The sequence below is a fragment of the Erinaceus europaeus genome, unplaced genomic scaffold (assembly GCF_950295315.1).
Source record: "Erinaceus europaeus unplaced genomic scaffold, mEriEur2.1 scaffold_342, whole genome shotgun sequence".
In the NCBI taxonomy this organism is placed as follows: domain Eukaryota; kingdom Metazoa; phylum Chordata; class Mammalia; order Eulipotyphla; family Erinaceidae; genus Erinaceus; species Erinaceus europaeus.
The window spans coordinates 1-129000 of record NW_026647937.1 but is presented as its reverse complement, the minus strand read 5'-3'; the positions used below and the strand labels follow the sequence as shown (position 1 = coordinate 129000).

Genomic DNA, 129000 nt, shown 5'->3' with positions numbered 1-129000 from the left:
CCCAGGCAAACTGAATCAGTGCCATGAGTTTTCTTTACTTTTAATAGTTTTCCCTTAATAGGGAAGAGGTAGACCCATAAGAGTTTGACATGTCATAAATGTCATCGCTACATCTAGTGTTTCGACATCAAATTATTATTAAATTATTATTATACATTTCATATAAAAGCTAAATTTAAAGTTTTCCAACACTACATATGCAAAATTTGTTCATATTTCAATTTTTCATTTTTCTCTTGACAGAATGAATAAATTGTTCTCTAATGGGAAGCTCATTTAGAATGTCGCTAAACTTCCTTTTGTCTTCAATGAAATGTTCCAGTAAAATATCAGTACCCTTTAACATGTGTTCTCATGTATCAAAAAAATATGGGTAAATCTTGCAGATACTAAACAGGTGAAGATAAGCAAATGTAAGCATCTGCTAAGGTGTTCAATTTCACTAGTCATTAGAGAAATCAATACTAAATGCCTCAGAGAGATCCTATTTCACAGGTATTATGGTTAAAATTAAAATCTCCAAGGCCAAGGATATGGGGTAATTGGAACATACATACATCACACTGTTTCTAATAAAGTTAAAATGTATCTTTCTAACCTGTCAATTTTAGCTACAAGTATTTGCCTAAAATAAAGGAAGGCTATGCCAGCAAACATGACTTGGGTAACAACAGTCATTATAACCAAAGTTTGTGGCAACCTGAATGTTTATCAACAGAAGAATGAAAAAGCAGATTAATAATATTTAGTAGTAGGTGGGAATTAATTAATAATCCATGCAATAACATAAATGAATCTCAAAAACATTACATAGAATGAAAGAACTCAGAAACCAAAACCATGCTTTCTACCTTATTCTGTTTACATGATACTCAAAAATACTCAAAATTAATATCTTTAAAATGAAAGCCAGGAGGTAGCACACCTAGTTGAATGCACATGTTATAATGTGCAAGGACATTGGTTCAGGCCACCAGTCCCCACTACTAGGTGGAAAGCTTCATAAGTGATGACGCAGATTTATTTTTTTTTTTTTAAAGAAAGGATTAATTAACAAAACCATAGGGTAGGAGGGGTACAACTCCACACAATTCCAACCACCCAATGAAGAGTTTCCACTTTAATGTCATTCAGTTATGGCTACTTTTACCAATATAGTCTGTGGTCCTTATTCCACTGTCCCTTTCCCCCATCATCATTACTCTCCAGGAATGTACCTCCTCCCAGATATTTCTTGTCTAGGCAAGTGGCCATCATTCACTCATTTGTCCAAGTCAACAAACAGAGAACCTTGAGAACGATTAGCTTTTTCATTGGCTTCTTTGACTCCTAGATGTAATCACTCTGCAAATATATCCTCAAAACTTTCTAAATCTCTTAGTACTTTTTCTCTACCCTTCATTGATACCTTAATTTTAGATTCCTCTTATTTCTTGCTAACAGCAATAACCTCCTACATATTTCATAATGCTACCAAGATTACCTGTCAAAATTAAACTCTTAGCAACCCACAGTTCTCAGACAGTGCTTGAATTTTCTTTTTCCTAAAATATCTTATTTGCTTAATTTTAATAAGAGAGAGAAGTACAGTGAGAAACATAACAGAAGAGTGAAATTTCTTTGCATGTCATTCAAGATGTCTTATGAAAAGAAATCCAGCCTTACCTTCTTCAGGTTCACATACACATGGTATTTGAAGTTTTCTAAGCAAGCCATATTTTCTTAGTCTGTCTTTTGAAAAATAAATAAATACCCCCCTTTTATTAAACAGTTACTTCTGCTCCACCTGGTTACAATTATCTTTTAGAAAACATAGCCCAGGAACCAGGTGATGGTTTACTTGGTTGAGTGGACACATTAGAGTGTGCAAATACCTGAGTTAAAGTCTCCAGACTCCACCTGCAGGGAGTAAACTTCAAATCAGTGAAACAGTGCTGCAGCTCAAGCTCAACCTCTCTATCTATCTATCTATCTATCTATCTATCTCTCTATCTCCCCTTTCCTCTCAATCTCTCTCAGTCTATCCAAAATAAATAAGTAAATAAAAAACTATTTTATAATAAGTATGTACAGTTTTAAAAAGACAATTTTTTGAAGCCCCAGTGATGTACCAAAAAACAGGGAAAAAAAGGCATAGTTCAAATTCATCTCTCTTTTCTTTTTTTAATTGGGGGATTAATGTTTTATAGTCACCAGTAAATATAATAGTTTGTACCTGCATAACTGTTTTCCACATAAAAATACAACCCCCACTAGGTCCACTGTCATCCTTTTCCAGGACCCCCTCCCCTTCCCCCACCCACCCCAGAGTCTTTTACTTTGGTCTCTCTCTCTCTCTTTTTTTAAAATTGTTTTATTATCTTTATTTATTGGACAGTAACAACCAGAAACTGAGAGGGAATGGGGTGATAGAGAGGGAAAGAGATAGAGACTTGCAACACTGCTTCACCATTCCAAAACTTTCTCCCATTCCGAAACTTTCTTTGTACGTGGGGACCAGGGGCTTGAACCCATGTCCTTGTGCCTTGTAACATGTGCACTTAACCAGGTGCACCACCGCCCAGCCCCTCAAATTTATCTCTCCAGAAAGTCATTCCTTACTATCTCACTACTACCACCAACACTCACTCCACCTAAATTGACTGCCTCCAAATTTCCAAAACCTCATGAACACAGCATTTGTCACATGGTATTGCAATTTCTGGTTTGCTTCTCTGTCCCCTCCACTCCATGAGCAAAATGGAAGCTGGACATGGAGCTATGTCTGTTATCAGGCCAATACCAGTACCTGCACCTCTAGCTTTACAACATTTAAGAAATGTGAATTGCGGAAGTCGGGCGATAGCGCAGCAAGATAAGAGTACATGGCGCAAAGCACAAGGAAGGGCTTAAGGATCCCGGTTCGAGCCCCTGGCTCCACACCTGCAGGGGAGTCGCTTCACAGGCGGTAAGGCAGGTCTGAAGATGTCTTATCTTTCTCTCCCCTCTCTGTCTTCCCCTACTCTCTTCATTTCTCTCTGTCCTATCCAACAACAATGACATCAGTAATAACTACAACAATAAAACAAAAGGGGGTAAATAAATAAATAAATATTTTAAAAATGTGAATTCCGTGCTCTTCCATTAAGACCCAAATTACAAGGCATCATTAAAAAATCATTCTGGAGCCAGGTGGTGGCGCACTTGGTTAAGTGCGCACAATGTGCGCAAGGATCCAGGTTCAAGCTCCTGGTCCCCAAGTACATGGGGAAAGCTTCAGGAGTGGTGAAGTAGGGCTAAAGGTGTCTCTCTGTCTCTCTCCTTCTCTGTCTTCTTCTGTCAGTTTCTCTCTGTCTTTATACAATAATAAATAAACATTAAAAATTTAAAAAAAATTTAAATCATTCCCAGGAAGTCCGGCATTAGTGCAGCGGGTTAAGGGCACATGGCGCAAAGCACAAGGGCTGGCATAAGGATCCCGGTTTGAGCCCTTGGCTCCCCACCTACAGGGGAGTTGCTTCACAAGCGGTGAAGCAGGTCTACAGGTGTCTTTCTCTCCTCCTCTCTGTCTTCCCCTCCTCTCTCTATTTCTCTTTGTCCTATCCAACAATGACGACATCAATAACAACAACAACAATAACTACAATAACAATGAAAAACAACAAGAGCAACAAAAGGGAAAATAAATAAATATTTAAAAAATTTTTTAAAGATTAATATCCCAGAACCAGGCAGTTACACACCCAGCAGAGTGGTCCACGAGTGGTGGAGCAATGTTGTAGGTGTCTTTGTATACCTCCATCTTTCCTTCTCTATCAGAAAAGGAAGAAAAAGGGTAAAAATACTAAGCCCCAGCAAAGTAGTATTATGTATAGACTGAGAAAGGAAGTGAAGGGAGGGCCATTAAAAAAAAAGAGCTAGGGAAATAAATATTTAGATACAGATAGCAATATATAGTCAACCCATATCTGTGACTTTAGGAGAATTATTGCAGTTTCCATTGGAGAGGGATGGGGACATAGAACCCTGGTGCTGGAAATGGTATGGAAGTATGCTCCTATTATCTTATGATTCTGTAAGTCACTAATAAAAAAAAGAATTAAAAAGATAAAAACAAAACAATAAAAATTCTGTTGTTGGACACGCGTTAGAATTTTCCCTTTAGTTCACCTTCTCTTCAGCTACTTTGTTTCAGCCTGTGTGTCCTCATATTGGACACGTGTTAGAATTTTCCCTTTAGTTCACCTTCTCTTCAGCTACTTTGTTTCAGCCTGTGTGTCCTCATACTGGACACCTGTTAGAATTTTCCCTTTAGTTCACCTTCTCTTCAGCTACTTTGTTTCAGCCTGTGTGTCCTCATATTCAATTTTCTCTGTTGCATTCCTTACCTTCAACACCTAGTACACTCTGCTCTTACCTTAGGCATCAAATAATTCTAGTCCTAAGAAAAAAAAAAACACAACTGCCTGCACTTGGTCTTGTGTATGTGAGTGTCTGGCTGGCCTCTGAGGAGCTGTTCCTTGCTACTCCCTCTACATCCTTTCCCCCAGCTCTCACAACTGAATGACCATCTGACATGGAATCTTACAACAGTGGTTCCAACATGCAAACAATTTAAATACATCCCTCTAAAATGCACCATATTGTTGTTAAAATTTTCAGACGGCTCTTGCCGGCCGAGTTAGTTTCACAGTGGTGAACAGAGACGCGGAGACAATGGCTGGGCAGGGCAGCTGTATTTCTTTATTCAGGAACAACGATTCTCTTACTCTGTAACCCTGAAACTCTCGAACTCAGGAACTCAGGAACTCTCGGACTCTGGCACTCTGGAACTCTCGTGCTTGAGAGCCCTTTGAAACTCTGGCACACTGGAACTCTCTCTTACTCTGTAACCCTGAAACTCTCGAACTCAGGAACTCAGGAACTCTGGCACTCTCGAACTCAGGAACCCTCTCCCTTACTCTCAAGTATGAGAGTTCCAGAGTTCCAGAGTTGGTGAGTTCCTGAGTTCGAGAGGAAGAGAGAGAGGGCCAGAGGGTTCCAGAGTTGGAGAGTTCCCGAGTTACAGAGTAAGAGGGAGTGCTTGTGCCGCCGCAAAGATACAGCAGAGTTCTGTTTGGTGATTAGTTTGTCTTAGTTTGTGAATCTTTGTTCCTGAATAAAGAAATACAGCTGCCCTGCCCAGCCGTTGTCTCCGCGTCTCTGTTACCCGCCGTGAAGCTAGACCCGCCCGGCAAGAGCCTCCGAAATTTTAACAACACCATATATTTTAAGCCCTTCCATGAGGTTTCCTAAAGATGAATATTTGAAATTTGGTTTTCCGTGATGCTGTCAGGGAAGCAGTAGGTACCACAGTCTGAATGCTAGAGGACTGAGAAACACTCACAGCAGGTAAATACATTTGTGAATGTATCTATGAAAAGTATGAATAATGGGGGCCAGGTGGTGGCATACCTGGTTGGGTGCACACGTTATAATGCACAGGAACTGGAGTTCAAGTCCTCGGCCCCCACCTGTAGGGGAAAGCTTTGTGAGTGATGAAGCTGGTATGCAGGTGTCTCTCTGTCTCTCTCCCTCTTTATCTCCCCTTCCTCTCAATTTTTGGCTGTTTCTATCCAATAAACAAAGATAATATTTTTTATTTTAAATAAAAAATAATTAATAATGAACATGCTGACCTGATATTGGTCAGTATTGCTCAAAATTGGAAATATTGCCCTTAAATACAAGGATCTTGTATGTATTCATGCTCTGGAATGAATGCGCAAATTTGTAGTCCAATACTATGTATCTGTTTAGAAGCTGACATGTCTCTGGACAGAAGATGGTGCTATTGTCAACGCAGTGATTTTATTATCCTTTCAACTTTACATTCATAGTCATAGGGTGGAAGACACTTACAGAAAGATAGAAAGTAGCAATTACATTGCAAGATTTCAACTGGAATCTTTAGCTGTTTTGCCTCTAAGGGTCTGAAAGTGTGAGGGAGCCACTTGATAGGCTCCCTCTAGGATTTTTGCCTTGTGATGTCTTCCATGAAAGCCCTCAGAGAATATCCAGGGAGAAAATTGCTATAGCAGTCTCAGTAATAGGTTTGTGTTAAGGGCACCATCTAGAAAACTCAAATTCCCTGCAGGGATTTGTGGCAGACACCATTAGTTATTAACCCAATCTTTAGCCTCTCTTTCTCCCTTGCTCACAAAGCCCTGATTTTGTTCAGGATGGTAAGATGTTAACCCCTGGGATGATAGCTCATGCTTAGGCAGCCAGTGAGACAATCCTATTCCCTACTCTCCTAACCTTTCTTACAGTTATACGGTGGGGCAGTGTGGCCTGGTGTACTGGTTCTACACAATGAGACAGGCAGAAGTCAGGGAGGTGTCTATTTTTTCTCTCAGTTGAGAGTAGAAAGTGTATTGTTGCTATAGTACTCTTGTATAATTCTGCCTGGATACATATAGTGTGCTTTCTGAACCTGCCATGGTTATCTTGACCCCATGACAGAGAAGAAAGCTGACAAACTCTACTATAAATGTAGCAGGTAATAAAATGTAAAAGATATTGAGCTGCTTAAAGTTATTCAACCAACAATAGCAAGTACTTATTTCAGGATTTACTACTAAATGAGAAAAAATAAGCCCCGACTGGCATATGCCTTTCTTAATGGATTTTCTGTGTTTGCAGTTTCCTACCTGATATAGAATTCTTGCCAAGCTGCATGTAACATAGCGTTATTAGCTCAGTTAGTATTGAACACCTCTGTCCAGCTTTAAAAATCCCTTCCTGACCAATCGTCACTATTGTTTCTATTCTAAATACATTTACCACTGTTAAGCCCTATGACTGGGATGCATTGGATCGACCTTCTCGTGGTGCATCCCATGAGTACCCACTCATTGGGGAAACTGACGATCCTTCCTAGCCGACTGAATCCACATGGATCCCAGTCACTTTCAAAGCCAGCAACAGGGGGCTTGGTGCCTGCACTATGAACCCACTACTCCTGAAAGACATTTTCCCCATTTTTTGTTGTCCTTGTTGTTGTTGTTATTGCTGTTGTTGTTGTTGGATAAAACAGAGAGAAATCAAGAGAGGAGGGGAAGTCAGAAAAGGGGAGAGAATGATAGACACCTGCAGACCTGCTTCACCATTTGTGTGAAACAAACACCCTACAGATAGGGAGCCAGGGACTCAAACCAGGATCCTTGTGCCGGTCCATGCACTTTATGCCATGTGCGCTTAACCCACTGCGCTACCACCCAGCCCCCTCATCATGCAGATTTCTTTTGTACTTTTTTTTTCATGTAGTTGAATTCGTCGTTGCCTTTATGGCTCCTGGATTTTGAGTCACAGAAACCTCCTGCCAAAAAAAAAAAAAAAAGAAACATCCTGCCTTACTCCAGGATTATAAAGCAAGTTGACCATATTTTCATTTCTGTATTATTAATTCTAAATTAAGGTCTCTCCTAAGTACCCAGAGGGCCAAATGCAACTTTTCTATAACATAGTAAAATTTCAAGGTTTGTAAGTGTTTCCGTTAAGTTTAGGTGAATTAGATTTTCACACCCACATCAGGGTTTATTGATGGGAGCCAGGGCACAAGCACATGCGCAGATGTCACTGCAGAATATTAGAATTTGTGGCAGTGACTTTCAGGTGATTCTTGCCCTTTGCCTTGTCCTTACAAAGATAAACCTCTCCAGATGATTCCTTTAAGCATATGCCTCTCTCTCTCTCATCACTACTAAGAGGCACTCATATGAAGCCCCGGGAGTTTGGCGTGGACCCATCACTTCCTGGGTGCCTCACCTCTAAGTACTGCCCTGCCAGGTCCATCATCAGTTGGCTACTGTGAGGTCACCTTGGCCCTTCCCCTCGCACAGCCCGCTGGATGCCCAATCAGCCAGATAGCGATGTGCAAAAATGTACAGACCCTCCTTAATTATGAAAGTAAAGCAGTGTACGTAGTAAAAGCTTTCATCCGGGGCAGGGGCATGACTCAGTGGTATAATGCCTCACTTTCAAAGAAGAAGAAGAAGAAAAAGAAGAAGAAGAAGAAGAGACCCTATGACTTGTGAAAGAACCAACACAGAAGGAGGGTGCAACATGTTTGATCCTTGGCATTCATTCCTCCTTCTTCTTTTCCTCCATTCATACTCAAGTGACCAACCAATGTGATATTTATTAGGAATTACAGATATTTCTGCCCTTCTTGGGAAAATAAAAACAAAACCTTTACTTGTATCAGTCTAACCCCATGGTTCTCAACTTGCAAATCTTTTGTCTCCTGGAACAACATATTCATACAGATTGTGTAGGCTTCACTTAACCCAGTTAAATCAAGAACTTTGAATACAGGACACTGCAAAATAAATAAATAAATAAATGTAAAACAGATGGATGGGTTGGGGAAGGTGGACAGAAAGAGAATCACAGAGGATGGACAGATTCACTAGTCTAACGGAGAGGAAGAGGAAAACCATGCACTTGGCTGTCCCTCTGAGGGACATACCATTTAGAACCTATGCACACAGTGCACCATTTATGGGCCTTGCCTAGTAGCTACCAAGTTTTCTTCAGTTTATTTATTTTAATTAGTTTATTTTTTTTTCTACCAGGCTTATCACTAGGGCTTGGTGCCTGCACAATGAATTTATCACTCCTAGTGACCATTTTTCTTTTCTTTTCTTTTTATTTGATATGATTGATAGGAATTGAGGAGGGTGTAGATAGAATGGAAGACAGACAGAGAGAGAGAGAGAGGACTATTTCATAGTTCATGAAGTTCCACCTGGCGGGGACCTGGGGCTTTGAACCCAGGCCCTGGTATGTGTAATATGTGCAACCTGTATGCCACTGACTGGGCCCCAGTTTATCTTTTTAAACACATGCAAGAATTGTTTGTTTTGTCATCACTGGGGCTTCACTGCTCTAGGCTGAATTTTTCAGATAGAAAGACAGAGATGGAGAGAAAGATGCCACTGCATTGAAAATTCCCTTAGTGTTGTGGGGGCCAGACTCAAACCTGGGTTGTGTGCTTGACAAAACAAATGTACTGTCCAAATAAGCTCTCCTCCCTGGCTTGACTTGTTTTATTTTGCTTTGTTTTTTTAACTTGAAAAAAAAATGTGACAGAGAATGCAGAGAGATGCCGTACTAGCATGGGGGTTCCTCTTCCCAGGTACGTACTCTCTGGGTTGGAGAGAACTCAACCAGAGCCAGCCTGGGCCGCTACTCACTCAGTGATGTGAGAGAGATGACTCAGGAACCAAGCTCGTGGCACAAGACAATACAATTCTTTATTGATCAGAGAGCCAAGGCTTTTAAAGGGCAGACCCAGTAGTGGCAAGAAGGAAACGGAAATGGCTAGGAAAGGGGCGGAGAAAGGCAAAAGGGGCTGGAAAGGTAGGAACTTCCTTAGCAACTGTTGCGAGGGTTTTAACTGGTAGGATCGATAATCCCCTGCAGGCAGGGAGGGTCTTGAGGGTAGAAAGAATATAGATCAAAGGAATGGAATGGGTGGGGATCTTTCAGGCAAAACAATGATTATGTAGATAGGCCATAGTATCAAAGCAGAAGTATAGAAGCAAAAGTATACTATCCAAGTAAACTGTTTTGCCAGACCTTGTTTTGTTCTGTTAAGACAAAAATCACCCTTACTCCTACCGATAACATCTTTCCTTTCCTTGTTCAATCTGCAAAGAAAGAGAGTCCTGGGTAATACATGCCAGTGTCCCAGTGAGCACAAAAGAACCTGCTGAGGTAGATTCCATCCCTGGATTAGAGTTTTGGCAGGCAGAGAGCACCAAATTCAGCCTGCTCCTTCAGGCTGCTTCTCATACAAATTAGAATTATCAGGCTATCTGCCACTGTCAGAATCTCTCACTCTTCTGCTTCTAACCCAGGGAGGAGACAGCAATGTATTCAGTCACACAAAGAGTCCAGTTAAATGATGACTTGTGATTTCACAGCAGGCAGCAAATCCCTGCAGGAGGAGCCCAGAAAGCCTAGAAAGATCTTGCCAGTATCAGAGACAGGAAAAGCCTTTAATGTTGCATGTGCAATAAAAAAGGAGTTGAAATCTGTTATTGGCTGTCCTTATTTTTCTAACCCACTAATAAGCAAATGAATACTATAGAAAATTCTTCCAATCATGTTTTACCTGCTTTGTTCATCCAGACTTGGCTAAATCAGCCCCATCAAATTCTTAACCAAGAATAGCAGCTACCCAAGGAGTTTTTCCTGGAATGCTGGGAATTGCCATTCCCTGCTGGGTAAGTAGGTGTGACACCATAAAGAGGTTCAGATTAGGGGTTTTAATTCTGTATCTGGGCTCAGAGTCCAAAGGCATTAAGCACACATTATTGATTCCTCACTGGGGGTGTCACAAGATTTTTAAGGCAAACTAAACAGTTTTCAAGGTGGTCATGCAAAGATATTGTGCAATTCATTCATTTTTTAATTTTTTCTCTCTCTCTGTACTGAAGAAATGGTTTATACTACACAAAGCAGATATCACTGACAGCCCTCACCTCTGCAAAGCTTTCAAATTTGATCCTTGTCCATGTGCAGTGTAGCTCCTCCTTTTCTCTCTGTCTCTCTTGCTCTCACTTAAATGTGTTATATATTGGGTCTCTGTTTCTTCGTAAAAAATGTATGTGCAAGACAGGATTGTCAATAAGACATGATGACAACTTGATTGATGTTTTGGTTGAGAATATATTTTATGGTTGAACTTCATCTCCTCCTCCTCCTTCCTCTTCTCCATCTTTTTAAATAAAGACAAAGAGGGACAGAGGTAGAGGGTGAGAAAGAGAAAGGGACAACAGCACTGTAGCTTCCTTCAATGCAATGAGGGCTGGGCTTGAACCTGGGTTATACACATTGCAAAGCACTATTTTGCTTGATATGGTTTGGTTGGATTTTGAATAAAGCAGATGATCATTCATTGTATGGGTGGGCCTCACTAAGTAGGCTGTGGTTTGTTGCTATTTCCAGTTTGGACCTTTTACATTATAGAATGATGATTGCAAGAGCAAGAGCATGAAGATGCATGAAAGACAAAGTGGGAGAGACAGAGAAAAAAGAAAACAAAAACAAAGACAAAAACAAACACAGAGATATAGCAGGCAGGGTAGACCAATCAGCTACATTAAGAATTTTAGGTTTGGTCTGGAGAAATAGCTCACCAGGGCATCTACCTTGCAATGCAAGGCCCAGGTTCAAGTCCTGGTACCATCTGAGGAGTGCTACAATACACTGAGGGAAGCTTCGGTGCCGTGCTTTCTCTTCTACTTTGCCTGACTTTCTCTCTCTGCCTCTCTGAATGAAAAAGTCAGCCTAGAGCAGTGAAATCACAGTGTACAGAGCCTCAGTGGCAGACAGACACACAGAATTTCAGAATTGATTCTAAGTAGGAAACCACTATAGGATTGTATTTTGGGGGTGGGGTGGGATGGGAAAGGAAGAGGCTCTGGCTTACGGTGGTATAGGGGATTGAACCTAGGCTTTGGAGCCTCAGGTATGACAGACTCTTTGCATAACCATTATGCTATCTAACTCCTTAATTTTCGTATTTTATGCTGTAAATTAAGGGCCATAAAAGTGCAGAATCCATCCAGACTTCTTGATTCAACTTACTTAACTTTCAAAGCTTTTTCTTTTTAAAATTGTGGTAAAATACACATGGCATAAAGACCTAGAATTAAAAAGTATTGATTTGTTTTATTTATTGAAGATAGAGACAGAGATATATCCTGACTCCATTGAATCCCCCTTTTCAACAATGACAAGACACTCAGGGTGGAGGAGAGAGAAAATGAATAAGAGTGGTCTGGGAGGGGGCACAGTGAACAAGTTTTGGACTGTCAAGCATGAGGTTCTGAGTTTGATCCCCAGCAACACATGTGCCAGAGTGATGCCTGGTTCTTTCTCTCTTCTCCTATCTTTCTCATAAATAAATTAAAAAATTTTAAAAAGAAGAAGAGAAAATGAGTAAGACACTGTCTTTGTTGTGCAAATATAGGCAGGAAAATGGCTCCTCTCTGCAGCTTTTGGTGGGAGTAGGTGAGTTAGAGGTGACTAAGATGAAGACTAAGATGAGAAAGACAGGAACGGGTAAGGTAGGCTTAGGTTAAGTTCAATAAAAGGAGTGTGTGTGTGTGTGTGTGTGTGTGTGTGTGTGTGTTTGTGTGTGTGTGTATGTATGTTTGTGTGTGTTATTTTTGCTTTGCTTGTTAGCTGATTGCTTGATTTGTTAAAATTAAAATTAAATTGAAAATAGAACACCCTGGGAGTCAGGTGGTAGCACAGCGGGCTAAGAGCACATGGCGCAAAGCGCAAGGACCAGCATGAGGATCCTGGTTCGAGCCGTTGGCTCCCCACCTGCAGAGGAGTCATTTCACAAGCAGTAAAGCAGGTTTGCAGGTGTCTACCTTTCTCTCCCCCTCTCGGTCTTCCCCTCCTTTCTCCATTTCTCTCTGTCCTATCCAACAACAATGGTATCAATAACAACAACAATATAAATAAATAAATAAATATATTAAAAAATAAAACACCCTGAAATGAATTGAGCTACAGAAAAATGGCTTTCAAGTCCATAAGTGGGATGAATTGGAATGAACAAAAAGGGAGACAAAGGTCCAGAGCAGAGGCTATGGCAGTAGTCAAGGGGGAAAAATTAAGTCAGGATCTTAAATAACAGGTTAGCAGCAGTGATGGAAAAGAGAAGCATTTTTCTTTTGAACTAATGTAATCAGGGTCAGAGCTCAACTTACTGTTAGCTGATTTCAGGATGACCTGGTCTCTGGGCCTACAAGTCTCTCCCTTTGGAATCATCAGCCTCTGTCAGAGGTAGTAAGCACCTTCTCCTAAGACCTCCTTCAATGAGCAAGCATCACCATCCACTCCAGTGCCTGCTTCTTTGCATCCAGGACAGCCACGTGCAGACTCAGTCTCAGGGCTGTTCAGAATCTCAGCTGAAGCTGAGTTGAAGGATGGGTTCTCTGAACAGGAACTCCCACTGGGCAACTCAAGAAGCCTCTGGGCAGCTTGATCCCTTTAGTTATTTTTAGCATGCCTTTTAGATTTAGAAACAGCAACACTCTGTAGAAACTCATTTTTTTTCCCCTGCTTCCCTCAGGCAGGAAATTTCAATCCCAAACCTTCACAATAAGTGACACAGTGTTTGGGAATTTAGCTTACTTTCCCTTCATTGTCATTTTGCCTCAATGGATGGGGAAAAAAAAAAATTTAATCTTACAGTGTCAACCTAAACAGCAGACAAATTGCAAATAATGGGATCCCTAATTGTAATAAGACCATGACAGTGGGTGGGGGCTGGGGTAGAAAGGGTATATGATAACTATACAGATATTTTGAGATAGAAAACTTAATGTCTTCCCCAAAATTTAGGATCCTAAACTGACATCCAGTCAGTCCCTCAAGATTTAACCTACCTGGTCTTTATACCTGGCTCATCTTAAAAGATAAATTTATTTCATAAACACTATTTGTATGTGAGAAATCTAGTGTTTTTTTTTTTTTAACATTTTGCCTTCTTTGTTATTAAGAACTCAAGAAATCAAGTTGCATGGCAATAGAAACAGTAACACCAGTAAAAAAATCATTTAGAGCCTGGCACACCCAGTAAAGCATACACATTATAGTGTGCAAGAATATGGAGTCAAGTTCCCAACTGTAAGGGGAAGCGTCATGCTTCATGAGGCAGTGCTGCAGGTGTCTCCCTTTCTCTTTTCCTCTCTATATCCTCCTTCCCCCTTAATTTCTCTGTTTCTACCTACATAAAAAAAAAAAAAAAAACTTCCCAGGAGTGGTGGATTTGTCCTGGAGGCACCTAGCCCCAGCAATAACTACAGTAGCAATTAATAATAATAATAAATTTAAAAGAAAAGATGCATAGTTTAGAGTCAAATGTCTGCAATTATGTCTGCTCTCTGGAGTACTGGAGAAACATTAAAAAGTAGGACTTGAGGCTGACCACATGCTTATGAATAGGACATAATATAACCCTCCAACATTTTGTTTTGAAAATGGTCAAACCTATAGAAAAGCTAAATGAGTACATTCAAGAACAACATATGGTTTTCACTTTGATTCACTTGTTGCTAATACTTTATTATATCTTTTTAGCTTTTTTATTTCTAAAAATATTAGTACATATGATTCCATGTGTATTAGTATGTTTGCACATGCATACCTTTATGTGTACATATAAACCAAACTATTTGAAATTAACTCTGTCATGACTGCTTGATGACTGATTCAATATGTATCATTTAATTACACAAATACTGTCTCATAATTTCAATGTTGAAATACCTAAGGATAATTGCATTTATATGTTAGATGAAGTTTTTCAAAGAGATACAATTATGACTCTCATCCAGGTGTAAAATGAACATGTGTTAAAAATATTATTTAATTCATGATTAATGAGGACACTGCTGAATGTCAGAGCCAGTTCAGAAGAGAATCCTAAGAGCAGACATGTATAGATAAGGAACAATGAAAGGAATGAACAAATGGAGGGAGAATTGACTTTAATTTTATACTGTTATTGCCTAGGTTTGTGATCCCTTGCTAGGACAGGAGGAACAGTGGGGAACCAAAATACTTTGAGCTGAGCTCGCATGGTGCTGTGTTGGCTGAAGGCAAAGCCTAAAGGAACATTTTCTCTGTTTCTTTTTAAAAATTATTATTATTGGTTTAATAATGATCAACAAGATTGTAGGATAAGAGGGGTACAATTCCACATAATTCTCACCACCAGAGTTCCTCATCCCATCCCCTCCATTTGAAGGTTCCCTATTCTTTTTTTTTAAGTATTTTTTAAATATTTATTTATTCCCTTTTGTTGCCCTTGTTTTTTTATTGTCATAGTTATTATTGTTGTTGTTATTGATGTCCTTGTTGTTGGATAGGACAGACAGAAATGGAGAGAGGAGGGGAAGACAGAGAGGAGTAGAGAAAGATAGACACCTTCAGACCTGCTTTACCGCCTGTGAAGTGATTCCCCTGAAGGTGGGGAGACAGGGGCTCGAACCAGAATCCTCATGCTGGTCCTTGCGCTTTGTGCCACGTGTGCTTAACCCAGGTTCCCTATTCTTTATCCCTCTGAGAGTAAGGACCAAAATTCTTTATGGGTTGCAGAAGGTAGAAGATCTGCCTTCTGTAATTGCATCTCTGCTGTGCATGTATGTTGGCAAGTTTATTTTAGGTATATTCCAAGGGGCCCAGACTTTAGTAATTTTTGCTTGAGCCCTATGCTAATGTGCAGGTGGGCTGAAAGTATGGTCTGTGAAGATGGTTTCAGAGTTGAGAATAGGACTAGAAAGTTAGATCACGGCAGTGAGTAGCTCCCAAACATGATGAAAATACATAAATACCATTTACTGTAAACCCCACTGATCTGACCTAGGGTCCATGTCTATTCATATTTAGGACAGGAGTCTGTGTAATCTTTATATCCCTATCAGTCTGAGCTCACAGTCCATGGTCACTGTTAGGAACATTCTAGGCTGCACTCATTTCAAGACTGGTCTTCCTTGAGTGGCAGAGTAGGTTGACCCAGCCTCCTTTTGGAGAGTGGGGCACTCCCTACCATTGCTATTCTACACTGAGGGCAGGGTCCTGTAGAGGCCCACAAAAAGGCTTACCATGATGTTCCTGATGGGAGTGACCAATGATGGTGGAGAGAGGGATCTATTAGAGGTCCAGGCCCATCATATCTATGCAAGAATCCAAGAATTCCTTGACTAGAGCCCCAGATGATGGGGGTGGCCTGATAGTGACCAAAAGGGCCAACAATAGAGTGCTGATCTCTAGCCTTTATCCAGCTTTTGTAGTCCTTACTTTATCTGACAAGATTAACCTTAGAGTGATTGAGGAAAGTGAAGTAGGAGGTAGCAGAGGCTTTTCTTCATGCTTCTCTTGATCCCTACCATTTGATACTGCATCTGCTGACCTCAACCAAATCATTGCAACCACCGCCACCTTACCATGTTTCACTTCACACTGTGTCCAGGGACACCAGACCTGAGATGTCAACCCTCCAGCTCCAATACTCCAGTGAGACCTTTCCCAGCTCATAGAGCTCCGTATAGTTCCATTTTGGGTGACTCACTTCCTAAAAAAGTTACAGAATCTAGATATAAACCAAGGCACAACGGATAGGGTACATGTCTATATGTATCTTTAAGTTAGGGAAAAATACATACCTCAAAGTAAAGGTGCACAATAGTCTGCAGTGAGTAGACTTAGACTCAATAAGGGCAGCAAGCAAGTGGAAAGACCTGAAAAAGAAAAGAAAAGGGACACCATAAAGTACTTAATCATCATCTCTTTTTTTAATTTATTTTTTATTTATTTTATTTTTTGTATTTAAGAAAGGATAAATTAACAAAACCATAGGGTAGGAAGGGTACAATTCCACACAATTCCCACCATCCAATCTCCATATCCCATCCCCTCCCCTGATAGCTTTCCCATTCTCTATCCCTCTGGGAGCATGGACCCAGGGTCATTGTGGGTTGCAGAAGGTGGGAGGTCTGGCTTCTGTAATTGCTTCCCCGCTGTACATGGGCGTTGACTGGTTGGTCCATACTCCCAGTCTGCCTCTCTCTATCCCTAGTAGGGTGAGTCTCTGAGGAAGCTGAGCTCCAGGACACATTGGTGGGGTCTTCAGTCCAGGGAAGCCTGGCCGGCATCCTGATGACATCTGGAACCTGGTGACTGAAAAGAGAGTTAACATACAAAGCCAAACAAATTGTTGAGCAATCATGGACCCAAAGCTTGGAATAGTGGAGAGGAAGTATTAGGGGGGTACTCACTGCAAACTCTAGTGTACTTCTGCTTTCAGGTATATATTTTGCAGTAGTTTATGGATATGTGTGAACATATGCTCTCTCTCATAGAAACTGGTGTATATCTAGGTTTTGGGACTTTGTTAGAAAGTGAACCAAATGGGATGGAATTAGAGTATACTATGAAAGGAAAGGTCTCACCCAGAGTAATGAAGCTGAAGGGTTGTCATTCCACACGTGAAGTCTCTGGACACAGTCTGAGGTGAAGCATGTTGAGGTGGCAATCGTTGCGTTGATTAGGTTGCCATCAGCAGATGCAACATTATTTGATATGGATTGGGAGAGGCATACAGGAAAGTGGGCCCTATCCAAGGGTTCCAGGACTGGGGGAAGTAGAGGCTCTATAGTGGAGATGTGAGGTTCCTGCTGTCTTAGGGTTCCAAAAGGCAATCGATAGTTAATGTTATCATCACATTATTTGGTAATTGGGTTAACTTTGAAAAGTCCTTTTGTTAGGGTTTGCTGTACAGTATCCAGTATCTTGTATATAGCTGTGCTATCATCATCTCTTTTTCAAGGAGAGCCTCAAACTTCTAATCTTCACTTGTAGAATAAAAAATGATATTCAGGACACTTAGACTTCAGTGTCTTCCTTTGGAGCCTTGGTGACTGCCTCCCAACAGAACCGACCAGCCTAGCACTTTGACCTCCAATGAATTAATCAATGTTGGGAGGAAGAAGACCGACTAGTGCTAGCAATGCCAACACATAGCCACCAGATGGCGCGCGGAATCCACGGTGCACTTGTATTTGGCCTTTGGCTTGTCCCAGCTCTGGCTGAAGGCCCGCAGGAAATGTGTTACTGTGTCTCTTATTCTGAGTGCCCTGCAACGTTTTTTTTGTTTTGTTTTGTTTTGTTTTTTTTACACTTTAGAACGCTCATACACAGCTAAACCTGTGAAACACCATATCGCCCAACAGCTGTGCTCTTCCTGTGCTGTACCTCCTAGGGACACGTCAGCAGCATTTCCCTTTGTCTGAACAGTTTCAAAGTCCGGTCTTTTCTGACATATTCATTCTTCTTGGAACTGGGTATAGGGAGCACTTAGCTTCCATTTTGAAACCCACAAACCTGATGAAATATAATCGTTGGGGGGGGAGAGCGGGGGGAACTCAAGGACTGTTTATTAGGGCAACCACATTTCTGGCATGAAATCATACTGCAAACACTTTGTTACACTGGTATTCTGACAGCTAACACAGTGGGGTGTAAGATTTTTACGTAATCCCAAACCTCAGAGTTAATGGTGTTACTCATGCCACTGGGGCATGAAAGAAAGACTTGCTTGGGGGGGTGGGGGTGGAGGGGTGTTGGTTATTGCTTGCCCAGAGCAGAGGAATGAACCATGAGGCTGAAGGCCAAGCGACCCAGGCCACCCATGCCGTGAAATAATCCTCCCGAAATGCACCGCCTGGAGTGGAAATGAAAGTAAAGTCACCGGTCATTCCAGGGCATTCGCTAAAGCTGAAGTTTGCTTGCCTCCCAACACTGCAAATCTCAGATTGGGAAGATGTAACATAGATGCCAGGAAATGATCAAAATCAGACTACTGGAACTGTATTCTTACTAAACTCTGGGCTTGTAGGCAGTGGGATCTGTTCCTATTTTCAGTTCCAGGAGCAGTGCAGACTAACAGCCTGATTTTTGAATGGGAAGTAGATTTCGGTGGACGAGTGATACTTTCAGAAAGGGCCTCCTTGAGGCACTATTTAATCTCTTCTTTCTTTTGCTTTCTCAAGTAGGACTCGAAGAGAAGACAGTAGCAATACTCAATATATTGTCACCTAGATTTTTTTGCCCATCAGACATAGTGTGATTTTTTTTTAAAGCAGAATATAATATTTATCTTGGCCACCTACCAGACTTTCCACATTTTATAAGCACTTCCTTATTTATTCTTCAGAGCAATGATTTGGTAGTCTATACGGGCCCGGGTTTGTTTGTTTCTTTGATTGTTTGTTTATTGCCACCAGAGTTATCAAGAATCAGTGATTGCACAGTAATTCCATCATTCCTAGCAGTCACTTTTCTTTTTCTTTTGATAGTGGATGAGAGCTAGAAATGGAGAAAGAAAGGAAGAGAGACAAAGAGAGGAGAGATAACTGCAGCAGTGCTCCACCAGTCCTGAAATGTTCCTCCTGCTGGTGGGGGGTGAGGAGTTTGAACCTGGCTCCTTGCATAAAGTCACACGTGCACTCCACCGGGTGTATCACCACCTGACCCCAGCTCCCAGTTCCCAGCCTAGGTTTTTAGATAAAGGACTTAGGCTCAGATATATTAAGTAGCTTGTCCAACGTCACACAGTAGTGAGGCTAAGAGTTGGGCCCAGGTGTATCTCCTTCAAAGCCTGGTTTCATTCTGCTTCACCACGGCATTTCATCGGTTCACAGATCCTCCAAATTGGTAGGGATTTGGGAAATCATAGAGATAAACCTTCTAAATAATGTAGGAATCCTTTCTCAAACATTTTCCATAAGCTGAGCATCAAACAAATGTAAATGTGCTTAAACTCAAAAGCTGAAGCATAAAAAGAAATAAGGACAACACTTCATAATGCAGATAGGAGGCCTAAAATAATAACTGTGACAGATTTTGTTCCAATTTTCTTTTGAAGCAGAGTATACACACATGCATGGGCATGTATGTATATCAGACACACATATGTGGTGGCTATGATATTCTGAAGTTTTGTCTGATATAGTTAAAAAAAATTCAGATAGGGAGTCGGGCTGTAGCGTAGCGGGTTAAGCGCAGGTGGCGCAAAGCACAAGGACGGGCATAAGGATCCCGGTTCGAACCTCGGCTCCCCACCTGCAGGGGAGTCGCTTCACAGGCGGTGAAGCAGGTCTGCAGGTGTCTATCTTTCTCTCCTCCTCTCTGTCTTCCCCTCCTCTCTCCATTTCTCTCTGTCCTATCCAACAGCAACAACAATAATAACTACAACAATAAAACAACAAGGGCAACAAAAGGGAATAAATAAAAAAATTTTTTAAAAATTCAGATAAGGGGGCCAGGCGGTAGGTAGCGCAGTGGGTTAAGCACACATGGCACAGAGTAAGGATCCTGGTTTGAACCCCCAGCTCCCCACCTTCAGGGGGGTTGCTTCACAAGTGATGAAACAGGTCTACAGGTGTCTGTCTTTCTCTTCCCATTTCTGTCTTCCCCTCCTCTCTCCATTTCTCTCTGTCCTATCCAACAACAACAATGACAGCAATAACAACAACAATAATAACAACAACAATAAACAACAAGGACAACAAAAAAGTAAAAAATGGCCTCTAGGAGCAGTGGATTCCTAGTGCAGGCACCAAACCCCAGCAATAACCCTGGAGACAGAAAAAAAATTCAAATGAATGCTGCTATCTCATAATATATTCTCACACCCCCTGTCATTCTCAGAAAGTTATAGCAGAGTGAAAAGTATCCTCTTGAGACTAAAGAAAGTTAACCAAGTAGAGGGAAAGGTAGGTGACAGGCCTCAGGCCATACAAGTTAATAGAAGATCTAGAAATAGAACTTAAAGCCACATGTGTCTTCGTTGTACCTTCACACTGCCTGTCCTCACAATTCTCTTGTCACAACTAGTTCTGTATGACTTTGGTGAGGAAACCCAAAACGAGGTTTCAGTTTTTTATTACATACCAGAAACTTGGCCTGAGATCACTAACCAGTTCACTGTGGTTTGTGAACCTTTCATGCCAGGGAGCCAGCTTTCTGCCATGAGTCTCCCCTCACCAATGCCAGGAGGGATTTATGGTTCTGAGTGGGAACCAGGTACAACTCCACAGTCCTGGGCTTGTCAGGGCCCAGGTGGACTCTGGCCTGGCAGATCACTGGGAAGCCTGGAGCCTCTGCAAAGCTTAGCTGCTGTGGAGTCCCTTTCAGCTCCAGTCAGGGACTAACTTGGAGGAGAGAAAGAGAGAGAGAGAGAGAGAGAGAGGAAATGATTTAGGAGGTGTGCATATTCATTTGCAAATGAAGTTATGAAGGTGCTAGTGAGATTTATATTGGTAATTAAGTGATAATGGCTCTGTAAAGCTGCTTGAGCTGGAATTCCTGTAAACTACTGAGTGACTGAGGTCCTTTGGAGAAAATCCTTTTTATTTAGCATTTTCAGAAACATTTTTATTCCTGCTTTCTCTAATTCTTTCTTTCCTCTAATTACTAATTCCTCAAATTGTTTCTGTAAAGCAAGCCACCAGGCTAGCACATGCATACACACCTCAGAGTATTCATCACTAAGCATTTGTTGTATCAACCCACTCTTGTCCTTGGAGAGCAGAGAAAATGTCCTTCAGAGGGCATGACCCAGTAGAGGATGTTCTGTTTTGCTTTGTTTAAAGCCATGAAGATCCTCTGTGCAACTAGCTTGAAAGTATCCAGTTCAGTAAAGGGAACTGGGAGACTTATGAGGAAACTAGGTAAAAGACTATCCAAAAATCTTGCAAGAATTCAAGTTCCAACAACAATGTAGGGAAAATAATAATGGCTCTTATCCCTTGCTGGCTGACAATGCTGACCTGAGGCCAGGGAAAAGAAGTAAAGGGGGAAGCTAACACTTGGGTAGAGTTCAGACTGAATAATCAGTCCTTATTCAGTTGCCTCCTCTCTAAATGCATTATTCTTCACTTACCGAGAGAGACTCACTTATCTACATTATGTGCACTATAATGAGTTGCATTTGGAAAGTAATGCACTGTGGTTTTCTTATTTTCTCCTTTCCATTAATGGCACTAGTCTAAATAAATATTCATTTTTTGGGATTAAGAATGGAAGAAATGCATCTCCTGTACTAATTTACTATATTTTAAGCATTCAAGGTGCAGTTTGCTTATGGAAGGATTGCAAAGTGTGGCTTCTTTTCATGTCTGCTTCCCTCTTCAGGGTTTTGAAATGCTCTTTCAGTTCTGCTGGCATTGTGAAAGAGGGATTGAAAGTGTGTGTGTGTGTGTGTGTGTGTGTGTGTGTGTGTGTGTAACCTGAGAGGCACAGACCTTAAAAGACTGGTTTTTTAAAAATTCCAATGCAGCATGTTCCAGTGAAGGAGGGTAAATAGGACTTTTCCTTTTGTACCATTGGGACTGGTTTCTCCAGCCAACATCTACAAATGTACAGAGTGGTGCAGGGGATTGAAAGAGCCACAAAAGCACAGAGGTGATTCACACCCTCTGTTCCACACCTACCTAGCTGAGAGAGGAAAGAAAGTGCCAAAGAAGAGGCACCAACCTACAAGATCTCAGAAAGGGCCTCCTGTGGCTGCTGTGGAAGGTTCAAAGAGAAGATGAGCTGCTCTTGCTGGGTCCTGAAGTGTTCCTCTGATGAAGTTCACAGGAGAGAAAAGAAAAGGACCCAAGCCTCATAGTTCAGATGGGCATGGCACCCTGTCACTGCTAAGAGGTCTGAGACCAGGAGAGGTGAGCCAGAGGGATGGATACCAACCAAGGAACTCCAGATGTGTTCACTTGCCCAGAAGATGTTTTATTTTTTGAAAGCACAAAAGAAAGTAATCTAAGCTATATTTAGTCAGATGTCTAAAAATGTAACCAGTATGACTGAATTTAGCTCTTAGATCTGGTATATATCTTGTATCTGGTAATGTGGGAAGTGAGAGCATCTGGACATACTAGTTATAGCAGGAGAGGATGTACTTCCAAAAGTAAGTGTCTGAGGATCCTGGAAGGGCATCATGTAGCCCTGAGTTATGAGGGTGAACAACCCAGAAAATAAAGGTATCAGTGTCAAATGTAAAGGGGGGGAAAAACAGGGTCGATGGGTAGATAACATAATGGTTATGCAAAGAGACTCTCACTTCTGAGTCTCCAAAGTCCCAGGTTCAATCCCTTGTACCACCATCAACCAGAGCTGAGCAGTGCTCTGGTAAAAAAAAAAAAAAAAAGAAAAGAAAAGAAAAAAGAAAAAAGAAAAAGAAAAAGAAAAAATTCGGGAGTAGATAAGACATTTTACTTTATGTGTCTAATTGCTGAAAAAATGTGTTTAATTTACAATGTTACAACATATAACTTTTCTTTCTGGGGCTCCCTAGATTATGTCCCCTACAAATACCACGGGTCTGGGAGTTGGGCGGTAGCGCAGTGGGTTAAGCGCATGTGGCTCGAAGCACAAGGACCAGCATAAGGACCCCAATTCGAGTCCCCAGCTCCCCACCTGTAGAAAAGTCACTTCACAGGCGGTGAAGCAGGTGTGCAGGTGTCTATCTTTCTCTCTGTCTTCCCCACCTCTCTCCATTTCTCTCTGTCCTATCCAACAACAAGGACATCAATAACAACAATAATAACTACAACAATAAAACAAGGGCAACAAAAGGTAATAAATAAATAAATAATTTTTTTAAAAAATTCTAAAAAAAAACCACACAGGTTTGCTAACTCCAAATGATTAATAGTCCACATTCTCATGGATTTACCTCTGTTCTTTTCCAAACTTTTCTTGTCAAACTATTTTCTTGGAACTAAAGTGGCACTGAAGAACTTGATGATATTTAAAGCAAGGTTTGTCAACTGGAATATTAAGTATATTTTAGATGACTATTTACATTTACTAGGAACTTTCAGAGGTGAACTGAATTGTCACATGGTTAGTATAAGTAGCTGCATTTTCCCTAAATATTTTTCTTCCCAAAGGAAATTTTTAAAGTTTGCTATTAATCTTCAGAATTAATGAGCAGATCCAAATCTTGGTTCTTGAAATGCCGTAAAGCAAGGTTATCATCAAGAATTATTCAAATGCATACAATAGAAGTCAGGAGGGAAAAATGTGAACAAAGTTTTTAAGTACATGTACATAATACATATATATACTTCAACTTGTACATCACACACACGCAAGAACTGAGAGAGAGAAAGAGAGATAGAGAGAAAGAAAGAGAGGGAGGGGGAGAGAGAAAAAGAAAGAGAGAGAAGGCTTGGAGACCAGCTCCCCACTGGCTAGCTCAGTGGTCTGGGAAGTTGACAAAATTTCTCTTTGTTAACGAGATGGATAGGAGGAGAGAGAGAAAGAACCAGACATCACTCTGGTAAATGTGCTGCCGGGGATTGAACTCAGGACCTCATGCTCGAGAATCCAACACTTTAACCACTGCACCACCTCCCAGACGAAGACAAAATTTCTTTTTTCAGTTTCCTCATCAATTACATTTCATTCTCTGGAGAAGTATTATCAATTGAATTGTTTCCCAAGGAGCTATAATGAAGCCTCACAATGCCTATGAATGTGACCTTATTTGGAAATAGGGTCTTTGCAGATATAATCAAGTTAAAATGAGATGAGTAGTAAGGTGTGTCCTTAATCCAGTGTCACTTGTGTTCTTATAAGGGGAGAAGAAATAGCCATTAAGAAACAGAGGACCAAAGTAAATACATACCTTCGGTAGGACTGCTGGATTTTTTTTTTATGGAACCCAAAGGTGGGAATAGAACTTAGTCTCAGATCTGAATAGTAATTAGTTTCTTTTCACCTCTTGCCCCTAGTCCCCCTGAATCTCCACACAAATACAAGGTATATTCCCTATTTTTTTTTCTTTATTTTATAGAACAGAGAGAAATTGAGAAGGGAGAGGGAATGAGACAGAGAGACACATGCAATACTTGCTTCATTGATTGTGACACTTCCCTTCTGCAGATGGAGAGGAGGGGCTCAAACCCAGATTTTTGCACATGGTAACATGCTCACCTAACCAGGTGTGCCACCAACTGGCTGGCCCCATTATCCCCTATTTTAAAAATATTTACTAATTTTTATAAACAATGTGTGTGTGTGTGTGTGTGTGTGTGTGTGTGTGTGTGAAAGAGAGAGAGAGGAGAGAGAGAAAGAGAGAGAGAGAGAGAGAAAGAGAGGGAGAGACAGAGAGAGCAATGTTAAGAACACTGCTCAGATCCAGTATACAGTGGTGCTGAGGATTGAACCTGTGACATTGGGAGTCTCAGTCACATAAATTCTGTGCTCTAACACTGAGTGGTCTCCCCAGCTCACTTTCTATTTTAATTCATCATGTCCCAGTGCAAGCCTTCCATCTTTGTGCCTCTTTCACTCCCTCAGCTCTCCCTAATTACTCCCAATATCCTTCATTCCATCTTCCTAGTCCACCCAAGTCTACCCCAGGTTTCAAATCCTTAATCAAAATTTTCCTCCTGTCTGTCAGACACTTCTTCCAACTAACCTCATCCATGCAAGTTCCTACCTTTTCTTTCTTCCTTCCTTCCTCCCTTCCTTCCTTCCTTCCTTCCTTCCTTCCTCCCTCCCTCCCTCCCTCCCTTTCTTTTCTTTCTTTCTTTCATTCTTTCTTTCTTTCTTTCTTTTTTAACTTCTAATACTCTGATGGTGTTTTCTTGTCCTTTAACCCTTAGTTGTCTTCTAAGTAGCCTTAGGCCTAGGTTCTGAGGAACTGGAGGACAGGAGGGTGTGGCATTACGCTCCCAGATTCTCAGTGCTGCTTGGTGTGGCAGCAGGAGGCTGGGTAACAGCCTTGTCACCTCCTTGGAAATCAGTGAGCTCCCTGCAGGCTGGCTGCCTGGACTCTCACCTACAGCAGCAGAGGACAAAAGCTCAAGGTTTCAACAGGGCTAAATGCTCTTCAGGACCTGAATGCCATCTCTCTCCCAACACCTTATGAAATAACCAATACATGATTTGTGCCCCATTTTAGTTCCAGTTCTATTAGAAGTTCCATCCCTCCAGGTATCAGGTCTGGAAAAGCTGCCTCCCTTATTTAAGCTTGGTATGGGAGTGGTAGTGGGATGGTGGGGAAGAGTCTGTGCCTGTTTTCTATCTTCTTCCTTGTTTAGTCAAACCAAGGAACCCTGGGCAGGCCAGAGGGGTACTCCTCTGGGCTGCTGCTAACAGTGGGTCAAGCTGGGGCATGAGATAGAAGAGCTTCATTATTAGAACAGAAAATGAGGACCTTTATAAAGAGGAGATGAAATCTTACCCAGGAAGGAAAGAATACATTTCAGAAGGGAGAAGTAGGCCCCAGAGACCCCAGTCTTCAGGGACTTTTGATCCAGAGAAGACAATCAGACCCCTCTGCACATATAACTCAACAGAGGAACAGGACTAAATATAAAACACAAAACGCTCAGGTGTGTGGAAATCAAAATAGTTTCTTTCTACATCTTTATGCTGATGAATTTTTAAATAGTCCACTAAAGCTGGATTTTTTTATTTTCCCCTCTCTTTCCTTTTATTTCTTCCTCTTTCTCTACCTTTGTCTTTCTTTGTGTCCTTATTTGCTGTTTCCATAAACAACTTATCTAGGATTTCAGTTTATGGAGAATACTGGGAAAACATCCCTGCATTATTTAGAGAGTTAATTGCAGACTCTTCCCAATTCAGAGGTTCTGTAAGTCTATGGAATATCTTGTTGCTATTGTATTTGTTGATACCTTAAATCCAAGGTCTGATGTCAGCTATGTCTGGTTCTAACTTCTAGCTGCCACTTTTACTAGCTATGTGTACTTTGGGTAGGCTATTTAACCCCTCTTAGTTCTGTACCTGAAAACCTGGTCCAGTTTCAGTCCTGATCACCAAATCCCTAACATGAGGATCAAATGAAACATTTATGTAAAAACATAAATTTCTAGGGTGGAAATGAAAGAATAGAACAGAAAATCTGCTTGTGAAAGGGAGGCATTTGAGGAAGCTGGACTACAGGACCCAAAACATTCAAGTCCCTTTGGCTGGTGCCCAGAGGTTTCAGCAGTATTAGAGTTCCTTGGGTCAGCTGGTTTCCCTGGGCTTGTGCATGCCTCTGCTCTCCCTGTTCTTTTGTGTCCTTAGATTCTTGTGAGAAACCTTTGTCTGCATCTGAGCCTTGTGCCAACATTGTGTGTTCTAAGTGAGGTCACAAAGTGACTTCTTGTGACCTATGCTACTTCTTTTTTTTTTTTTTAATATTTATTTCCTTTTGTTGCCCTTGTTGTTGTATTGTTGTTGTTATTGATGTCATTGTTGTTGGATAGGACAGAGAGAAATGGAGAGAGGAGGGGAAGATAGAGAGGGGGAGAGAAAGATAGACACCTGCAGACCTGCTTCACCACCTATGAAGGGACTCCCCTGCAGGTGGGGAGCCAGGGGCTTGAAGCTGGATCCTTACTCCAGTCCTAGTGCTTCGCACCACATGCGCTTAACCCGCTGAGCTACCGCAGGACTTCCGACCTGTGCTACTTCTAACTTGACTGCCTTTATTCCATTCTTAGTGGGACTGTTGTTTCCTTCCTTCCTTCCTTCCTTCCTTCCTTCCTTCCTTCCTTCCTTCCTTCCTTCTTCCTTCTTTTCTTTCTTTGCCTCTTCTCTCTTCCTATCTTCCTCTCCTCTCTTAGCTAAGGCCTCAAACATTCCAGGCTGCTAGTTCTCTGGGGGGGGGGGGGGGGTTGGAGAGAAAAAGAGAGAGAGAGAGAGAACATCAGAGCCATAGTATCTGCTGGGGCTAGAACCTGGGCAATGCAGACACCTATGGGTAAACCAGCTCTCAATCACTTATTTGGTCATTGTATAAACATTTCTGAGGATCCGTAGGATGCTAGGCCCAGTGCTGGGCCTCTGTGAATTTCCAGCACCTGTGTCCATCTGCTCTGCCTCCCCATGATGCTTCTTGTCAAACTAGCAAACATCTCACCCTCAGCTCAACTCCTTCCTCCCAAGCCAGGTTGCTCTGCAGGAAACTTAACCCCCTGCTGGGAGCAAATCCTGACACTCAGTCGATATTTGTTGATTAAATGAAACACATAGAAAAGGCTTTTTTTTTTTTTTTAATTACTACCCCTCCACATTTCCAGCCCCCTTTCAGACTGATGTAATTCAAATTACTCTGCACAGTGATGAGTTAAATGCTGGCAGCTTTGTGATTGTGCATAAGCAAGTTTCCTAGCTCTCGGGCCTCCATTACCAGCACCTCTGTGAGTTTCTGATTTTCAAGTATCCCTAGGGCTTAAAAATGCTAATGGCAGCTCTCTTCCTATTACTGTAATAATACTTAGCACTTGTGTCCTGCCATATAAAATCAGTTCAAGTGGGCACACACCTCCTGATAAGCTAGGTCCCTTATTAGCACCCTAATGTAAATGAGCAGCTAAAGGGTGATGGGGCTTGTTGGCTAAGGCACACTTGGCTTTGATCCGAAATAGTCATCTGGACTCCTGCCCTAGAGGAATCCACTCCCTTCTGAGTGCAAACACTGAAGCACCTCCCCAGACCCCTAGGCCAAGAGAGGCCAGGCAGGAGGGTGGCTGCTCACCCACCCCACCCCCCTTCCTCCCCTGAAGCAAAACCAAACAAAACCCTGTCAGAGGTGTGACAGAGCAGTCATATGGACATGGAATTAGCTGCGTCAATTGTGAAACATTAAGTTACAGTTCTGTCAAAATAGCACTTTTTTCCAATTGAGTAGACAAAGTGGATGAGCACTGTGAGAGGAGGACAACAGCAGTCTGTTGTCCCAGGCTGGGAAGAACAACTGACCATGAGAAGATCTGGGCCCATGTTCAACTGTGGAGCCAACAGGTCAGTGTGTTGACAAAGCCTCTCATCTGCATGGCTTGGGTGAAAATGAGAAGCTCCACCTGCCCTGTGCTATTTCCTTCCCTGCTGCCTGGGTTGGGCTAGAAGAAATAATAATGATAATAATAATTATTTGTATTTAATGCACACAAAGTTCACATCTGTAAGAAAGCAAATGACCCTTTCAACTGTATAAATGGGCCATTGAAGTTGTTCTAACATTCTCGGGAATGTCCCCTTACTTGTAGGTTAATATTCTGGTGTTCTTTAAAATGGAGTGTTTGCAGTTGGGGAGGTGGCTCAGTAGCAGAACATAAGACTTGCATGTGTGAGGTCCTGGGTTCCAGCCTGTGAACCTCAATCATATGTCAGAATCAGGCTCGGGTTCTTTTTTCATCCTCTCTCTCTCTCTCTCATAAAAAACCAATCAGTCTTTTAAAATAAAACTTCATCCATGAAATAGATCAATCTGTTATGAAAAGCAATGTGACATTTCCACAAACTCTTGAAATAAAGCAAAAGTTATTCAGAGAAACTATGCATTTCCAGCCGAAAAGCTACAGCTCATCCTCTAGTCTCAGGGCATTTTAGGTGGCCATGCTTGAAGAACACTGGATGATTGTCTTCTTGGTAGGCAAGAGAATTACATCTTGCTGGAATGAGTCTCCATATTGGGGATGGAAAGTATAGTGGAGAGATCAGTGCTAGATCTCCACTCATGGCAGTGTCAAACTCCCCACCAGAAAGGTGGGCTAGCTGCCATGCTGCCTCCTCCAAGGGGCCTTCAGGTCTGGGCACTTAACCTGGACTAGCAGAACCAAGAAAATGTGGGCTGTGTGTGCTCTTAGAAATAGTTAAAAAAAAGAGATGGGGTGGGGCAGAAGGATGGAAAAACAAAAGGAATGGGTGAATGGGAAAGAAAAGGTCTCTAGAGAGAAGTACTACTGAGGAAGTCCTCTGCCTCAAGCCAAACCCAGGCACACAAAAAATCACGGAGTGTTGACTCTGAAACCACCTAGAAACAACCTGGTCCTGATATTTTATTTTTATTTATTTATTTATTTATTTATTTATTTATTTATTTATTTTTACCAGAGCACTGCTCAGCTCTGGCTTATGGTGGTATGGGAGACTGAACCTGGGACCTTGTAGCCTCAGGCATGAGAGTCTGTTTTCATTACCATTATGCTATCTACCCCCACCCCTGATACTTTCATTTTACATTTGGGGAACTGAAATTCAAAGTACTTAGATGGCCTGCAGGCAGTCACATACCTAATTGTGTTGGAGTTTTACTTTTTTAAAAAAGAATTTCTTTATAAAATGAAAATATTGAAAGACTACAGAATAACAGTAGTACAGTTACACACAATTCCCACCACCAAAGCTCCATATCCAATCCCCTCCCTTGATAGCTTCCCTATTTGTTATCTCTTTGGGAGCATGGACCCAGGGTCTTTATGGGGTACAAAGGTGGAAGGTCTGGCTTCTGTAATTGCTTCCCCTCTGAACATGGGCATTAGCAGGTCAATCCATACTCCCAGCCTGTCTCTCTCTTTCTCTAGTGGGGCCGGGATCTGGGAAGGCAGGGCTCCAGGACACATGATGAGGTCATCTGCCCAGGGAAGTCTGTTTGACATCATGGTAGCATCTGGAACCTGGTGGCTGCAAAGAGTTCAGATATAAAGCAGAACAAATTGTTGACTAATCATGAACCTAAAGACAAGAATATTGCAGATGAAGATTTGGGGTCTCCATTTTGGAAAAAGCTAGTAGGTCTATTTTAGGTATATTTCAAGGGGCCCATGACTTTACTAGTTTTTGCCTGAGCCTGACATCTAGTATGCAGGTAGACCCAGGTTATTGTCTAGGGAGATGGTGTCATAGTTGGGAAAAGGACTAGAAAGCTAGATCAGGGAAAAGAGTAGCTCCCAAATATGGGAAAAATATATAAATATTGTTAACTATAAACCTTATCGATTTCATCTGGGGCCCATATTTAGCACAGGAGCCTATGTAACCTCTGCATCCCTGTAGGTCTGAGATCACATTCTGTGGTCACAGCTAGGAACATTCCAAGCTACACTAATTTCAGGACCCATCTTCCTCACCTCCCTTTGGAGAATGGAACATTTTCTACCATTGTTGATCCATATCTTAATCCATATCTTAATAGGGCAAGGTCCTATAGGGACCCACAAAGGGGTCCATTATGTTGTTCCTGATGGAGATGACCAGTGACAGTGGTGAGAGGGATCTGTTATAGGTCTAGGCCCATCATGTCTATGTGGGGACCCCAGGACCCCCGGACTAGGGTTCCAGGTGATGGGGTGGCCTGGTAGTGACTAAGAGTCATCATTAAAGTATGCCAGTCTCTTGCCCTTATTCAACTTTTGTGGTCCTTACTTTGTCTGACAAGATTAGCTTTGGAGTGACTGAGGGACATGTAATGGGAGGTGGGTGGGGAGGGTATCTAGGTCTAAGTAGAAACTGTTTCATTAGGTACTTTAAGGTATCTTTGTACATAGTTATACTTTTAATATGAATGTTAGCAAGATTATTGATATAGTTGCAATGCACATCAACATGGCAGTTGAATTAAAAAACCTTATTTAGAAAATCATACCACTAGAGAGAATAAAGACAAAAGAGAACAAAAATAAGTTTAAAGGCAAACAAAATAAGAGACTCTGAAGTCCCAGGTTCAATCCCCTCTACCACCATAAGCCAGAGCTGAGTATTGCTCTGTTAGTAAAATAAATAAAATAACAATTAAACAAAGCAAACAAAAGAAGACCACAATAAGAAAGAGGGGGCTATAGTTGTTAACACTTTTTAAACAAATATTTATTTATTTTCCCTTTTGTTATCCTTGTTTTTTTATTGTTGTTGTAGTTATTATTGTTGTTGTTATTGATGTCATCGTTGTTAGATAGGACAGAGAGAATGGAGAGAGGAAGGGAAGACAGAGAAGGCGAGAGAAAGATAGACACCTGCAGACCTGCTTCACTGCTTGTGAAGCGACTCCCTTGCAGGTGGAAAGCAGGGGGTTGGAACCAGGATCCTTACTACAGTCCTTGTGCTTTGTGCTGCTGTGCTACTGCCCGACTCCCAGTTATTAACATTTTGACTCAAAGACTAAACTCATTTACTGTCTCTCCATTCATTTGCAGGATTGGAGGCAATTAGATGTAAGGTGAGGTTTAAGTGTCTTTTGATTGAAAAGGACTTATGATTCTTGGCATAACCCCTGAAAACATTTTTTGCACCATCTTATGCAAAAACAGAAAATACTTTATGCCACTTGAATTTGTCTGCCTGATTTACTGCCTACAAACTGGAAACTTCATCTAATTATAAAGATGCCAGCTAGCAGCTACAAAATGCCAAGACCAGTGTGTGGAACAAGTGATTCTAGAGAGGTGACCTTCTGCAGGTTGGGCAAGTGCTAGTCTCTGAGGACATCACAGATTTCCTTGAGGCCTTTCTGGAAAGGAGGACACCAGGCTGCTCCTCCCAGAATCCACATACTGAAGTGAGACCGACTCTGCTATCATTCTAGACTGCCTCCATCTCTGTCAATAATTCCCAGGCGGCAGAAACTAGGTGCTCAGTTTGAACAATAAGAAAAATAAAAGTTCCAGTTCTAAAACAGTCTGGTAACTATTTCAGGACATTCTTCCTGTCAATCTTTTTTTAATTATCCAGGGGAAGTGATTCTGTAAAGCAACACAGAGTAAAATGATTCATCTGACATAACATCCTTCACTTTCCATCCAACTGAAATAATTCCAAAAGCCTCAGCTAGCTATAAAGTCAGGAAAAAACTAAACTGAATGTCCTTTAAACACATAGTAATGCCCTGAGTTTAATACCCCTGACAAATGTTTTTTACCAAAATGTTCTTTTCAGCTTTCTTGAGGTATAACTGACAACAATTGTCATCATTTTAAAGTCATCACATGATGGTATGCCCTATGAAAGGATTCCCATAGCTGAGTTAACAAATCACATATTTACTTTCTCGTTGCAGATACAAATTATACCCTCAATAACACAAACAATGCTACCAGTTATAGTCAAAATGTTATACATTAGATCTTAGCTCTTGTTCATCTTATAACTAAAATATACCTTTTTAGCAACCTCTCCCACTTCCTCTGCTATCCATTCCCTGAGAATCATTTACTTCTAAGAATATTTCTCTATTGCTGTACAATGGGCTTTTTTTTCTTTTTAAGAAAAAAAGATCCTACATATAAGTAATTCCACATATAATACTTTTCTGGATTCACCTACATTGACTTAAATGGAATTTATTTATTTATCCTGTATAATATTTAATTACATGTATTTTCCCATTCATCTGTCAAAGACACTTAGGCTCTTTCCAGTCTTGGCTACTTAATGCTGTAATTACCATGGATGTACAGATATCCTTTTAAGATAATGATTTAGTGTCCTCTGGATATACTGGTTGTCAGGAACAATATGATGTATTTTTTTTTATGTTTTTCTATGCAAAAATGTGTCATGACTTTTCCAACAACTGAGTAAACACATAGGTGGGATTACTGGATTGTATTGCAGTTGGACTTTTAATTTCTTGACAGTCATGCAATTGTCCATAATGCCTATACCAATTGCATTGCTACCAACAGTGGATGAGGGTCCCTTTTCTCAACATCCTCAACCGAATTTGTTTTCTGATGTGATTTTTTTTTTTTATAATAGGCATCCTCATCATGGCATTCTGAGATATTGCATTATATGTTTGTTTTATATTTCACTAACAATTGGTATATTGAACTCTTTTGTCAATATTTCTTTTGGGTTCTATGCCCATATTTTATTTATTTTTTTCCATTTTTTATTTGTATAAGCACTGTGCCTTAACCCATTATGCCACTAGAACATGCTATTTTTTTTATTTGTGATTAACAGTGAATTATAAGATTGTAAGGTGGCAAGGTATAGTTACATATAACACCCACCACCAAAGTTCTGTGGTTCTGTGTCCCTACCCTCCACCTCCCCGAGATAACCACCATAGTTCCCACAGGTCTTATAATTTTCTTGCTTCTCCTCTTTCTCCTTCTCCTCCTCCTTCTTCTTTTTTGTAAATTCATGTATATCAGTACTCTAGATTCCACAATATGATTTCGCTAAGCATAGTCACCTCCAGTTTTGTCCCTTTTGTCCCAAAGGATATTAATCTTGTAGAATTCATTAGGAAAGCTGTCTGGGCCTGAGGTCTTATTATTGGAAAGATTTTGTATTATTGACTCAATTTCTATACTGGTGTTTGACCTATTTAAGCTATCTACTTTCTCTTTGGCCTGGCAGATGATATGATTCTAGGAATGCATTCATGTCATCTAGGCTGTCTAATTTATTTGCGTGGAGATGCTCATGATATTCATGTACAATTGTTCCTATCTTCCCATCTCTAGTTGTAATTTCATCTCTCTCCTTCCTATTTGTTTGCTTGTTTTAATCATAGCTTACTCTCCTTTTCTTTTTTCATGAGTCTAGCCAGTGTTTTAACTATTTTAAATTTATCCTTTTGAAGAAATAGCTCTTGGTTTCATTAATATTTTGGATCATTTTCTAGTTTCTATTTCATTAATGTACTCTGATGTTGACTATTACCTCCCTTCTCCTGAATTTTGGGTCTCTTTGTTGCTCCTTTTCTAGTTGATTCAGTTGTAATGTTAGATAGCTTACTTGAGATCTTCACTATTTGTTGAGGTAGGTCTGTATTGCTGTAAGTTTCCCTCTTAGGACAGCTTTTCCTGCATCTCACTGGGTCTGGTAGTTGGTATCTTCATTTTTGTTGTTCAGGTGTTTGTTCAGCTTCCCACATTTCTGTTTTATGAACATTGCCTCAGTGTGAAAATTTTCCTGCTATGATTTCCTTGTCTTCCTCTCTTCCTCCTTGGAAATCCTAAGGACTCTTACATTCATCTTTCTGATGTTGTCTACTATTTCACAGAGAAGTGCTTAATTTTTTCTAGACCTTTTCTCTCCAACAACTTTAAACTCACAGAGTGTGGTGTTTGTGTCTTCTGGCACAGATATTCTCTCCTCAACCTGATTTATTCTACTTCCTACACCTGTTGCTTGAGCCTCAACTGTATTCAAAGTGTCTCTCATACCCTACAGCTTTGTTTGGAGTTTGATTATTTGTTTGTTTTCCTGTGTTTTATAATTCTCTGGTAAAACGATCTTAGAGTTCATCTCTGACATCTTAAATTTGTGTCTGTATGTTAAGTTTAGTTTCTTGAACTAATTTCATAATGAGTTTTCTGAGTTCTATCTCTGCCCTTTCCCCCCCCCCCAAACCTATGTTTATCTGGTACTTGTATTTTCTGTCATCTTTTTGTGTCTCTAGTGTTGGATTTGCATGTTTATATATCATGGTGAGGGAGGGTAGATTCTATCATGTGTTCCTGGATGTGTTTAGAGTTTATGATGCCACTATAGGGTCTTCTTGTTGCACTTCAAGCCCCTGGGACACAACAACATTGGAGAATGGCTTTCTCCTGAGTGTGCAAAAAACAAGCAGGATTTATTTCCCTAGCCAGATGCCAGGACCTGAGTAGCCCAGACAGGTTCATTTCTCAGGTTTTTGCCTTAAATCCTGGTGGTCCTTGTGGGAATTTCAATATCTTGATGTCCCAGAGTTCACAGGTTAAGGCCCTAGAAATTCTCCCACCTACTTTCCTCTGACCATGTGCTTGCTGTATAACTACCACAATGGCACCAGCTGCCACTAAACATGACTTCTTAAGTCCTGAGAATCTCCCCTTACTCTTTTTTTTTTTCTTTAAGTGAGTTACTTAAAAAAATCACAGTTTTTTATAAATTGTCAAGTTTTTGTAAACTGTCAAGTTTTCAGGTGAATTTTTTGTTGCTGATTTAACCAGTGGATCTGAGGAGCAAAATTCTACAACTGCTAATCCTTTGCCATGCCTCTCATCACTGGCTGGAATTTATTTTTCTACCCAGCTGTGGAAACCTGAGCCAACCATGAATTTTAGTTCTTGGCCAAATTTTCTCTTAAACAATGGTGAATCCTTGTAGGCAGTTCAATATCTTATTGCCCCCAAGTTCACAGGTTATGCACCCAGACCCACTTTCCTGTCACTGGCAATGTGCTCTGCTGTGTAACTCCCCAAAATGGTGCTAGCTGTCACAAAGCAATGCTTCTTAAGTCCTAAGAATCTCTCCCTTATCCTTTTTCTATCTACTGGCCAGGGAAACTGCACCCAACTATGGCTTAGTAAGTTTCTCAAGAAATCCCAGTTGTATTTTGTTGAGTTTTCAGAGGATTTTCTGTTATTTTAACTAGTTGATGAGGAGAGTGGTATGTGGTATCTGTTTTGCCATGCCACACCTCTGAAAGTTCCCTGTGCTCATGTTTTAAACTGAGTTGTTTTTCCCCTCTACTGAGTTGAATGAATTTGTTACATATTTTATTTTATTGTTATGTATTTAAAATATTAATCCCTCACTATGTATGTGGTTTGCAGATTTCCTCTCATTCCATAGATAACTTTTCATTTTATTGATAGCAGGAATTTTTTTAAGCCTGATATAGTTACAGTTGTTTGTGCTTTTGTTGTAAATCCAGCAAAATCATTGTTAGAGTTTTTAGTTTTCTTATAGTAGCTTATAGTTTGGTAGTCTTTCAATTCATTAAGAATTGATGCTTTTCTGAGTTATGTAAGATTATAGCCTAATTTCACCTTTTTTGCTTGAGAGATCTGATTTTTCCACCACCTTTTATGGGAAAGATTATCCTTCACTCATTGTATATTTCTCTTCTTTTTTTTTTTTGAAAATTATTTGCTTTATTGGTTTATTTCTGGGCTTTTGATTTTGTGCCTTTTTGCATATTAATACTTATGTTATTTAATTACTATAATTTTGTAATATACTTTGAAATCAGGATGTACAATATCTTCAGTTTTATTCTTTCTCAAGATCACTTTGATCATTGGCAGTCTTTTAAAATGGCACAAGAATTTTAGGGTTGTTATTCTGTGAAACATGCCTTTGGGATTTTGATAGTGATTACATTGTGTAGAATGGCCATTTAAAAACATTACTTTTTCAATCAGTGAATAGGACATCTTCCCATTTATTTGTGCCTTCTGCAGTTTCTTTCACTAATGTTTAGTGTAGAGATCTTTCACTTGGTTGGTTAAATTTATTGCTCAATATTTTAGCCTTTTTAATGCTCTTGTAAATAGATTTTTTACATTTTCTTTCTGACATATTACTCTTAGTATAGAAATTTAACTAATTTGTTGTATGTTGATTTAGAACCCTGAAACTAGAGAGTTGGGCGGTAGCGCAGTGGTTTAAGCTCACGTGGCTCAAAGCTCACGTGGCTCAAAGCGCAAGGACCGGCTTAAGGATCCCGGTTCCAGCCCTCCCGGCTCCCCACCTGCAAGGGAGTCGCTTCACAGTCAGTGAAGCAGGTCTGCAAGTGTCTATATTTCTCTCCCCCTCTCTGTCTTTCCCTCCTCTCTCCATTTCTCTCTGTCCTATCTAACAACGACAACATCAATAACTACAACAATAACTACATCAACAATAAAAAAGGGCAACAAAAGGGAAAATAAATTAAAAAACTTAAAAAAGAACCCTGAAACTTTACAGAATTCACTTATAATTTCATATATATATGTATATGTGTATATATATATATATATATATATATATATATATATTGGTGGGTGAGGGTGTGGTCTTTAAGGTTTTTTGTATATGATGTGTCATCTATAAACAGAAACAATTTTAATTCTTTCCTCCTGATGAAATAATTCATTTAAATACACAGGCTAAATTCACAGAAAGGATGAGTGAAAGAACATGAATCTGTGCCCATATTGTAAGACTAAAAATATACTGCCCCTTAGCCACAGTCTGTTTGTTGCTGAATGCATTGAGTTTTGGAAGCATTAAAAATGTAATCAGTCATTCATAGACATGGATTTTAAATACAATTACTGTATATAATTAGCTGGTTCATCTTCAGTGCCAGTGAATTTGGAATTTAAACTGATTGCACAAAATAGGATAAATACTAAGCAGTTTGCTTGATAGAAGGTTTGGTGTGGTTGTTTCTTGGTAATCTCAGTGACTGGATAATGTGGCCAAATTCTTTATAATCACCACAGATAAATGTTAGAGAAAAAAAAGAGTGATGACAAGGCACCAGCTCTTATTAGATATGAAGATATTTTTAACCTCATATTGAAGATGTAATTCAAGTTCTTCTCTCTATAAGACCTCCCCATTTCCTTGACAATACCAAGTGGAGCTCATCACCCCTACTTCAAGTATAGTACCTCTCAGTTTTCTGTTTGTTTCTACTTCTATTTTTCTTATAGAATGATCAGCTACTTTAGGGCAGGTGCCATGTCACTAAACCTTCTGTTTCTGTCACAGCATTCAATAGATGTATGAATGCATGTATGAGACAACAGTTTAAATCAACAAGGATCTGGTTAAAAAAAATAAGCAATTTAGGGAGTCGGGCGATAGCGCAGCGGGTTAAGCGTACATGGTGCAAAGCACAAGGACCGGCAAGGATCCCGGTTCAAGCCCTCGGCTCCCCACCTGCAGGGGGGTTGCTTCATAGGCAGTGAAGCAGGTCTGCAGATATCTATCTTTCTCTCCCCCTCCCCGTCTTCCCCTCCTCTCTCCATTTCTCTCTGTTGTATCCAACAACAACAACATCAATAACAATAATAACTACAACAACAATGAAAAACAAGGACAAAAAAAGAAAATAAATAAATAAATAAAATATAAAAAATAAGCAATTTAGTTAAGTGGCTGTTTTCTATATCCCTAAAATAATAATAATATAACATTTTAATTACTTATAGGTTCTTTCCCAAGATAAAGCTTGGGCAAAGTCCATTGTCATAGGCTATAAGATTGCCTTATAGCCAACCCTCTGAAACCACTATGAAAGAATTCAGAGTCTTTGATTATCTGTGACACAGAAAGTACATAGACAGGACACCTCCTTGGCATCTGTATATAGTCAAAGCCAATGAAGTCAGGAGATGAACTTGGGGTTCCTGAAAAAACACAGCCCAATACTCAAATCAGATCACCAGTAAGTGACTTAACAATACTATTTCACAATATACAAATAAATATATAGGTTAACAAGTTCAAGTAGAATCTATGACTTGACCTTAATTCTAGCATTGGCTACATCTATGAAACTTTAAGAAGTCATTACAAGAAGAAAGCTTCCCAGAGGACACCCCACCAACTAAAAAAAAAAGTGACTACAGACTTTACTGCTTTGTCCTCAGCTTCCTGACCAGCGTCCGGACAGAGAAGATGCACAAAAGATACCTCCCAAGTGACTGGATTTATATGTGTGGCAGGTGCCAGGACTGCCAGCATAGAAACTTGCTATCCAAAAATTGTGATATGGTCAAAGTGGTAACTCAGTAATAGAATGAGGCTCTGGGTTTGATCTCCGGCAGCCTATAAAAATAAAAAAGACAATAAGCACAGAGAACATCATAAATGATGGAGCTGAGCTTTGATTTTATTCATTTAAACAAAAAAAGTGGAAAAATTTGTGAGCTATTTTCTTTCAAGGAGATATCTTTAATAAATCAACCATGGAAAGAACACAAATATAAGTATGAAAAGATTCATAGTTTTACGTAACAATGGTTGTTGTCCTTGAATGAGCAAAAATAAAAAAAACCCTCTTTTAAATGTGGAGATTACAATATAAGGAAATCCCTACTACCACCAAAATATGTTTCAAGTGTTCCTAGATAAAGTCTTAGACACTGTGGCACCCTACCTCACTCTGGAAGTAGCTGGCCAAATCTGTGTTGATGATGAAGAGGCATGAGAGGCAGTATTGCAGCTGACAGTAGGAATGTTGAGATAGAAAATAGGAAAATTAATTCCCAGTCCCTCCAAGCTGAAGCAAGTGTATTAATCCATGTGTAGAATGAATATGTGTAGCATATGTGTGGTATGTGATCTCATACCCACTCCTCCAGGAGAAGAGAAAAGGGGAAAAGAATTCTCATACAAACTCCCGCTCTGTCATGTCTAACGAATGATGAGGGTTTTCACAAGCAAACTGAAATATTTGTACTATGCATACAGAGTTATTTGCCAAATGACTCATTCCAAAGCTTCAGAAAGACTGATTGCCAAGTCAGCCCACTCTCAGTTGTGATAGCCAAAGAGACATTGAGAAGTAAAAAGTGGCATTCCAGTTTTCTCTGTACCCAGCATCTTAGTCCCAGTCCCTTTGTAGGGAAACAGAAGCTCTGGTTACTGGTCTGGTTTATTTGATTCTTAGTGCAGTGAGCTCAGACCTCCATCTTTTCTTTCTTTCTTTCTTTCTTTTTTTGTAGTTTTTCTGATTTATTTGAAAATACAGACTTGGACAAAATAAATACTCTGTTATCAATCATTTGCAGCTTTAATTTTAAATGCAACGGCAGGGAATAAACCTAGAGCTTTGTACATACACAATACTGCTGAGCTGTATCCCAACACAATTTTTTTAAATTTCTTTATTGGGGAATTAATGTTTTACATTCAACAGTAAATACAATAGTATTTACATGCATAACATTCCCCAGTTTCCCATTTAACAATACAACCCCCACTATGTCATTTATCATCCTTCATGGATCTGTATTCTCCCCACCCACCCACTCCAGAGTCTTTTACTTTGTTGCAATACGCTAATTCCAGTTCAGGTTCTACTTGTGTTTTCTTTTCTGATCTTGTTTTTCAACTTCTGCCTGAGAGTGAGATTATCCCATATTCATCCTTCTTTTTCTGACTTATTTCACTTAACATGAATTTTTTCAAGGTCCATCCAAGATAGGCTGAAAACGGTGAAGTCACCATTTTTTATAGCTGAGTAGTATTCCATTGTATATATATACCAGAACTTTCTCAAGCTACTCATCTGTTGTTGGACACCTGGGTTGCTTCCAGGTTTTGGCTATTACAAATTGTGCTGCCAAGAACATATGTGTACACAGATCTTTTTGGATGTGTGTGTTGGGTTCCTTAGGATATATCCCCAGGAGAGGAATTGCAGGATCATAGGGTAGGTCCATTTCTAGCCTTCCGAGAGCTCGCCACACTGTTCCCCACAGAGGTTGGGCCAATTTACATTCCCACCAGCAGTGCAGGAGGGTTCCTTTGACCCCACAACCTCTCCAGCATTTGCTGCTGTTACCTTTTCTGATGTATGACATTCTCACAGGAATGAAGTGGTATCTCATTGTTGTCTTTTTTTGCATTTCTCTGACAGAGACTTCTAGCATTTTTTTCATGTATTTCTCTCCCTTTTGGATCTCTTCTGTGGTGAATATTCTGTCCATGTCCTCCCCCCATTTTTGGATAGGGTTGTTTTCTTGTGGTTGAGATTTGCAAGTTCTTTATATATTCTGGTTATTAGCCTCTTGTCTGGTATATGGCATGTAAAGATCTTCTCCCATTCTGTGAGGGGTTTCTTTGTTTAGATAGTGATTTCTTTTGCTGTGCAGAAGCTTTCTAGTTTGATATAGTCCCATAGGTTTATACTTGCCTTAGTCTTCTTTGTAATTGGATTTGTTTCACTGAAGAAGACCTCCGTCTTTTCATTCACCTCTCCAATTCCAAAGACTCGAGAACTGGAGAAAGTAGAGCATGCAATTGGTACTTGTCTGTGTAAATGCTGTCCGTCTTTCTGGCATACTTCATAAGCCTATACCAATTCCCTGTTTCATTTATGGGTGCACATCTACGTTTGGATACATATATATGTGTGTATGTGTGTGTGTGTGTGTGTGTGTATGTGTGTGTGTGTGTGTGTGTGTGTGACAGATGTTTTGAGGGAGAGACGTTTTGAGGAAGAGAAGTTGAGGCCTAACTCTCAACAATCAACTAGTACAACTCTTTTTGCCTAAGAACTTGTTTTTTCTTCTATAAAAAGATGATAGGACAAAACAGTATAAATTCCATATTGGTGCTCTGACTCTTCTCTCTCTCTCTCTCTCTCTCCTTCTCTCTCTCTCTCTCCTTCTCTCTCTCTCTCATGTGACACTCTCTCTGTCTCATATAAAATAAAATAAATCTAAAAGAAAAAAAGAACAACACCTACTATAAGGAGATCAGTGCCATATATGTTGGGGTAATGCATTCCATTGACTGCAAACTGCCAAGACTATGCAGCTATGAAAACTTTTGTGCTTGTTTTGCTCTTTTCCCTGCAGACAAGTTTAGTAGTAAGACTGTATTATAATAATAGACCTAGATGCCCAAAGCTAGGAGTCTAGACAGTTGGAAATAAAATCTTGGACTCCTTGCAAGGACAGTTGGCTTTAACATTTTCTACAGGGTTTCTGTTGATGTTCAACTCAGCTAAGGCTTAAGTCTTTTACATATATATATATATATATATATATATATATGTATGTATATGTATATATATATATATATATACATAGATATAATTTAAAGTGAGAGAGAGAGGAAGAAAGATCAGAACACAGCTCAGTTCTTTTATTCTTTATTATTTTATTTTATTTTTTTACCAGAGCACTGCTCAGCTTTGGCTTACAGTGGTGTGGGGGATTGAACCTGGGACTTGAGAGCATCATGCATGAAAGTCTCTTTGCATAACCATTATGCTATACCCCCACCCAGCTCAGTTCTTTTGTATAGTGGCACCAAGTATTGACATTGAACCTGGGACTTTTGAGCCTCAGGCATAAAAGTCTTTTACATAACCTTATACTGTCTCCTTGGCCCAATGTCTAAGTAATTTGCATTGTTTCCAAAACCCAGTCTCCTCTTTATTTGCCCTTCTTGTTCACTGAACTGATGCATGGATTAGCAATATGTTTCGTTTATTATTTTTATTATTATTTATTATTTATTATTATTATTATTTATTTATTTATTCCTTTTTCGGTGCCCTTATTCCTTTTATTGTTGTAGTTATTACTGTTGTTGTTATTGATGTCATCGCTGTTGGATAGGACAGAGAGAAATGGAGAAAGGAGGGGAAGACAGAGAGAAGGAGAGAAAGATAGACACCTGCAGACCTGCTTCACTGCTTGTGAAGCGACTCTCCTGCAGGTGGGAAGGTGGGGAGCCAGGGACTCCGACCTGGATCCTTAAGCCGGTCCTTGTGCTTTGCACCACGTGCGCTTAACCCACTGCTCTAATGCCCGAATCCCAGCAATACATATCTACCTGACAACTGAAAAGATTTAAGTTTCTGAATTTCCTTGAGATTCTCTCCAAAGTTTCTATAAGTGATAATAAAAGCAGTGACTGAGATGAACTGATTATTTTTGTGCCAGGCACATGACTGTCTTTGTCTTATTTAATAGAATTAGTTCTATGAACTAATTAATATTATCTTCATTTTCCAGATAGAGAAACTGAGTCTCAGAGAAGCTAACATCCTTTTTTTTTCCTCCAGGATTATTGCTGAGGCTCAGTGCCTGCACCATGAATCCACTGCTCCTGGAGGCCATTTTTCCCCCTTTTTGTTGCCCTTGTTGTTGTAGCCTTGTTGTGGTTATTGTTATTGTTGCTGTTGTTTGTTATTGGATAGGACAGAGAAAAATGGGTAGAGGAGGGGAAGACAGAGAGGTGGAGAGAAAGACAGACACCTGCAGACCTGTTTCACCACCTGTGAAGTGACTTCCCTGCAGGTGGGGAGCTAGGGCTCAAACCAGGATCCTTAACGCCAGTCCTTGCGCTTTGTGCAATGTGCGCTTAATCCACTGCACTACTGCCCGACCCCCAGAAGCAAACATCTTATCCAGGATTATACAGCTATGGAGTAGCAGAGCCTAAACTGACACCAGGAGGTTTGCTGTATGTCCTGGCTCTGAGTCATAGTCACTAAGCTCAGTCAACTGGTTACGTGTCATCCCAGCCTGCAAAGACACCTGTATTTTGGGGGAAAGGAAGAAATGAATGATGAGGAATACATGTTCAGGATATGCAAGTCTGGTATGAGGATCACAAGGACTTTTTGCACTGCCTTATATTTTATCCTTCCCATCTGCCTCCTTCAGGCCTCTAAAGGACAGGGAAGAAGAGTTTAGTTAAGTGCTATTTCTAATATAATCCAGGTTCTCTGTTTCTGACCCAACAGTAACTGCTGGGCTTCCCCTGACTACCTTTCCAGTCCTGCCAAGAGATGAGAGCAGTCTGTGAAGAGTATGCCCCAGACAATTCAAGTGGAAAGCAGATAGAAAGCTCTCTTGTAGGGGGTGGGTGGCAGTGCAGCGGGTTAAGCGCACATGGTTCAAAGTGTAAGGACCAGGGCAAGGATCCCAGTTTGATACCCCTGCCTGGCCCCGATCTAGGACCAACAGACACTCCGTAAGCCTGGCTCGAGTTTCACTAACTTCCTCAGAGTGACACAGCATCTCCTGTAGGCCATGCCTGAATTCACCTCTGCCCTCCAGCTGATGATGCGTAAAGAGCATAGGCCCCACCGAAGGTGATGCCACCTCACACCACCTCAAACGTCATCTCACCCTACCTTTCCATCCCCGCCTCTACCCCCTGCCTCTAAAAAATGGCTTTTCCCTCAATAAAGAGAGTTACTGCCTTGACAGAACTCCCAACTTGGTGTAGTGTCTTTTCTCAAGTCGTCAACACTCTCCCTCCCGCTCAGCCCCAGAAGGGGGGTCCAGCTGGTCCAGATCTCCCTCCTCGAGACTACCTGTCAGGGAGAACCCCGACACTGCAGGGGGGTTGCTTTGCAAGCAGTACTGCAGGTGTCTATCTTTCTCAACCCCTCTCTGTCTTCCCCTCCTCAATTTCTCTCTGCCCTATCCAACAATAGTTATAATAACAATAACAACTACAATAAGGGCAACAAAATGGGGAAAACAACCTCCAGAAGCAGTGGATTCATAGTGCAGGCACTGAGCTCCAGCAATAACCCTGAAGGCAAAAAGAAAGAAAGAGAGAGAGATTAAGAATGGATGGATGGAAGGAAGGAAGGAAGGAAGGGAGGGAGGGAGGAAGGAAGAAAGAAAGGTCTCCTGTGGGCATCCAGGTGATATGCTCCCTGGAGCTGAATCCCATACTGGATACTCACTTCTAGGACACCCAAGGCCATAATGGCCCTTGAGTCTCTCACTCCATTAGACAGGGCACTGATCTGCAACAAAGAGGAACATGGTCTGCCTCCTTGCATTCCAACCTCTGGACAAGCACAGTTTGTTCTGCTAAGAAGGACAAATGCCAGTGCAGAGATATGGGTTCTTGCCCTAGGTTTGATATCAACTTGGTCATAAGAGCAAGGTCATCTCATTTCTCTGGATTTGGGATTTATCATTCTTAAAACACACAAGATACACATGAGTTGTCCTAACCAAAAAAAAAAAAAAAAAATCTTTTCAAATTTAGAATGCAGAGATCCTAAACTTCTACCTTTACTTTCCCTTTACTTCTATTTTTCCATGGTGACCCAGAGAGACCTTCTTTGATGGAGATCAGCACGGAGCTCCAGGGAGGCCTAGCACTAGAGGCATAAGAATCACTGTTGCAGATTAAGCGCAGGTGGCACAAAGTTCAAGGACTGGCTCAAGGATCCTGGTTTAAGTCCCCATCTCCCCACATGCAGGGGAGTCACTTCACTAGCGGTAAAGCAGGTCTGCAGGTGTTTATCTTTCTCTCCTCCTCTCTGTCTTCACCTCCTCTCTCCATTTTTCTCTGTCCTATCCAACAACGACATCCAACAGTAATAACTACAACAATAAAACAAGGGCACCAAAAGGGAATAAGTAAATGAATATTTAAAAAAAGAAAAAGCATTAAAAAAAAATCATTGTTGCATCAGCTAGCAGAATGAGAAGGTAGTACTCTCAGAAGCCCTAGCCCAGGGAAAGATTCCATGGTCACAAAACTCTTCTGGGCTCTTAGCATGTTTCCAAAGGACCCTCCAACAGCTGGTGGTGAAATGTATACCTCTGATGGCATGATGGCAGGCACTGATGCTCACATGGGGAGGGGCGGCTCCCTCCCCTTCCCCAGTTATACCACCATGATCACTCATGATTAAATGAATCTAATAATATCCTCCATATCACATACACAATTTAAGCACCCCATCAGCTCCCCTCCCCCAACCCAAGTGATTTCTCTCCAAATTCAAGCTGCTCAAACTCTTGACTGTGATTAACTGCTATAGCAACTGCATAACAACTGAAGGGTTACTGTGCAGGGGGAATAAGGGAACTTCAGTGAGCTATGTTTACTTGCTCCAAGAAAAGGAAGAGGTGTTAGCTTGAGACTCCCTCTGCCTACTTGAATATGATACTTTTCAAGGTAACATATTTTAAGATGAAAATGGATATCAAATTACCAGCACAGTAAATAAAGACTTTGGGAAAAAGGAGGAAATAGATTTCATGTGGGCAATGGTTTCACAAATCTTTCCTGTTAGTGATTCTCAGAACCAGGGGACACTCAAGGTCATAGCTCATATGTTCTTCTGTCTCCTGATGTTCTTAGATCAAGGTCAGAGAGCAAATCATCAATGGGGGCAAATTCCAGCCAGGTCTTTTCAACTGGCTGTTTTGTTCTATGAAATATCACACTGTAACAGGATAATTGGAGGGTTTGGGTAAGCTGGTGAGGGAATTAGGGTTTTTCCTAAAGAAGATAAAAGCAGAGGAACAGCTCTAGGCACTAAACTGGCTGCCCTGTTTCTTCAAAAATAAGTCCCCTAACATGGAGGAGCAGAAACCTAAACCTTCTTAAATCCCCTTGAATGTTCTGAATAGAACAAACACCTATTTCATGAAAGAGATACATTTTAAAAGATCAGAGCAACAGGATGCACCAGCTGCTTGGTCACCTAAGTGTTTTTGGAAAAGGAAAAGAGCTATTCAGCATTAAAGATTCAGGAATGTCTGTTGACATATTAAGGAAACAACCTCAGGGGACAGCTGACAAGGCTCCAAGAAGCATTACCAAGGGAACAGTGACGCAAATGCCTTCCGTTTTTTACAGGCTGGCTTGCTGCCAGTCTCCCTCGCCTGACAGCTGATGTAATGCTAATCCCTATCTGGGTTAGCTTTGCTTAGATATTAACTCAAGCGGCACAGTCAGCTGCAATCAATAGCAGACTCCATTTATAAAAGACAGTAAATGGGTAAAAATATATTTATATATAGAGAACTTCAGAGTCTAGTGTGCTGAAAACCATTGTGCCAAAATTGGGGAAAGAAAATAATGATTGTCTAATAAAAACCCGACAAGCACCATAACATGTTCAGATACCCTCTTGTGGATATATTCTCCTGTCCAGTTGCCTACAAAAGATACTACTAATTCATCATAGAAACTATTTTTTAATGCAAATAAGGAATATGTCTAATTTGTGGTTGAGCTAAACAATGATGGGAGAAGACATTAGGTGGGAATGTGAAAATAATAGCCTTTTTCATTATTGAATAAATGGACTGATTCCTTTTAAACTTATGTGTAGAATATTGTTTTCTGAAAAAAGTCTTTCTTCAAGACCATTGCTTTTCAATTATTTTAGAATAAATAATAATAAGAAGAATTATACACATTTTAATCAGTCTTGGATTGAATACTTTTATATTATTATTATTATTTTGCCTCCAGGGTTATTGCTGGGGCTCTGTGCCTGCACTATGAATCCATTGCTCCTGGAGGCCATTTTTTCCCCATGTTGTTGCCCTTGTTATCTTTCATGCTAATGTTGCCACTGATGTTGTTGTTGTTGGATAAGACAGAGAGAAATCCAGAGGGGAGGGTAGACAGAGAGAGGGTGAGAAAGATAGACACCTGCAGATGGGCTTCATCTCTTGTGAAGCGACCCCCCTGCAGGCAGATAAGGGGGAGGGATTCTTGAGCCGGTCCTTGTGCTTTACACTTAATCCACTACACTACTGCCCAACCATCCGGATTGACGTCAAGTATCCTCTATAACGTATTGAGAGGCCGTGTTTCATTCTCTCCCAGTCATAGCAATTTTAACTGTCCGAGAGTGAGAAAGACCCCATATTATAATTTCACTTCAATTATGCATATTCTCACTTATTTACTAAATTATACCTAGATGAAATGATTCTATGTTGTCTTACACAGAAGACCAAAAGCAAAAGTATGCTTTGTATCAAAGATTCAGAGTGTAAATAATCAAATACCCACCCCCAAGAGAAGAGGGTGTGTGTGTGAGAATGAATACCAATAGAAATATTATTTTTAGGGAGTTGGGTGGTAGCGCAGCAGGTTAAGTGCACGTGGCGCAAAGCACAAGGACAGGGCATAACGATCCCAATTCGAGCCTCAGGCTCCCCACCTGCAGGGGAGTCGCTTCACAGGCTGTGAAGTAGGTCTATTTGGTGACTTTCTCTCCCCTTTCTCTCTTCCCCCCTCTCCATTTCTCTTTGCCCTATCCAACAACGATGACAACAATAATAACTACAATAATCAAACAACAAGGGCAACAAAAGGGAATAAATAAATAACTATATATTGTAAAAGAAATATTATTTTTAATATTATTTTTAGCAGTAATGATATGAGAATAGTGATAATGATTTAGCACATTAGACACACAAATAAAGTCCACAAGAGTGGCAGTGGCAGAAAAATGGCACATTGTTAATCTTCTACATGTGTATTTTTCCAACATGATTTTTTCCAACCTATGGAAGCCTAAAACTTCAGAGAATCTATAATCCATGTAAGCTTATATAAAAAGCTCATGGACATGAATTTTTTTTTCTAGAAGAGGGATCCAGCCTTTTAGTAGGTCCTCAGAGGGGCCCAACTCCTCCCACTTCCAAAGGTTAAAACTTGTGGATTCTATAGGGTTAAGAATTCTTCAGAAATGTGATCTCAGTCATCCACTACCTCCTTGTGAGATAATTTATTTACAGGTAGAGAAAAATGGGAAACTGAGAGGCTAAGCTGCTTGCCCAAGGTCAGTGAAGCAGCCTGGTCTATTATTATCTATGATGCTAGATCAGACAACCTCCTTGTCTGAGTTCCTGAGGCAAGTCCATTAGTCAGGAAGGTCCCATTAGATCAATGCTCACAAGGGTAGGGCCAGAGGAAGCTTGGGATACCTGCTGTTAAGTTCAGTTTCAACTTCACAAATGCACCACATTCTTCATCATCTCATATGTCCACCCACCACCCCTCTCCCCACACCCCTGCTGTCCAAGCCTCCCCTCAATCAGGCCAAGGCTAAGCAGAAATCTCAAGTGCAGTATTTCAACATTTTAACAGACTCTCATAAGAATGTAGTTCTCATATCAACTTTCTTAGATAAGGCAACTTTTGTTTCAGAATCTCGAAACACTTCATATCTCTAGAAAGGATACAGAACAGGGAACTAGGTTGCATTGATAGGAGGGATCTTTCCAGCATTGTAGAAAATAGGGCACAAATGCGGTTCTCCAAACTCACAGCTTGGTCTTTTTTATACTGACTTGTGCATTCTCTAGACCCAATTTCTTATGTCTGGGGACAGAGTGCATGGCACAGGGATGTCCATTTGAGTTTCAAGCAGGTAGCTGAAAAAAAGTGTGGCCCAGAAGGCTTTAGTAGGAATTTAGTCCTCCTTTCTTTGAAATAGTAACATATAATGTCATTTTTATAGTTATAAAATTTTGTTTGTGCACTGGAAAAAAAAACAATTAAAAAGAGGAAGAGAAAAATCTGCAGCACCATCTCTTCTAAAGAATAAAAAACAACCCACAAAAAACAAAAACAAATGTCCTAGCTATTAGTATTGACCCTTCCTCTTTCTGTGACCCTGGGGTCATACACTCTTAGTTTCTTTGCAAGAAAAATGTGACTGATAAAACCTTTCTTGCCCACGTCGTCACTGCTTTGTTACAAAACTCAAATGGATTATGCATTTGAAAATGAAAACATTCATTTGCAAGTCACAAACATTTATACTAAAAATACAGGGGATTCGTACCATTTTCCTTAGAGGTTGTTTTGCTATATTATCACTCTCACAGTTTCTAAAAAACTATCTTCTTAGAAATACTGCTTTTGATACCAGTTTCCCACTTTAGAACTTACTATTTATCCCTGTGGTCTATAACTCAAATTCAAGTGTCCCCTATCAGATTTTTCTCAATTCAGAACCCAATCTTGCCTTTGATGTCACAAACTATGGTCTTTGTCACCAGTTCTACTCCATTCTAATAAATCGTAATGTCATTGGCACACATATTGCCCTTTTTGTTTGTTTGCTTGCATTCTAAAACTATGTGCTTTCCATAATATATGGCAACTAAGCCTACCGTAAAATATAGCTGACGGGGAGTAGGGCGGTAGTGCAGCGGGTTAAGTGCACGGGGCACAAAGCACAAGGACCAGCGTGAGGATCCTGGTTCGAGCCCCCGGCTCCCCACCTGCAGGGGAGTCGCTTCACAGGCGGTGAAGCAGGTCTGCAGGTGTCTATCTTTCTCTCTCCCTCTCTGTCTTCCATTCCTCTCTCCATTTCTCTCTGTCCAACAATGATGACATCAATAACAACAACAATGATGACATCAATAACAACAACAATGATAACTACAACAATAAAACAACAAGGGCAACAAAAGGGAAAATAAATAAGTAAATATTAAAATATATATACAGATATTCTAATGCTTCATTAAATATTTCCATGAAATAGCAGCATTACTGGGGAGGGGAGGTTGGGGTAAGCTAGTTCTATATGTTATAATTATGTGACATGCCACTTACATTTACATTGATTATGTGATTTTTCTTCAGCAAACTTTTGTTTTCATGTTCTACATCCCTTCTTTCTAAAATGCTAAAAAAAAATTTTTTTTGTAAAACATGGAACATGAATGTCATTTGTTGTGTATGGATTTGTTAAGGAATTGGGTGTACCACAGCTGTTATTTTTTTCCACATAGCCTACTCAATCTGTCATGCATTTACTGTGTTTTATAAATATGTGACATATTTGGAAATATATTGTTCACATATCTTGTATGTTTCCTATTCAAAGCATGCTAAAAATGTAATATCCGTTTGTCAACGTGGCTTTCAAAAACAAGAAGATTGCTTCATTTGCAAATTACAATAAGGTTGTAGTCCAGACCAGGCAGATATTATAACATATTTTACTTCCCATTTCTAACTGTGTCATATTTGTATGTGTCACCAGATCATTATCAGTTGTTCTTGAAAAATCTCAAGTACAGAAATATCTTAGAGGTGTAACTCAAAATCAAGGTTGTTTTCTCATATTGTTTTATGTCTTATAATACATCTTTAACTGGAAACAGGAATACAAGAGATATAACAACCCAGGTTCCCTTTCCAAGGGATTTTTTTTTTGACCTGCCAGGAATAACAACAGATTGATGTAGTGCTGTTGAGATAGTTCCACTCTCTGAAAGCTCTGAGGTGTGCAAATTATAAATTGAGCTAGTTCCCATAACACTAAAAATGTTTGTTGGAGTGGGGTGGGGTTGGACAGAGGGGAATGCCCAGTAAGAGTATATAGAATTTATATGTAAGCTATCCCAGGTTTGGTCTCCACCCCACCAATAGCCAGAGCTGAGAGATACTCTGGTAAAAGAAGGAAAAGGAGAGAGAGAGAGAGAGAGATTCCTCCCCATGAAATTACCTCAACCTTGGAATGAGGTTTAAGTCACATAGATTCCTGGAGAATTTAGATCTAGACATAACCTTATGCCTAGAGTAGGAGGCGGAATCTGAAAGAATAGGAACAGTCAAAGGACAAATTTAAATATCAGTTCTTAAAAACAGAAAGAACCTAACAAACAAAAAACTGACTTGTCTTTTCCCCACTGAACAAAGAAAGCAATGGTTAAATGAGGAAAATGAACTGGTCCTTTTCAGTTCTTTCACAGTGAAATTATCTCCAGTTTTTATAAAATACATCTGCCAGTTTCTTTTAAACAAGGGTAAAATTGGCCTAAGAAATCCATTGCCAAGAGCTCCTGTTTTCAACAGATACAGCAATTATAATGACAATGACTATTATCATTCCACTACTATTGTTTACTACAGGTTTGTTTCCTGCATTAAACTGATATTTTCTTTCTTTCTTTTCTTTTTTTTTTTTTGACTCTGATTTTTTTTTAATTGGGGAATTAATGTTTTACATTCAACAGTAAGTACAATAGTTTGTACATGCATAACATTCCCCAGTTTCCCATATAACAATACAACCCCCACTTTTCTTTTGTAATCAGAGCACTGCTCAACCCTGGTTTATGGTGGTGTGGGGAATTGAACCTGAGACTTTGGAGCCTCAGGCATGAGAGTTTCTTTGCACAACCATTATGCTATCTACCCTTACCCTAATTTGATTTTAACACACTCCCAGCTAACGAATTCTTTCCTCACAGAAGTCCACTCAGTGAGCCTGGACTCTGCAAAGCTGTCTGCCCGTGCTGGACCAGAGCTGTCATCCTAGCAGCTGCATCACTGGCTAGCTGAGAGGGAAATCTCATGTGATAGCCATTAGTTTTTGAAGATGTTATTATGAACTCAATATCTAGTATTACCATTCAATATCACCACTAGTTAGTGAACACAATACTACAGATTTAAAAACATGTGTCTGTCACTATAGCTGGCATGAAATAGTATTTATCTTGTACTTGGCTAATTTCTTTAGTGTCAGTCTTCTAGCATTTCTATTTTATTTTTAATGTAAGTCTCTTCTGACTGACCCCTTAGTACTAATAAATGATGTTTCTTTACTGGTTTTAGGTGTTTTAAAGAAATACAGAAACTTGATTATGCTCAATCTTTTTCTCCATTGTTTCATTTTAATCCTATTAACTATTTATAGTTTTTCCCATTCTTTTTAATTTTTTAAACCTATTTTTAATTAGCTTTGTTTATACATTGGATAGAGACAGCCAGAATAGAGAGGGAAGGGGGAGATAGAGAAAAACAGAGACAGAAACACCCACAGCACTACTTCAGCACTCATAAAGCTTTCCCTCTGCAGGGAAGGACTGGAGGCTTGAACCTGGGTCCTTGCACACACTGTAGCATGTGTGCTCAACTACATGCATCACCACCCAGCCCCCCCCACTCATTCTTTTTTTCTGATTGTTTGCATATAAATGACTCCAGAGTCTCCAATTCTCCCTTCTTTTTCCTCATGATCATCCTCCTCTTCTTTTTTTTCTTTTTATTTATAAAAGGGAAACATTGACAAAACCATAGGATAAAAGGGGTATAACTCCACACAATTCCCACCACCAGATCTCTGTATCCCATCCCCTCCCCTGATGGCTTTCCTATTCTTTAATCCTCTGGGAGCATGGACCCAAGGTCATTGTGGGATGCAGAAGGTGGAAGGTCTGGCTTCTGTAATTGCTTCCCTGCTGAACATGGGCGTTGACAGGTCGATCCATACTCCCAGCCTGTCTCTCTCTTTCCCTAGTGGGATGGGGTTCTGGGAAATAGGAGCTCCAGGACACATTGGTGGGGTTGTCTGTCCAGTGAAGTCTGGTCAGCATCCTGCTAGCATCTGGAACCTGGTGGCTGAAAAGAGAGTTAACATACAAAGCCAAACAAATTGCTGATCGAGGTACCTCCTCTTCTATTCATCATCCTCTTCCTCCTTTTATTTTTTTATTTATTTTTACTTTTTTTTACCAACCAAACTACCACTGGGACTTGATGCTTGCACACAACTCCACTACTCATGGTATCCATATTTTCGAACAGAGGGTAGAAGATAGATGGGGGGTGAGGTGGGAGAGGGTGGAGCGACACCTGCAGCACTGCTCCACTGCTTGTGAAGCTTCTTTATCTCCTGGTTCCATAGGTGAGGACCAGGGACTTGAATACAGGTCCTCACAAATGATGTAATTTAGTGGATAAGGCACTACCTCCTCTGCTTTTTGTAGAGGCACACAGAGGACTATGTATGACAGCTGTGGAAAATTTTGACCCTACAACTCAATTTCGGGCTAAAACTTTGAAGGAAGTTTATAAGAGACTCTTTCTTCTTAAGGAGTACATGGAAAATACATTTTCTAGTTTATGAAAGAGGATTGGGCTCTCTCAAGAATGTCTTACTGGTGGGTCTGGGCAGTGACACACCCAGTTGAGTGCATTATTGCAATGTACAAGGATCCAGGTTCAAGCCCCCAGTCCCCACTTGCGGGGGGAAAGCTTAGAGAGCTGTGAAGTAGTGCTGAAGGTCTCTCTCTCTCTCTCTCTCCATATATATATATATATATATATATATATATATATATATATATATATATATATATCCTTTCTCAATTTCTGTCTTTGTCCTATAAATAAATAAATATTTTTAAAATGAATGTTTTGCTAGTTGTATGAAAAACAAACAACCCCCCCCCAACAACTCTTGGTTATATGATCACAGATCTGTTTTTTGAGATAACAGTGTATCAATTTGTGTCAGAACAAAAAGACCTTTGTACCCATTGTTTGTGCTGTCAGAGTCCTCTCCTCTCATTTTGCCTGTTCAGCAGCCCTACAAAGGAAGGCAGGCACTACACCCTCTACTTTCCTAGACATAGGATACTCACAGCTTCTAGGGGCAAAATTGAAATTTGAATCTTGATTTCTAAATTCTTTTCCTTTCTTTCAGTTCATATGTTTTTTTTTTTTTTTTAGTTGCTAACTGTTCATATTTACCTCTACCCCAATCCACTAGAACCAACTGGAAGAAAACTGACTTTTTTTTTGTCAGTGTGCTTTAGCAGAACAAAAACACCCCTAAAACTGTCTTGAAGATACTATTTTTAGTCAACACATTATCAGTGCTTGTCAATTATTTTTTCACTATCTGCCAATCATACTACTAAGATAAATTAGAAAAATTATATATATATAATTTTCTTATCCACTAGTAGCTTTCTATGGTAGGCAGAGTCTAGAGTCTAGATGACCACCCTCCTGCCCTCATCCCACATATACTTTGGTCCTTTTCCTTATATAACTTCCTTCCCTTGAATGTGAGCTGGACCTTAATTTGTTTCGAGCCAATAGGATAAAGCAAAGGTGATAGGATATCCTGTAATTTCATTATGGTATATGGCAAAGGTGAAGGGATTTTGCAGAGGTAATTAAGATCTCTAATCAGTTGCCTTTAAGTTAATCAAAAGAGAGATTATCCTGGGTAGGTCTGACATAATCAGATGAGCCTTTTAAAAAAGTTCTAGAGGTCAAAGACTCAAAGCAGCAGATTCTCCATCTCTCTCTCTCTCTCTCTCTCTCTCTCTCTCTCTCTCTCTCTGTGTGTGTGTGTGTGTGTGTGTGTGTGTCCCTCCCTTCCCCTCTCCCTCAATGACCTTGGAAAAAGAAACTGAAAGATTCTACAACTTCTAGGAAACCCCTGTGCCTAGAGAAGACCTCAGATTTAGCAAATGTATTGATTATGGTCGTGTGAGAGTTTTTCCAGAGAAAAAAATCTACTCACTTGTGAGATAAGAGATGGAAATTGTTTCAAACTGCTAAGTTTGTGGCCATTTGTTACAAGAAGTGAACATACCTATGACCCAGAATAAAGCTAATCAACTTGATTTAACACGTAAGACAACTCTAGGATCTATAAATGTTTATTCTGGCTTCTTGAAATGTCACCTAAATAAAATATAAAGGCAATTTGTAGCACCAATAATTAGTGCCGTGAAAATAAAACCAATCTTGTCATTTAGAACCAATGATGACAGCAATATTTTCTCCCTCTTTCTATCCTTTTCTCATATACACAGTTGCTTAATCAACTAGCTGATAGGAAGGTTCTATTAACATTAGCAATCACATCTTTTAAAAAATATTTGTTCTATTTTTAAATAAAAATTATATAAAGACAAAGGGGTGGGGAGAGGTCAAAGCACTGAGATTCCTTCACCTTCGTTAGGACTGGGCTCAAATCTGGGTTGTGCATATGGCAAAGCAGTTCACTGTCCAAGTGAATTATTTGACTTCTCTTTTGATGGGCATGGGGAGGTGCCACCAGAGCATTGCCTGATGCCATATATGAGATTCAGTACCTCATGCCTATAAGTCATACATTCTACCACTGAGCCACCTCCTTGACCTCAGAAATCACATTGAGAAACATCAGATAACTAATGAATCCAAGGAGGCATTTAAAATTTCTCTCACATTTAGAGCACGCTTTGAAAGGGGCAGGGATTCTGTGCAAAACCAGAGTAAACACTTTCTGTGCAAAATTATACGCAGAGTGACCTCCTTCGCATTAGGATGTCAAGAAGTACCCATCCCCATTCTAAGCATGCAGATTCTTCAAAGTAGTGCCTGTACTTACTAGGAGCATAGTGAGGGCATAGAAAATGCTCAGCAAATAGCAAAAGCAGCATCAGCTCTGGGAATGACTCTTCACTTTATATGTCAGTTAAAATGGTTAGTTTATAAAGCACTTTTTCATGTATCTGATCACTTAAAGTTTATATCTTAGTAATCCTTTCTCCTCCTTCTCCTATTCTTCCTTTTTTTTTCTTTTTAAATATCTTATTTATTAGATAGAGACAGAAACTGAGAGGGAGGGGAAGCTGAAAGGATGAGAGACAGAGAAATATGTACATCCCTGCTCCACTGCTCATGAAGCTTTCCCCCTTCAGGTGAGGACTAGGGGCTTGAACCCTGATCCTTATGCATGGTAGCAGGTACACCAACCAGGTATATCTCCACCTACTTCTTTCTTTCTTTCTTTCTTTCTTTCTTTCTTTCTTTCTTTCTTTCTTTCTAGTGTTGCTCAGCTCTGGCTTATAGTCCCTGGTCTTTCTCTCTGTATCATTTATTAATATAAATAATATATATTTATATTTTATTTATTTATTTATTTCCTTTTGTTACCTTTGTTGTTTTTTATTGTTATTATTGCTGTCATCGTGGTTGGATAGGACAGAGAGAAATGAAGAAAGGAGGGGAAGACAGAGGGGGAGAGAAGGATAGACACCTGCAGACCTGCTTCATGCCTGTGAAGCAACTCCACTATAGGTGGGGAGCCGGGGACTTGAACCGGGATCCTTACGCCAGTCCATGCACTTTGTGCTTAACCTGCTGCGCTACTGATCGACTCCCAATAAGATATATTTTAATAAAGAAAATACGTACCTTTGGGGGGAAGAGAGGGTCCATTTTAACATGGATGCACAAATAGCTACTTAAACAGGAGGAAGGTGAAATGTCAGCAGTCCAAAGTCCACACAGTGTCCATATGCTAATTTTATAGGCTATGTAAAATGTATATATTGAAAAAAAAAAAAAAGTCCTGCCCTTTCCTGCTGACTGTGTGAATTGATCAGAAAAAGTTGGATAATGAGAGAAACTATCTCACAGGGAAACAGTTATTGAACTTCTATACTCTCCTATGAGATGAGTTAATTCCCACTAATATGACTAGATATGAAAGGCACTTAAGAAATATTATGTTTGTTATTTGTGGAGGTAAAGTTAAAGGGCCAAGGAGAGGGATGTCTGGCTCAATGTTTCAAAGTCTAAAAAAATGCTTCACAGTCTGACTCTTATACTCTAGAAAGTTCTTCCATTCTATTTTGTTTGTTTTTCTTCTGAGTCTCACACATGTATGACTTCACAGCTCTGGGACACTTTTTCATTTAGCCCGAGAAACAGGGAGAGAGAGGAAGCAGAAGAAACACCTTAGCTCCAGTGCCACATGCCCTACCTAGGAAGCTATTTATCTACCCTTCTAGAAACATTCATGCAGGGGGCCAGGCAGTGGCACACCTGGTTAAGTGCCCACATTCTGTGCAAGGACACAGATTCAAGCCCCTGGACCTGCAGGGGGGAAGCTTCACAAGTGGTGAAGCAGGGCTGCAGGTGTCTTTCTGTCTCGCTCCTTCTCTATCCCCCCTCCCCTCAATTTCTCTCCTTCTCTATCCAATAACAACTAAATAAATATTTTTTTTATAAAGAAACATTTATGCTCATCTTTATGACCCCACTAACATTCAGTGCACAGTGATTTTTAGAAGTGGAGCACACAGACAGGTGTACTTGGCAGATAAAATTGCCCTGTACAAGCTGTCTGTCCACTGTCACTGTCCTTGCGTAAAATGGCGTCGGGGTAGCCAGGACTTCCTTCCCATAAACCACTTCTTTCCTGATGAGACAAGAATGTAGTCTCCCAACAGGGGCTTTCTGTGTTTCTTTTTGTTCTCACTTTCACTGTGGCTCAGATCTGTTCTCACAGAAGTCAAAGCAAGTGAAGCTGGTTTACTATTAGACCCCTGTGCTAACTGGGGAATCGAGAGGATGGCTGCCTTCTAACTAAGAAAGAAGTCCCTTGAGATAATATGAATGTAAAACTCCCAAACTGTAGCCACTGTAAAGAAAATAACAGTAATAAGGAGAGAGGATGCTGAACACCATGGGAATGTTGGAGGCTGAGCACACATGATGTCTGAGACAGGACCTGAGACCTTCCGGGGAAGGGGAGAAATCCTTTTTGGCTGACTCCCCCTGACTCTGTTTCCTACAATTCTACAACAAAGGTCCAGGAACATGAGAAAAGGAAACTGAGAAAATGTGAACTGTGATCCAAATTTAAGCCAAGAACAGGACAGACAATGTGAGCCAAATAGAAATGAGGTCAAGAGTGCTTTCTTGGGGCCCTAGCTTTTTTTTTTTTTTCCTCCAAATGCCCAAACCTGTTTAACTGCTTAGTGTGAGCTAGAGTTCTGGGATACAGTTCACTACGGAAAAGGAAATGTAATGAGTACCAACGACCTCACCTTCAGTCTTAGGCCAACATATTCAAAGGACAAATTAATGGGGGTTGCTACCAATTGATTGCTGAAAGAAGAGGGGGAGAAAGAGAGAGGGAGAGGGAGAGAGAGAGAAAGAAAGCACACACAGGTGACACACTTTAATTAGAATTACATTGAGAGAGGCCATTTTATCAATTGTTGAAAGTAACAACCACTTCTCAATGTCAGCCCCAATAAATCCCAGATCACATGCTAACATATGCATGGCCTTCTTCTACCCACACTGTCTATATCACATTCACAGTAATTGAAGTGTTCACATTTTCACAATTAGAATTTGAAAGGTAATAATAACAACCACCCACAGTTTGTAAAGCAGTTGCAGAATAGTGATTGTTATATTTGGTTGTTCATGACCTTGCTCTGAAGAAGATGCCACTGTCTCCATTTTTCAAGTGAGGCCTCAGCTGAGACAAGATTATAAGCCTGACGGTGATCACAAGGTTGAAATGGGCGAACCAGACTCTAACCACAATACCATGACCTTTCCCAAACCTTGGGAGAATGGGAACTAGCGTGCAGGGAAGCAAGTTAAGACTAAGATAGTGATTTGACAGAATGCTACCGTTGAGAGCAGAGCCTCTCAAAACAACTCAGAGTCTTTTTTTTTTTTTTTTTTTTTTTTGCTTTCTAAAATTGACTTGCTTATCTAAGACAAAACAGATCTCTAGGAAATAAGGGACAAGATGTGGAGTTCTCATGAGAAAAGCTGTGTATCAAGAAAGCATTTCACCTAGTGGGAATTGAATGAATTTAGCTGTGCTTTCTGTCTCCTAATGTGCTAATATGATAATTCGCTAATATATGTGTCCTGTGAGCAATGTCACTCCAGCATTTCTAGAGAATAAAAGTAGAACTCGAAACACTTGAAAACAATTCTGGGTAGAGCCTGACTGATCTAGTCCATGTGAATCACCACAAAGAGACAAGTCTCAATTTGGAGTCAGAAAATAAATGATGCAAATACTTCTAAAGCAGGGAAGGGAGAGAAACCTGGGCAGAACCCAGAGCTGACTGGAAGGGTTGGCAGCTTCTCTCCTGCCCATTTTCCCTTTGACCAGCTATGGCGTGCCCTCCTGGGCCCACCCTCCATTTCACAAATTGCATGTTGGTTGACAGGGCTGTAGGCCTGCAAGCTGAAACCTGAGGCTTTGATGAGAGCTCACCTCTGAACAGGGATGCAAGCCCAGGGGCAGGAGAAACTGACAGGTCTGCTTTTTAGTCCAATTCAAATCCACCAGGAAGGCTAAAATCCCAGTTATTGGATATGCTGAGTGTAGGGGGTACATATTTTCCCTTCCAAGTTCTTGTGTTGCATGTTCTTTTCCTTTTTCTACCTAGATATTAAACTGCCTTCCTTAATATGAGGCATCCTTCCTTTTCTCCAAGTTTCAGAATGCATGACTGCCTCCCATGTGCTGAATCAAACATAATTAAAACCAAAGTTGAAGGCTACTTCTCCTAATTCAGGAAAAGTTGTGAGTTTGGCAACCTAAATGGAAAGAAAAAATGGTAGTGAAAATTGGGGGTGTTTTTCTCATTTTGGTTGAGTATGTATGTTTCATAAAGTTCATAGAAGAATTAAGCTTGAGAAAAAAAGAAGGCAACTGCTTAGAGAGATAGAAAGTCTTGTAATTCATGTTGTGCATAATGGATTTGGCAGGCCCAAGCACAGAAATTTCCAGAAGTGTTTGCGTGGCAGCAGTTCTTAGCCAATTCACATTTTTTAGCTGTCCTGGCCAACTGCCCAGCCTACAGAAAAAGTCTTGTATCTCCACAAGTTTGGCTGGCCTCTCTGATGAGTTTCCAAACTGCATGGCAACATTGGATGAACTTATTTTCAAGTGCCAAAAAAACTCCTGCTACTTATATTGTTACTAAATACCAGATGTGCTTAATAAAGAACAAGCAGAGCCAAACCTAGAGTAATCAAATAACCTATCATTAACATTTTCTAAAAACAAAAAATGCAATTGGAACACCAGATTACTGTTTTTCTTTGTTTGCTTTACGCCCTATTACTGGAACCCCTAGGGTGATGGGAATAGGACTCAGGCAGAAAGGCCGGCTGGCTCTGGCAGGAATGAAGATGCTGTTTACAATCACAGCCCTGCACATCTGAAACATGTGTGAGAAAGTCAAAGACCAGGCAGAATTCCTCTGGCTCCATGGCTCACAAGGACCCTACACACACACTCGCGCGCGCACACACACACACACACACACACACACACACACACACACACACACACGGGGGGGGGGGGGGGGAGGGGCGGGCGCGAGAGACTCTCCAGCTCTCCAGGCTCAGAAGGCTCAGATTCTCACCACAGTGGAAAATACTGAGCAGTTGAGGTGCCCTGGGATTTGACCTTGGAGAGAGAGAAGTGTAGAGGGAGCTGGGAGGGGAGAGCTGGGGCTTGGCACATTGGAGGATACGCAGGAGTTGGAGGCCATTGCTATTGCTGCTGGGAAAACACTATTATTCTGAAAGATCTGAAAAGATGAGAGGATATTGTGTGGTTTTGTCAGAGGCTTTGGCTGGACTTCAGTTGGCAGATCTGCATTAAGAGTTGTCAAGTTCATTTTCTCCTTTTGTTACTATGTATTTTTCTCTCGCTCCCCCTTTCCTCCCCCCTTCTTTCCTTCCTTCTTTCCTCACTCCCTTTCTTCCTTACTTCTTTTCTGGGAATGTAGTGGTACTCTCTTCTCTTACTCCATTCAAGGTCATTCCTACCCAGCTCTCTCCTCCCTGCCCCCATACCCTAAGGACTTGATCTGCTAAACCTCTGTGTCTTCCACCTGCCTACTCCTGTCTCTTCAAACTCACAACTTTGATGAAAATATTCTTCTCAGGAGTTGGGCAGTAGCGCAGCAGGTTAAGCCCAGGTGGCACAAAGCACAAGGACTGGCTTAAGGATCCCGGTTCGATCCCTGGCTCCCCACCTGCAGGGGAGTCACCTCACAAGAGGTGAAGCAAGTCTGCAGGTGTCTATCTTTCTCTCCCTCTGTCTGTCTTCCCCTCCTCTCTCATTTCTCTCTGTCCTATCCAACAACAACAATAATAAGCACAATAATAAAACAATAAGGGCAATAAAAGGGAATATATAAATAAATATTTTTTTAAAATTAAAAAAAGGAAATATTCTTCTCACCCCAGGCAGATGGCAAGTGTGAGTGTTAGGTATGGGAAGAGAGAAAAAGACCTAATATTGGAATGAGAATTTGTAGAAATGAAATGTGCCAATTTTGGGCAGTGGCACAATGGGTTAAGCTCACATGGCACAAAGTGCATGGACCGGTGTAAAGATCACAGTTCCAGCCCCTGGCTCCCCATCTGCAGGGGGCTCTCTTCACAGTCAGTGAAGCAGGTCTGCAGGTGTCTATCTTTCCTCCCCCTCTCTGGCTTCCCCTCCTCTCTCAATTTCTCTCTGTCTTATCCAGCAACAATAACAACAACAATGGTAAACAACAAGGGCAACAAATATGAGAAAAATGGCCTCCAGGAGCTGTGGATTCATAGTGCAGGCACCGAGCCCCAGCGATAACCCTAAAGGCAGAAGAAAAAAAAAAAAGAAATTTGAGTTTATAGCTTTTCAAAGATAATTATTATCTGCACTAAGACAATTATATAAATAAAGAAATAACTCACTTGCCCCTTGAGAAATCTTTTAAGAAATCTGTTACTGGGGGCAGGTGGTGGTATACCCATTAGAACATCCATGCTACTATATGCAAGGACCTAGGTTCAAGTCTCTAGTTCCCATGTACAGGAAGGAAGCTTCACTAGAGGTGCAACAGTGCTGCAGGTCTCTCTCCCTCTCCCTCCTCCTCTATTTCTCCTTCCCTCTCTGTTTCTCTGTCTCTCACCCTCTATCAAAGAAAAAAAAAACCAAAAAACATGGCCACCAGGAGCTACGGCTCCAAGCCCCAGCAATAATCCCAATAATCCTGGTAGAGGAGAAAAAAAAAAAAAGAAAAAGAAAAAGGAAGAGAGCTGGGGAGACAGAATACTGGAAAAGACTTTCATGCCTGAGATTCCAAAGTCCCAGGTACAATCTCCACACCATCATAAGCCAGATCTCATCAGTGTACTAGTCTCTTCCTTACACAATTTGTCTGTATCTTTCTTTACATATCTCTCTCCCTTATAAAAAAATTAAGTATTTTTTAAAAAAATTTTATTTATAAAAAGAAAACATTAACTAAATCATAGGATAAGAGGGATACAACACCACACAATTCCCATCACCAGAGCTCTGTATCCCATCGTCTCCCCTGATAGCTTTCCTATTCCTTAACCCTCTGGGAGTATGGACCCAAGGTCATTGTGGGATACAGAATGTGGAAGGTCTGGCTTCTGTAATTGCTTCCCTGCTGAACATGGGCGTTGACTGGCTGATCCATATTCCCAGCCTGTCTCTCTCTTTCCCTAGTAGGGTGGGGTTCTGGGAAATCGGAGCTCCAGGACATATTGGTGGGGTTGTCTGTCCAGGAAAGTCTGGTTGCCATCCTGCTAACATCTGGAACCTGGTGGTGAAAAAAGAGTTAACATACAAAGCCAAACAAATTGTTGACCAATCATGGACCTAGAGGCTGGAATAGTGCAGATGAAGAGTTGAGGGGGTACTCTACTTTGTAGATAGCTAGTAAGCATATTTTAGTTATATTCCAAAGGGCCTGTGGCTATACTAGTTTTTTTTTTTTCTGTCTTTTTTTTTTTTCCATGAGCTTGAAATCTGGTGGATCCAATTTATTGTCTGGGGAGATGATGTCATGGCTGGAAAAAGGACCAGAAAGCTGGATCAGGGAAGAGAGTATCTCCCTAATATGGGAAAGGGGTATAAATATTGTTGACTGTAAACCCCATCAATTTGATGTGATCACAAAGTATTTTTTTATATTTATTTTATTTATTTATTCCCTTTTGTTGCCCTTTTTGTTTTATTGTTGTAGTTATTATTATTGTTGTTGTTGTTGTTGTTGGATAGGACAGAGAGAAATGGAGAGAGGGAGGGGAAGACAGAGAGGAGGAGAAAAAGATAGACACCTGCAGACCTGCTTCACTGCCTGTGAAGTGACTCCCCTGCAGGTGGGGAGCCGGGGTTCGAACCAGGATCCTTATGCCAGTCCTTGTGCTTTGCGCCACCTGCGCTTAGCCCGCTGCACTACAGCCCGACTCCCACAAAGTATTTTTTAAAAGGAAGAAAGAAGAATATACTAACATATATTACAATTTGATTGTATCTTGACCTCCAATGTTTCTCTGTCGTATGGAATTCATCATGAAGATAAACCAAGAGTCTGGCCTAATTAGAAGTGAATTTGATTTCAATGGATGTGAATGGCAGAATAATGTGCAACTGATGTCCACAATAACTTTTTCACTTTTCTCCTAACTACAGTCACCTCATATGTGGTCCTGAAACACTGGTATAAATTCATATGCTAGGATTCGACTTCCGGAGGCGGAGCTACGAGCAGCAGATCGCTTTCTCTCCTCTCCTCTCCTCTCCCAGATCAACTAGGAATACCAAAGGAGACCACCCGGACCGAAACAAGACAGGACTAGAATGACCACAGAAACCCAGTAAATCACCCGTGAGTACAAACACGCGTGGCTGGTGACAGAGAGGAGAGAGGGACTCCCCAGAGACTCACCAAGTACAACTCTGAGTCTCCATTGCTACTACCCTCAGAATCTGGAGCAGCAACAGGGAGGGACACCAGGGCACAGAGATCTAACCGGGAAACTCAGGAGAAGACCTATACCTCGGTGGCATAGCTGAAGGGCTGTGAAAGTCTCTTTGCATAACCACTGGATTATCTCTGCCACACCCTGCTTTATCTCTTGGTCAGGAGTCATTGATTAAGCCAAGAAGCCTATTGGTAGTTTAAAAGCCCTCAGGCTACCATAGCCTACAGGGGAAAAAAAAAAGGCTTTTACACCACTGAACTCCAACTCAGGGATTGAAAAAACTGTTAACTTATATAAAATGGTTAAAACAACAAGAAAAAATAATGGAGACTCGAACCAGGACAAGAGTCCAGCTAAAAGTCCTCCAGAGGGCGAAGCACAAAACAACGAGTTCAACATCCAAACATTAGCTAAGGAAATAATAACAGGAGTGAGTAAAGAATTTGAAAAAATTGTAATCAGAACTGCAGGAACAACAAATGAGAATATGGAAGAAAATTCTAATAATCGCATGGTTATTAGAGAGCTGAAAGCTGAAATTGCTGAGCTAAGAAGGCAACTAGCTGAACAAGCTAAAACAGTATCAGAGCAGGGCAACAAAATAGATGAACTCCAGAAAGCAGTAGAGGGCAGAGAGAATAGAATCAATGAGGCTGAAGACAGAATTAGCAAGATTGAGGATGAATTAGAGACAACTAAAAAAGAAGTAAGAGATCTCAAAAAGAGATTAAGAGATGCTGAAAACAACAACAGAGTCCTATGGGATGACTTCAAAAGAAACAATATACGCATTATTGGCTTACCAGAGGAAGAAAGAGAAGGGGAGGAAGAAAGCGTTCTCCAGGCCATAATAGCTGAAAATTTCTCTAGTCTAGACAACACCAAAGACATAAAGATTCAAGAAGCCCAGAGGGTCCCAAACAGAATTAACCCAGACCTAAAGACACCAAGACATGTCATACTTAGATTGGAAAGGAATAAGGATAAAGAAAGGATCCTCAAGGCTGCAAGAGAAAAACAAAGAGTCACCTACAAAGGAAAACCCATAAGATTAGCAGCGGACTTCTCCATACAAACACTACAGGCCAGAAGAGAATGGCAAGATATCTATCGAGTGCTCAATGAGAAAGGCTTTCAGCCAAGAATACTATATCCTGCTAGATTGTCATTCAGACTAGATGGAAGCATCAAAACCTTCTCAGACAAGCAACAGTTGAAGGAAGCAACCATCACCAAGCCTGCCTTGAAAGAAGTTCTGAAAGGTTTCCTATAAACAACCAGACCACCACAAATAGAACATATATCAAAACACTCTAAAACTCTACAAGAATGGCGTTAAAATATCTTCAATCTTTGATATCAATAAATGTGAATGGCCTGAATTCACCTATTAAAAGACACAGAGTAGGAAGATGGATCAGAAAACACAACCCAACAATATGTTGTCTACAGGAAACTCACCTAACGCAACAAGACAAACACAGACTTAAAGTGAAAGGATGGAAAACTATCATTCAAGCCAATGGCCCACAAAAAAGGGCAGGAACAGCTATTCTCATATCTGACATGATAGACTTTAAAATAGATAAAATTTAAAAAGATAGGAATGGACACTACTTAATGCTCAGAGGATCAGTCAATCAAGAGGACTTAACAATTATTAATATCTATGCACCCAATGAGAAGCCATCTAAATACATCAAACTTCTACTGAAAGAGCTACAGCAATATATTAATAGTAACACAATCATAGTAGGGGACTTCAACACCCCACTATCTCAACTTGACAGATCATCCAGGCAGAAAATCAGTAAAGACATAAGGGAGCTAAATGAAGAGATAGATAAACTAGAACTATTGGACATTTTCAGAGTCATTCATCCCAAGAAACTGGAATACACATTTTACTCAAATCCACATGGATCATTCTCAAGGATAGACCATATGTTAGGCCACAAAGACAGCATCAGCCTATTCAAGAGCACTGAAATCATCCCAAGCATCTTCTCAGACCACAGTGGAATTAAACTAACACTTAACAATCAACCAAAGATTAGTAACAGTGCCAAAATGTGGAAGCTCAACAGTACACTTCTTAACAACTTCTGGGTCAAAGAGGAAATCAAGGAGGAAATCAAAATGTTTCGAGAGTTCAATGAAAATGAAGACACAAGCTATCAAAATATTTGGGACACAGCTAAAGCAGTCCTAAGAGGGAAGTTCATAGCTATACAAGCACACATTAGGAAACAAGAAAAGGCACAAATAAACAGCCTGATTGCACATCTTAAAGACCTAGAAGAAGAACAACAAAGGAACCCTAAAGCAACCAGAAGGACAGAAATTATTAAAGTTAGGGCAGAAATAAATAACATTGAGAATAGGAAAACCATACAAAAGATCAATGAAAGTAAATGTTGGTTCTTCGAAAGAGTAAACAAAATCGACAAACCTTTAGCCAGACTCACAAAACAAAAAAGGGAGAAGACCCAAATAAATCGGATAGTAAATGAAAGAGGAGATATCACAACAGACACTGCAGAAATTCAACATATCATGCGAGGCTTCTATGAACAACTATATGCCACCAAGTTAGAGAACCTGGAAGAAATGAATGATTTCCTAGATACCTACCAACTTCCAAAACTAAGTAAAGAGGAAGTGGATAACATGAACAAGCCCATCACAGCTAATGAAATTGAAACAGTTATCAAAAATCTTCCCAAAAATAAAAGTCCTGGACCAGATGGTTTTACAAATGAATTCTACAAAACTTTCAAAGAAGAACTAATACCTCTACTTTTAAAAGTCTTCCAGAAGATTGAAGACACTGGAATACTCCCTGCCAGCTTCTATGAAGCCAACATCACCCTGATACCAAAAGCAGACAGGGACACAACCAAAAAAGAAAACTACAGACCAATATCTCTGATGAACATAGATGCGAAAATATTGAACAAAATTCTAGCCAACCGGATACAGCAGTATATCAAAAAGATTGTCCATCATGACCAAGTGGGGTTTATCCCAGGCATGCAAGGTTGGTTTAATATACATAAATCAATCAATGTGATCCACCATATCAACAAAAGCAAGACCAAAAACCACATGGTCATATCAATAGATGCAGAGAAAGCCTTTGACAAAATACAACATCCCTTTATGATCAAAACACTACAAAAAATGGGAATAGATGGAAAATTCCTGAAGATAGTGGAGTCTATATATAGCAAACCTACAGCCAACATCATACTCAATGGTGAAAAACTGGAAGCATTTCCCCTCAGATCAGGTACTAGACAGGGCTGCCCACTATCACCATTACTATTCAACATAGTGTTGGAAGTTCTTGCCATAGCAATCAGGCAGGAGCAAGGAATTAAAGGAATACAGATTGGAAGAGAAGAAGTCAAACTCTCCTTATTTGCAGATGACATGATAGTATACATGGAAAAACCTAAGGAATCTAGCAAGAAGCTTTTGGAAATCATCAGGCAATACAGTAATGTGTCAGGTTATAAAATTAACATTCAAAAGTCAGTGGCATTCCTCTATGCAAACACTAAGTTAGAAGAAATTGAAATCCAGAAATCAGTTCCTTTTTCTATAGCAACAAAAACAATAAAATATCTAGGAATAAACCTAACCAAAGAAGTGAAAGACTTGTATACTGAAAATTATGAGTCACTACTCAAAGAAATTGAAAAAGACACAAAGAAGTGGAAAGATATTCCATGCTCATGGGTTGGAAGAATTAACATCATCAAAATGAATATATTACCCAGAGCCATCTACAAATTTAATGCTATCCCCATCAAGATCCCAAGCACATTTTTTAGGAGAATAGAACAAATGCTACAAATGTTTATCTGGAACCAGAAAAGACCTAGAATTGCCAAAACAATCTTGAGAAAAAAGAACAGAACCGGAGGCATCACACTGCCAGATCTCAAACTATATTATAGGGCCATTGTCATCAAAACTGCTTGGTACTGGAACATGAACAGACACACTGACCAGTGGAATAGAATTGAGAGCCCAGAAATGAGGCCCCACACCTATGGACATCTAATCTTTGACAAAGGGGCCCAGACTATTACATGGGGAAAGCAGAGTCTCTTCAACAAATGGTGTTGGAAACAATGGGTTGAAACATGCAGAAGAATGAAGCTGAATCACTGTATTTCACCAAATACAAAAGTAAATTCCAAGTGGATCAAGGACTTGGATGTTAGACCAGAAACTATCAGATACTTAGAGGAAAATATTGGAAGAACTTTTTTCCGCATAAATTTTAAAGACATTTTCAATGAAACGAATCCAATTACAAGGAAGACTAAGGCAAGTATAAACCTATGGGACTACATCAAATTAAAAAGCTTCTTCACAGCAAAAGAAACCACTACCCAAATCAAGAGACCCCTCACAGAATGGGAGAAGATCTTTACATGCCATACATCAGATAAGAGTTTAATAACCAACATATATAAAGAGCTTACCAGACTCAACAACAAGACAACAAATAACCCCATCCAAAAATGGGGGGAGGAATTGGACAGAATATTCACCACAGAAGAGATCCAAAAGGCTGAGAAACACATGAAAAAATGCTCCAAGTCTCTCATTGTCAGAGAAATGCAAATCAAGACAACAATGAGATATCACTTCACTCCTGTGAGAATGTCACACATCAGAAAAGGTAACAGCAGCAAATGCTGGAGAGGGTGTGGGGTCAAAGGAACCCTCCTGCACTGCTGGTGGGAATGTCAATTGGTCCAACCTCTGTGGAGAACAGTCTGGAGAACTCTTAGAAGGCTAGAAATGGACCTACCCTATGACCCTGCAATTCCCCTCCTGGGGATATATCCTAAGGAACCCAACACATCCATCCAAAAAGATCTGTGTACACATATGTTCTTGGCAGCACAATTTGTAATAGCCAAAACCTGGAAGCAACCCAGGTGTCCAACAACAGATGAGTGGCTGAGCAAGTTGTGGTATATATACACAATGGAATACTACTCAGCTGTAAAAAATGGTGACTTCACTGTTTTCAGCCGATCTTGGATGGACCTTGAAAAAATCATGTTGAGTGAAATAAGTCAGAAACAGAAGGATGAATATGGGATGATCTCACTCTCAGGCCGAAGTTGAAAAACAAGATTAGAAAAGAAAACACAAGTCGAACCTGAAATGGAATTGGAGTATTACACCAAAGTAAAAGACTCTGGGGTGGGTGGGTGGGTGGGGAGAATACAGGTCCATGAAAAATGATGAATGAAATAGTGGGGGTTGTATTGCTAAATGGGAATCTGGGGAATGTTATGCATGTAAAAAAAAAAAAGTAGAAACGCAAAGCAGAAATTGAGTTTGGAGTATGGCACCAAAGTAAGAAAGCAGAAGTATACTAGAGTTTGCAGTGAGTACCTCCCTAATACTTCCTCTCCACTTTTCCAAGCTTTGGGTCCATGATTGCTCAACAATTTGTTTGGCTTTGTATGTTAACTCTCTTTTTAGTCACCAGGTTCCAGGTGTCATCAGGATGCCGGCCAGACTTCCCTGGATTGAAGACACCACCAATGTGTCCTGGAGCTCAGCTTCCCCAGAGACCCATCCTACTAGGGAAAGAGAGAGGCAGACTGGGAGTATGGACCGACCAGTCAACGCCCATGTTCAGCGAGGAAGCAATTACAGAAGCCAGACCTTCTACCTTCTGCAACCCTCAATGACCCTGGGTCCATGCTCCCAGAGGGATAGAGAATGGGAAAGCTATCGGGGGAGGGGGTGGGATATGGAGATTGGGCAGTGGGAATTGTGTGGAGTTGTACCCCTCCTAAAATTAAAAAAAAAAAAAAAAAAAAATTCATATGCTAGATGGAATTCTGTTTCAATATTCTAGTGACACTCCTGATGAGAAAGGATCCTGTATCAGTGAAGAAGCCATGAAGAAAGGCAGTACTTATGACTGATCTGTCTTTTCCCTTTGGACAACCTTTGTTCCTGCCTGTGACAAGCTTTGGAGAAGCAATGTTTCACTTTCATTGCTGGGCCATGGGGAGGATGGCCCAATGGAAGGGTCAAGGGAGGGCCATTTTGTTCACTAGAGGCAAAACAGAAGATATGAAAAGACACCACCCAAGTGACGAACTCTTCAAAGGGCAAGTGAAGTCTAAGCTGAAAAACAAAAGAGGAGCTCATCTCCTTGGATATGTTTATATTACATAACTCAAATAAATACAAATGAACAAAAATGGCTCACTGGACATGGGTCAGGCCAAGGGGACTGAGAAGCAGACAAAGGGTGTCGCCTATAGTTTCTAGTCAGAAATGGCTCCTTTGCAATAACAGTATTAATAATAATAATAATAAATGTTATTATTATTATTATTATGACATAATGACATACCAGTACAGTTCAGCAGGATATCCTGAGTAAATAAATAGAGAGGTTTGCTCCAATTAGAACTTGTAAGGCGACTCTTTACTCGACCTAAGGAAATAAATCTTAATCAGGACAAGGAGAAAGATGCCAAAATTCCTCTGCTCATTTGCCGAGGAGGGAAGTGAGGCTCCACCCAGAGCTGTGTCCCTCAGTGTTTGAAGTTGCTATGAAATGAGCAAAGGACACAATGGCTGCTCTCTCATTCATTAAAGAGGCTGTTGGCTTTATCAGACCTTCAGACTGTTGGTCCTTTTCAGCCTGGGGCAGTGCAGGGGGACCCTTGGCCTTCTGGAAAGCATCAGGCAGTTTGCATAAGGTCTGTGTGGTGAATAAAAAAATGAAGAGTTAACAACATGGTAAATGAGCACAGGCCCACAGGCCCAAAGTCAGAACGAAACACGGAATCTTGAAATTGAGAGCAGTCAAGAACTGACTGAAACTTTCTTTTTCATCAGGAGCCTGCTGTCTCCTGGGACAGCAACCCCCATCATATGCCAGGGGACAGGAATAGAAATAAAAATTGAGAACACAGTCCTTAGCACAGGCTGCTAGTTTTGGATGCCAACAGTTGTCCCATTAGTAGGCTATGGGGACATGCTCAGGAACATTTTCTCTATGAGGCATGGGTTTAAAAATATAACTTGCTTCAGAGCTGGCTGGGAGAGTGGCTGGGGAGGGAGAGCCTCCTTCAGACTGAGCAGGTGCTTGTCACTGTGATTTACTGTAGATCGCCTGTGTGCCTTGTGATAGTGGCTGAGCCCACAGCCTGACTCCTAACATACTGGTGCTTCAGATAATGTCTGGATAAAAGCCATGACCTAGAGTCATCCTCCTCAGCTTGCTTTCTGGATGTGAGTGGGAGTAGAACTGAGAAAAGTTGGTGACACACTCCACGTGTGTGTCCCCTGAAGGCATTTCTCTTTACTTCCATCTCCTCAAAAGGAGGGCACAGTTCTTACCCACTCCTCAAGGATACTTGTGAGTAGTAGCTAACCGGAATTATGTCAAAGTTATTGGCAAAGATAAAGTTCAGGATCAAGTGCTGAATGATTGCCTCTTTCATCTACCCTACCTCATGCATTACCTATGCGTCCCTCCTCCCCCCTCCCCCCTAAAAATGATTTGCTGACAGACCATTCCCGTGGGCTGTGAAGCTGGTCTGTACAAAACTCTCATATTCCTCTGGAGGAGTTTTCCATTGCAGCAACTGATGAGATTCTTACAAGTTCAAACTCATGTTCCAGGTAGAAGAAAACAAACAAACAAATGATAGGCTATAATGAAAAGAGTGTCTGCCAGGATCCACCCATAGGCACCCAGGCAGTCCTCTCCCAGGGAGAGATGAAAGTGAACAAATCAACATGGCGAGGTCAAGTTCAAGTCTGCCTCAATGAAACTCTGGGGACCTCCTTCTTGAAAAACAACTGGGACAGTGTGACAGCTGTTTAAGGATTCCAAAGAAAAGGGTCTCCTGTGGAAATGTCCCCAGGGAAAATTCTGCTTGTAGGAGGCTATTATGAGTGACACAAAAGACAGCAGGGATAGGGACACCCAGGTCCAGGTGAGCTTTGTAATGAACCAGTGTCCAGAAGCACTCTATAAATGTAAAATTTAGCAGCAACAATAATGCTGAGAATGGCCAGTAGATAATAGATGTCCTTGAAAACTTACCACCAAGGTTTCACCCCATTGGAATCTTCATAATTCCTTTGTAGTTAGTGGTTTTTTCCTAACTAATTTGAGATTTTTCAAAAAGTTTTTTTTTTAATGAGGCAAGAAAATGAGAGATAGAGAGAGATCCTCTCAGCTCTGACTTATGTGGTGTTGGAAATTGAACCTGTGTTCTCAGGCTTGCTAGTCTTCTGCTGTACAACTGAGCTATCTCAACCCTCCTTTGAGGTCTTAATTTTCTATCTTACCTTCATTATTAAGGATTTAATAAAGCTTAGTTTGGGGGTATTTATCACAACACACAAGTCAGATTTTGTGGTTGCCTGAGAGATATTTGTGGATCCTTTGGTTCAGGATCTGGGTGGCAGCTCTCCCAGAGGGCACACATGCCACCATGTGTGAGGACCTTGGTTCAAGCTCCCAGTCCATACCTAGAGGGAGGATGTTTCATGAGCTGTGGAGCAGTGTTGCAGGTGTCTCTCCTATATTTCTCAGTCTCTCTCTCTCTCTCTCTCTCTCTCTCTGTTTGTGTGTGTGTGTATACACTGAGCGGGTAGGGACAGAGCCATAGAACCTGGAAGTCAGTTCACCTACCTCAGCCTTGGAGCTGATCAAAGAGCTGAAACAGGGTCTTCATGTCCTTATTTTATCTACTTGTCTGCTGAATCCTCTTTGATAACTTACCAGCTGACAGATTTGCTTCCATTTTCTCCCAGATCTGCCCAGCTCCCCAGATACAGAGAAGGACACTCCCTCTTTCAGACCTCTAGGGTAATACCTGAGCACCGAAGGCCCAGGAAGAGTACAAATAGGGCATAATGTGGGCACAAGGGAGAAGGAGACTTGTTATGTCCTTTCTAGATGAATCTCCAAGCTGCAGCAACCCTGGGCAAGTCACAGGCCTGCAGCAAGCCTGCCTGAGGTGGGTTTGCCTCAACATGCTGCTTGGAAAGTCAGGGTTTTCTGTGTAAACTTTGTTCTCTCTGCCCTTTCTTCAGGGATTTGCAGATAGAGGAGGTCTTTGCAGCCTTTCTTCTCCTAGTCTCTTCGGTGTAGAAATTTGAGGTCATACATCTCCATCAGAGCAAGCTGGCAACACAGCCTGTCTATCAGAGAGGGTAGTGCTGGGGTGGTGTTGGCTCTTAAGCCTCCCATGGTGGAGGGCTCTCAGTGGCACTATCTTCGGCAGATTGGTTTTTTTTTTTTTTTTTTATCCTGCTCTTTATCACAAGCCCGTCGGGCAAATGACAGCGGAATTGCAAGCTTGAATGGGCTTGTCTGACAGGCCAACTTTCATCCCAGGCGTTGCTGCCTGACTTTTAAAAAGGATCTCTGAGCGGAGAAGAGCAATTTCACACTGATTCCTTGCTATAATTTGGTTTGGGGTTTGAAATGTCACATTTCCATCACCCTCGCTGCGTGATGTAAGGGAGAAGATGGGCCACGCATGTGGTTAATGTGCTTGTAATGGGCACACACAAAGGCACGACTTTACTCTGAAGCAACAGCCCTGAAACATCCACCAGCCAGTCAAGGAACTCTTTACCCGGTACAAATGTGCTTTCAAAGGAATCCATAAAAAATCACCAGCTCCAGCAGAAATGGAGAGTAGCTTGTAAACTGAAGTCTCACATTGGATCACTTCGCCACTGAAGTATATATTCAAATATCTTCACTCCCCAGGTTGCACTGAGTTGGAATGTTCTTAGATAGCATTCAAAGAAATTCAGCATGGACAATGGTAGGCTAATAGGCATAGGCTAAAAGGGATCAAGAGGATGTGATTCCTCTAAGGAAAAGGACAGAAGTTCATGGAAAGGTCAGTGGGTGTGGCTGTACTTAGCATCAGGAAGTGATGACTCTTCCTGATTTAAAAATGTGTCCATGAAAGTGCCTTAATCCCACTCTTTTACCCCCTCTCACCACATTTATTATGGGCCAGGCTGCCCGCCATTTAATAATTCTTCTTGGGGATGGCCTCTAATGTTTCAAGTACTTGACCCTACTCTTCATCTAGATGATACATTCTTTGAAGTCAAGAGCCAGTATCTAACCCATTTTGTATGCCTTGAGGCTCCTTCTGGGGCTTGGCATGAACCAAAATTCAGCTACCAAGAGCATAGCAGAGAATTCACATACCACTCACGAAGCTTTAAAAGTACTGATGAGGTTGCACAGGGGATAGGCAGACTATTGCTGAGTGAGCAAAGTCACACTTGTACCTGCTGTGGTATCAGGCTGCTGACAATCTATCCCACCTGTCTTTGTTGCCTTCCTGACCATGGATCCATATGCTATGTGCTCCAGCTGAGCAGAATCAAATGCTTACAGAACCCGGGACTTTTCATTCTCTGTTGCTTCTAATTGTCTGCCCTTCCCTCATTCTTCATTTGTGGACTTGTCCTTTCAACTCTAGGTCAGATTTTCCCATCCCATGGAGATGCCAGCATTCCCTGAATAGAATTGGTGACACTTCACTCTGTGCCCAGAAAACTTTCTGGAAGCCTGGTAGGGAGGTTGGGTTGGTTGCCCTGCCATCAAGCATGTACTGGTGGGTTGGCAAGTTTTGCCCATCTCCATAAATTTCATGGGCAAACTCCTTAATATCAGACTTTCTCCCCCCAGTATATATATATATATATATATATATATATATATATATATATATATATATATGTATGTATGTATATATACATATATGCATAAGTAAGCACATACATATATGCATACATGTGCATATACTAATTCTTTTTTCTCTTTAAAAATATACTAGTGATTTACAAAGTCATACAATTAGAGAGCTATAGTTTCATACTACCCACTACCAAAATTCTGTTATCCTTCCTCCCCCACCATCAATAACTACCACAGCCCTCACATAGTCTTGGAGACAGTTTGCATGTACACATTCTAATGATTCTATTTCTCTTGAGGACTGCCAGGTTGCTTGTCGCAGAAGAGAAAAAAGACCAGGAACTCATGGTGGAGTGGGAACACAAATCTTTATTCATGTGGACACTCTAGAGTTGGGTGTGAACACAATGGTTTATGCCATGTGGAGCTAGCGAAATGGCTGCCTCCCACTATGCCCACCAGCCCTTCTCCAGGTCTTCTCTGGGTCAGGACACAGAAGAGAAAAAAGGGACAACATTGGAATAGCAGCGGGTTTTATAGGGTAAAAAACCGGAAGTGGCAAGTTGGAAACAGAAATGGCTAGGAAAGGGGGTGGAGAGAGGCAAAAGCCATGCTGGGAAGGTGAATGCATCCTTAGCAACTGTTGCAATGATTTTAACTGAATTAGCAATACCCTGAGGGGATAATGTGGTGGGGATCTTTCAGGCAAAACAATGATTTTGAACAGAGCAGGGGGGGGCTGGCTTTAAGGCCCAACAGAGGACCCTGAATAAAACACCCATAAACATTTAGAGTCCTCAGAAAGCCTTTTACTACATAGTCTAACATTTATGAATTTTATGGGAGGCCATACTTGGACATAGCTTAAAGGCTATGCCTTGCCTGCACTACCCCATGGAAACTATGAACATATTCTTGCTCACAGTTCCCCCTCTCTCCCTCTGGATCCTGACTGATCATGGTGCTTTCCTGAATGGCTCTGGATGGTGTCCTCTGTTCTGCTAAGGGGACTATGAATTCAATAAAATCTTCATATTTTCTCAGCATCTCTCTTTCTCTCTCTCTTCCTCCCTCTTCCTCTTGACTTTTGTCTGGACTTACTATCCCTCACCCACAGGAATGTGCTGACTGTGAATACAGCCCAGCTAGGTAAACCCAGGGCCAGCTTCCAGAAATAGGCAAGTATATTATTGGCCCCTGTCACTTGGCACTTTGCTAGATGCTCAGTACTGTCCTATGCAAGGTCAGTGACAATCAGCTTCTTAAGCAGTTTGAGCCAGAACTGTTGCTTGCATAGAGTAGAAATCATGATGATCTGATTCTACGGCCTGACAAAGTGAGCAGTGTTCTCAGTGAGAGCAAATGTTCATTCAGAGGAAGGATATTTATTGCCTCTTTCAGGGCCTAGCGCAGTTCAGTTTCACTCTCCCATCTAGGGAGTTCCAAAGGAATCTGTGTCTGAGACAGAGCTCATTCCCCTCACCTTGGAAGAGAGGAAGGCAGTTACCCCTCAGAAAAGCTAATTCACCCCAGTGACTCATAAAAATAACAGAATCATACAATTAGAACCTTAACATTTCAGAGCTTAGAAAGAGCTAACAGGACATCTGGGTCCAAAATATCTCATTTTAAAAATGGGAAAAAAAAAATCCCAAATAAAGCAGATGAAAAAAAAAAAAAACCAAACTCATTTGCAGCTTCTCTTATAGAACTACAAATGAATGCTGATTTGAGAACCAAATCAAAGAGCAGCTTTTATCTACCACCAGTATTCATTCAGTCTGGTTCCTTATCAATTGAGTCATTTACATATGGGCCCATTCATTCATCTGTCTGTCTGCTTACCTGTCTACTTATTGTCCCCTATCTCTGCCATCTATTTCTCATCCCCATCAGAAATTGAGACAGGTGCACAAAGAGCACACGTTTAGTTGGAGCTCACACTCTCCTCCTTCCTTTTTGTCGCCCCTCCCCCCAAAATCCCCCCCAAGGATGAACATGAGTGCTCCAGTGGGGCTGGGCGCATGCGTGGGTATGGGAGAAAGGCCACTTTGCAGTCAGTGCCACTTCGAGCTTTTGACACGCTTCAAGTCTCTTATACATCTTGGTTGGTATTACCCAGTCAGGGTAGCTTGACAGAGCATTTGTTAGAAAAGAATTTAATGAAGGTATCCTGGACAACAAAGAACTGAAAATGGGCCTCTCTCTTATCTTCACACTCCCTTCCCAAGTCAGAGCAGGGGCTGCTGATTGAATGGAGCCAAGGACAAAGAAATGTAAATAACACCCCTCCCACCCCCCTCTAGACCTGCTGCTTCCTCATTTCCCGTGGCCTGAGGCCTGCCTACCTGGCTCCTGCTGGGGGTCACAAAGTTAAATGCTACATCTGGTTGTGAAGGAGATCTAAGGATCTGTGATCAATAATAATAGTGGGTTTTTTGTTGGTTTTTTTTTTTTTTTTTTGTGAGAGCCAAGATTAGGTAATTAAATCTTGGACTTCAGGCTATATAAACTGAGATCCACAGGCAGGCAGACTTAGTGTAATTCCATGTCCATACACCCCCTCCAACAGCTTTGTATAATGAACCAAATGCATGATGGGAAAGACAGAGGGAAGGCAGAAAGATTTGTTCCAAAGCACCAGGTATTAACCATCACACAAATCAGCAGCTTGAACTTGATGGGCCTCGAGGCTGATCCAGTGAGGCAAACCCAGAGTCTCTTACTGCTTCTCTCTGTACTTGCTTTATTACACACAATCTGTACAGGGGCTGTTTTCACACTTAATGGCAATCCTGAATCACTATCTATTTCCCATCTTTGCCTGCAAAACAGCAACCCAGAGCTGGTGCTGTGCCATAAATACTGGGCCCCATAAAGCCACCGTTGTATAGATTTGCCTTTTTGTGCGTGTGTCTGATTCACTAGCGCTTTGGCAGTCTTCCAGGCTCTAGGAGAGGGAGAGAAAAAAAAATCCATCCTGAGCATCCCAACAGCCTCATTTTGATCTGTGATACTGAGCAACTCATTTCCACTTCACAGGCTCTGCTGAGCTGTGCCACAGAAAGACAAATCCCAGACGTGGGAGGGGTGGGAGGAGGTGGAGGGAGAGGGACTGGCGGGAGAAAGGCTGGTGGTGGAGAGGGAGGCAGGGAAGATGAAAGCAGAAAGGGGCTGCATTTATTAAGCTGTTTTTCTTTTGGTGAAAAGGAGCATTTATCAGTGATTTCATATATCATGTGAGAGGTGGCTCTCTGCCAATTTCTAAGAATCCAAATAGCCCACTGACATCACATGCTAAATATAGCTCAGCCTTTGCTTTAGGTGAATAAATAATGCCGCTGGAAAGGACTAGGTTTTCTTCAGTTACATGTTTATTATGATCAGGCTGTCAGGCTTATGTAAGCAAAAGAATAATGTCCAATTCCAAGGAGCGATGGTGGGCAAAGAACTCCAAACAATTTTGGGAGATGACTGATGAGGCCCTGTTTTGATGGCCTTCTCAGACTGTCAGCTGCGCCCCGACCTGAGAGGGGAGGTGGGTGGTTCAGTTGTGAGTTTTCAAAGCCCTGAGACACACTTTCAAACGCACAGATGGGGATGAGTTCTTTGTGAGGCTTGTGTGGAGGTGAGCAGAAATTAGAGAGTGCAGTGGGGGCTGTGGTAAAAGATGGTCAGAGCAGTCTCTATTCCACAGTCCTCTAATAAATAAGGGCACTTGTCTGATAGCAACTTTGTGATGGCCTAGCTTCAGCACTCTAGAGCTTGTGTGCTTACTTAGTACCTTATATTGAAGCCACCTGAAGAATTAAGATTAATGAGACCTGGAGATTTCTGTGTCCTCTCCCAGCACTAGTCTCCCTGCTTGCTGCCAGGACCACAGTGAAAAGAGGTGGAACTATCCCAAAAGGTTTGCAGGAAAATGTGACTCTTGGGAGAAGGAAGGGCAAGGAAATTAGAGCAAGGAGATAAGGAGACTGCATCAAAATAGCTACTGAAGGTGTTGGATCCCTACTAACATCTGCAAGATTTCACTTCACAGTCAGGGATACAATAGAGGTGGTTACTATGGAAACTGCTATAAAAGCAGCACAGAGAAAGGAGAGGGCTGGATATAAAGAAGAAAGGAAGAAAGGCACATAACACTTTTTTTTTCCCCCAAATCATCAAAGAAGAATACTACAGCACTTTCCATCTTGGAAAGGAGAACAAAAGTTATTGAGCTTAGAGAATGTTGAATATTATGATCATGGGAGGGGTCAGGGACCATCACATACTAAATCTATTTCTCCAGGAAACCTGGGTATTGAGCCTGCTTTTCTGCAGTTGAGATCAATGACCAGGAAGACAGTTCCAGACTACCCAGGGAGCTAACCTCCAAGTCTACCTGAGTTGGCCATGACCTTTCATAATGACCTTGGAGAGATCAGGTCATTTTTTTCTGTGTCTTGATTTTATCACCTACCTTCCCCACAGAAAGGAATGACAAAGCACTTTGCTCAGAAAAGGAGTGATAAAGTATTGTTGAAGATAGGGACATAAGAGAGTGTCAAGAACTCTGTGTGTGGCTGGAAAAGATATAAGTGACCCCCAGCCAGAAACTCAAGCTTATCCCAGAGAGGCAAGGAGGGAGGCAAAGGCCCAAGCTGCTTTTATGCCTATGCCACTTCACTTTGTTTGAATGTGGCTATTAGCATGAAAGGCTGTTCTCAAATTAAGAAGAGCTATAACAAGCCATTCATCCTTTGTCCGAGACTTACAAATACAGTTCTGCAGACATCACACTCTCCACTAGAAATAGGATACGAGCCACACATGTAATTTAAAATATCCTAATAGCTACACTAAACACGGTTTTTAAAAGCAGAAAATATAAGCTTCAACATAATTTATTTAAATTCAATTTCTCTAAAGCAATATGCTCAAAACAAAAGTGATAAAGAGAAGGATTATGACGTTTCTCTTTATAGTCTTCCTTATGTCTTAAATTTTTTTTCTTTCACACTAAATCGTTGAAGACTGGATTGTGTTTTACTTTTACAAAACCATTCATGAACCGTATTTTAAGGTTCCAGTAACTACATGTGACTTACAGGTTCTTCACTGGACTGTACAACTTCAGAATTTTCCATTCATACTTATGAGATATATCAGGAAGAAAGGATAGAAAATACATCTATTTGACTCAGGCACTCTCACTATCACTTTGTATCATTATGAAAGCAATGATTTTACACACACACACACACACACACACACTTTGATCACACAATCTTGAATACTTCCATTTCCCACTGATCAGTGTCCATCCTATAATTAAGAAAAAGAAAATTTCCATCTCTATCCATGGGCTGGCGAAACCAGACAAAGTCAGTTGCTCAATTATAATATGGGAACACTAACAAGCCACACAACTGCTTTTAGGATTGCATGACATAATATCCAATACCAGGTCTAGCATACAATGAGCATTAGTAAGGCTAGCTCATTTCCTGTCCCTCTCTAGCCTGCCATTATAGTGCTAATCTCAGGGTCTCTGTGAATAAAGAAACCAGCATGTGGTCCGGGTGGTGGTGCAGTGGATAAAGCATTGGATTCTCAAGCATGAGGTCCGGAGTTCAATCCCTGGCAGCACATGTACCAGAGTAATGTCTGGTTCTTTCTCTCTCCTTCTATCTTCATGAATAAATAAATAAAATCTTAATAAAATAAATAAATAAAAAGAAAAGAAACCAGCACTGTTCAATTCTTCACCTGGAAGAAGCCATGGGAGTAGACAAAAGATTAAAGATCTGGAATTACCCTTAGTTCACTGATTCAGCTGGGGCAAATAGCTGGAGATTTTTCTTTCTTTTTTTTTTTTTTTCTCCTCCAGGGTTATTGCTGGGCTCAGTGCCTGCACCATGAATTCACTGCTCCTGGAGGCCATGTTTTCTCCCTTTTTGTTGCCCTTGTTGTTGTAGCCTCGTTGTGGTTATTATTATTGCCATTGTTGATGTTGTTCGTTGTTGGATAGGACAGAGAGAAATGGAGACAGGAGGGGAAGACAGAGAGGGGGAGAGAAAGATAGATACCTGCAGACCTGCTTCACCGCCTGTGAAGTGACTTTCCTGCAGGTGGGGAGCCGGGGGCTCGAACCAGGATCCTAATGCCGGTCCCTGCGCTGGGCACCACATGCGCTTAACCCACTGCACAACCGCCCGACCCCGCTGGAGATTTTTCAACACAAAGCGATACTAAAGCTCAGCAGTAAGAATTAAGTCGTCTTAATGATGATGGACTAGATGGTAAAAGGTGTTTAGAAAAGATAACTTAGAAGGTGTCCTTTATCACCTGGACCTGAGTATTCAATACAGTATACACTAGCTACATGTTTTTATATAAGTTTACACTAATTTAAATTAAGGAAAAAATTTTTTCTCTGTAATATGAGCCAAATTTTAGGTGCTCAATAGCTGCATGTGACTAATGGCTGCTCATTGGACAGTGCAGATTTTAAGCATTTCATCATCAACAACAGGGTTTTTTTGTTTGTTTGTTTTTTTGCCTCCAGGTTCTTGTTGGGGCTGAGTGCCAGCACTACAAATAGACCGCTCCCTGCGGCCACTTTTATTGGATAAGCCAGAAAGTAATTGAGAAAAGAGGGAAAGACGAGGGGGCGGGGGGGATAGACACCTGAAGACCTGCTTCACAGATTGTGATGCAACTCCTCTGCAGGTGGGGAGCCAGGGTCTCGAACCAGGATCCTTGCTCTAGTCTGTACTATGTGCACTTAAGCCAGTGCACCATCACCCTGCCCCCTTACCAACAGTTCTACTGGACAGTGCTGTTCTAAAATTTTAGTCATTCATTCAATATGCAATATTGATACAAGAATCTCAAAACTCTCCTTGTATAAGAGTAGAGTGTGCACATTACCAGATGCAAAGGCCTGAGTTCAAACCCTCATTCTCTACTTGCAGGGGAGAAGCTTCATGAGTAGTGAAGCTGTGCTACAGGTGGCTTTCTCTTCCCCGGTCTATCTCCTCCTTTTCTCTCAATTTCTCTCTGTCTCTATCAACAAAAAGAAAGAAAAACAAAATGGCAGCCAGGAGTGGTGGATTCATAATGCAGGCATCAAGCTCCAACAATAACTCTGGTGGCAATTAAACAAACACTCATCTAATTTAAAGTCAGACTTGATGTGTTTAACCCTGACTTCACTACTTTTGAAATACCAATTTAAATAAGGTTTATTGTATCCCTATGTGCCTCAGTTCTAACATCTGGAAAGTTTGGGATAATATTAATAAAATGTGCTTCAAGATAGAGGCCGGTTGGGGGCATGGATCAACAAGCCAATGTCTATACTCAGTGGAGAAGCAATTACAGAAGCCAAACTTCTTTCTTCTGGATCTCCAAAAGAATTTTGCTCCATATCCCCAGAGAGAAAATGTTAGGGGAAGATGCCAGAGGGCTCTAAACCCCAGTTATATTGGGACCCAGAATTTTTTGTGATTAGAAATTTTTGTTTATGCCCTTTGTTTATCACTGACAGGAAAGAGAATTTGGATAAAACCCAATAAAATTAGGCACCATTTCCCTTATCTTAGAGGGAAGACAAAAATGAAAGATACCCATTAGCTGTAAAAGGTGTACGTGTGGCTTAGAAAAGAAATGAAGGGAGGGCCTTAGAAGTGAAAAAAAAAATGGATATCAACTTCCACACAGACTCAACCATCTTTGCCCAAATGGCTTATGTGCTTCTTTGGTGTGTACCTTTTCATCTTCCTGATTAGAAGTTTAAAATATTAGAAGAAAAATAAAAACCTCTATGAGCTAGTGTTAGAGGAGGCTAGAGGGGGGAAGCCTTTAGCTATGGAATAAAGATTACTAATTTAAGGACCAGGTGGTAGCATACCTGGTTGAGCACACATGTTACAATGTGCAAGGGCCAAAGTTCAAGACCCCAGTCCCCACCTACAGGGGAAAACTTCATAAGTGGTGAAACAGATCTGCAGGTGTCTTTCAGTCTCTCTTCCTCTATATTTCCCCTTTTCCTGTGGATATCTGGCTGTCTCTATCAAATAAATAAAGATAATAAAAATTTTTTAAATATTTTATTTTATTTATTTATTCCCTTTTGTTGCCCTTGTTGTTTTATTGTTGTAGTTATTATTGTTGTTGTTGTCATGGTTGGATAGGACAGAGAGAAATGGAGAGAGGAGGGGAAGACAGAGAGGTGGAGAGAAAGATAGACACCTGCAGACCTGCTTCACCGCCTGTGAAGCGACTCCCCTGCAGGTGGGGAGCCGGGGTTTGAACCGGGATCCCCGATAATAAAAATTTTTAAGATTACTAATATAGGGAGTCGGGCTGTAGCGCAGCGGGTTAAGCGCAGGTGGCGCAAAGCACAAGGACCGGCACAAGGATCCCGGTTCGAACCCCGGCTCCCCACCTGCAGGGGAGTCGCTTCACAGGCAGTGAAGCAGGTCTGCAGGTGTCTATCTTTCTCTCCTCCTCTCTGTCTTCCCCTCCTCTCTCCATTTCTCTCTGTCCTATCCAACAATGACAACAATAATAACTACAACAATAAAACAACAAGGGCAACAAAAGGGAATAAATAAATATAATAAATATATTTTTTAAAAGTTTAAAAAAAATAAGATTACTAATATAAGTCTTATTAAAAAAAAAAAAAAGCAGGGCCCGGCAGTGGCGCACCTGGGTAAGCACACACATTACAGTGCACAAGAATCCAGGTTCAACCCCCAGTCCCAACCTGCAGGAGGAAAGCTTCAGAAGTGGTGTAGCAGGGCTGCAGGTGTCTCTCTGTCTCTCTCCCTTTCTATCTCCCTGGCCCCTCTCAATTTCTCTCTTTCTCTGTCCAATAATAAATAACTAAAATATTTTTTTAAATACAAAAAAAAAAGAAAAGCAGTGAAGGAGTCATGGGATATATACTCAATGGAGTACCTATTCATCAGTTAAAAAGACTATAATGTGTCTGTTGGTATTAAATGGATGGAATTGGCAGTGCTTATGCTTAGTGAAGTAAGGAAAGAAGTGCAGGGCAACCAAGGGATGATTGCTTTCATATGTGGAATATAGAGAATTGAAATGCACGAACTCAAAAAAAAGAAAAAAGTGCTATATACAGTCTATAAATATGACCTTGAGCAAACTCTGGTGGTTACTATTGCAGAGGGGTGGGGGGTGGGGCACAGAACTTTGGTTGTGGGAGTGGTATGGAATTATATATACCCACATTAGTGTTCAGACTTCAAGCAGCAACTCAAGTCAGGCTCGAGCCTCCGCCTCTGAGTCATCAGGAACGATTAATCAGCTTCAGGCTAATTGACAAGGCAGACTTCAGCCTGTGTCTTTGTCCTGCCTGTGGAAGCAGAACCCCTTAGGAATAGGCAGCACCACCTGACACTACTGTTAAACTATCTCTGGGGTCTGCATGACTCTCTCCCTCACTGTAAAAGTGAGGAAATTAAAAAAAAAAAAAGAAAGGGGGGTTTATCCTTAGACAAGTCAGGGAGATGTGCTCTATTATTATTCTGGTCATTGTTCAGTCTGTTAAAGTTGAAAGTTGAGCATATACACCAATGTCTCATCTAAAAAGGGCCAGTGTGTCCTTGTGATCTACAACTGACAGGCTGATATGCCAGCTTGTTGCCCCCGAGGGAGGGATCAGTATGCAAGTCAGGCACCACCAGCCAAGTTGGAAAGGAAAACCCCGAAGAGCATGTTTCTGGTGACTGGAAAACTTTGAGAGGACTGACAACCCTCGAATAGTGATGAGTCTACACAGGCCCCACTGACAGGAGGCAGGAAGTCAGACCAGTGTTCCCACAGGGCCCCTCCCATTAACAGGGGCCTTGTGCCTTCCCAAAACTCTGAAGATGAGCTCATTCAGTCCCCCAATAGATGAAAGACAGAGCTCTAGATTTTCATTTAAGCCCAAGGATAATATTTCTCCTTGAGTCTTCTGATTTGCTCCCTGCTTTTTCCTGTCCTCTGGCTGATGGCTGAAGAGGACAAAGCCTTTCTAGACAAGCATTGTGAGCTCAGATTGACATAATTCTCCAGGTCTCCAAAGCTGTTCTGAGCCTCTGAGGAGACACCATAGGGACAACCAAGTCCCTGTCTTCATCCAGGATCATCCTTGGTTTTAACTTCAAATATCCCAATATTCTGAGCAAGGCTTCACCCTTGGGGCAACTGGGATGACTGGTCATGGGCTCATTGTTCAGTTGCCTTCTTGACCCTCTGAATGCAGATGGAGGAACTGAGTAGTAACTACAAGAGGAGATGAGCATGAAAAGAGAGGTCTTCCTCTCCCAACAAATAGTGTTTCATGTTTTAGTTAGTTTAGGAAAAGCCTAGTGTTGGGATTTATTTCATGGCCTTGACTGTCTGACCAGGAGTAGGAGTTGGTCAGGGGATGCAAATGTAAGTGGACAGCTTTGTCTGCTGAATTGTACAGAACTGTGTGAAGTCTGGGTGGGCACTTGGCACTGAGTGAGGGTCATCAGAGGCCCAGGTAATGAAGTACAGCAGAGTACATGAAGAGATGGGAACCGTCATGACATGACCTCAGCATATGTGCACAGAGCTATATTGAGACATGTTTAACAACTAACTCTAGGCTGTAGCATTTACCAATTTTTTTTTTTAGTGTAAAGTCTTAACTGATTTCCAACTACTGATGCAATTTCAGTGAACACAGAAGGAGTAGAGAAGCACACAACTGGCTCTCAGTGGTTTCTGACTTGCCCACTGAATGATACAGACAGGCCTTCACTGAGCATTTGAGACTGGGCTCTCACTGCACACTAAGGGGTGGTAGAAAGATTTAAAAAAAAAATTTTAGATAGAGACAGAGAGGCAGAGCAATGGAATGAAAGAAACCACAGCACCAAAACTTCCTTCAGTGTGGTGAGGGCCAGGCTTGAGCCTGGGTTGTGCACATGGCAAAGCGATACACTGTCCAAGTGTATTTTGCCAGACACGGTAGAAAGTCTTGAATGCTATTCAGTTGGGACTCACTTAGTCTCTGTGATCCTGAACATATGTATCGAAGTGACATTTATCTAGAAATAGAAGCTTGAAGTGGTGACATCAAATCTGAGTAAATGGACAGATCTAACAGTGAATGGTGTAGAACCTGGTCTGTAGCAAGGTAAGGCAAAGTCAGAAATTTATTTTCCTTAGTAAACAATAAAGAATATATGAAACAGTGTGATACTGGGGGGGGGGGGGAGAGCACACAAAGAAAGCAATTTATTTTCTTCACCATTGAAAAACATTAGTTTTGTGAATGTAATGTAAAATCAATCATTAAATTCCTCTTTAGGATAAAGTATAACTTGTGGTAAACTGCAAAAGGATTATTCATTTTATTTCAGGATAAGTAAAATGATATTTGGCCAATTTGATGAAGACAGTAAGTCAAACTTAAATGCACTGGCAGTTGATGTTGCTGAAACTACAAATCTTATTAAGAAGCCTTTTACATTTAAAATATGCAAAATGCAAACAAAATTTAGTAGTGAAAGTAAAGTTAAATATTTAATGACATAATTAAGTCTTATTAATGGTATGTTCTTTATTTTTCAAATTAAATATTCACAACAATTATCATCTCTTTCATCTTTATTACTTAAGTAATGTATTTTCATTAACATTTGATGAATATTAATAGTTAAAATAAAAAACAGTTTTATGCTGTTGTAATGACTTTATGGTAAAAATAATGTATAACTCCGTGTTTATAATGTGTTCTACTTGTTAATATTAAGATCACTGATCTTATTGCCACTGAGTGGGAAAGTGGATCTTTTATGGGTGATAAATGACAATTGTCACATGCTTCCATTATTCTTTATTTATTCAATTCGCTATTCTTAATGTAGCTTCACTATGAGAGAAATATGAATTGCACACTTACAACTAAAATGAGTAAGTAGCATTTTAGTTTTAATCCTATTCTTGTGTTAGTAATGACTTTGACTTGCCCATCTTTCAGATGTCCCAATTCATTTCCCATTTTCACCTCATTTATCTCACCATTTTGGTCCATCAGAGTTTGTGTAGCTCAACTACATTCTCTTTCCATGACATTTAAGGCTTAGACTAATGGTATCCCAGATATATATATATATTTTTCCTCTAGAACAAAAGGATCAGGGCTTTACATCTTGGTCAGTGTGAAGCAAATGCACATGGCTCTCCTAATTTTCTATTCAGGCAGTGATTACAGAACGCGAGCAGGAACAGGTCAAATCCATATGAGGGCACGAAATGCACATGGTGACCATTCCTCCCAGCACAAGTGTGGCAGCCACATGCCTTTCACAGCATGTGGAAAGCTTACCATTTGCAGTGCAGCAGATCCTGGGAGTATCTACTGCCCTTCCCCCTAATCTCTAGATTCTACCCCTTGGGCTACTGACCACCACTAAGATTTTTGTTTTTTTTTCTGAAGTCTTAAGTGCATTTTTTCTGAGGATGGTCATCAGGAAAATGAAGTATGCTGGTCTCAACATCAGGCTGGCAGTTGCATTTTCAAAGCAGTTGTGATCCAAATCCCTGCTCAGTATTCTGTGACCGGTAGCAAACAGGCATTAGAGTGCAGACAGAGTCGAGTTAACCAAAACAGGATGCCCTTTGGCTTTCCTCTGAAAGTCTTTTTTTCTGTTGCAGAAAGCATCTGCATTTTTAAAGCCACAGCCTATTTGAAAGACCTCTGAGCCACACACATGTACAATGGAAAGGAGGGTTTCTAGTTTTTGACAACCAGCAGGTTATCTATCATCTAAGTTGAGAACTCACTTTTATTTCCATAGAGGCTAAAATTAATTGGGGAATTATGTGAGGTCCTTCAGAGAGCTATTCTGAAATGGCTCATGAAAACCCTGCATAGTTGAGAGATTTCTCTTGTATTTCTTTCTTTCTTTTATACCAGAGCATTGCTCAACTCTTATTTATGGTGGTGTGGGGGGATTGAACCTGGGACTTGGAAGCCTCAGGCAGAAGAATCTCTTTGCATAACCATTATGCTATCTACCCCCCACCCAAGAGATTTGTCCATGTGGTGTTCAAACAGAAACTTGTGAAGTTAGTTGATCATTCTAACATTTCAAAGCTGGGCTCTGAAAATGAGAAGCCATGACTCAAACACCTACTTTCTTTTCTTGACTTGACCACCCTCAACAGCTGTTCTTCAATGTAGTTATATAGGACCCAAGCTCCAGATAAATCTTGTTGTTAAGAGAAACGGAACACACACAAACACAGGAAGAAGGAACAACCCCCACCTTGTTCATGAGGCCAGTGCCTGAGCCTGGTGTGCAGCAAGTCATCACTAAACATGACCCCACTTCCCTTAAAGACCAAGTCAGCTGTTAGACCCTGGATGAGAAAATACATTCGCTGCTTATTTACTTATTTTCTTATTTGCCACCAGAATTATCACTGCCTGCATGATTTTACTGTCCCAGATGATCACTTAAAAAATGTTATAGAGGATGAGAGATAGAGACCAATAGGGAGAGATAGCAGGAGAGACAGAGCAGAGACACATAGCACTGCTCCACTACTTGTGAAGCTTCCTCCTTTCAAGTGGGGACCTAAAACTCAAAATGTTATAGTTTGTGCTTAAACTATTTGTATTTATTTATTTATTTATTTTACTAGTTCTGGCTATTTGTAGTAACCACATCCGTTTTTATGGCCAGTAGGAGCCAGGCTTTGTGGTGCCACCAAAAGTCAGTTAAGACCTATGAGAGCAGGTGTCAATTCAGACTACATACTTAGAAAACCTCCAGGCCAGGGCCAATGCCAAGAACTCATAATTAAAATGATAGATGGGTCTCAGTTCCCCCTCCTTGCTTTGAGTAGATCAAGAACAAAAGCACATACTGGCTCAACAAGGACAAATATGGAATTCCTGCACCCTGGGAGGAGTGGCCAGCCTCAGGGGGGTGGTACAGTGTGGGGACCTCACAGGGTAACATCAGGTCTGCCCCTCACTCTCATCTGTAACGTCTCTCCTTGTCTAGTCTGCAATGTAACTGTTGTTTATTACCTATTGAGCCCCAGCACCTTATTTGGTTCTACACACAAGATTGATCTAGTCTTTCTGTCAGCTAGCCTCACTCCATGGCAGCCCTCCAGCAGCCCCCCACCCCCACCCCATCTTCCAACAACTCCAGAGGCTCTGAATAGGTTTCCCCATCACCACTGCTGTAGGCCTTGTGAAGAAGCCATTTCCAGGCGAGAGTTGATGACAGACACCCAGTTGGCCTCCCTACTCAGCAGCCAGCTGGGGTCTCAGTGAATCATCTCAGCATAGGAAGCCGTTGACAGCAGTGGGGTCTTTCTGGAATCATGTCACTCTCTGCCTGCCCTTCATGTTCTTTAGAGAGTGTCTTTGGGGATTGGCAGGCCTGTGATTTAAAACATTTGGTGGGGGAGAAGAGGAAGCTGAGATGCAAAGGTCAATTATACCGTTTGATGGAAAGAAGTGTGAAAATGGAAACCATGTTCATTGTGTGTCCCAGAGTGAGTCACTAGAGTTTCATGGTGATTCAGTTTTGTGTTGACCCTATAAACTTGTGCAGCATCACTTAAGGAAGAATACCGTGGAAAGTTGAAACACAAAGAGGTATAGGGACAGAGTCCCAGTTTACTGCCTGGGACTCTGTCATTGCTCTGGCACTGAGTATGAATGTGATCTTAGGTACTATGTTCTGAAGTGCCACACACACACACACACACACACACACACACACACACACACACACACACACACACCCTCCTGCTTATAGCCATGACTATCTCCAAGTCAGAGGAGAAAGGCTGTTTCTTTAACTTACTAGAGATGAAAAGAAGCTTCAGGAGCTCAGGCAGCAGGTGGAAAGCCTGAAATTGGGCATTAAGGGATTTCGAGCCAGTGTGGTATGCCAGGCACAGTGCAGATCCCTGAAGTTCTACAACCAGTGACTCTATCTGCTTTCCAGACCCGGAAAATTTTGGTTTTCCTATAACAATCAACCATCTCTTCCATGCTCTGATACTACATAGGTATGTCATGATTCAATCCAGTTCTAGCACCAGCTGCTTAGTTTGTGCAGGCCCTCTAGGCTAAGGACCCAGCACTGCCTTTCTTCAGAGATCAGCTGCTAATGGGCTCCCAGACTACCTGTACTTCTGTCCAAATGACTACAAATTCTCATGACATATCATCAGATTCAAGAATTTTCTTGTTATTCTATCTTATTTTTTAATCATCACTAGGGTTATCCCTGGGGCTTGCGGCCTACACAGTGAATTCACTATTACCAGTGGTTCTTCCTCCCTTCCTTCTTTCCCTCCTTCCTTCCTTCCTTCCTTCCTTCCTTCCTTCCTTCTTTCCTTTCTTCCTTCTTTTTTTTCTTTCATTTTTTTTTTTTTACTTAATAGTGCATCGGGAATTGAGAGAAAACAGGGAGATAGTGAAGGAAAGAGAGAGATAGAAAGAGAGAAAGAGAGGCACCTGCATGCAGCATTGCTTCACCACTTGTGAAGCTCCCGCCACACACACACAGCAGGTGAGAACCACGGACTTGAACCTGGGCCTTCGTGCATGACAATGTGTACCCTCGTCTTGGTGCACCACTGCCTGGACTCTTAGTTACAGGAATTTTCAAGGAATCTCAGAACTCAGGAAAGTGCTCTACTTAGATTATAATTTATTACAAAGATACAGCTGAAGAAGTACAGAGGACAAGGTCTGATAGGGGCCTCAGCATAAAGTGTTTGTCCCTATAGAATTGGAATGCACCAGGGAGTCGGAAGGTAGCACAGCAGGTTAAGCACACATGGCACAAAGTGCGCAGGTGGAGAGGCAGGTCTGCAGGTCTGTCTCTCTTCCTCTCTATCTCCCCCTTCTCTCTCAATTTCTTTCTGTCTCTATTCAATAACAAATAAATAAATAAGTAAAATTAAAAAAAAAAAGAAGAACTGGAATGCACCAACCAACCAACACTTGGATTTTTTATGGATGTTTACTAAGTAGGCATGATTGACTAAATCACTGACCACTGGTGACTGAACTCAATACCTAGCCCCATTCCTTCCCTGGAGATGACTGCAAGGTGGGATTCAGGCTGGGACTCCCCCCAACAAATCATTTAATTAGCATAAAGTCAAGTGTGATTGAAGGGGCTCTTTATGAATAGCATTCTTTTCGGGGTCTTCAGAACTCTGTGGCAGAAACTAGTTACAAAGAGCAAGCATGTATAATTTGATTATACCATGTGGACAGAAATATAACTTCACTTGGTAGGTGCTACAGAGAGCTATGAAAAGGTGGCACAGAGATGGAGAGATGGGTGCCTCTTGCCCTGCAAACGGGGAAGGTCATAAAACAGTGGTGATCCCTTGGGCCCAGATTACAGAGAAGAAGCTACACTGGAAAACTTTGTTCTGGCTAATACAGGGTATGTGGTCTGAGTTTTAATATCCGTCCCTCTGACCTTGCACATAGGCTAACTGCACTTCTTAGCCTTGATTGCCCCATCCATAAATGGGGAGAATGACAGGGTTATTATGGGATCTAATGGGGCTCAAAGCACAATGCTGGGAGTTGGGTGGTAGCTCAGCAGGTTAAGTGCACGTGGCGCAAAGCACAAGGACCAGCATAAGGTTTGAGAGGCCAGCTCCCCCTACCACCTGCAGGGAGTCTCTTTACAGGCCGTAAAGCAGGTCTGCAGGTGTCTTTTTCTTCCCCTCTCTGTCTTCCCTCCTCTCTCCATTTCTCTCTGTCCTGCCTAACAAGGACAACATCAATAACAATAATAACTACAACAACAATGAAAAACAACATGGACAACAAAAGAGAAAATAAATAAGATATAAAAAAAATAAAAGCACAATGCTTCACAGCATGCCTTGCACTTGCACATACTAAGCACTGAATACATTTAAGCTCTTTATGCTAGGTAATGATGATGATGATGATTAAGGAAAATTCCAGTGGAAAGGTGAGAAATTATGTGTGGCTGAAACACTAGACCTAGAAGTGTTCCCAATTACCTCTTGATCTGTGTGACATCTGCTTCCTCGGGCAACCATACGCAAACCACCAGACAACTGGCTTTCAGACAATTGCTTAATGGTCCGTGGGATGACCTGTCCTCCTTCACGCTGTGGGAACCGTGGGGCTCTCCTCTCTAGAACAGCTTTCTTGAGCACTAGGGTTTCTGCCTGGTTTGGCTGGCACAGGATCCAATTATAATGGTGCCCCAAATGTGAAAGAGCTCATCTCTGAAACAACTGCAACAATATTAGTCCCAGATATTTTTTAAATAATGCAAAACACACACACACACACACACACACACACACACACATGTTGGTATACATGAGACCCCTTCTGTTTCATTTGGTTTAAATCCCCCCTGCTTAACACTATTCTATTTACATAACCACTTCATTCTATTTATATAACCGCTGTTAACAAGTACCTCCCTCCAGGGCATTGGTTCAATCCCCACTGTTTCATGATATGTTTTTGCTCCACCCCCCCTCCTTGTCACACCCTGATCCTCTCCTTGTCACACTCTGATTGTCACCAGTCACTTTTCTCTCCACCCTCTCTATGTCACACCCTGTTTCCACCCTACTTGGCAAGTATATATAAAGACAGCATTGTGAGTTTTAGAGTACTTTACCTTTAGTTTAGCTCAGCTCGGCTTAGATTGTGCTGCGTCCTGCATGAATAAAGAGATACTGCCTACAGCTCAACTATGAGTCCCTGGTGGTCTGTTACCTGCCCGTGAAGCCAGCCCGGCGAAAACAACATAACCCGTCAAAAACGACACACACACACACACACACAAAAACAACTTTGCTTTGGATCTAATTGGAACAGAAGGGAGAGGACCAAGTTTCTATGAGGTGGTCTTTAGCTTCTGGTAGAGAAGCCTCAGGGAAAGAGTCAAGAGTAGCTAATGTTAAGGTTCTACCCCTTACTGTCCCAGATGGCAAACACTAGAAGAACTGCCCCAGATGCCTTGAAGGGCGGGGGGGACACTGGGAAGATGACAGGGCAAAAGGTGGCTTATTTGTTGACCTAGGAAGACCTTGGGGTAGTGAGTATGGGATGAGAGGAGGGGAGAGAGGTTCTCAGCTAAGACTTCTGGGCTTACCCCAGGATGAATGCATCTTAGAGGACACAGACAGGAAGCAGAATGAATCTCTGCTCTTTGAACTGCACCTACTATCACCTCTGTTTCTCACCAGAGAAGATGGAAGTGAATAGTGGTGGAAGTCATCGGGCTATATGTTCTTTCCTGGTATGCCCACAACCCTCAGGTGACCTCTCCTATTGTAGAAATTCTCCAAGCATATATATATAATATATATACATATATAATATATATATTTATATAACTAAATAATTCTCTTTAAACAGTATTTTAAAAAATACTTTTCCCTTTTTATTGGGGGGTTAATAGTTCACAGTACAGTTGTTGACACATGGGTACAGTTTCTTATCTCCCATGCTAGGTGTCTACAGAACATTCTTACCTCAACTTAGGCTGTTTTCTACCATCATGCTCTAGGACTCCAAGTCTCTTTTCACCCCCATCTCTCTAGTGTTTTGCTTTGGTGTAGTACACCCCACCCAATCCAAGTTTCACTTTGTGTTTTCCTTTTTGGTCCTTGTTTCTTAAGTTCTTCCCAGGGAATTAAACCCCATACACAGGGCATATGTACTACTGTTCCCATGCTTATGAAGCTAGCCCTCACTCAGCCATGTTTCCACTTCACTTGACCTGGAATATTCTTTTTTTAATAATTTTTTATTAGTGATTTAATAATGATTGACAAGATTGTGGAAGAAGAGGGGAACTGTAATTCCATATAATTCCTACCATCTCTTTTCTCCATTGGAAGTTTCCCTGTTCTTTATCCCTCTGGGATTATGGAAAAAAGATCTTTATGGGAAGCAGAAGGTGGAAGGTCTGCCTTCTGTAATTGCCTCTCTGCTGGACATGGGCTTTGGCATGTAGATTCATACCCCTATCCCATTTCTATCTTTCCTTAGTGGGGCAGGGCTCTGGGGAGGTGGGGTTCCAGGATACATTGTTGAGGTTGTCTGCCCAGGGAAGTCAGGTTGGTGTCATGGTAGCATCTGCAACTTGGTGGCTGTAAAGCATTAAGATATAAAGCAGAACAATTTGTTTAATAATCAGGAACCTAAAGGTAAAAGTATAGCAGATTAAATTTGGGGTCCTCATATTGGAAGGAGCTAGGAATTCTATTTTAGGTATATTACAAGGGGCCCTTGACTTTACTATTTTTAAAAAATATTTATTTATTTATTTTCCCTTTTGTTGCCCTTGTTGTTTTATTGTTGTCATGGTTATTATTATTGTTGTTACTGATGTTGTTGGATAGGACAAAGAGAAATCAAGAGAGGAGGGGAAGACAGAGGGGGAGAGAATGATAGATACCTGCAGACCTGCTTCACTGCTTGTGAAACGACTCCCCTGCAGGTGGGGAGCCAAGGGTTTGAACCAGGATTCTTACACTGGTCCTTTCACTTAGCACCATGTGCACTTAACCCTCTGTGCTACTGCCCAATCCCCAACTTTACTATTTTTTTACAGAGCCCAACAGCTAACATGTAGGTGGACTAGGAATATTGTCTGGTAAGATAGTGTCAGAGTTGGGAATAGGACTAGAAAGCCAGATAAGGGCAGAGAATAGCTCAAAAATATGGGAAAAGTATATAAATAACTGTATTATCCATTTATCTGACCTCAGGCCCATCTCTATTCATCTTTAGCACAGGAGCCTATGTAACCTCTACATCCCTGTGAGCCTGAGCTCACACTCCATGGTCACAGCTAGAAACATTCAATGCTGCACTCATTTCAGGACCAATCTTCCTTGAGTAGCAGTAGCAGAGTATGTTGACCCAGACTCACTCCAGAGAGTAGGGCCTTTTCTTTTCTTTTCTTTTTTTTTTTTAACCAGAGCACTGCTGAGTTCTGGCTTGTGGTGTTGCGTGGGATTGATCCTGGGATTTGGAACCTCAGGCATGAGTCTCTTTGCATAACCATTATACTGTCTCCCTGCCTGAGTGGGGCAACTTTTACTGTTGTTCTACATTGAGGACAATGTCCTGTAGAGGCCCACAAGAGGGTTTATGATGTTTTTCTTGATGGAGATGACCTGTGATGGTGGAGAGAGGGATCTGTTAGAGTCTAGGCCCATCATATCTATATGGGCCCTGGATGATGGAATAGTCTGCCCATTCTTTGCTTCTACTATCTCTCTCCTCTGTGTTCTTTAAGATTCACACAGGGTCGGGGCAGAGCCAAGATGGTGACTTGGAGGCAGCTGCTGGCATGAGCTCCAACAACACCGGCCTGATAGGGTAGGATATTACACTGTCAGCAGGACGGTGAATAAGGGATCCTAAGTGTAACACCAAGGAGGTGACTATATCTCAATCTTGGGTTAGAAAACGGAGGAAAAAGAAAGGAAATCTTCTGATTTTTCCTGAAGCACAACCCTCCCCCCCTCCCCAAAACCAGATCCCAGGGGCTGGAGAGCTGCTACTAGCAGGCTCCCTGCTAAGCTTTTTTCTTTACCAAAATTCCTGGCTCAATAGGGGTGTCATTCCAATTCTCTTCCTATTTGATTTCCTTCTCTCTCTCTCTCTCTCTCTCTCTCTTTTTTTTTTCTAAGTGGAAAGAGCTCTGGTTGAGTAACAAAATATCTGACCAGTCAGAGCCTCACCCTGCCTGGGAAAGACTACCTGTTGGTTTTTTTTTTTTTTTTTTTACAATTGACAGTATTTGCTCAGGCTGCCTGAGCTGAAAATTGACTGTAGGGGTTTTTAATCTATTTTATTTTATTATTACTATTATATATACACATGTCCCTCTCCCCTCTCCTTCTTCCAGTTGACCAAAATTGACGTTATAGTTTTTTCCATTGCTAGGTGACTGGCTGAGCTAAGTCAGAAAGATAAAGACGAGTATGGGATGATCCCACTCATAAACAGAAGTTGAAAAAGAAGAACAGAAAGGGAAATTCAAAGCAGGAGTTGACTTAATTTGGAATAGGACACTAAAGAAAAAATCCTGGGTGGAGGGTTGCAATAAAAAAAAAAAAGATTCACTCAGCTCATGTGTCCTCATAGCCCGATACCCCTATGTCAGGGTGGGTATGCCTCCTTAGACCTCCTTTTAGGTCAGTGATTCCCAAAGGAAGAGCTAGCAACCATTATTGTATAAGTATATGGGGCAGTTGTTAAACTGAATCTCAGGAGATAGGAGCCTAGGAATCTGCACTTTCAAAGCTCACAAATAGGTCTATATATACACTGATGTGTGAGAACTAATGTCCTCTTCCATTTCTTTGATAGGGTCTATGTTCCATGCCTCTGATCCCTTAACACTTAGCCGAACACCTGAGACATTGTAGACGCTGATTACTTGTGGGCTCCAGCGAATCTATTCCAACTGTAGGTTTGCTTTCTCCTCATTTCTGTATCTCCCTGACTTGTAAGTCCTCACTGCCTTCTTTCCATTTTTTTTCAGAGTTTAACACAACTCCACATGTCCTCCTTGGCTGGGCTCAGATCCTGCAGGCCCTGTGCCTCATGGGGTTGGCACTTCCTGGATAGAGCTGCCAGCTGGTGTGTGGTGAAGCTTTGGATTCTATTATTTTGAACTCCAAAGGGAGACCTTAAGTGTATGCCTTAGCTTCCTAAGGAGCTTTAGAAAGAGAGAGAGATGACACTCTCTCCACATATGTGCACGTAAGGAAGACTCTCATTTGCTCTGTGGTTAAGGACTGTTTTGTGAGTTTTTAGACAGGCTGCAGACTAAGGACACTGCAAAAGGCTCCACATGGCCCCACACTGCCAGCATTTTCTTAGCTGTGTCTTCCTCTAGAAGTGACATCAGAAAATGAACTAAAAACCCAGGGGTCTAGTGTTTACTTGTATTAGATCCAAAGGATAGAGTTTTGTTTGACTAGACTGTTTCAATTCTGGCCTAAGTTATTGATTATAGAAGTCTAGGAGACTGTGCTCTAGACCTGACAGAACTCTTGTCCCCTGCCCTCCAGCCCTGGGCTTACAGAGCAGCACCCAGGATATTGTAAAAAAAAAAAAAGATGGATAATGATGTGGTTGGGGATATATATATATATATATATATATATATATATATATATATATATATATGTCTGACTATAGCAAGAGATGTCAAAGCATCCTCAGCACTAAATATGTGTTCTACCAACTGAACCATCTTCCTAGACACATTATCTTTGAATAGGGAACCAGGCCATGTTATTTGGTTCTGGACTCTGTTACTTATAGACTTAGTCCTGCTGCAATACAGGGAGCCACAGGAAGTTCAGGTTTGAACCCAAGGTAGCTAAATTTCTTTTTTTTAATTGTTTTTTAATCTTTATTTATTGGATAAGGACAGCCAGAAATCAAAAGGGGAGGGGTGATAGGGAGGGAGACAGAGAGACACCTGCAGCACTGCTTCACCACTCAAAAAGCTTTCCCCTTGCAGGTGGGGATTGGGGGTTCAAACCTGCGTTCTTGCACATCATAATACATGCGTTCAACCAGGTGTGCCAGCACTCGGCCCTGGTGGCTAAGTTTCTGAGGACTCCAAATGTCAGGTCAATGAGCTCAGATTTTGTTTTAGGGAGGAGAGGGTTTTAAAAGGGTGCTAGTAGTTAGGTTTATATTCCACAAGGAATACTCTGGAGTGGGTCAAAGTAGGCATATATATATGAACACATGGAAACTAGACACAAGGTTATGAGGACCAGGTGAGTAGACCAAAAATGACTGGAGATGGGGGCAGGGAGAAGAGTGGGCAGGAGTTGGGATTAGAAGTAGGAATGAAGAGAAAGTCAAGGATGAGGGGATTGGGTGGTGGTAGCACAACGGGTTAAGCACACATGGTGCAAAGCCCAAGGACTGGAGTAAGGATCCCAGTTCGAGGCCCTGGCTCCTCATTTGCAGGGTGATCATTTCACAAGTGGTGAAGCGGTCTGCAGGTGTCAAAGATTTAGGAGAGAGAGAGGAAGTCAGGAAGTCAAGGATGATTCCCTGATCTCTGGTCTGAGCACTTAAGTTTTTTTAGAATTCACTAACTCAATGAAGTACTGTGTTGGGGTTTGGTGCTGGTGCACCTGATTAAGCACATTATCATTCTCAAGGATCCAGGTTCAAGCCCCCAGTCCCACCTGCAGGAGGGAAGCGTTCACAAGTGTTAAAGCAGTGTTGTTGATGTCTCTCCTCTCTCACTCTCTATCTTCCCTTCTCTCAATTTGTATTTTGTCAAAAAAATATATATATATAATATATATATATATTCTTTTTAAGTTTTCTTTTCTTGCCTCCAGGGTTATTGCTGGGGCTTGGTGCTTACACCATGAATCTACTGCTCCTGGAAGCTATTTTTTTCCCTTTTATTGCCCTTGTTTTTTTTTTATCATTGTTGTGGTTATTATTGTTGTTGTTATTGATGTCCTTGTTGTTGGATAGGACAGAGAGAAATGGAGAGAGGAGGGGAAGACAGAGAGGGAGAGAAAGACAGACACCTGCAGACCTGCTTCACCACCTGTGAAGCAACTCCCCTGCAGGCAGGGAGCCAGGGTCTCCAACCAGGATCTTTGAGCCAGTCCTTGTGCTTTGGGCCACGTGTGTTTAACCTGCTGAAGCTACCGCCCAACTATATATGTTCTAAGAAGTATTTTGTTGCATTTTTTTGTTGTTGATCTCTAATGTTTTTATTATTTTTAAATATTTGGGTTTTTTTTTTTTTAATATTTATTTTATTTAATTATTCCCTTTTGTTGCCCTTGTTGTTTTATTGTTGTAGTTATTATTGTTGTTGTTGTTGTTGGATAGGACAGAGAGAAATGGAGAGAGGAGGGGAAGACAGAGAGGAGGAGAGAAAGACAGACACCTGCAGACCTGCTTCACCGCCTGTGAAGCGACTCCCCTGCAGGTGGGGAGCCGGGGTTCGAACCGCCAAATATTTGGGTTTTTAAAAAAAAATATTTATTCCCTTTTTTTGCTCTTGTTGTTTTGCTGCTGTATGTATTATTATTGTCGTCATTGTTGGATAGGAGAAAGAGAAATGGAGAGAGGAGGGGAAGACAAAGGGAGGAATGAAAGATAGACACCTGCAGACCTGCTTCACCTCTTGTGGAATGACTACCCTGTAGGTGGGGAGCCGGAGGCTCGAACCAGAATCCTTATCTGGTCTTTGTGCCTAACCTGCTACGCTGCTGCCTGATTCATAATATTTGTTTATTTTAATGAGAGATACAGAAAGAAATATATATATATATATATAGAGAGAGAGAGAGACCAGAGAATATCTGAAATTACAGAGAAGTGTAAAATGAAAAATAAAATTTATTACACAGGTACATATATATATATATATATATATATATATATATATATATACTTTATGAGTAATTTCTTCTTAGCCTTATTTCTGTGTATGCATTATAAATTATTTTCTAAGTCACTGGAAAGGATTTTAAAGGTAGAGATTATGGATTAAATATAATGCTCATTTGAATACAAACTAATTTAGTATCCACACTATACAATATTTTTTTTCTAATTAAGATATAAGATTACTCAATAGTAATAATAGCGACAGCAAAAAGACCTTGAAAGTTACAGAAGGGTATAAGGCAACAGAATCACTTTTATTACAACAACAACAACAACAACAAATCTTATAATAGGTGTTTTGGCATGCCCTTTTCAGTATTTTTTTTCATGTGCATATGTTTTTTCTCATTTATTAAAATACACAGCAGTATATCTGTCTTGATATGTGTATTTTTAAATTTATTTATTTATTTATTCCCTTTTGTTGCCCTTGTTGTTTTATTGTTGTACTTATTGTTATTGTTGTTGTTAGATGGGAAAGAGAGAAATGGAGAAAGGAGGGGAAGACAGAGAGGGGGAGAGAAAGATAGACACCTGCAAACCTGCTTCACCTCCTGTGAAGCAACTCCCTGCAGGTGCGGAGCTGGGCCTCTAACAGGGATCCTTACGCTGGTCCTTGTGCTTTGCGCCACCTGCACTTAAACTACTGTGCTACCTCCAGACTCCTGTTAATGTGTATTTAATTAGCAGAGTGAATATTTCCCCATAAGAATAAAATGATCCTTTACAGATTTTTTTCAAACCATTTTTTAAAAATTTGTGATTAATGGTGCTTTACAAGATTGTAATATTTCAAGGTATAGTTACACATGGCACCCATCACCAAAGTTCTGTGCCTCCATTCTCCCAATAATGACCACAGCTCTCACAAAGTCTTAGAGACAGTTTGTTTACCTGTGAATTTTGTTTGTTGGTTTGTTGCAAGTTCGAGTGTTTCACTTCTCATGGTTTCACTCATCACTTCTCATGATTTCACGTGAGTGAAACCATTTGATAGTTAGTTGCCTTTCACCTCTTCATTTTTTTCACTAAGCATAATCACCATAATCACCAGTTCCATCTGTTTGGTCCCAAAGGGTGCAATATCAGCTTTTTTGATTGCAGAGTAGTGTTCCATGGAGTATATATCCCATAACTTCTTTATCAAGTCATCTGTCAATGGGTATTTAGGCTGCTTCTACTCATTGGTATTGTGAATAATATGTACATAATAATATGTACATAATAATATGTAATAATATGCAGCTATGTACATATAGGTGAATCTACCCCTTTTAATTAGTTGCAAACTGATTTGTAATTACTGCCTAGATAGTATTCCTCTGTCTTTTTTGTATGCATGTATGTGTCTGTATGTAAATATAGACTGTATGTTAGAATTTACTTAACCAATGTCCTGAAATGGGATTTATAGGTTGTTGGTAATTTTTCCACATCCTAAGCAATGACATGATTAACATACTTATGAATAATATCTGGATATTTCCTTATAACAACTTCTTAGAAGTCAAATCATATCTAAGACTATATATATATATGTATATATGTATATATATATACACACACATATATATATGTATGTATGTATAGGGGCTGGGCAGTGGTAAAGCATGCAAGTTACCATGAATAAACACCCAGGATCAAGACCCCAGTCCCCATCTGTGGGGGAAAGCTCCATGAGTGGTGGGGCAGCACAGTAGGTGTCTCTTTCTTTCTCTCTCTTTATTTCTACCTGTCTCTATCATAATTAAAATGAAGTAATTTTAAAAAGAAAAAACATATATTTTTTCTTTATATATATATATTAAATACTAGATGCATCCTGATCTTTCTTTTTTTTGAAAAATTTTTTAAATCTTTATTTATTGGCTAGAGACAGCCTGAAATTAGGAGGGTCAGGGGTGACAGACAGAGAGACAGAGAGGTGTGTCAGGAGTGACAGGGAGAGAGACAGAGAGATGCCTGCAACCCTGCTTCACCACTTGTGAGGCCACCCCCCTGCAGATGGGGAGCCGGGGGCTCAAACTGGGGTCCTTACTCCAGTCTGTGCACTTAACCCATGCGCTACTGCTGGCCCCTATATTTTCATTTTTATTAGTATTAAACAGGGTTTTACAAAATTATGAGATTTCAGGGGATTATTTCATATCCTTACATGGTGTGTGTAAGTCTTATAACCTCCACCAAAATTCTGTGCCCCCTACACCAGCCCCCACAACCATCTAGTCCTCACAAAGTGAAAAAGGCAGCTTTTTTAAAATTCATCTACTTTGTTCATCTATACTCCACACGAGTGTAGTTATATGGTAATTGCTCTCTTTACTTATTTCACTTACCATAGTCAACTCCAGCCATTTTATTCCAAATGATGATACATATACATTTTGGCAGACAAGTCGAGTGGTAGTGCAGTGGATTAAGTGCAGGTGGCACAAAGCGCAACAACATTTTGGCAGACAATACTAAATCTCCTCCTCCTAAAAAGTCATATAAATTTCATATGTAAAAATACACTTTCACACTACTCAAAGTACGAATACTGGCATAAGGATCCTGGTTCAAGCCTCTGGTTCCCCACCTGCAGGGGGTCTTACTGCAAGTAGTGAAGCAGGTCTGCAGGTGTCTATCTTCCTCTCTCCCTCTCTGTCTCTCCTTCCCCTTCTCAATGTCTCTCTGCCCTATCCAACAACAGCAGTAATAATAACAACAAAGGCAACAAAATGGAAAACAATGGCCTCTAGGAGCAGTGGATTCATAGTGCAGACACCAAACCCCAGAGATAATCCTGGAGGCAAAACAAACAAACCCTACATTTTCACTATTTCAAACTTTTTACAGTATGAATTAGTGACAAATACTATAATCTTGCTTTCCCACTAGAGATAATTAAGACAGAGGACAGTATTGTGAGAGCGATGCAGCAAGTCCATGTGAAGGGTTGCCTTTCTATAGATCAAGGATGTTTTTTTACATTTACTTTTTATATATTCTTATTAGATTCTCATAACAAATCTAAGGGGTGTTATTTTTAATTTCCATTTCGAAATATTGAAAGTGAGACTCAAGAACCTTAAACTTCTGCCTTTTCTATTCATTCTTGCTTGCTGCCTCCATGACCACATAGTTCTACATGAATTTACAGCTGTGACATAGTCATAGAATCCTACTGTGTACAGTATTACAAACACTAAACTCAGCAAATTTTGCAGAAACAAATAATCAGTGTTAAAACAGGTCAATGATACAGACATTCTCCTGTATCATATATACAAGCCCAAAAATCTTGGGCTTTATATTTTTAAATATATCTCCATGGTTGAATCCTTTTAAGGAATGTGTGTGGGTGAGTGGAAGCTGTGCAAGGGGTGAGGGAGTGGAGCAAGATCTACGAAGAGAAAAACAACTTCCTCAGAATATTAAGCAAGATATAAAGAGCAAGTCTTCTAGGTCTGAATTGGCAGATCTCCCACTTCGACTCAGAAGTAGGGAATTTACTCTGGTTTCCTGACGAGCTTGCCTTGTTTATCTGCCACAGGGCAAGAAACATGCCACAGCAATGAAATAAAGTTGACATGTCATACTGGGAAAAAGGGAGTTAGTTATTCAACAAGCTGAGTCACCGCTCTGCCGCAGCTACAAGAATGAGACACCCTGCAGAAATTCAGAGCAAACTGCCAGACTGCCAGGCTGAGTAGCAAAGAGAAACAGGTCTAGGGATGACCTAACACACCCTTATGATTTTGAAATGCCTGGATTGGGAAGAAAGAGAGAAAGAAAGGAAGAATTCAGAAAGAGAGAAGGTAAATGCTTCCAGTAGATCTGCATTCGCTTTCCCTTTTGTAACGAAATCAATCTAATGTTGCATAAACATGGGACATGTAATTAACAGTGGCAGCAGTGACAGATATTTAGCTGGAAAATCTTATTTGTGTAACTTCAGACTCATCTACATTTGGGTAGAGTCTGAGTTCTACAAGTTTCCATTTTCTTGACTATCAACTGTCAATGTTGACGTTCATGCATTTGAAGAGAGTGAGTACCAACTATGAGCCCATAGTCTGCTAAGCAATGAAGAGGGAGGGACATTAATAGAGTTCATCCAGAAAGTTTTGACAAGCTGCTTATTTTCCCAGTATAACAGCCAGGCCTGTTAGGGAGAGGCTATATGACCCATGAATCCTGTAACCTAATTAGCAAGTTACTCTATGCCTCAGTTTCCTCTTTTGTAAAACAGGAATATTAATAGATAAGATATAGAAGAGGTTATTGATCAATGGCAAGGATCCAGAAATGTCATCTCCATAGTCTTGCTTACTCAATTCCACTGACTGTTTCATCAGCTACCTTCTTAATATTCATCTGCTTTTCATCCATGGGGCAGAGGAAAGAGGTACAAATTAAGCATCAGAAGGCATTATTTTAGTTCAGAGTTTATTGATTACTACTATATACCTGTTGGATGCAGCAGTATATTAGTGTAACAAACAACCTTCTTTTGTGCTTGGCATTTTGTACCAACTAAATCCTCACAGTAAATTTGTTGATATAGGTAAAACTACGCTCAATTCTCAGATGAAACAGTGAGGTTTAAGAGGCTATATAATGTGCTCAAAGTCCACAACCTAAAATAAATAAATAGAATATTTAAAAGATAGTATTCTCTTGCTCTCTCTAGCTCCCTCTCTTCTATCAATTTCTCTCTGTGCTGTCCAACAACAACAATATAGCAGCAACAACAACAATAACATCAGTAGCAATAATGGAAAAAAGATGACCTCCAGGAGCAGTGGATTCCTAGTGCTGGCACCGTCTAGTTCTTCAGAGGCCTTGGTTCTATAGTTACTATTTCAGCTTTATGTTTATAGTCTAGTCCTTCAACCACATACACCAACAATCTTCTGATTGTGTGAATTTGGGTGGTATTTATATTACTTAGAGTTAAAGAAACCTAGCCAATCCAATAGGCAAGGAACATGAAATTTGTCTGTAAAGGAAAGAGGCACAAATGTGAAATGAATTGCCTAGTCAAGAAAATCAAACAAAAATATAACTTGAAAAAAAAATCGGTGTGACAGTGAACCACGTTAGAACTAGACCATATCTTAAAAAAACCTTTAGTCTAAACCCTCCATTTTATATTGAATAGAAGTGGAAACTTACTTGCAAATAGACTAGATAACCTGCTGGCATTCAACAACTAACCTAGAATGAGCATGGAAACTGAATTCAGGTAGCCTCAAACCTTTCCCAATATTCTTTCCTTTGTGCACTGTATCTATCCATCCAGATGACTGGAGAGTCAGATGAACACACATATCATGATAGGTATAGATAGATGATGGATAGATAAATGGATAATAAATTAAACATTAACAGTGTATAGAGATTGGTCAATGGGTAAAACCATGGAAACAAAATTTTCCAAAAATTCCATTAGAAAATTGAGATTAGTGGTTGTGGAGAAGTGTAATACAGTGGGTAAAGGGATAAAGTATTGAACTTTCAAGCATGAGGTCCTAAGTTTGAGCCCCATCATCACGTGTGCCAGAGTGTTCTCTCTCTCTCCTCTCTCCCTCTCCCCCTCATAAAGAAACACCTTAAAAGAACTGACATTAAGCTAAGGGGCTACACAGTTGAAAGAGCACAAGTTAAGAGGAAAAAAAAAATCTAGATCTGTGAGTCTGTGTAAATCCCCTTTAGATTTATAAAATCAATGGATCTATGATGGGGAAAAATGCAATTAAGAGTACTTAGGTAAAGTACCTGTGAAGTTTGGGAGTCAGGCAGTAGCATAGCCGGTTAAGCACACGTGGCGCCAAGCTCAAGGACCAGCATAAGGAACCTGGTTCAAGCCCCTGGCTCCCCACCTGCAGGGGGGGGGGGGTCGCTTCACAAGTGGTGAAGCAGGTCTGCAGGTGTCTGTCTTTCTCTCCCCCTCTCTGTCTTCCCCTCCTCTCTCCATTTCTCTCTGTCCTATCCAACGACTACAACAACAATGTCAACAAAGGGGGGATTCCTGAAGTTGTTCTAGTCCTGTCTTTTTGGGGTTCAGATGGTCTCCTTTGGTATTCTTCTCTCTCTCTTTTTTAAAAATGTCTTATTTATTTTTACTTTATATGAGAGAGAGAGAGAGAAAGAGAAATTGAGAGGGAAGGAGGAGATAGAGGAGAAAGAAAAAGAAAGGCATGCAGTAATACCTCACTGCTCATGAAGCTCCCCCTGCAAGTGGAGAGCAGGGGCATGATAACGTGTACATTTAACTAAGTGCACCACTACCCACATCCCAAAAGTGTTCTTTCTCACCACCATGAACCACCATAGCTCATGGACTCATCCAGTCAAGGTAGATGCAGAGTTAAACCAAAATTGTGCATGCTGAGAAGGACACAGCAGGGGAAAATGCTCACATTTACCCTTGATTTATCTTAATAAAGTTTGGGAACTGGCCTAGTCCCCTAACCTCCTGAAATTTCTTCCTGTTTCCCTCAACATATTTACATTTCTGATCAACTTGGAAATGCCCACTACAATAAAAGCATATACATATGAGAAAAAAAATATTAAGTCCCTGCTTCAGAAGCTATGGGATAGCTCAGAGTTATAGCAATGGACTTATTTGTATGAGGTCACAGGTTTAATCTTGGGCATCACACATTCCTAAATTGAATTGTGTGCTATTGTCTCTTTTTCCTGCTCTCTCATATAAAAATACATATATATATTATCTCTGAAAAATTTTAGCCTCCATAATATATAGAAATTGATGCTAATTGTAATTTTGCATGTAAGTATCAAAATAAAATTGAACTTTTTGGAACAGGATGAGTTTTTAAAAACTATATTCCCTCCCAAATATCACCTATAAAGTAAAAATTGATACAGTAGAATTTATTAAACATTCACATTTCTATTTGAAGACAACCTCCCCCCAACAATGGCACTTCAATCCCCAAATCCAGTGTGACAAAGTTAAACATACTGAGTATCACATTTGGGTAGAATAGAAGTATTGGACCAAAGTTTGCTTCCATAACATGGCAATAATTCAGGATGAATTACACCTTGCAGAATCTTAGTATTCTAAGTAGAAACCCAGGGCTTTAGCTAGATGATTTAGGAGATGGAATAGGGGTGAAAATGTGCAAATCCTTTGCCACCTGTGGAAAAAAAAAGAGCTACTGCCCGACTTCCTGAAACATCTTGGAGTGATGGAGTGTATTATATCTCTCTAGATCTTGTGACTTGGGCAGTCTGGTACAAAAACATAAAAGGTCTAGAGATACTATCATTCTCACTCAGATAAGAAAGCTAATACTGGGGGATCAGTGACACATGTCACTGTGTTTAGTAACCTACGTTTGAGTTCCTGCTCCTCACCTGCAGAGGGGACACTTCATGAACAGTAAAGTGGGTCTGCAGGTATCTTTCTCTCTCCCCATCCCCAGTCTCCTCTCACTTTCTCTCTGTCCTATCAAATAAAATAAAAATAAAGTAAGAAAACAATGATCATGGTCACTCAGAGTGGTAGATTAGTAATGCAGGCACTGAGCTCCTAGTGACAATAAGAGGAAGAAGAGGAGGAGGAGCAAGAGGGAAAGAAAACTATGATTTTTTTTCCAGCCAGAGATCCAACTGATCAGCTCTGGTTAATGGTAGTGAAGGGGACTGAACCTGGGACTTCAGAGCCTCAGGTATGAGTGTCTTTGCATAACCATTATACTGTCTACCCCTGCCCACCGGGGATTTCTTATTCTTTCAAGTTCATTAACAGGTGGTTGGTCTTCTCCAGTTCCTTGCTATGATCATAACATCTAAAAATAATAATAATAATAATACAACCATGAAGTTACCAACAGTAGTCACATCTATATTGTGCTTTACATTTTGACAAACTATGCCAACTATATCTCATCAGAATCACACAATAACTATAAGTGAAGACACTGAGGGCCAGAGAAGCTATGTGGCTTTCACAAGACCATACATGTGACAGATAGCAAAGCCAAGACTTGGTGAAAAGCTTGTGAAACCAGGTCACAGGTTAAGATAATCAGTCAGAAAGATTAGTTTAACACTAATTTAATTAGAGAAATAGCGTAAAATTTTCACCAGAAGTAAAAAAAAAAAATAGGGTACATATAGGATAGGGAAGAGGCAATGGTCTTGGGACCAACAGCTGATGGGGAGTGAAAGAAGCAGATTTGGGGGAAGGGAGTAGCTGAGCTGTGAAGCCATGCCCACAAGGTGTTATGGAGTTGGGACGATTCTTCAGTGTTGGCCCCAACTGACACTAGAAAACTGTTTATTATTATTATTATTATTATTATTATTATATCCACCAATCACTGGGTGGGGCTGCTCCCAGGAAGTGGGAATGCATGATCATATCTTCAACACAGACCACACCTTTGAGCAGACATGCTCAGTGACTTCCATTAAGTAATGCTGATTCTTGCAGTGAATATCTCAGCTCTGAGCCCTCAGCAGTCAACTCTTTTGGAAGCTGGGGAATCAAAGGCCCTCAATTCTATGGGAAACACCTGAGAAGCTTTCTGCAGCATCTACCATGTCATTTCTTTCTGGGTACTTCCTTGTCCTTTTTGAGACACTTGGGATTTAGATTGACAGAGGGAATGTTATCTCCTAGAGTTCTGAATCCATCAAAATTGAGAGGTGGTACAAAGCTAGCCGAAGAAGAAGCAGAAGAATCCAAGAACCCAGGAAGAACAAACCATGGGCTACAGACTAATGGAAATGGGGAGACCACAGGATTGAAAGTCAGACAGCTTACCAGCAATATGACCTTGACCATATTACTTCAGCTCTCTCCCCCTCAATTTCTTCATTTGTTAAATACTTGAAAAAAAAAAAAAACTATGTACTTCACAGAGCTGTTGTGAGACTAAATGAAATAATGCATCCAACATGTTTAGTGCTGACTCATAAAAAGGATTCTTTTTTTTTTCTCTGAGCCTGAAATCTGATATGCAGGTGGATCCAAGTTATTGTCTGGGGAGATGATGTCATGGCTGGAAAAAGGATCAGAAAGCTGGATTAAGGAAGAGAGTAACTCCCTAATTATGGGAAAGGGGTATAAATATTGTTGACTGTAAACCCCATCGATTTGATTTGGTCTGGGGCCCATATTCAGCTTAGGAGCCTATGTGATCTCTGCATCCCTATAGATCTGAGCTCACATTTTGTAATCATAAGTAGGAACATTCCAAGCTGCCCCCCCAAAAAAAACCTACTATAGCTACAGGCCCTTTGAAATATAACTAAAATATGCCTACTAGCTATCTACAAAATGGAGAACCCCCCAACACTTCATCTGCACTATTACAGCCATGATTGGTCAACAATTTGCAGGGAGACTCAACAAAAACCCAGGGTTATTAAGGGTACTACTCTTTGTATGTTCTTCACTATATGACACATGGCAGAACCCACTCTATAAAAAAACTAAGCATGAAACAAAAGATATTTGTTTAACACAGATGCTAACCCAACATCTTGGTATCTGGTCCCATCTCCTGAATGACAAAATGAGGCATATCCTCCTTTTTCTCTATCTTATGCCGCATGCGTGCTGGCTCTTTCTTTTGTTCTAGTTCACCAGAATTGCGTGGTGTTTAGTACTATGTCTACAGAATTCACAAGCACTTTCAGTCAGCAACAGGACTGTGCTCTTCCTGTAGCACTTCTATTGCCTCTGAAAATGCCTAAGAAAATCTCAACCTGAGACCCAAGACTATTGGTTATGTTCTAGAGATAACCCATGCTATTGGACAACAGGTCTGGCTGAGATTTATTAATATAAAATAGAGGCTAAACAGGCATGGAGTAGGGATATCACTGAGTCCTTGGCTGTTCTAATTTTTTTTTTCTTTTAGCCCAGATCTTCATTCCTTCCATGCAAAGATGATATAATATTTTTTGACTACCTCTTATCTCCCTACCTCTTTGACTCTAATGTGTTATACACTCTGTTACTGTCAGATATATCTTTCTAAATGGAGCTCTCATCATATCCCCTCTCTACTTAAAATCTTTCATGCTCTCCACTACCTACCAAGTGGGATAAGTGTGACTCACCCAAGTGTTCCAGTTCCCACTTAACCAGGGCAAGATGAACGTGAACTCCTTAGGGAAGCCAGTGACTTTGACCTCTGTGATAACAACAGTCTTTATTTTCCTTTCCTTTCCTTTCCTTTCCTTTCTTTTCCTTTCCTTTCCTTTCCTTTCCTTTCCTTTCCTTTCCTTTCCTTTCCTTTCCTTTCCTTTCCTTTCCTTTCCTTTCCTTTCCTTTCCTTTCCTTTCCTTTCCTTTCCTTTCCTTTCCTTTCCTTTCCTTTCCTTCCCTTCCCTTCCCTTCTCTTTCCTTTCCTTCCCATTCTTCTTCTCTCTCTTCCTTTTCTTTCCTTCCCATTCCTTTCCTTTCTCTTTCTTTCTTCCTTTCTTTCATTGAGGCTTTACCACTTTGGCATAATTTGAACCTAGACTCTGCATATGGCAAAACAACACACTATCCCAGTGAGGTTTTTATTTTTATTTTATTTTATTTTATTTTATTTTATTGCATCCAGAGTTATTTCTGGGGCTCAGAGCATACACTATGAATCCACTGCTTTCTCTCTGTCTCTCTGTCTCTATCAAAAAGAATTAAGAGTATAAAGTTCAGTTGATCTTCAAAGATAATGAAAAAAGGGCGAAATTCAGAATTTTTTCTTTTTATGATAAAATTTCATTTAACATTTTACTAGTAACTTAATGATAGTTGACAAGATTCTTATTGAATGCAGCTATGGGTTTGTGTTGTATTTGACTATTTCTCTTCTTTCAGGCTTTGGTCCCTCTGTTCTGTGTCATGGGGACTTCCTTCTAGAAAGGAAATTCTTTTGCGCAACTGCTGGTCAAGTGCTGAAATAGGCTCCAGTGGTGAGAAAGGAGGGCTTTCTTTAACAAGTAGGGTTCAAAAGTGACCCTAAACCCAATGTCTAAAAGCAAGTCATCAGGATGGGCAAGGTACTGAGAAATAATCCAGAACAGACTCAAAGTCAGCGCACATTATTACAATATGGACAATAATATTTGTGAGTAGGCTTTATTTGTATTCTATTGAAAATTTATCTTGAGTGGTCCAGGAGGTGGCACAGTGGATAGGACATTGGATTTTCAACCATGAGGTCCCGAGTTCGATCCCCAGAAGCACATGTACCAGAGCGATGTCTGATTCTTTCTCTCTTCCTATCTTTCTCATGAATAAAAAAATAAATTATAAAAAAAAATTTATCTTGAGATCTATTTAAATAATGTTAACTTTTGATGTTTACTAATTAATTTGTAGTTTGCATTTTGGCTATAGTGGATAATTTCTAATGTTTTGAAAAAATTTTCTAGAAAATGAAATAATTACATTTTTATCTTCTTGCATTAACATTAATTTGCATATTGATTAAAATATATTCAAATTTTGTATATTTCAGGTAATTGCATTTCTTTTTAATCTGCTAGATTATTGCTATCAATGGAATGCAGATTATGTGAAAATTTTTGATTAAGGAATATAATTATAATTTTGCTGAAATGGAGGCAAAAATGTGAATTTTATTAAATAAATGTATAATAATTTATGAATTTACAGGTTTATTCTTATTACTCGTCCCCACATTGCTAGTCAAGCCAAACAACATCCCAGATAGGCTTACAAATTATCAGATTTTTTCCTCTTTGATATTTTGTCAAATTTTAGTCAGATAAACTATAATTTGATAAATATCTTCCTGGTTTTTTTTTTTTATTGCTGTTGTTGTGAAGTTATCTAAAAGCAGAGAAACTGGGCAGTGGTACACTTGGTTAATCACACACATCACCATGTTCAAGGACCTGGATTCAAGCTCCTGGCTCTTCAGGGGAAAAGTTTCATGAGCAGTGAAGCAAGTGCTATAGGTGTCTCTATCTCTACTCTATCTCTACTCTATCTCTATCTTATCTCTTATCTCTTATCTATCTTATCTCTTATCTATCTTATCTCTACCTCCCTTATCAATTTCTCTTTATCCTATCAAATAAAGAAGGAAAAAAAAAAAAAAAGGAAAGGAAAAAACAGCCACTGTGAGCAGTGGATTCAAGTGCAGGCACCAAGCTCCAGCGATAACCATGGTAGAAATCAAACCAAATAAAACAAAAATAATGTAGAAAGATGGAATAAAACTTCAAAAAAATTTTTTAATTTATTTATTTTCCCTTTTGTTGCCCTTGTTATTATTTTGTGTTGTTGTAGTTATTATTGTTGTTGTTATTGATGTTGTCATTGTTAGAAAGGACAGAGAGAAATAGAGAAAGGAGGGAAAACAGAGAGGGGGAGAGAAAGAGACACCTGCAGACCTGCTTCACCACCTGTGAAGCGACTCCCCTGCAGGGATCCAGGGGCTTGAAATGGGATCCTTCTTCTGGTCCTTGAGCTTCGTGTGCCATGTGTGCTTAACCCGCTGCACTACCGCCCAACTCCCAGAATAGACCTTTTTACAGCCTAGTAATTGGATTGATAGCATTTATTTTATTTTATTTTATTTTATTTTTTTTATTTAGGATAGAAACAAAGAGCAATTGAGGGGGAAGGAGTTACAAGGAGAGAAAGAGACCCACAACACTATTTCACCACTTATGTAGCTTCCCCTTGCAGGTGGGGACTGAGGGCTTAAACTTGGGTTAAGCACTATGTTGTATGCTTTCAACCAAGTGTACCACCACCCAACCCAGTTGATAATTTTTAAATGCCTTGACATATGGTATACAGTCCCAAGGTCCAGTTAATTAATGACAGGAGTGGACAGCTTCTTAACCACTGGGATCATTGACACTTGTGCTATATTTTTAATTTTATTTATTTATTTATTTATTTCCTTTTGTTGCCCTTGTTGCTTTATTGTTGTAGTTATTATTATTGTTGTTGTTGTTGTTGTTGGATAGGACAGAGAGAAATGGAGAGAGGAGGGGAAGGGGGGAGAGAAACAGAGACACCTGCAGACCTGCTTCACTGCCTGTGAAGCGACTCCCCTGCAGGTGGGGAGCCAGGGGCTCAAACCTGTGCCTTACAGCTGGTCCTTGCACTTTGCACCACGTGCTCTTAACCCTCTGCACTACCGCCCTACTCCCTAATTTTTAACTTCTTTATTGGGGTTAATGGTTTACACTTGACAGTAAAATGCAGTGCCTAACATTTTCTTAGTTTCCCACAGAACAATTCAGCCCCCCACTAGGTCTTCTGCCATCATGTTCTAGAAACTGAACTCTCCACCACATCTTCCCCCACCCCAGAGTCTTTTACTTTGGTGCAGTACACCAAGTCCAGTCCAAGATCTGCTTTGTGTTTTCCCTTCTGTTCTTGATTTTTCGACTTCTATGAGTAATATCATCCCATATGCATCCTTCTCTTTCTGACTTATCTTACTTAACATGATTCCTTCAAGTTCCATCCAAGATGGGCAGAAAACAGTGAAGCCACCATTTTAATATTTGAGTAGTATTCCATTGTGTATATAGACCACAGCTTTCTCAGCCACTCATCTGTTGTTGGACACTTGGGTTGCTTCTAGGTTTTGCTATTACAAATTGTGCTGCTATGAACATAGGGATAAACAAATCCTTTTGGATAGGTGTTTTTGGTTCCTTATGATATATCCTCAGGAGAGGAAGGTCCTCTCCACAAGGGTTAGACCAATTTAGATTCCCACCAGCAGTGCAGGAGGGTTCCTTTGTCCCCATAACCTCTCCAGCAGTTGTTGCTGCTACCTTTTCTGATGTATGGCATTCTCACAGGAGTGAAATGGTATCTCACTGTTGTCTTTATTTGCATTTCTCTGACAATCAATGACTTGGAGCATTTTTTCATGTTTGTTGGCCTTTTGGATTTCTTCTATGGAGAATATTCCTCTCCCCATTTTTGGATGAGATGTGGTATTTTCCAGGTTTTACTGAGTGTTCAGTGGCACTGGGACAGCCACATTACTGACTGCCTCATGTATTTAGGTCAGCCCTCATCGCAGTCCTTTAAGGTGGACACAGTCCCCCAGTTTAGAAGAGGAGTTTGGGATGCATAAAGGGGTCACATGCATATATGCAGAGTCTGATGACCAAGTGAGTGGTTCTTCATGCTGGCCTTTGAAAGTCCAGATCCCTCTACCATGGACCCCACTGTTTCTCCTCTTCCTACTCTTCATAGCACAGACTGACAGACCATGGATTCTACCTAGAGGTTCTTTGTTGCATGCTTTCATTGTCTCACCTGTTATATAACTGCAAAAATATGCCAGGTGAAGTAAGGAGGTGAAAGACAGCCACCAGGCTGTTTCATTCATATGTGAAATATAAAGAACTGAAACATATGAACTTGCAAAAAAAAATTAGGGAAAAAGGAGCAACCAACCTATCTCTAAGACTTTGTGTAAAGTGTGGTGATTATCTTGGGGTGGCGTGTGTGTGTGTGTGTGTGTGTGTGTGTGTGTGTGTGTGTGTGTGAATTTTGATGGTAAGTGCCATGTGGAACTATATCCCTGTAATATTACAATCTTGTAAACCATTACTAGTAACTAGTTATAGATTTCAAGTTTATTAGATAATTTAAATGTATCATATCCATATACAAATACATACTCGATAAATCAGATTTTAGCACAATTATATTTGTAAGCTTTAGCAATAACTCAAATAGTAAATATTTAACTGCATTAACCACTGAGTTACTAGGTATTGGTATAACCAGTCTATATAATGTTATTCAAGAATTTAAAATGATAATGACTCTATAGTATTATGGAAAATATTTACAAAAGTGCTAAATAAAAAGGTGCAATACAAAACTACACACATCACAAATCAGAATTAAATAAAATTAATCACAAGTCAGAATTAAATAAAATTAATTATAAACATAAAGAGATAAACAAAGGAACAAGCAAAATAGGAATGAATAGATAAACATAGGAATATAGGAATAAAGAAATAAACATAGGAACAAACAACAAAAGAATTTTGGCACACATTACTTGGAACTAGGCATAAAACTGCAGAAGATTATGTGCCTTCTTTATAATGAAAGTAACACTAATTAAGGACATTCTCCATGAGTCTGCTTGCACTTTAGGGTTTATCCTATAAATTAGGAAGATCAGAGGTGGAAAGCACCAAACATCTTGAGGCTTAAACACAAGCTCTGCAAACAAAAAAAATTCTATTACTTTCTAAAGGAAACACTGCCCATCACCTCCTCCCCCCTGCCCCCCAAGGACATGGAGTGACAACACTTGGTCAGTGAGTTTGTGATAAAATTAACATACAATCACATGACTCTCTTCTTCCATGTCCAGTGCCTATGGGCATGTCACATCTTCCTAGTATGTGAGAAAAGACTGGCAGTGTTTCAGGATGTGCCAAATTGGATCAAGCTTTCTATAGGAAAATCTGTGAAAGCTAGAAAAAATCCCTCAGGAGAAGCTGGGGTGAAGTCCTCTTTAAAAAGACTTACCCTACTAGGGAAAGAGAGAGGCAGGTTGGGAGTACAGATCAACCAGTCAACGCCCATGTTCAGCAGGGAAGCAATTACAGAAGCCTGACCTTCCATCTTCTGCATCCCACAATGACCTTGGGTCCATACTCCCAGAGGGATAAAGAATGGGAAAGCTATCAGGAGAGGGGATGGGATACTGATATCTGGTGGTGGGAATTGTGTGGAGTTGTACCCCTCTTGTCCTATGGTTTTGTTAATGTCTCCTTTTTTAAATAAATTTAAAAAATTAAAAAAAAAAACTTACCATTTGAAAGAGGATCAGTTTTTGGATGAGAGTAAGATATGCTGATATCTATCTTGGGAAATATGGAAGTGTACCCCTGAAACAACAAACGATCTTGTAAATCAACAATTTCCTCAATAAATTGGTAAAAGATTAAAATATAAAGACTCACCACTAACCTTTCTATACATCTGCTTCACATACACCTGTTTTGATTTTTCTGATGAGGAACATAAAAGAGAAAAACTGGGTAATTATGCGTAATCTAATGCATAATCTACTCTCTTTCCTCATCTTCCTCCTGCACTTTCTTCCTTCTATTGATAAGAAACTGAGGGGCAAGGATAGCCTGGAGGCTTGTAGGAAATGCAGTCTTCTGTCCCAATCCAGGCCTAATGATTAGGACTGAATTTAATTTATTTTATTTTTTGCCTCCAGGGTTATTGCTGGGGCTCAGTGCCTGCACTACGAATCAACCCACTGCTCCTGGAGGCCATTTTCCCCATTTTTGTTGCCCTTGTTGTTGTTGTTGTTATTGTTATAGCTGTTACTATTGTTGGATAGAGCATAGAGAAATTGAGAGAGGAGGGGAAGACAGAGAGGAAGAGAGAGACACCTGCAGGCCTGCTTTACCACTTGGGAAGTGACCCCCTTGTAGGTGGGAAGCTGGGGGCTCCAACCGGGATCCCTACTCCTGTCCTTGGGCTTCGCTCCATGTGCGCTTAACCCACTGTGCTACAGCCCAGCCCCATGACTGAATTTTTAACAAGCTTTCCTCAAGAGCCCAGCTGTTGAACCCCCCCCTCTGTTTCTCTGTATATATATGTATATATATGTGTGTGTGTTTAATTTTGCCACCAGAATTATAGCTGGGGTTCTGTAATGACACTACAAATCCAGCAGCCATTTTTTTCTGTTATTCCCCCCCTTTTCTTTCTGTTTTGCTTTTTATAGGACAGAGTGAAATTTAGAGGGTAAGGGGGAGTGAGGAGGAGTGAGAAAGATAGACACCTGTAGACCTGCTTCACCATTCCCTGCACCTATGGGGCGGGGACTCAGACCTGGGTCCTTTTGCTTGGAAATGTGTGCACTTAACTGGGTGTGCCACCACTTGCCCACTGTTGAACTCTAGGATAGCAAAACAAATGTCTCCTGAGTGCTGATATAGGGTCAAACATTGCCATTATTGTCTAGTTTTCGTGAACAATTTTAGCTTATTTTACAAATATCACCTAGAAGTATATGTGATGGCTTCAGAATTGGTAGACTCAGTCATGTGGCTGGTGTTTGCCGGTGAAAGAGGAAAGTCCCGTCTGGGAGGCCATGTGAAGGGGACAAAGAGGGGGATGGTGAAAAGGAAGTGAATATGAGCTTTTGCGGAGGCCAGAGTCAGGAGACCAAGGGTGTGGGCTGAGTGCATTCTCATGATGGCAGATAGCTTACACCTAAACAAACAAGTTTTGAAGGGATGCTTATGCATGTGAGTGGGAGATACCTTTTCCTAGGCTTAGAAAACTAAATTACTCCTGTGCTTTGCCTCCTGAAGCTGCAGACAGTCAGGTCAGTCACTCAGCAGAGGAAGGCCTTCAAGGGAACCAGAGCATGCCAGAGTGGGAGTGGCACAAAAATCTAGAGACCTACACCTCTTCCCTCTAAAGCTGCAGAAAAGTGGGCTCTTAAGAATTTTGGAGGCTGAGCAGTGGTGCACCCAGTTGAACACACACATACTATGCTCAAAGACCTGGGTTCAGGTCCCTGAAAGCCACCTGCTGGAGTGAAGCTGCCAAAGTGGTGAAGTAGTGATGCAGGTGTCTCTCTTTCTCTCTCCTTTTTTTCTTCTCTTCTCTTCTCTTCTCTTCTCTTCTCTTCTCTTCTCTTCTCTTCTCTTCTCTTCTCTTTTCCTTCTTTCCTTTTTTTTTTTTTAATTTATTTATTTATGAGAAAGATAGGAGAAGAGAGAAAGAACCAGACATCACTCTGGCACATGTGCTGTCGGGGATTGAACTGGGGACCTCATGCTTGAGAGTCCAAAGTTTTATCACTGCACCACCTCCCAGACCACTCTCTCTCCTTTTTTTTTTTTTTTTTACTTTTTTAAAAATATTTTTTATTATTTATTTATTCCCTTTTGTTGCCCTTGCTGTTTTATTGGTGTAGTCATCATTGATGTCTTTGTTGTTGGATAGGACAGAGAGAAATGGAGAGAGGAGGGGAAGACAGAGAGGGGAGAGAAAGATAGACACCTGCAACTCTCTCTCCTTTTCTATCTCCCCTCCTTTCTTAATTTCTCTCTGCCCTATCAAATAAAAATATAAATAAATTTAAAAAATAAAAAAAGATGTGTTTATAAAAAAATAATTTCACTTTCAAATTTTTGAAGAATAAAGAGGGAAGGTTTTGTCTTTTGGTTGGACTAGCCATCCCTCTACTTGAATAAATTTAAGGTAATATCCATGTTTCAGAAAACTGCTTAAGGGACAAAAGGACTTAGACATTTTTGACCAAAGCTATGCATTAATATACTGCTAAGGGTAGTTCTAGATTTATCATCGTTAAGAAGTACCAGAGGGGTTTAAAGTAAGAGTTAGAAGCTAAGGCATTTAGTTTTGCCTGACTCTCCAGAGTACCCAGACACAGCCCCAAGCACATCTTATCACCCTCATGTGACAGAGAGTTGCTGGGGACTTTCCTTTCTCTCACCCCTCTGCTTTGTGTTGCAATGGGTGGAAATCAGCTCTTGGTGTTAGAAGTTATTAGGAGGAGAGGTATAATTAAGGAATCATATGTCATTCTTCTATAGGAAACCACATGGACAAACAACATACTTCATAGCTTATAATATATTTATTATTTTTGCACGTCCAAACAAAGGTCAAGTACAATGGATGAGAATAAAACCTGTGTGTTTCTTTGTCTAATAATCTATGAAGAAACAATTTAAAATGTACCAATTTATTGTTCTAGGAGTGGAATCTTTAGACTATATCCAAACCATCAAGAATCAGACAAATGAATGAAGTCCAAGAAAAGTTCCTAAGGAAAATGGACAACATGGCATGGGAGAAAAGTATTTGTGGCAAAGAGATAAAATCCTTCTGAAAACTGTGTTGCTACATAATAGCAGTAAGCTTAGCATCACTATAAAAAGAAACCAATTTTTCCTTTGGAGGTATATGGCATATTACACGCTTGAGCACAAATGATGGTTAAGTCCAAATTCTAAGATCCATATTCTGAAGAAATAAATGTATCTTACTTGCTGAATTTCGTGGATTAAATACATTTTAGACTCCATGGTATAATTTCTAGAATGTTTACCCATGTTGCATCTGAGATTCATACTTCTATGAATGAGCAACCAAAAGTCTTGAGGTTCATGTCCACTGACACCAAGTATATTTTGATGAGGAATTAAGAGCCTGAAAAGGACCAAAAACAGGGAGTTGGGTGGTAGCTCAGTGGGATAAACACTGGTGGTGCAAAGAGCAAGGGCCGGCATAAGAGTCCCAGTTCCAACCCCTGGCTCCACGCCTGCAGGGGAGTCGCTTCACAGGCGGTGAAGCATGTCTGCAGGTGTCTATCTTTCTCTCCCCCTCTCTGTCTCCCCTCCTCTCTCCATTTCTCTCTGTCCTATCCAACAACAATAACAACAATGGCAACAATAACAACAGGGGCAAAAGAATGGGAAAAATGGCTTCCAGGAGCAGTGGATTCAGCAATAATAACTACAACAATAAAACAACTAGGGTGACAAAAGGGAATAAATAAATATTTTTAAAAGACAAAAAAAAGTTCTTTTATTTATATTAACACTCTGTGGCTGTCTCATTTATTAAGCTCAAGCTACTATAGAAAAATTCCATAGGTAAAATAGACTTAAACAAGAGTTATTTCTCACAGTTGTGAGGTGGCTGGGAGTAAAATACTAAGATGCTGGTAGATACAGTTATTAGGGAGAGCCTCCTTTCTGACTTGCAGATGACCTCATTTTACTGTATCCTCATATGTCAGAGAGGACTCTACAATCTCTCACCCTCTTCTTTCAGACTTTATCCAAATCAAAGATGCCACTTCCAAATACCATCAGATTGGGGCTTTAAGATAAAAACTTTGGGGATCCGGGCGGTAACGCAGTGGTTTAAGCGCACGTGGTGCAAAGCCCAGGGACCAGCATAAGGATCCTGGTTCCAGCCCCTGGCTCCTCACTTGCAGGGGAGTTGCTTCACAGGTGGTGAAGCAGGTCTGCAGGTGTAGACACCTTTCTCTCCGCCTCTCTGTCTTCCCCTCCTCTTTCCATTTCTCTCTGTCCTAACAATGACAACATCAATAACAGCAACAATAATAACTACAACAACAATAAAAACAACATGGGCTACAAAAGGGAACATAAATAAAATTTTAAAAATGTTTTAAAAAGATATAAACTTTGAGAAAAACACTCAATCCATAACAACTTCCAAATGAAAAAAAATATGACATGAACTAACACTGTAGTAGAAGTTACTGGAGATATCTACTACTATTGTCTGATGTTAAATACAGCTGATATTCAAACAATGCAGAAGATTCCTAGTAAAGTAAAAAATTTGAGTATAATTATTTATTTATTTATTTTAAGGACAGATTCAGAGAAAAAGACACAGCAAAATACCAGAGCACTGCTCAGCTCTCCTTTATAGTGGGATTGAACCTGGGACTTCAGAGCCTCAGGCATGAAAGTCTTTTGCATAACCATTATACTGTCTCCACAACCCACCCAAAATTCTAAGTATAACTTTCAACCTCTCCAAAACTGAGCTATTGTTTCATTGACAAGAAGGCTTACTGGTAGCATCAACAGTCAATTAACACACATTTTACATTATCTGTATTCTTAAGGGTTTTTATTTATTTTTTTATTATTTTTTTTCCAGAGCACTGCTCAGCTCTGGCTTATGGCAGTGTGGAGGACTGAACCTGGGATTTAAGAGCCTCAGGCATGAAAGTCTCTTTGTATAACCATTATGCTATATCCCCACCCACATTATCAGTATTCTTACAGCAAACTAGAGAAAACAAAATGTTATTAAGGATATCAAAAGAAAAAGGAAATGTGCCATACTGTGCTATATGTATCAAAACTGTAAGTTTATATTGTCTGATTATAAGAAAATGTGCACAATCTTGTGCTGTTCAGGGGTCAGTTAGATTCATTTGCAAACACTTAAGGGCCACTGTATTAGATATATTGCTTAAGGCACAAACAAGACTCATCCTTGTACTTAAAACCATACTTTCCCATTGTCCTTAAGTGCTTTAATTTAGCTTATAGATCATCTAAATTGTGGCTTGCTGCTTTCCTAACCCAAATCTTTCCACTTTCCTTTATTTTTTCTCACTTGGTCTAATACATATTTCCCCTTTCTAAACTGGCAACACTGCATCTGGCTGGTAACTGCTTCCTCTGCCTGCATGCATTTTATCAACATCCTTTACACTGACTAGATCCAGTCCTGGCCCCAGCATTGAGAGCTCAGAGGTGGAACCCACAGAAGGCTGTCTGAAGTTAGTATTTGAACTAGATTAAAGGACAGGTAGAAATCTTATGGGAAGGGCCAGTCAGCACACAGATCAGTTAGAAGCAAAGTCTGGGAGACACGAAAACCTGACACTTGTGCCAAGAATAGAAAATATTATATTTTGCAGGGTTCATAGGCAGTTAAACATTGATTTTTCTTACAAACAAGAATGTAGTCTAAATATTTTAAGGACCTTTTCATCTAAGGTAACTCTAAGGGCATGTGAATAATACAAGAATAGAGTTAAGTCTTACTGCCTTTCATGTCAGTGTATGCTCAGGAAAGTTTATTTGATCTCTTTCTTAGTTATTTTCACAAAAGGATATCACACACATCTCTCTTGTGCTCACAAAGAATAATTTTCATATATGCACTCAAAGTTCATGACACAGCAGATAATCATCTGGTCAGTGAGTCAAGTGTATATGTTCAAGTGAGTGTGTGTGTGTGTGTGTGTGTGTGTGTGTGTGTGTGTGTGTGTGTGTGTGTTGAGTTGGAAGGGAGATCTAACAGGACAGAACAGTGAGTTATGTTCCCAAACATGGGCAGAGTCTCAGTTCTGACACTGACATACCACCATGGGCTGGAAGAGCACATTACTGAGCTATCTTAAGCCAGGATTCCCTTTCACCCTCAACGGACAGCATAAAAATATCTCCAGTGGGCATCTTTCCCAAAAGGGGAAGGCAATTCACTCTGAAAGAGAATACTAACTATTTAAATAAAACTAAGTCTCCTGAAGGGAGGGACCAAAGTTTAAACTTCTCCAAGATTCACTTCTCAGAGTAGAAGGGAGGAAAAAGAGTGTCATATTGCCTATGGGAAACCTGGAGGGGAATGTTGACATCTCACATCCCTCTGCAGGGGAGGGAAATTGACCAAGTGAGGTGAAGGTCATGGCTGGTCTGGTTGCCAGTTCTTCTGGCTAGGTTGCTGGCCAGCCCAAGTGGGCAGCTCTAAGACCGGAACCCGGATCCTTTCCTGATAGATTCCCTCACCCACTCTACTCCTGCTTCCTGCCACAGCCACACAGGCACCTTGTCCATTCCTCAATCAGTCTTATTTTCAAGCCACCCAAAAATAACAACATTTGATACTAGTCCTCTGAAGAGTTTGGCTGGGGTCATGTTTCCAAATTCTTGACTCAAGTATTATAAATGAGAACTGCTTCCCCACCACCACCTCCCACACCCCCCCCCCCCCAGCCAGGCTATTTTTTTCTCCCTTTTTCCCCCTCTTTTGAGATGTTGGGAGAACCCCAATGAAGGAATGAGTGCTTAATGGGTCACAGGGTATAAATAGTAGTGTTGAGCCCTTAACACAAGGCTCTTTGTACTATCATGCTAAAAAAAAAAAAAAAAAAAAAACCTCCCAAACAGACCTGTTAACATACCAGCATGGGGCTCTGTAGGGGAGTGCAGTACTGCTGAGCACAAACTCCATTCTATATTTGTCCAATCCAGCATTCCACTGCTCACATCTATTTACAGCCTTACCTCACCATGAATACAGGATACCCTGTTCATTAAGTGCTTGCAAGAATTTTTTTTTTTTAAATAATCCACATGTATTTTTGTGCTACTGGTAATTCACAGTCATGAACTAAGTAAATAGTGTCAATACTGAGGTGTGAATCTCCAGCCCCTGGTTCAACCCAAACCCCTTCCTTTGTGATCCTCATTTCACTTATCAGGGTGAAAGCGAGAGCTTCTCATCCACAGAATGGGGACAGACATAACCATTCATTAAATGTTGGCTCTAAATGGCATGTGGTGCTTTTTAGAAAATTAAGAGATAAAAATCTGTGGGTTGCCTTGCTTTGAGGCACTCTTTAAATATGAGATATTATCCTAATTAAACTAAATTTCCATCACGGGGTCAGTTCTTTGATGAAGTTAAATGGAATGATCCAGAGTATCTATTAATTTGCTACCAGTCATTGTATTTGGAAACCCTAAGGGATCCTGAAAATTGATTAATTTTGACAGGCCTGACAGTGTATTTCTGGGTGATTATGGCAAGCCCTGGGTGGCATTATAAGGGATGCCAATTTTCATTTGACAGTGAAATTCATAGGCTCTAACAGAAGTACTATTATACCAGTGGAAGGGATCGGGCTGAAGGGCATGTGACTTAGCAGCTGACAAGTGCAATAATTCTCAGAATTTTGTGCCTCAGAATGTGTGTTGGCTACTAAGAATAAGCATTTTAGAAATAGAAAGTTCAAGTTACAACCCTACTGGGCAGAAACTCGAACTCCTAGAACTGGCATAAGCCCTGGGCATTCTGGTGGGCCAAGGCTCTAGCCATTCAGTGTCCTATGTTTAAATTCAGAGCCTGTAAGGAAGGAAAAAAAAATGTTGGCAGTGCTCTCTTACTTTTTGGAAACTACAGAGTAAAATCTTCAATGGCAAAGAGCCTTTATCTTTTGTGGTCTCTCTTACATGACTTCTTGGGCAGGATTTATTTCTGGGTTGCCATGGCCCCACTTCTTCATCTTCTGGTGTGTGTGTTGGGGAGTAGGGTTGGGGGAGGGGAGAGGAAGAGGAGGACTGGGAGCCACAGGGTAGCACTCTTATTCAAATTGTTGGATTAGTTAGAAAATTAGCAGGAAAACAAAACAGTGGGGGTTCAAAACGGGGTCCACACTGCATTGTGACAATACCTTCTAGATGATTCCACCTATTGGCGAGAACTTATGCTTCACTAGCTGGTATTTGAGTTGGGTTGCCAGGAGAATGAAACAAAGAAGTATGCAGGCAGCCCTTTGGAGTCTTTGTGTGCACAGGGAACAGGGACATAGTCATACTCTGATTCCACAGACATTGTGTTAAGTACACAGTAGGTAGCAGGCACAATGGTAAGTAAGTACTTCACATAGTTTCTCTCATTTGTTTTGCACTAGCTCCATAGGAAGAGGGAGTTATTCTTATATTTTTAAAAATTTTTTATTTACAAAAAGGAAACACTGACAAAACCATAGGATAAGAGGGGTACAGCTTTGCACAGTTTCCACCACCAGACCTCCGTATCCCATCCCCTCCCCTGATAGCTTTCCTACTCTTTAACCCTGTGGGAGTGTGGACCCAAGATCATTGTGGGATGCAGAGGTTGAAGGTCTGGCTTCTGTAATTACTTCCCCGCTGAACATGGGCATTGACAGGTCGATCCATACTCTCATCCTGTCTCTCTCTTTTCAATGGTAAGTACTTACTTACCATTGTGCCTGCTACCTACTTAACACAATGTCTGTGGAACAGACCTTTGGAGGATCCAACATTCTCTACCATTGTTGATCTGAAAAGGGTGTTATTCTTATGTCCAGTCTACATGAGCTGGCAAAGACTTAAAAAAATAATGCATCCAAGATTAATGACATTATAGAGGCAGAATTTAAACCTACGTTTGTTTTCCTAATGTCTAAACCTAGGCTACTACTGACTTCCTAAACTTTTTTTTTCTCTCTACCTTTCCCCATAAGTAGTGCAATGGATTCTCTCTGGAAAGTGAAATCAAAGAGGCCTCAGGGATGAAAGATCATCATGTCACACAAGCCTAAGAACTGGCTTTTGATGAGAGGGCTTCTGGCTTCCGGTTCCTTTCCATAAAGTTAAGTATCCAGCAGCCCAATCACACATATGGGAAGCATCTGACAAGCTGAATCAAACCTGAGTTTCCATGTACAATGAAGAAGAGACTTCCCAGTACTAGATTTTCTGGTTTTCTTCTCACGTACTTTCTAGAAGTCAACAGGAAGCAGAATTGCTTGGAGAACTTTCTTTACTATATTCATATTGCATAAAGGAATGTTGGCCTGGGCCTGGTGCTAGAAACCTTTGAAGTGAGATTTGAACTAACATCAATTTATGTCATAGATTGATGAAAAAAATCTGCTTCTTGGGCTGGAAAGATAGTTCCCTTGAATAGTGTGTGTGTTTTGCTATGCATGTGACCCAGGCTCCAGGTCAACCTCCACCATACAGGAAGGAGCTTTGATGCTGTGATACATTGCCTTCTGCATTTCTTTCTTTCCCCCACTCTCCTTATCCATTTGAATATATTAGCCTGGAGCAGTGAAGTCCCAGGGCTGAGGAGACAGCATAGGAATAATGCAAATGACTGTCATACCTGAGGCTCAGAAGTCCTAGGTTCAATTTCCAGCACCACCATAAACTAGAACTGAGCACTGCTCTGGATAAATAAGTATATGGGTATGTATCATAATTGGAAAACATAAAAATGAACCCAGTTTTGTTTGTTCTATTTCATCTCACAATTGAGAGAGGACACAGTATTCTGCATCTTAGTTACTATGCTGGGTAACTTCAAGCTGTTATGACTACAGCCCTCAAGTCTTTTCTCTATTGAACTTGAAGACATAAACTTCTAACCCTAATTCAAATCACCTCTACTCCTGTGAGAATCTCTGAGGGAAGAAAAAGAGCTCTCAGATCTTTACCTTCTTTAATATAATACCAATCCAATATAGCATCTCTGAGTAAATATCCTAAATTGCCATTTTGAATGCTACTTTGGATTTATTGCTCCCATTACTGGTTCTTAAAATCTGTTTTTCTGTGCTTTCCCTAGAATGACAATCTCCTGAGGGCTGTCTCTTTTGCCATGGCATGTACACAGTGCTTGGCACATGTGAGTGGTCAAATTGAATCAAGTTGAGTGTGAGAGCCAGGAAGAATGAATGAATGATGTTCATGTGGAACCAATACACAAGGTGAACAACTGAAGATCTCTTCTTCCCCAAATAATCAGAATCCCTTTACCTCAGCTCTGTTTACCCTGGTGTAGCACCTCTTAAACCCAGTTCATTTGTTATCTGATGGTCCTCTGTATCACTTATATCATCCTTGTTTATCCCCAGAGAGATAGAGAGAAGAGTTCTTACTTTTGCCTTGAGGCATGTCTCAGCTTTATATAAACTTGCTTTTTTTTTTTTTTTTGCTTTTATTCTCTTCTCTTTTATATTTATCATCTTATCTCAAGATCCCAAAATGAGTTTTCCTGGGTAAATAATACACATTTGCTGCTCTCAAGTCCTCTTCCATATCCCCTTCTCATTTATGACCTAAATAAGATCAGTCTCCAAGCCTTATCAACCCAATCTTTGAAATACCTTGAGAGTTGGGTGCTAGCTAGCGCAGCAGGTTAAGCACATGTGGTATAAAGCACAAGGACCAGCTTAAAGATTCTGGTTCAAGACCCCCCCCCCCCCCCCCGCTCCCCACCTGCTGGGGAGTCACTTTATAGGCAGTGAAGCAGGTCTGTGGGTGTCTATCTTTCTCTCCCCCTCTGTCTTCCCTTTCCCTCCCCATTTTCTTTCTGTCCTATCTAAAAATGACGACATCAATAACAACAACAATAACTACAACAACAATAAAAACCAAGGGCAACAAAAGGGAAAATAAAATAAAAAGAAAGAAATATTTCATCTACTAGCTTCATGTCTGCTATTACAATTTCTCATAACAGGAGCAATGTAAGAGCCTATCAGCAATTTAAGAGCCTAACAGCTCATGTCCCTTGTCCTATTCTTTAGCGATATCTCTACCAGAACCTGTGTCTTCACGTGCCACTATCATCATGAGCCACCCCTAGATTTCTAGGATTTCCTTGTGTATGAATTTCGAGGTGCTTACCTACCTGAAGTCTCACTATATATATTTAGTCAAACTTTATTGCTACTGCTCCCTAGTAACTGTTCTTCAGCTCCAAGAATCACAGATCCTCTTGGTCCCAGATAAATGGCACTAATTTCTATTCTGCTGAGTTTCACCCTATCTCCCCTAGTGTGTTTCCTCTTCGATTTCATTAGAATTCATCTCTGTGAAAACTTCCATTTCCCTTTCACTTCTGCTAGGCCCATTCCCTTCTTTAAACTTCCAACCCAAAGTGTGAATCAGGCTACTCTTCCCCAGCTTGAACACTAGCTTAAATTGGACCCATGATGTAGTTTACATTTGCTGAAAATTTCAAAGCAGGTCTAAGTCCTTTGAGAATAGAGCCTGAATCTTAATTTCTAGCAGTCTCATAGTAACTGCTGGAGGGCAGAATTTATATAAACTGTATAATACAGCTTATAATCAGATGATCTTTGCTAAGGAAAATGAGAAAAGCATTAATTCATAACATTTTCCATGTTTTATTTGGGGAAAATTAATGTTTGCAGTGGGGATCTTGTGTATATCTGTTATTTCTTTCATTTATGCTTTTTCTTTTGCCTTTTCTTTCTCATTTTTCTTATCCCTTGTGAGCCATTTCTTTTTTTTAAGGTTACAAGATGATTAGATTTGTAAAAAGTTAAAATCTAAAGTCATCAGTATCTTAACACATAGTATACATACAATAAATGTTCGTCAAATGAATTAGTTCAAGAAATTTGGGAATCCACTCTAGATCCACAAAACCCCATAGTATTTAAGCCAAATGCCACCTCTTTATTTTTTCTTTCTTTCTTTTTTCTTTCCCTCTTTCTCTCTTTCCTCTGTCTGTCTTTCTATCTATCTTGTACCAGAGCACTGCTCACCCTCTGGCTTATGAGATTGAACTCAAGACCCCTGAACCTCAGGCATGAAAGTGTGTTACATAAGCTCCTGTGTGACCTCTCTGGTCCATAATACTGATTCTTCAACATTTTAGTTCCCTAATTATTTCATTGCACTGCCATATTTTCCTTTTTCTCATCTTTCTTCTGCCTCTATCCATTCTGCCCTATTCAATCTTCTACTGTCCTCTTAAATGTAATTATTTGGCCTTTAAAACATCCTCTCTTGATGTTAAGCTCCAAGATAATTAATTACAATTGTTGAGCATTATCATATTTGCCATAGCAAGAGGTAACTCATAGAGATTAATCAGTGTTAAATGTTCAATTTATGAATTGACCCCTGTATACACAAAGAGAAAAAATTAACACATTAATAAGGGATGAGATTGTTGATGCATTTGTTATCAGACTCTCCAAAGGTGAGCATATGTGTATATATGCATTTCTTTTTAAAATATTTATTTATTTATTGCCTTTTGTTGCCCTTATTGTATTATTGTTGTAGTTATTATTGTCATTTTTATTGATGTTTCGTTGTTGGACCAGACAGAGAGAAATAGAGAGAGGAGGGGAAGACAGGGAGGAGGAGAGAAAGATAGACACCTGCAGACCTGCTTCACTGCTTGTGAAGCGACTCCCCTGCAGGTGGGGAGCTGGGTGCTCAAACCAGGATCCTTATGCCTGTCCTTGTGCTTTGTGCCACCTGCACTTAACTGGCTACACTACTGCCCAACTCTAAAAAATGACTTGCTTTCTGCATTAGCACTGCAAAGCAAAGTATATGTGGTCATTGATATCTTCCCTAAAGCATTCTGAACTGACTTTGAACATCATCCTACATCTACAACAGGGCTGTCAGTAGAAGTTAAATAATGTCACTTGCCAGGATACTGCACATTGTTGACATGTGGCAACAGAGCAAAGGAATCTGTGAGTGCCCCTCAGGAAAACATAGATAAAAATAAGAAATATTGCATAGTTAGCTCCATGCATAGATAGAGTAACTTTAAAGCTAATAATTCATATTTTCTTTGTGATAACAATCCCATATTTTATTCAGCATAGCAATCATCACAACTGATTCATAAAAGCAAAATTGCTTAATCAATGGACTAGAAATACAGTCACTGTGAATATAAATTCTTTCCTCTTCTAATGATCCCAAGCTAATCATTTCAGCTCTTCTGGCTTATTTTCCTGATTAAACCAGGAGAATAAAGACAACAGGCACATGTGACTCCTGCATTAGCAAACTAAGCGTGAAGATGAGAATAAACCAGTGGGTAAGCAAGGGTGGGGGGAATGTATAATCCATTCCATATAGCACTTCTTAACCAATATTCCTTGTACTGAGAAAACCTCCCAAATGTGACTCTTAAATACTGGGGAGGGGGAGGAAGATGGGCTTTAGAGTTAGACTATTTGAATTTCATATGTTTCCTTAAATAACAATATGACTTTAAGCAAGTCATTTGACTCCACTGCCTTGATTTTTCTGTCCTTTCAAGAGTGTCTATGAATTTTTCTGACAGGTTGTTATGAGGATTAAATGATCTGAGAGAATCCTACAGTCTTTCTACAGTTCAGTGCAATCTGCTGGTCCCTTCAGCATAATGTTGACATGTTTTGCTCAGACAGTGAGTGGTTGATCCATGATGACCACTGGAAATGCTAGGTACACAGAATCAAGTCAGATCCCTCTGATGACATGCATTTCCTCCTCCGTGTATGAAGAGAATGCTGTGCATGATGAATTGGTGAGCTATTCAGTGAGAATGCAGAACTCTCTCTCCCCCTGCCATTATGTGAGACTTACCTATGCCAGCAGTTGAAATGGTGACATAGAAGAGAGGGAGGTGGCATAGACTTAGAGTGAGCAAAAGAGGTCTTTTGTAGCTTGTTACGATGTGCTTGTTACAAGTT

General features: G+C 40.6%; 2 long non-coding RNA genes across 2 annotated transcripts; both read left to right on the top strand.

Annotated features, from left to right (window-relative positions):
* The first annotated feature begins 78030 nt into the window (after positions 1-78030).
* LOC132536534 (uncharacterized) lies at positions 78031-125682 on the top strand. The gene is made up of 3 exons (XR_009548074.1): positions 78031-78206; positions 123997-124124; positions 125106-125682. It is a non-coding gene; the product is annotated as an uncharacterized LOC132536534 (long non-coding RNA).
* Positions 102725-118221, top strand: LOC132536533 (uncharacterized). Its single transcript, XR_009548073.1, has 2 exons — positions 102725-102967; positions 117925-118221. It is a non-coding gene; the product is annotated as an uncharacterized LOC132536533 (long non-coding RNA).
* Positions 125683-129000: the final 3318 nt, after the last annotated feature.